The sequence below is a fragment of the Spodoptera frugiperda genome, chromosome 29 (genome assembly GCF_023101765.2).
Source record: "Spodoptera frugiperda isolate SF20-4 chromosome 29, AGI-APGP_CSIRO_Sfru_2.0, whole genome shotgun sequence".
Lineage (NCBI taxonomy): Eukaryota > Metazoa > Arthropoda > Insecta > Lepidoptera > Noctuidae > Spodoptera > Spodoptera frugiperda.
The window spans coordinates 4,785,445-4,903,816 of NC_064240.1; the positions used below are offsets into that span (position 1 = coordinate 4,785,445).

Consider the following 118,372-nt stretch of genomic DNA (forward strand, 5'->3'; position numbering starts at 1 on the left):
CAGTAAACTTACAGTGAAATATTTCATCAATGTTTCAACTTTATGTCACATACGTCATATTGAGGCAGATGTTATTTTTTCCATTCAGACGTAAGTTCGTGTGTAAATGGTTCATATCGATAACCTCTTAATTAGGTAATACTTGTGGGTCAAGTCGAGTTATTTCCCTTTTACTTTATTATTTCGTAGACATTTGTAAATTTGTGTTATCAGTCATATGACTCAGGTCAATAATGCTATTTATATTACGAATAAACCCAACCAGGGACTCTACCAGCAACTGAGGGGCAGCCTACTGCTCCTTTTAACTCAACTGTGATCTCCAAGTCACTTGTCAAGCATACAAATTATGGAAAATCACCTCTAAATTAGGATGCATTTATTCAATCGCAGACGTATTTTAATTCCATATGGTGATTGTGGTAACTAACGCAGTCATAGTTTACTACTATTACGTACGGCTGAATTATTTATATTAAATGGAATACTCCCTATGATAATCCTTCTAATCTAAATAAAATTTATAAAAACACACCGTAACAGTATCTTTAGTGATTTTTCCTCTCTTATGTGACATATACCTATACTCTTATACATTACTGTAACGTCTACTAATATTAATAATATTAACACTACACTCTTTACTAGTTTTAGTCATTGGTTGTACAGATAATATTTTTATTTGTATTAGTAGTTTTAGCCCTTAATATTTATATTGTTTTTTTGCATTTGTTAAATAAGTTTAAGTTACAACGGAACGGATGTGAACTATGTTCAAAAGTTCCTAAAAATAAAAGAAAAAAAAGAAACACTAAACCTAATTGTAAATCTGGTACATAGCAACAAATTAAATGGTGGTAAAAAAATAAATGGGCAATACGTACAACTACTAACGTAGTAGTAGATCTGACCTTGAATCAATTCCACTAGCTAAAGACCGAAGACGAAGTGTATATTGGCGAAGAGAAGTCGTCGAAGGATGTAATTCATTAAATTAACTGACGGTAGTTGTTTTTATTTTGCGATGAACATGGACGGACGATTCGGTCACTCCAATGACAAAACTGAATAAAATTAACAGGTATTTTTACAACGATTCGTGATAGTTTTGTTTTCTTTGAGAAAAAAGATGCCTATATATCTTTAATCTATTCTGTTGATAAAAAAAGAAGAGGCGTAATGATAAAATAATACTAACGCAAAAGATATCGTGCAAAACTGAGTGCAACTTCAATTAAAATTCGTAAACGATCTCAATGTTTTGCACACGAATGAACGTAGTTCATGTGATCAGCAAACCGGTCATCGTCGACATAATAAAGGCAGGGCGATAACCCAACTACTCAGTCTGAGCAGACGCATTGCGCGAGCCCTGTGATACAGTGTCGTGTGATAAATAATTAAAGTTATTGTGAATTAAATTATTTTATTTTAATTAAAAAACATGTCGAAAATTTACAACTTTGGTGCCGGGCCGGCGAAGATGCCAGAGGAGGTAAACACATTTTTATACACTATTCACATTACTACAATTACGTTGCGTTTCTTTTTTAATAATTAATGTTATAATTTAATCAGGTTTACGAAATTATGAGAAATGAACTCACAAACTTCGATGGATCTGGCATAAGTTTACTTGAAACAAGTCACAGGACCAAAGCATACATGCAATTTAATACAGAAGTTCAAAATGTGGTCAGAAGATTATTGTAAGTATTAAGCGTTGTTACTTTATGAATTCTATGAATAAATTTACAACAAGTACACGTAGTATTTCTTAGGACACAATTAGGTGACTTATACATTCTTACTTCGTAGTATTTAATTTTTAAAATTAGTATTTTTCGCCCGCTTTCATTTTATGTATTTCAATAAAATCAATTGTAGTCGTAAAGTAATTAAAAATATACCAGTTTGATAATTATATTAATGTAACAGCAACAGTTTTGTGACTATAGCTCATCAATATTTAAATATCTGTAATTGAGGAATCGGGACTCATCAAAATAATGTAACATAGTTTTGTAAGGCACAAAACAAAATAAACACTCACCAACTACTTTATTACGAAAATTAAAAAGTAAAGATTGATAAACTTGTGCAGACAAATTAATAACGCAAATAATCTAATTATTTTCATTAGATTTGTTTCTAGAGCCCCCAGGAATATAGGATGTTGTTTGTTGTTCTATAGAATAGGAATAATTAGGCTGTTTATTTTACATCGAAGTCTGGAACAGACGATGCGAAAAATATTTTTTCAAAAGAAAAGCAGTTTCCGTTATCCAGTCAGTGAAGGGTTGATGAACGAATGAATGAAAGAAGGGGATGTTTGTGTGTGTACATTTTGACTTTGACTACAACTGTACATTTTGACATTTTGGTGATCTTGTGCTAAATCAAAACAAACGGTCAATTTTATTTTAAATACTAATAAAAATATAATTATTTCAGAGATGTGCCGGCAAATTACAAAATTCTGTTCATGGCTGGTGGTGGTACTGGCGAATTCGCAGCGGTTCCACTTAACTTGATGTCTAGAACTGGAACAGCGGACTATGTCGTGACTGGTAAGGCACTACTTTTATTTTATTCATGGTGTTATTTACGTATTATGTACTCTTTAATAGGAATAAAAATCCGTTATCCGAAATCAATACGTATGTTATCCGATCTATAAAGAAAGCGAATAGTTTTTACAAGCACTAACTATCGTATAGGTATTGTAAACAACTTAAATTTTTTATAGTGTCCTCTTAATTTTACATTTGTCCTTGATAGTAGGCCCCTTATCTTGTTTGTTATTATATGAGTAATGAGGAACATGTTTTGAAAAAAATATTGATTTGCACTAGGTATTGACAATAATGATAAAGGAAGCCAGTCAGTAGCAAATAACAATTATAGAACTGGTTTTTATTGAAGAAAAATATTATATCTTTTCCCTATTCTACTTGCCTACTCTAAGGAGTTTCTTAGTTCTATTATTGTACTTCATAGATAATAAATAAGATGAATAGATAAGTAGGTACTATATTCCTTTTTTTAATTGTTTTTAAAAGTCATAGCTTATTTAATTTCAAATATAGAATGGGAAATAACTCATCCTTTTCAATTTATTTTCTTAAAAGTTGATCTCTAAAGATTTAACAAAGAGGTTGGGTATTGAACAATATTTCCTTTTCAGGTGACTGGTCAGCTAAAGCAGCCAAGGAGGCCAAGAAATATGGCAAAGTGAACATGGTGCTTCCTCCTACAGATCGTTATGTTGGCATTCCTGACCAATCGGAGTGGAATCTTGATCCCAACGCCTCATATGTTCACATTTGCACCAATGAAACTATTCATGGTAACTATCTGATAACATTTGGATCTTATCTTGTTAATATATTCTTATTATGTTTGTTTGTAAGTATGTTGTTATCATTATTGTAAACTATTCTATTTATAGTACAGATTTTTGATATACTTTTGCTTTCTTATGATAAAAATGGTCAAATTATGACAAGGGAAGACATACAATGAGCTGCCCTAATCTGTCTTTTACTCAATAGATTTTTGACTTAATAACAATGCAATAAAGTTGAAAATCAATCATGTCTTTGTCTAACAGAAAACTGTTGAAGGCAGATCCTCCGTTATAATTGGTCACTGCAATGTAGTTCTAACTTTGATGTACTTTTGTTTTAAGTATACACAACTAAATGAAAGTATAGTACTTATTACATCACTGATAAGGCACACAATAGAATGAATTACTTGTCAGTACAATTGAGTACACTCTCCATTAGTTTTAATCACATTAATTAGGCCAATGTATATGTTTCAGTGGCTATGTATGCTAATATTAGTTTTGTTTACATTTCAGGTGTTGAATTCGACTTTATTCCCGACACAAAGGGAGTACCTCTAGTAGCTGACATGTCTTCAAATATTATGTCTAAGAAAGTTGATGTCTCGAAGGTGAGAAATATTTCTATTTTTTTTTATTTCGATGGCTTACTTTACTTCCTAACTGACATGTTTTCGAAAGTAATCGAAATAGTTACTAATGTATGAAAACCCAAGAAATAAAAATGTTTTTTTTTTTCAATTTGTGTAAAATTTGGACTTTTGTCAGTTAGGAGGTATTGGTACTTTGACATCATTCGTTTTGAAGCTTATTTAAAGTGTTTTGTTAGGTGATCTAAACCAGAAGTGTTGGTTAGTGATAGTCAGGAGTCTAGGAAGAACTAAAAAAAGAAACTAAGGCTGTAATTTGTTATAGTTTTTGAAAACTGTAAGGAGTGTTAGTCAATTACAAAGCATTTACCTTATTTTCAATACTGTCATCTAAATGAACTTCTGTAAATAAAACATTAAAACTGTAGACAAGTAAACAGGAAAAATATATTATTGCGTAACCAAGTGCAATACCCTTAGTACGCGTTTACTTTAACGAGATGGAAACGAGAACGCGCTCGGCACTGATTGGTTGGTTCATTCCAGCCGGCCCATCAGAGTGTCGACCGTGCTATCGTTCCATCTTTTTAATTGCAAAAAAATCACATACTAAGCCCTTAAGGAAAACAAAACTAAGTTCATGATAGTTAATGTAAAAATTATAAGTCAGATATGTAACAGCCTCTCAATATAAAATGTTTCTAATGGCTTTGGTAATTCAATGGCTTTTACAATTAATCGTTACATAAACAACTGCGGGCAAATGGGTTTTAAAAATCACCTGATACAGATAAAAAATAAATGCCTACAGTACTTAATTTTATGACTCATACTCATATCAAACGTTCTTAATAATGAACTAGTAACATAGATAGCAAATAACTAATAATAGATATTGATAAAAGTATTTACTATCTTACTGATGATTATGACGAAAGAGGTATGTAAGATTCATAGCAATTGGCGTTCCATTGTCTCTGCCTCCCCCCATGGGATACTTGGGGGTAGGAACGCCTATCTCCACAGGCGTGAGGTTTTGTATGTATCTATGTTCATACATACATTACTAAATATGTAATATTGTATTATGTATATTACCTATTCAGTATTTTAAAATTAAATCATTTCAACTTTACAATACATAAAATAATTTAAAAATTAACTAAGTCCTTCCCTTTCCTAATTTGGTAGCTAATAAATAAGGAGTTAGGTGTGCTAACTATTTAATAAATAAGTAGACGAAAAGTATGCTTATTAATACAAAAGTCATTGTTTTCATGTTTCGAGAAAGAAACTTTATTTGTTTAGTTGGAAACTTGGAAACATCCCAATAGTTGTTGTTTGGCTTGCAAGACGTATAAAAATATGTATTTTTTGTCCAATGACTTTCAAGATGCATGTAATCAACAAATGTATCACTTTTAGCTGTAGGGGCATTGCCCGCGCCGACCTACGACTTATCAGCACAATGATAGCCGAATCCACATGTTAACAACCTCGTGTACTAAGTCTCATAATAATTATTGATTTGTTTTATCTTCCCATTTTTTGGAACTCAATAATTTTTTAATATGTCTACATTCCATTTCGGTCGATAATGTTATTTTGCAAGCCATTATGTTTGAACTAAAACTAGAACAAATTATCTCTATAGTAACTAAACTATTACTTGAATTAAAACCTTCATGTCTCTTTAAGATCTATGTTTGTTGTACGGTTTGACCTAGAAACATGACGCAGGCGTAGTATGTACAGTCGACCTAACTATTTAATATACAGGTAAGAAAATAAATATGATTCAGTACAGAGACGATAATCATTGGTTGGCAACTGAGCCGACCCATGGTTACAAAAAGATATGGGTTAATTAAAAACCATATAGAAATTAATAGAATAATTTTTATTGTACACCATTCTTAATACACACAAAAACATAATTCAAGTGTAACAATAGCTACAGTACTGAGTCAATATTTTATTTTCTTAACTGCATAGCAAATAACTTTGCTAACTGTACCTATTATATAGAACGAGGCATGCGCCAACGTCTATAGAATATTTATGTTTTGATGTAGGTGAAGGATAAACATGCACTGTCTTATAAATCGAATTAAAAAAGAGTAACCTATGGAGTTTTTTGCTCGTTCTTCTCCATAGGAATCTACAGTTTGGAACGAGCAAATATCTTCACTAGAGGACTGGCCGACAGACAGACATTTTTAATATCAAAAGTGCCTTCCTGGTCTATTTGAAATAAATAATTTTGATTTTGACTATGACTTTGTGTAAGAAAAATTTGAGGAATGCCTCATTTTTAGTACGTTGCGAATTGGCCACTTGTGTATCGGTAAACGACATTAATAGGCCGAAAGAACGATAAGATAGCGAATTGATGTCCGATAAAGGACATTCGTGTTGGACGATAAACAAATTGTTACCGTATCATTTAGGGGTCAGCCGATTACTTGCTCTTTTTAAAGCTGTTTGAACTTAATAATGCGTGTAATTAAGACTGTACGAATGAATTTTTAGATACTCCCAATGTATACTGGGTGAATATGTGTGTGGGCTAAGTGCTAATATGCTAGTTGTGATACGCATGAAGCTAAGGAGTCTTTTAGAAATATGTGGCAAAAATCAATACATAGACTTTAAATGTTGCAAATACGGCATAGTAATAGATCGATAGATCGTACTATACAAACGGTTTATCGTTCAATTTTGACAGCCAATATGGCCAGTAAGATTTTAAACATCACCAACACCAAAATTCAAAAAGGTTTTTACAAGAGCTAGGAAAAAAACGTTGCAGCAATATATGTATATAGATTTCTCCTGCTATCTGACTCTACGCATTAAAAATAATATTAATCTTATTTTTATTCTTCTCTTCTAGTTCGGAGTAATATACGCCGGTGCACAGAAGAACATAGGTACCGCTGGCGTGTGCCTGGTCATCGTTAGAGAAGATTTGCTGAACCAAGCGCTGCCGATATGCCCATCGCTCTTCGATTGGACTGCCAATGCTAAGGCAGACTCAATTCTTAACACACCTCCTATGTTCGCGTGAGTATCTTTGAAAAGACGAAACAATCTTAACATTAAGCTATACAAAACCAGTATAAACTGACCGTTGAATGTGCGAAAAGATTATACAAAGCGTTACCATGATATAGTGGAGTTTTTATAGCTAGGTATAGCTGTGTGTACACAAACAGTTTCTTCCGAGTTACCAAAATTCATATCTTTGGTTTGAGATAGATAATTTCAGTTGAATTTTTAGTTAGTACTTTAGTGATAAATAGTTAATTTTTAAGCTATTGTCAGGCGTCTAAAATTGCGAATAAGAACATGGAGAGGTTTTTATTACAACTCGATAATGTGCTAAAGATACGTGATGAGATGAGAACAGTGTGATACAAAATTTTCTCAATTTTCCTGCCCAATTGTTGAGGAAGGTTATAGACATTATCTTACATCGCGCTTTATGGCGTTTAGGAATAGAACACGTGAGTGCAACCTTGAAAAATAGCAATAAACATAATAAAACTTATCATATACCATACTAGAGTCGATTAGATGTATTAGATAACAAATAGATATATATTTGACTAGTAAATACTATCTTACATAAGTAAGGCATTTCCACCCTTAGTAACCGATTTTATCAAACATATTATTAATTTATCGCTTGAACAAATTACGTTAATAGGTATTTACCTAAAAAGATATTTGTAGCTATTATTATTGAGATTACCATGTAGGTAGATAACTACCCTATAATTGATAATGCGATGGAAACAATATTATTTTGTTTTGAGTAATCAGGCGTGTAAATTTCCAAAAGTACTTAGTTGATAATAATAGTATTATGGTATTTTTCCTTGGATAATATGAAATTGTCAACAGTGCTCCATCCACCTTGCACGGTTGGCGCGGTGGTTAGGCAACTGGCTGCCGTGCAATGTGTCGCGGGTTCGATTCCCGCACGGAACAACTCTTTGTGTGATCCACAAATTGTTGTTCCGGATCTGGGTGTCATGTGTCTATGAACTTGTATGTTTCTAAATGCATCCACGACACATAAGAAAATCCTAGTGTGGGGCAATATTAAACAAAAGTACCCGAAGATACTAGTATAGACAGGGCCGCTTTTGTACCCTGCAATCTTTGTACCCTATCATTCCTTAATCTAACTTTACATGTACAGGTTATTATGATTATTGTTGTTTTGACTGAGTACACTGATCTTATTGCGTGGTTGTAGCGTTATTTTTGTTGAATGTTATAATGTTTTGTGTCTGTCATCTTGGAAAATAAAGTACTAACAACACTTGGAAAATAAATTGGAGTAGTTACAGGTTTAATCAAGGTCAAATAACAAGTCATTTAGTTAGATATTGGGATAGGTCATGTACTCAATTAACTGATACATAAACCATATCTACTGCCTTTATTGATAAAATATTTATGCATTGTTGTTTTGAACTAAAAGAGTTACTAGCATTTTGTACGGGAAACTTCCGATTTATTTCACATGCAAAAAGAAATAAATGACATGTACCTACCTATGTACAGTTTATGAAAATATTTGATGATCATTTGATAAGATGATTACTACACTAGCAGATTTTCTTCGTACATAATCTTCGCCTCTGTTTAAGTTTTTTCTTCAACCATGTTTTATTAATATTTCTTTCCTCTCTACATTCCAGTATCTACGTAATGGGAAGAGTTTTACAATGGGTAGAAAGGAATGGTGGTGTCGAGGGCATGGCTAAACTAGCCGCGAAGAAAGCCTCCCTGGTCTACGGCGCAGTGGAAGAGTCCAATGGTTTCTATTCCGTGCCAGTAGCCAAGAATGCCAGAAGCAAGATGAACGTCCCATTCAGAATCGGATCTCCACCCAATGATGATCTTGAAAAGGAGTTCCTGAAGGGTGCTGAGGCTTTAGGACTAATTCAGTTGAAGGGACACAGGTAAATACTATGACCATTATATGTGAATTTGTATTTTGTGTAGATGTAAGGATATCTGGGCGCTTACTCTTGAAACCAATCTCAATGTCAATGCAATAAAATCTCAATAATTATTCAATGTTAAAACTATACAACTCCAATCGTAGCTATTAAAATAGCATTCAGAGTATGGCATATAAAGCCAAATCGATTGATCAAAATTGGACTCAAAAGTAAACCCCCTGATGTGCATCAATTTTAAGCTTGTAGTATTTATTCAGTAAATAAATATATGACGATGTTACTCAACCAGTTTCAAGTTACTTAGGGGCCCATATTGAGCACTATCCAAGATAAAGAATGTAGCAAACATTTCCAAAATACTAACATTATTTTTTAATCAATTATTTTTTATAGAAATAAACAAAACAATGTCTTAAATTGAAATTAATGTCTTATTTATAAATTTTCAGAAGCGTCGGTGGTATCCGAGCGTCAATCTACAACGCAGTATCAGTTGAAGAAGTGGAAACCTTAGTGAAGTACATGAAAGACTTCCAGAATAAACATGCCAAGTAATTTATAAGTTTATTTTTAATATTCTATTATTATTATTTTAAAAGTATTTTACCTACTTTCTTGTTTGGCTAGTAAATTAAGCGTCGTGTAATTGGCTGTGCTAAAATTCTTAATGAAGAATAAATTTACTTTTAATTCGTATGTTGGTATTTTACTGAGAATCGTTGCCCTATTGGTTATCCTTCTTATATTGGTTCATGTTTGCCTTCCTTATCGAGTTTATAAGTAGTTGTTAACTTTCGGTACGAGAACGAAACGTGAGCTCGTTCGGCGCTCTAATTGGTTGATTCATTCAAGCCGGCCTATCAGAGCGCCGAATACGCTCTTGTTTCGATTACTTTAAACGTAAAGAAAACTCGTACTAAGGGTACTGTTGTGTTACAAACTTTCTTATAACATTCATATTCTATCGCTGTCGTAGTTCAGTTTATTTTCAAATTTGAAAGATTTAATACTACACTTAATACTCATTGCTATCATATATCCAATCAAATAATAATAATATAAAATCGTACATCATATTTCTCTTCATGAAATTGCACAATATTTCTAGATGATGACACAGTATGTAGCATGCCTACATTCCATACTATAGTATGAATAAAGCTGATGTATAGTTGTATACAGTATGATGAAAATGACATTACATATACGCAAAGTGTCACCACGTGCTTTAAGCATGACAACTTCGATAAAATGATGATCATCATAGTTTATTTATGTCATTGATTGATCTTATGACATTAATTGAAAGCGTTAACAGGTCAGAACACGTAATCACTGGTTTTATTGACACAATTGGTTGCTGATAATAAATACATATATACTGGTATTCGTTAACTTTTGTTTATATTTCGGCGAGACAGTTCAATAGGTCTGACCTCTCCCTAGTGGGTAGGTAAAATGGACAATTGTTATTTTCTTGTATGATAACACGGAATAGAAAAAACTTATGATAACATTGTTTTTTACTGCCTTGTTGGTTGAGTGGTCGCAAGTGCGACTGCTAGGCAATTGGGCTCGGGTTCGATTCCCGGATCGGGTACAATATTGCTGGGCTTTTCGAAAATTCTTAGTAGTAGCACGGAGTCTGGCATTCTATTACATGGGACCTATAAAACAAATGGTGAAAAGTGGGTGTACATTGTACAGTGGCATTACGTGCCATAATGTGCACCTTTGCCTACTCCATAGGAGATAAAAGACGTGAATTTGTACAGTCAGTGTACAGTCCTTGATACTATAGGTAAGGGTATTAAATAAAATAAAATTCTTAATAAATATACGTATTAAAATTTATTTCATTAAAATTTTTGTAAAAAAATATCTTTATTATGTAATCGCTAACGTGGTAAAAGATTGTGATGGAATAATGACCACCTGATGAAGATTCTTTGAGTATTTCCATTAAAAAAAACAATTTCATTAGGTACGTATATAAAAGAATACATGTTTCATAGAACTAGTCTAATACTCTCTATATATTTGTTACTGTTGTTCCCAGTTTGGTCCCAATATTATGTATTTTACTATAAATTATATCAGCTTAAAAATACTTTAATACAAAACGTATATATAATACATGTCCCATATATTCACGTGATAATTATAAAAAAATAAATCATTCTATACATTTCACTGTCGCATACACACAAACAATCATACACATTATTATATAACAGTCCAGTTTATAATAAAAAAACATAAACCGTCAATTTATATTACCTAGTTTCCTTATGTTAGTAATAATTAGTCTTGCTAATATTTTATTGTTCTATAGATGTAATTATTACTAACATTTAAAGAACAAAAATCTAAAAAAATATACAAAAAAACATATTTAATAACATTATATTTACACGATTATAAATCGGGTTGTTTTGGAATGTATTTTTTTTTTTTATACAAAATTCGTTCATATATTTTGAGTACTCTACTTCATTATATGGCAGTGTTCGCCTTACAGTACTTGAGCATTCTTCGTTGATGAATATTTATTTATATAGAGAACATCAACACATTCACTGTTTCCGAAATAATGTAACGCCTTTACTGACTTTTGTGACGAATTTACTTTGTTAAATAAGACTTATTTGGTGGGGGCTGTAATTTAAACAGTGAGTGTGTTAATACACGTGACATTAAATCTAAGATTCTTAATAAAGCTAATAGAATACGACATTCTATAATAACATACTTGATCCTCGGCTTGTGATCCACAGACTAAATATCTGTTACCTGTAGATACGTTCTTATTTTACGTTGTACGCCGAGAATTGACACTAAGTACGAAGTATTATGTAAGATTGACCAGAATACGACAAAACGCAGTCCCCTGTTACTCCTATTGACCTTCACTGTCGCTGTCACTCTTATCTGTAATGGATAATACAATTATTAGTATTTCATCATTGTTATTTACAGTGTACAGTGCGTCTCCCACACCGATAATGTTGTTTGTGCAAGTGGAATTTTTGTTCGTGCGTAAACTTTTCCGATAATACATGTGTGTGTTTATTTACATCAGGCATTGTTCTTTTGTTGTTTTTTTTGTTTACAACAGACTTTGACGTCATTATGATAAAAATGTCTAAATTAAGAATGAAAAGAATTCTCTTAATCGATTTGAAGTTATCAGTACAATAGTAGGGAGTAGATGTTAATTTATCAAGCCTTACAGACACTTATGTAGTCTGGTCTTGACGTCCTTTATAAGCCCATTAAATTCAGCTGAATATTTTCCTCGATAATAGCTGATTTTTTAGCCCATTTAGAGTTTAAGGACTTTAAAAAATAATCCTACTTGAAAGGCTTTATGATTTAATGGATCGATTTCATGGAAGCTTCACATTCTAACTACCGTACTCAGAGTCATTTAATGGTTACTTAACCCAGTCTTTAGCAATTGTTTTCAATACAAAATCGTTACCAAGGAATAGTTTAAGTAATTGTTAAATGTCTCCGAGTACGACTTAGATTTTGACGGAAAACTTCTTCATGCCTGGTGCATAAGGGGCCTACTCTGTTTCTCGAATCCGAAGTTTCGTAACCTTTGGCCATAGGTTTTATTGATTTACTAGTAGAATTACTTGAAATATCGTTTTATTTTTAATTTCATATCAAAAATTATTTATTTATCATTTCATTCGTTCATTTTTGTTCACGAACGTACGCAATAATTAGAATTGTAGTATACAATCCGCGAAGTTTCGTCCGGAACTTCGTTTTTCGTTGAATTAGAGTAGGCCCTCCAGGTGTGTTCAGTGTGAACTAACTACGTTCTACAACAAAACAGCAAAGCGTAATCTACAAAGCGAAACGTGCAGAAGCTGCATTCTCTTAAAACAAAATGTGCGCACTAATCTAAGTGCTACAAACATACTGACCTTTCTTACCCGGGTACGCGTGCCTCTTTAGTCTGTCATAGAGATCCTCCTTGGTCCCGTATATACTGGCGTTGGATCGGGCTAAGCTGTTCATTTTGCCGTTCATCCCATTATGGAGACTTTCCTTCATGTAAGTCTCGTTGTAGAAGTTTGGCATCTCCCAGCCGTCTTCTTCGTCGTCATAGTAGTGTGCGTACGTGGAGTGATGTGATGGAGCTATGGACTCCGCGTACGGTGTGTGCGCTCCGTAGTAGAAGTTCACTTGGGAGCCATTTTGGTCGATAGCTGGTGTTAATGTCTTCTTTGGTTCCTTCTTCTTTGTTGATCTGTAAGGGATGTTGAGGTTTAGTTTTATTTCTTTGGAAATCAATGGATGAATAGTTACTCAGGAAAATGTAGACTATAGAAGAGTAAATTTCTTAGGGTGGGTTCATATCTGACGGAACATGCGTCACGTATTATCGGTCGCGTAACGCCAGCACAGACAAATGCATAGAAAAACAGTTGACCGTTCACACTCAACCGATGATACGCTTAACGTATTTTACGTCAGACATGAACCTACCCATAAGTCTTCAACTGGAGAAATGAAATAATTGTCTTCTAATAAGGAATTGCAATATTCATAAAGAAAGATTTAGATTATAAAATGTTCATAAAGAAAGGTAGACCTATTTAAGACATGTACGTTACTTATTCTATATTATTAAATATTTTGTTAATACCAACTAGGTACCAACCTAATAGAATAGAATTTCTCATAAGACTTACCTCGCACAAATCATCCATACAAGCAGTACTAAGAATATAATAAAGATGACTCCTCCCGCGACGCCGCTGGCGATATACGCGAACTCGCTCTTCTCTCTGCAGTGGCGGCCGGTGAACGATCCAGTGCAGCGGCACGAAGGTTCACCTCGAGCGTCCTTCACGCACTCTCCACCGTTGTCACAGAAGTCTTGACATACATCTGGAAATAATAGGCTTTTTAGTATCTAATGCCAAGCTGACTGCCAAGCATGGGGATTATGGCTTTTACAGGGGATTTGTTTGTTAATAGAGTTCGTCTCATACTATCATATCTTTTGTTAAGAAATTCAGCGTGTTTTAAAATTAGAACTTTGTTCATTTGAACCATGGAATACAAAAAAGTAATGGAACTGCGGCAGTACGCGTATGTCTTACATTTTACTGAAATACAAGACTATGAAAGAAATACCTTACTATTTGTGTTAGTAATTCTATAAAGCGGATTACAGTTCAATATAAGTATTTGTGTCGAATCTCCTACCAACAGTTTCATAAAATACTTTACCACATAAATCAAAAGGCTGTCAACATTCTCTTAGAATTGATTTCGGAATCAATTCCAATATTCACAGAGACGAGAAGTATAAGAAATTTTGGGCAATTCAGCTGAATACTTTCTACGATGAATACAAATTAGCTGTCGTACAAAAATTTCAGTCTCCATTATACAAGCATCAAAGTTTCGAATGAGGTTTCATCAATAGAAGCTTAATTTTCAAGGCAAATTTCTTTTAAAAACTTTGAAGAATTGAGATTACTAGTTTGGCTTCTTGAATCAAGTCTCGCTTACCTATACAGACTTTTCCAGTGCCGTTGAAGCCAGGTTTGCATTGGCATTTGAATTCGCTCGTCTCGGGTATCAGTAGACAATATGCGTTAACGTCACAGTGCATCTCTGGGCCACTCATCTCACATGGGTTCGTGCATTCTGATTCCGAAGTCTGTAAAATTAAATGGTTTATTTATTATATCACATACAGCAGGAAATAATAAATGATTATGAAGTTAACGAGCATAAAAGAAAAGTTTTGTCAGCCAGTAAATATTTTCCTGAATATTTTTTCTGCAAACGGCCTAAACCGCCAACCTTCCGCAATTTAACCCCTAAGTTGAGCCATTTGACTCGTAGGTACTTTGATCATGAGTTTTCTCTCAGAAGAGCTTTCATTTTTATTGTCATCGTCGTTTTGAAGATGATAAAGAATCCACTTGAGGTATATTTAGGACGTTATTAAGGCTAAGTATGTTTACTTACAGCGCCGGGGCCTCTAGTGCTTGTGTTGATCGGACATGGAATACAGACTGTCTGCTGAGCCTCTGATTGATAGGTTCCCTTTCTGCACTGTACACATGTGTTCAATGTGACGTTGAGGTATGAGCCTAGAAAATAAAAAGATAATATTTCATGAATACATTTATCACTGACAAATATTCGATTAGGTAGGTATAACGAATGCTCAGAATTCTCAACTACAATATTCAACAATAGAAATCGGATTAGCGCGGATTCTTCGAGTTCAGAAGATCAAAATTCCGTTGTCAAAGTATTTAACATTTCGATGGATTGTTTCAAAGTCATCTAGTAATTTTATAAATGCTTCTGTGAGAAAATTTAGAGGCGAGAATTTATTTGTATCGGAGTTTTGTTAGGTGTTATTACCAGGTCGGCAGACGGGGAGAGAGCATTGGTCGGCTGATGATGCTCCAGATTGTGGGGTAGTGGTTCCTGGTGGGCAAGGAGCGCATGCTGCTCCTGATCCATTAGCACGCCATGTTCCTCGTGGGCAAGGTTCGCAGCCACCGTCACTGCTCAGTTGTTCACCTAAAACATTATTATTCACATTTTATTACTGTATAGGTATAATATACATCAGTTGTGGCCAAACAACAACTAGTTTAATCTAATCTGTCTATTCCATTTCAAATATCTTCTTTCATTTACCTGATGGGCAATCGTCTCTGCATTCGGCAGCCGATACGGCTTCTGTGGCTCGAGTAGTTTGTCCTCTAGGGCAAGCCATGCAAGAGAAGGCACCTTCACGTGGTTGGTAGGAACCGTGGCCGCAAGGACGGCAGAGGTCAGCTTCAAAGTCGTAGTATTTACCAGCAGCACACCGTTCTGGAAACCAAAAGTCGAATATTATAACCAGGAACAAAAGTAAAGAAATTGGTCTTTAGTTTCAAAATGGCTGTTTATATACCTTTGCAGTCAGCAGCGCTGCGGGCTCCGGTCGATTGTGTGACACCAGGTTGTCCTGCGATAGCCGGGCAGGCGGTACATTGTACTTGTCCTGCTTCAGATTGGTAAGTGCCCTGTGGGCAAGGCTTGCAAGTATCGCTGGCAGCGTCCAAGAATGTACCAACCGCACAAGCCACTGTAAATAGAAAATAGACATTAGAGAACTGTTCTACGATTTTCAAAAAAGGTTGAGTGAATGAAAATTATAGTTACCACAATCAGGAGCCATGACAACTTGTCCAGTGGGGCAGGCATAGTCGGAAACCAGACTCAAGCTAGCTGGATCGGGCACGGTGTTGGGAAGAATGTTCCTCACGTCGAATTGTTCGTCTTCGAGAATCAGTTTCTCCAATAAGCGTTGTACAGTGGAGCGTTCGTTGTTACCATTGTGGATAACTGGATCGCTGTGAGGTTTAATAATTGCGAATTAGATTACATGACCAGGTGTATAGTATTATTATTTCAACAAACCATTATTTCATTATACCTTTATGTTACAACAAGTGCTAGTGTTACTACAAAGCATGCAAACAACTTACTTGACAGACGGGAAAGAGATTTCAACGTTGTATGTATCGCCAACCTGTCGACCCTCCCTACTGCTTCGTGTCCTAAGTGCCATAAAAATACATGCAATTGTGATAGAAGAAACAACATGCTTCTTGGTAAAAGCCTAATAGTGCATCAGTTTTCAAGAATTTTTAAAATTTTTGCTACGATACCAAAGTGCTGCCTTACTGTACTGTGTTATATAAACACATGCTATGTGCACTACAGATATGAGTTTTTACATTATAAGTTTTGCATATTGTGTATCTACGCCGACACCGTATTGTTCGACTCCTACTTTACGTATGAAGGATTACTCTAAGGCAAGGTGAAGTTGAACTTACTCTTCGACGGGGATGATAGCATCCAGTACATAGGTATCTTCGGCAGCTACGGCGGGAGGGGTGGATACTTGTCTCGTTTGTCTGGAGTTAGCGCGGTGGTCGCACTTCACATTGATGTCCAGTTCTTTGCACTCTCGTGTTCCTGCGTAGTACATCGATCGTTAATTACTTCAAGACCTTAAACTGACTTTACAAAATGCAAGGATTTTTCTCATTATACATACCGTCGACAGCGTATGAACAGAAGTTCCAGTCTCTGTTGAGCTGGTTGATAGCGCTTCGGACCTTCTGCCGGAGTACACCTTGACCAGCATCATTGCAAAGTACAGAGCTTGGGAACAACATTGATATCTTGAACACACGCTGAGCTGGTGAGGCCGCTGTATAAACATAACACGAATTAATAAAACCAGAAAAAAATTAATGAGAGCAAGTACAAAAGAATAAATTAATCAATCATCTTACGTGAGCAAGCAGGATAAACCAATGGTAGAGTAGGATCAGCAGTTGGTCTCCAGAATCCTTCAGCGCCACAAGTGTAGAACGGTGGTACGGGTTGGGAGAACCTTAAGCCGTCGCGGCAAGCAATCTCGCACACCTTGAATTGACCACCGGCACCCCAGTCGCGGCATGATTGGTAACCACCGAGTGGGTCAGGTAGAGGTGGACAGAATTCAGCTAGAATGACAATTAAAATATTAGTATTACTTTAAGGAACGCAGTTTCGTGATTCAAAACATCGGGAACCTTGAATAACTTACCCAACACAGTAACCTTGAAAGTGCAAGTAGCTGCGTTGCCAGCAGCATCATACGCAATGTAAGCAATGTCATACGCTCCCCAGGCCAAGTTCTGTCCAGGTCGGTGACCAGATTTTTCCACCACCTTGGCGACTCCAACATTGTCGCTGAACACAGGAACATCCCAGTTCACAATTGAAGATCCGTTCTTCGCAATCACCCAGAGATCTCCAGGGCAACGCTCAATCCTTGGCGGTTCCTTGTCGACTTGCAATTGTTGGCATTTAGAACCAGTGTAACCGTTGGGACACACTCTTTGACCGCAGTGAGATGGCACTATTCTTTCAACTCCTCCTAGTAAGTCGTCATAACCAGCCCAAGTGAGACCCAGGCCGCTGTACAGGACTGGCTCAGTTCTGCAGTCACGAACCTGTTTCTGGATTTCATTTGTGACGTCAAGAGCACGGTTCCATATTTGCACTTTAGTCAGATGACCTTGGAATCCAGCTTCAGTGTAAGCCTTAGGGTTGTCCGATTGAGGCTTGCCGAGTGTTACCCAAACACTGAAAGTAAAATAAATTGTTAGAACAGTTAATTACAAACTTCGTACAAATACAGCTCTCAAAGTTTTTGATGAAACTTACTATTGTGGTAGTGTTCGTCCGCTGCCGTAACCTTCAATCTTGCTAGCGATTAAACCTTCAGTGATAAGTGTTAGTTCACCGCCATTGCTACCGTCCCAGACTAAAGCAACGTGGTGCCACTGTCCGTCATTTACAGTTGCGAATTCGCCAAAGCTTAGGTAAACATCTTGAAGTTCCGGGAATAGAGAAACTTGGACGCCATTTGAGTGAGCTTGAATTATTTGTTTTCTATTCAGAGCAATGTGGGAGTTGCTGAAAATGGAATGTTATATAATTAATTTAGCGAGAACTTTAAATAGCAGTTGTAATTGTATACCCAATTGTTTAATGTTTATAATACCCACCTAACGCTGTAAGCTGTAAAGAATACTCCGCCTTCATCTTGTTGTGTGTATTGGACCCACATCGCTATTGTCAGACTATCAGTCGATCCTGTATCGAATGGCACCACTTGAGCCGCACTTGAACGCATTGGGTCGCTGAAGTAGAGGTCGTAATCTACACTTATTGCTGGAATAAAAATGAACATAGGACTTAGTTTAATGCACGTAACAAAGCGAATTCTTATTAATTAAAATTATGGTTTAAGAAGAAAAACTTACTTTTTCTGCAATCGTCACCAGTAAGATTGAATGGACATTGGCAGTAGAATCGGCCTGGTAAATCGATGCAGGTAGCTGATGGCGGGCAAGAGTTCTCCTTGCAGTCTACGATGTCTTCATCACAGTTCTTTCCTTGGAAGCCTGGTGCGCAAATGCAGCTGTAACCTTCACCTTCGTCGACGCAAGTAGCACCGTTCTGACAGAGACCAGCTTCACACGCGTCGAACTCATATTGGCAACCAATTCCAGTGTAGTCTAGAGAGCACGTGCAGTTGAGCCCAGAACCGAAGTCTTGGCATTTTCCACCGTGCATGCAAGGGCTACCGATACATCTTTCAGGAGCAGTTTCACATTGTTTGCCATCTGTACCACTTGGGCATCTGAAATATCGAGTGAAAGATTTGTATTATAGTATATTAATTTTTTTTTGTTATTTTTAACGAGGAAGTAAAGTTATTTAGTTTTAAATACTTACACGCAGAAGAAGTCTTGGAAGAGATCAATACATCTTGCATGGTTCTGACAAGGCATGTTCACACAGTTGCCAATGTCTTTCTCGCAACGTTTTCCAGTCCATCCCGGTAGGCAAGCACACTTGAAGTCACCAATATCGTCTTTGCATGATCCACCGTTGAAACATGGGTCCGAAGCACAGTCATCAATGTTCGTTTCACATGTCTCTCCCGTGAATCCTTCACGACAGACACATTGGTATTTGTTATCGAGGTCAATACACTTTTCAGTACCCACGGCATTGCAAGGTTCATTAAGGCATTCATCAATAGCTGTTTCACATTGAAGTCCAATGTATCCTGGACGGCATTTGCAAATAAATCCGTCAATTTGATCGACGCACGATGCACCATTTTGGCATGGGTTGGACGCGCAATCATCGATAGTGTGTTGGCACCTCTTGCCTGTGTAACCAGCTTCGCAAATACAGTTGAAGTCATCAATTCCATCGATACATTGTCCTCCATTCTCACAAGGTGAAATAACACATTCGTTTATGTTGATGTCGCACGAAGGGCCAGTCCAACCTGGGTCGCAAATACATTGATGGACGAAGAGTTTGTCAACACATATTCCATGTTTGCAAGGTTCATTTGAGCACAGATCTATTTTCTCTTGGCAGCGTTTGCCTGTAAAGCCTGGAGGGCAACCGCAACTAAAGTCATTAACCAAGTCTGTACAAGGAGCGCCGAGGAGACATGGCTTTTCAATACAGTCGTCGGTGTTGATTTCGCAAAGTTGGCCCTCCCAACCTGGCAGGCATTCGCACTTGAATCTGCCTTGTTGAAGTGCAATACAACTGGCACCGTTTGTACAAGGGTTTCCGTTAGCCGAACAAGGATCAATCTGCAAAATATTAAATGTAATTAAATAAAATAGGTATGTTACTTTAAAGCATAATATTATTTATTTACGAGTAGGTCAACAAGCAAGTCGAAATAAATGGAAATACGTACCGTGATGTCACAATCAACGCCTGTGTATCCTGATCTACATAAACAAGTGTAGTTATTGAACCCAGGTTCATCTTTGCACATAGCTCTCTCAGGGCAGGTGTCATTTCTGCACTCAGACCTTTCTTCTTGACAGTTGATACCTCCATATCCTGTAGGACATGAGCAGCGGTATCCTTGTGGCAGGTCGGTACATGTACCGCCGTTGTAACAAGGTTGGCTTGCGCACTCGTCGATGTCAATTTCACATCTGCGTCCTGAGAATCCAGCGGGACAGTAACATTGCACTCCATGTCCTTTAGGTACACATAATCCACCATGTTGACATGCGCTATTCGAGCATTCTACCGGTAGACATTCTTCTAAACCTGTTGCGCCAGTTCCTACAGTCTTCATGTTGGTCGGGCATTCCATACACAAGGTTTGTCCAACAAGGTTTTGGTAGAAGTTTCGTGGACACTGAGAGCAAGGAGCTAATCCAGTTGGGGAGTAAGTTCCTGCGGCACACTTAGCTCTGCACTTATCTCTGCCAGGAGCAGCGGGTTGGTAAGTGTAGGTGTTCACTGGACAAGCTTGACAGTCCTTAAATCCTCCGAGTGGAGGTTCCCCAGTGTAGCTGTTTCTAGGACACTCCAAGCAAGGAACCAATCCAGTTGGTGAGTATGTACCATATCCACAAACAGGGATACAGTCATTAATGTCTTTGGAACCTTCTTCCCTTGTGAATGTTCCTTGAGGACACTTAAGACATGATCCTTGACGAGCTTGGTTTTGGAAGAATCCTCGGGGACACATTGTACAGGTCTTTTGTTTCTCTTCTGCGAAAGTTCCAGCCGGGCAATGTACTGAAACATAAGAAAAACAATGAGTTTTTACTCATATAATTGTTTCTATTTACAAAATAATATAATGACAATAATCGAGATGTGGAACAGAAATTGATCACTTACAGCATCTTGGAACGTCATTTGTGTCCATATTCAATACTTCGCCGACGCTACAGGTGAATCCTTTAGTAATGGAACTTCTGATCGCTCTCAATGGCGGACATTGGTTGCCAATAGACGATACATTCAGTACCGGTTCAATAAGAGCGCTGGCGTATGGCACGGATAAATCAAATATAAGGTTCAAAGTCGAACCACAAAGGTCGTAGAGCTGAGTTTGTCGAACAGCGGGAATAATCGCCAATACGAAGTCCATTTTCACAACATTTTCGTCGAGTAGCGTTGGGATCACATTGACGAATGTTACGTTAATATTTACGTTGACGGCTGAACAACGTTGCGTTAGTCTGTCGTTTAGAACATTGTCGTATTGAGCAACCAAGTCCTTGTATTTCGGTAAGCAGGCATTGGAAACAGCCCCGAGAGCGCGGTATTGAACAGTAGAAACGACGTGATAGGCAGCTTGTTGTGTATCTATAACAAATACAATACAGGTTTTAGTTTTAGAATTTTGTTTATATTCTAATTATTCTGTGATCTTGTTTTTTTAAATAATCAATACTCACTTTCAGAAACACAGTCGGGTACCACTGATGTGGGCATCCATTGGCGTTTGTTTTCGCAAACAAACGTCTTAACTGGTTCCCCATCGGTAAATCTGAAGCCAGGGCTACATGTGGCAATACATTGGATTCCTCTGTCTCCCGGTAGACAGTTCATAGCACCATGTGCAGGCGGCATAAGTTCCCAGTCTACACAAGGAGTGGCTTGGACAGATACCTAAAATGACAAAAAAAAAATTAAACAAAATCCTTTCTAGATTTACATGCATGCAATATATTTTTATAGTAACAATAATTCTTACTTGGAAATTGCACTGAGCTCTGTTTCCGTATTTGTCGGAGGCGATAACCGTTACATTTTCATAGCCGCGTATGGGGATGACAGCTCTTTCCGGGATGAATTTAAGGAAAACTTCGCCGGAAGCATCTGTTGCGTTTATTCTTCTCCTGGTTTCATTGAAATTGACAGCGTAACTGTCTTGTCTGTCAACTAATTCTATAACGTAGCTCTGTGGGCAGCTGAGTTTGGGAGGAGTGTAATCAGGGACTGTGATGTTGACCTCACAAATAGCAACGTTTCCGTCAAAGTCGAAGGCTACGTATCGTACCACCATATTGTGGAATACTTGGATAGGAGTTCTGAAGTGCTGAGGTGTTACTTCTAATCTAGCAATAGCACCAGAGTTGTCGGTTGCTGTAGGCTCAGTAAAGTTGACTGGTAACAGACCACCGTTGACGTCAGTTTGTACCACAATAGGTTGTTGCGGGCAGTTCTGGAAAACTGGTGGCTCGTTGTCTGAAATAAACATAATATTTTAGTGTCATGGTTTTTAGACATCAATGTTATTGTAAAAATAAAGTATTGATACTTACCAACACAAGGAGAGTATCCGTAATCGTAACCCAACAGAGGATCTACAGCAGGCTCATCACAACCCATCAACTCGAATTTCAGACAAGCGTTATCCATGAAGCTGACGATACCCAAAATAACGAATCTAGCTTGAACAAACTTGGGCAAGGTAATCATAGCCAGTTCACCGTAGTTTCCAGGATCTCTCATGGTTAAGTTGAAGTTAGGGAAGTAGACGACGTAGTTCTCATTTTCAGCTTGTTTGTAGAAGAATCTGATTTCTGTTGGTCTGCCTACAATGTCAGATGTGACGACACCCTTCACCAGGATAGCCTTCACTCTGTATACTTTGCCTAAGTCAACGCTTACGTATGTGAAAGCTTCTTGTTTGCCACACCAACCGGTCACTGAATTAAGCCTGATGTTTCTAGCTTCGTAGTTAGGCCTTTCTGATGTTGCGTTGATAGCAGAGTCAGGAATTCTTCCAGATGCCAGACCAAGAGGCCTGATGACCTTGCATTCAGGTTCACGGATACAGGTGATAGGTCTCGGGTTAATCAAAATGTAGCCTGGTCTTGAACAACCGAACAGAACTTCAGAGCCCTGTTCGTAGCTTCTTGCAATTTGGTAACCATCGGCAGGTCTGCCTGGGTCTTCGCAAACTGGTCCTTCACATCTCAAATCTCCGAAGTCCCAAATACCATTAGCTTGACATCTGACTACATTGTCGTGTTTGCTTGTTTGTCCAGCAAGTTTGAAGGTGTTCTGGCATCCAAAGAAGAAGGAACTCTGATACTTGGTGTCAAGGTACTGGCCATATTCAGCTCCTGGTGTAGGCATTGGAATACCGCAGTCTTGTCTTGGGCATTGTGGTTGAGCTCCAGAGAACCAGTAATCGGGTAGGCCCTGGAAAATTAATAATTGATTTAGTATTTTGAACTAATAGATATGAACAGACATGATCATTAAGTAAACGTATAAAACTTACAGGTTTAGGGTCATACACGCACTGTCTGAATGAAGATGTGACAGTGTTCCTTAGTTGTCTGCCAGGTGATGTGCATGTAATTGTAACGTTATCCCTGTATGGAACCAGTACGCTGTCAGGATCATCTCTAATCACCTTAAGTCCATCATTTTTGTCATCCGACAATGTCACACAACGGGCATCTGCGGAAAATAATTTAGATTGAATAAAGATGTTTCATCAATTAAAGTAAATAGTAATTTTGTTAAGTTCTTTAAATGTTTTACTTACATTGACATTCAGGTGCAGTTCCGTTCCAGGTTCCACTAGAGGTACAAAGAAGTGAAGAGAATCCAGACATTACAAATCCAAAATCACATTGGAATTGGACAATATCGCCAAAGTGGTAAGCATCCTTTGTGGACAGCAACTTTCCGTTTTCTGGTGAGCTAAGAGGTGGACACATGACTGGTACGCAAGATTTGTTCCTTTGGTAGGTGTCACCGTCTCTCTCACCAGTTTCTGATTTTTCAATGGTGTAACCAGCTGTACCGTTGGCGGAGTAGAGTTCGTAACCGATGTTGCAGGCGCATGAGAAGTTTCCAGGTCTGAACAGGAAAAGAGGAATGTTAGTCACATATTTAAATATAAATTAAACTACAGTTTGAAGTGAATGAAGCAATACTTACGTGTTGATACATTTCTGGTCACATCCTCCATTGTTTTCGCTACACTCGTTGATGTCAGTACAGTCTAATCTAGCGCATCCCATGATCTCAATCTTCAAACATGGTGCACCAACGTAGTCTTGGATTTTGAACTTGATATACTGGGCCTCAATAGGTACCGGCAGGTTAAGGACAGATAAAGTAGGCTCAAGAATACGGAACTCTACAGCAGTGCCATCAGGGTTGGTGTAGTCTTTGAAGACATCGGTCAAATCGTTGGTGTACTGAATCCTGATTGCAGAAGTGAATGCAATGTTGCCGTCGGCGCGCATAACGCTCATGGTCCTGAATCCACGGATGATTGTTGGTGCTCTCAAGTCAATAAGGATCCAGTTGGCTCCAGCTTCTAGGTTGTTACCACACCATCCACCACCGTTGCCTAGTAAACGTACCATCTGGAAAGTGAAATAATTAAGATTAATATTAGGTAAACAAATAAATGTGAGACGGAAAAATTTAATAGGTTTCTTATTTAAATACTAACTCCTTTAGCATATCCAGGTTCTGGGGTGGAAGTGGTGATAGACTCATCAGGAATTGCTCCATTAATCAGTCCTAAATCGCCAACAGGTCTGCAGTCCAAGTTTGGTGTGAAACCAGGTTTGCAGGGGCAGAAGAAACCACCCTGGCTGTTTTTACATTCAGTTGACGCTGAGTCACATTGGCTGCTGATACATTCGTTGATGTCTTCACAAGTTGGAGGGTTATCAAATTCTTGGTTCGGTCCACATCTGAGTACGCTAGGACCATTCAGTTTGTATCCTGAAAGACAAAAATATTTAATTTTAACAAGACTTCAAAACAAAGATAAGTATCAGTATTTTCTGCCTGTTAATATGCGGTGGAATTGGATATTTTATTAATCAAAATTTCTTTAGTTACGTACCTTTGAAGCATTGAACACGCGCTTCATCACCAAACATGTAAATCCTGGTTTGGTCGACAATGAATCCGTTCTTAATTTCAGGGAACTTGGGGCACAGTGCCTTGGAACAAGTGGGCACATCTCCTGACCATGTTCCGTTACTCATACACAATAGCACTGGCTGTCCAGACCTTACGTAGCCGGGTTCACACTCGTAGCGAACAATCGTACCGTAGCTGCGACCTCCGCCATTCAAGATCGTTACGTTGGCGTGAGGAACATCCGGCAAGGCTACACATTGTGATGCTGTGGAAAAATAAAGAAAAATTATATGGTGTTTCGTATAAGTGTTGAAGAATTTTTAATATAGCATGGTTTTACATGTTGATAAGAAAATCATTAGTAGATAGTTAAATTAAAATACTTTTTTGTTGACTCACCCAAACAAGTTGGTGTTCTCTCCCATCGTCCATCAGATAAGCACGAGATTCTTTCAATAGGTTGTCCAGTTGGGAAAGCAAATCCAGCGTAACATTGGTAAGTTGCAACACCTCGATAAGTCACGTTTGTAGAGCCAATTGAAAATCCATTATCGATTTGTGGGACTGGACCACAGTACACCTCTGTAAAGTAACAATAAAATCACATAAGCATCTTTATATAACTTAAAGCGATATTGCATTACACAACGCCACAAGTCCTCGTTTGTTACTTGCCTTGACAGCTAGGAATGTAAGTAGTTGACCATTTTCCTCCGTCTAAACATTTTGTTGTGATACGAGATTTCCCTGTGGCGAATTCTTGTCCAATCGGACATGAGAATGTTATAACTGTACCAAAGGCGGTATCTCTGTTTGACGCTAAAGCACCAAGACCGGATTTAAGAGTGGGGCAATCTGAAAAATAAAATGAAATAAAATAAGTACACGTCTATTTGTTCAACGTTTGTTTCCATCGCAGCGTGAATAGCTTACCTGCCGAGAACGTCGCCTTCCAACCTATTCCATTATGCAAAGCATCAGACATAAATCGTATCAACATTTCGCCACTGGAAGCAGTCAGTGTTATTCTTGGTTTTACGACGAATCCATTGTCGGAATGTAATCTTAAACCACTTGTGCTAGCTCCGTCAAAAACTTGCACTATGTCAGATGGATGAATGCTAAATTCGTCGAATTTCAACGACAGTGGGCCACCGTTAGGGTTCTTTATTCTATATAAACATTCTTGGTTATTCGGGTAACGTGAAAGACCGTAAGCGGGCGATGTAACAGTACCATTTGCTGCTATGATAGTTGCTCTGCAGCCTTGAGAGTATCTCATGTTGAATCCTTTTTTAGAATCACCAAGACTCGTTCGGAAGTACATGTACAGATGGTTTGTTGTCGATATAACGACCTTTTGATTTTCTTCGCCTGGTCCAGTCAACCTTGCTAAGACGGGGCTAGATGGAGTGTTGCCGTCCTTGATAACGATGTAATCGCGGTTCATACCCAGTTCTAAATCTTCAACCTCTAATGAGACTATTCTACCTGGTTGAGCTTCGATGACGTATACACATTCTAAGCCACCAGGGTAACCGTTTGGATAACCAGGCGATGTTAGTACTTGACCCTGAGGTGTCGCTCTAAGCATGCCACCGCAATTAGAAGATTCAGTTTTCCAAGCAGCACGGAAACCTTTCCTTTCTACTGACCCATCTGTACTGAATTTAATTATCATAAAGTTCGATGCGGATACGAAAATTTTGTTAGATAAATCTTGTTTGCCGGAAAGTGTCGCTAAGTTAACAGATTTATCTTCGGTTCTGCCGCCTACCAGAATTTGAACAGTGTCGAAAGACTTTTCAGTTTCAAAATCTTGGAACTGTAGAACGATATTTTGACCCTGTGGCCCTTCGAGAGTCCATTTGCATTCACTGAAGGGAGGATATTTGTGTGGATAGTTGGGACTCTCGACTACATCTCCGCTGCTGGCCATGTAGAAGTGACAGTCGGAAGCACAGTCCATTTCGTCGGAAGCATCACCACAATCGTCTTGCTTGTCGCATTTGAAGGCTGCGTTTATGCATTTTCCATTAGAACAATGGAAGGTTCCTAAAACAAAATTAAATTGCGTGAGTATTGTTTTTTGTAACCTTAACATTGTATGACTACTCTTTGTAATTGAGCATGCAAAGTTGATTGACAAACAATTGAGAGTTGATGGTTACTTACCGGTAGGGCAGGCAGTAGCGCGGCACATGAATGGAAGCAGAGTTTCGCAGGTCGTCAATTCCCACGACTGGCTGTCGGATGTGACGTGGACGTCGACACATTCTCCTTCCTTGGGGTTTGGCTGTCGTAGGTCCCAGAAACCTGCGTACTGCGATACCAGAGCACCAGCAGCTGATTCGAGTGTGTTCGTTCTTAAATCGTCGACCGTCGCGAGTCCGAGCCAGTAGTGGTTGTTACTGGGACTGGCTGGCACCATGCTGGCAGTCATGTTGTTTTCTGAATAGCTATCTACAACCATGAGCTCGCTGCCGTACCTGAAAATACACTCCTCTTTAGAACGCAACTCAAAGTTTATTGATAAATAGAAAACCTGTTAATCTTGTATTTGATTAATTACCTTCGACATAGTTCTGCCGCTTTCTCCCATGAATGCCTGATGTTGAAGAATTTGTAACAATGTAAGCCTTTCAACTCCCATCCTGGAAACAAAAAGAAAGATCGTGTTAATAACGGACACAATTCGAATCACGTAAGTATTTGCTAAGAAATATGTTGACTCTACAAATTACTTAGCGAACATTTATGTACAGACCACAATACATAAAAGATTAGAAATTATGTGTAAACGTGGCCCGGTAGAAGGCGCAGGCTTTCTCCTTTCAAAGGGCTTTTGGTGAAAGCCATTCATTTCGTTATAAGATATACAAAATTGTGTGTACATTGCGAGCCTTTATGTACCTAAACTATTTGAAAGCCGGGAACAATTTCACGTAAAATTTGCGTTAACTAATAAAGTAACCGCACAGTTATTTGGTCGGGTCGAGGATCGTGAACGGCGAAGTCGAGAGCTCGGCGACGGATCGCAATAATTGTTTCCTCAAGCAAAAGTTTAATGCGTCCTGATTGTGAAGTTGAATTAGCCGAAAGCGATTACTGGTTCGGAATTAGCAATTCAACAGGTGTGCTTAACTAGGCTATGAAACTCGTAAATTATAGAATTAATAATTTACGGAACGATTCTTAGCGAAGCATTTGTTATACATTTTTGAGATATTTTATTAGAAAAGGAGTACAGAGAGCCGGCTATTTTTATTTAGCCGAGTTCTGTTTCTGCTTTATACAATTAACTACCTAAGTAGAATTCAGGTAGGGGTATCTCTTTGAAGTATTTAATTGAACAAGATTCTTATGTTATTGAATCTCACTTTGTTGATGAGTACTAAAGATCTTCTATAAATTGCCTAATGTCCACTATATTGAATAATGGCTTAGTTTAAGTTTTGAAAGCCTATTATTTTGTATAAGGATATGCAATGTTTTCTTACATATTGTTGTATAAATATTACATTATTATTTGAAACTATATCATAGTTCCTTCATCCTTTTAATCATCTAAGTTCCTGTCTCCGAACTAGAACAATGTCTTGTTATCATGTTCTTCAACTAACGGCAACAATATAGCATTTCGTAAAGTTAAACTATATCCCCTTAAAAAATCTTTGGAAAATAAAACTTGGGAGAAAGATCCTTATGATATTTATTCGATAACGCGCATCAAAGTATGAGATAAAAAAGTAAATAGGCATAAATAGAGCGTGCGAGTTTGACGAGTGATCGCGAAGACCGCGGCGTATGCACGCTTCACCGCCCACCGTCCGCAACACGATGCAATGTGTTTGACCCACTTAGCTAGTTATGTTACTGCAGCGAAATGCAATGACTCCGTACGAATATATTGTACGCTTTAAACTAAAACTGTAAACATAAACTGAGCGTTTTATGGACCACCTTTTTTACGAATCGCAACTAGAAACACGACCGTGCAATTTTGCAATTTAACATACAGGAAGTAGTTTTCTGGCTAAGTGGCTAGCCATAGAACATATTGATTGATTAAATTGAACATATAACAAATTTAAATATAGTAATATAGTAGATAATATAGAGATTGTAACAATGAAAGGCATACGATCCAGTTGGACATTAGTCTGGTTGCGACACAAATACTGTTCATATCGCATGAAACTATTCGCGAGAGCACGCCCGCCTACCTACGTACAGATTATGGTTACATGCGTTGGGCGTAATTATCCCGCATAGTAGCAAGTCACTGGGTTTTACTGAATAGCCTAACGCGCGAAGGAACGATCAAAGCGAATGGGTTCCATTGATTTTGCAGCTTATTGCGGCCGCGGGAAATCTTCACAATCACGTATTCTCTGTAGCTAGTCAGCATCTACCCAATATTAAGAGTAACGTTATTAAATGTTACATAAGAAGGTACTTTGAACTTTGAATTTGTTGAAAACAGGAGTCAAGTGTCAATTTTGTCCTTAGCTAAGGGAAAAACTTGTAACTATATTAAATTGGTACTTAATTAAGTTGAAACTGAGCTCGTATACAAAATAGTTAAGTTACAACTTTTCTTCAAGTACCAAAATAGATCGAAAACTTGCGACAATATAACATTTACTAGGAAAACGATTTGCTCATTGTATGCTTGTTCTTGTGTAGTACAAGTATTACAGTTACTATTCCTTATACCTATGCATTTTCCCACAAGTTAGGTAGATGGATATCTTAGGTAATGGGTTCCATCGGGGATCGCATTCATTTCCCATGTCTGCTGCCTCGGATGACTGGGCTTTGTAACTGTTGAATATCGAGATATGAGCCTTTCAATCAACCCGGTCCATGCCTACTTAGACCTTTCTCATTGGAGAAAGCTGGTTTTTAATCGATTACGCACATTATTATCTTTCTTTTAGACTTTAGACACACTTGTATGTTCGTGTGTGTAATGTGAGTAGAGTTACGAAACCATTGACATTTTAACATTGCAAAAAATGTTCGAATAATTAAGAGAAAATGGCTTGATGGCGGATCTTCGTGTTCGCAAACATTAATTCTTGCATCATTGTTTGTAATTTTGTTTTGTATTCAAGAATTTCATTAAGAAATTGTGACGATGAAACATTGAAGGTGTCGATAGATTTAACATTTAAGATAGAATTAATGAAACTTAATTAGTTGTTTGGAATGTGTTACACATAACTTTGATATGGCAACTCAATATCATTTATGTACTTTTTGACGTTTTTAGCAACTTTATAAGACAAAGCTAAAGTCAATATTATAACTTTCGCGGGACATACTAAATTAAATTATTATTATGTTATTTCACGAGGAACTCGACTAGTTTTAAGCAATACTAGAGGCCCATTTTCATGAGCAGCATTCTGCGACACACGACGCCGCGACTGTCGCGTTGCTACTTACTCTAGTATTTCTAGTAGCCCGAAAAACATAATAATTAAAGCTAAAGTTATTCTAAGATGAAGATGTAAACAAACTAAACAGATATGCGTCAATAGGGCTTGTAGTAGTCGGGAGGCAATGTCGACCGGTCACCGACACGGCCGCTGCCGATCAATTGTGTCGAGTGGCTCTTAGCAAGGCGAACCTGAAACCTTTGAAGGATACACGGATATGCCTCTGCACCGGAGATTGACTTACTAGTCTATTTACATCCTAAGTACATAGACGAGAAACGCCTACTCAGTCTTGCTTTATTACCATAACTTCGTTTATCGCCATTCAAGACAAGAAGATTAGCAATAGGTATTGTTTGTTGTCTTGAAATACATTTAGAAACGTTGCAATATTTTTCGCAACGGTAGCGTTGATTTTTATATTGTTATCGAGAATCTAATTGGAGTGGCTCGTGGGAAGAATGCAATCGTACGCAATGAAGTTTATAAAGTATAGTTTTATTTATTTACTTAATGAGATTATTATTGGATATTGCTTCTGTTTTGTATTTTTATTTTACCGACTTCAAAAAAGGATGAGGTATTATGTTCGGATGTTTGTGTTTGTTATTTTTTATTTGTTTATCGATTACTCCGCCGATTGTGTACCGATTTTCAAAATGTTTTTTTTTCGATTTTCAGATTAAACTACTGAAGCGTATGGGACCTTTCGGATATTTTTCGATGGTGACCAAAATATATCCTCAGTTAATGTTTATTTTTATGATACATAGGTATAGGTAGATACTAGCTATGGTTTGTATGAAAGTTAAGACCTTTGTAATACCTTAACATGCAAATAATATTTTGAGTTTAAGTTTGAAAAGCATTTATGTATTTAATAGCGAGACGAGTCAACAACCTAATTTAGCTTCACAAAGCACTAGAACTCTGCTAGAATCCCAACTAAGCAAGGCGTTTTTAATGATGGTTATTTCAAGAGTAATTTCTTTAGTTAATATTCCTGTTGACCAGACCACTTACAACAAGACAAACAGGTTATATTAAGTTGAAGGTGCATATCGATATTAGTACCTAGATAAAACTTAAGTGAGTCATATCTTGACTATGTACATGGTCACACATTGAGCTACTAACAACCAGTTTACCAAGATCCCGCTTTGTATGATCTGTTCATACATTCGACGGTCAGTTTACACTGGTTCTGTGTAACTGTGTGTAGTCGTGTGTTGGTATGAAGTTCTCCTTTCACTCATTATAAATGTGAACCTCCAAGGCTAGACTCCGGTTTGACTGTGCCACGACAAAGCCTATATTGTCTCGTTAGAAAAAAAAATCAATCAATGATATTTTGTGTTCTGTTAACTTACGACATATGTAGCTGTGTATATGTGTGTGTATGTATGTTGGTACGTGTTAATGAGTGTCGTGTGTGTGAATTTGAAAATTAGTCTTTTGTTTTTTAGTTTAACTTTTTGTTTCTGTAAAATGTGTAATCTGGGGGTTTACTCTAATTCAACGAAGGAACGAAAAAACTTCGCAGATTGCGTACTACAATTCTATTTATTGCGAACGTTCATTGACCAATGACTCTGAGTAAATAAATAGGTCTTTGATATTTTAAAACGTTTAACTAGAATTTTGTTTCTGCGAAGTAGAATTGAGTAATCTGGTTCTGGATATCCGCGGAAAGAATACGAGGGTTCTGTGGTACACAATACAACTCAAATATATTCTAGTTTCCCATCACAACGAAGAACTTGCAACCCTAATAACTAAATACGCAACTGCAACTAATTACAATTCTCCTTTGCCATTCAAATTAAATCCATATTAGTTCACAGTTAAGTAATCTCGTAGGTTGTAATTGAACAATCATAGTAGTAAGTGCATGCTGGTTTACAAACTAAGTGACCTAGATATTGCCGCTCCAAATGTCGTGAAGATGCGTGCCAAGTTTAGAATACTCTTTATAGCTGTTGGACCATGCTTGAAGTTGACTGACACTTTGTATTTATTTAAGACATTGTCAACTTTATTCGCAAGTGTGTAAGGTTGAGATTCTATTTGACAGATTGGGATAAGTTGATATGATCGTGTCTGTATGACATTTTGATTGTTAGAAAAATGTGTGGAACAGTTCCTTTTTCGAATTTGGAAAATTGGTTTTGTTGTAAGTAATTGATTGTTTTTCGGCCAGTGTTATGACTATGAGGCGGCCAGTCTGTTCTATTAGATACAAAAAACTATAATAAAGATCTGATAAAAATTAAAATAAGAACGTTTTATGTTAATTGTCAATTAAGACTCTGAATTTAAAAAAACAAGGAACTGGTAGATATGCCAAATGATATTCTTTAAGTTAGTTTAGTCCTGAAGTGAAGTATATTATAGCTTCAGAGAAAATATATAGATACTTATAAGAATTCGTTCCATTTAAAATGTTCCATTATCTTTCATCTATTATCTTCTTAAAGAAAACATATGAAATCTAGAAAACGTTTAAACTTAATCTATCCTGCATAATATTATATAAACTTCTACCTACTTAAAAAAACTTCTATTAAGTTGCGAAGTTATAAAGTCTTCCAATATCCAGGTAGAATGAGAATATCGTATAAGGCTTCGATTTCTCTTATCTTCAACAAGAACTTTGATTTAAGGTTTCAAGGCTCAATGTTTTTAGTTCTAAACTTTCTGATTTACTAAGCGAACTTTATCTGTGAAAACATAGAATAGCGTTTTCTATGAATCTTTAATATTGAGAGGAAATTAACTTTTCTTTTCCGTTTATTCTTTATTAAAAACGTTGCCCCATACTAGGATTTTTTGTGTCGTGGGTGCGAACAAATATACAAGTTCACAAACACATGACGCCCAGACCCGAAACAACAATTTGTGGATCACATAAAGTTGCTCCGTGTGGGAATCGAACGACACGTTGTGTGGCTGCCAGTTGCCCAGTCACCGCCCCAACTGTGCAGTTAACTGGTCTAAGTTAAATCTACTTATGTAATTCTTTCCGTGGGTGTTGTTAGAACCGACAACCTATTATTTAACAGAGACGTGGCAGTAGTGTTTTTTGATAGCGCTGAACCTCACTCACTCGCCTGTCAAGCATGGATTATATGGCAAAGCCTCTTTCCTAGAGGTGGCCCATAGTCCAGAAGTGGACTGTCATAGCCTGATCATGTCAATGAAGAGTATAGGAACAAATTAGTATTCAAAGTTAACGTTTTTTACAAAGTAACTTACAATAAATAATTTTATAAAATTGTTCACGGAACGAAGTAAGGTCATGTCGCTTAAGTCATCGTATTTACGACATCAGAAAATGTTTTCCTAAACATACTATAGAAGGTTTAATACATTTCCAACTTTAACTTTTTGTAATAAAGTCGAAAATGCGTTGAAAAACCTCAATGATTTGGGGTAACTTGACGTGCTGTTGCTTGAATATTTTGTCTAATAAACAATAGAATTGACAATGATTAAGTTTTGTGTTTGGAACATAATGTTTTATTTAACGTATTGCTGTAAATGTACTTGGTATTTATGTGCCTTAAGTTGAAGGTCGTAGAGACCATTTTGTTTGTCTTACAAACCGCAATTTTCATCACGACTGCGGACACATAGTTGTGACTTGTAATATTTGTTCATAAACGTAGTAATATTTACCTTAGTTTATGTTACTATTTAGATAAAAAAGTATTCTATGTTCATTGTATCAGGGTTTATTTCAATGAATTTAAATTCTGCGGAGTGCTTAACGGGTTACCGGGACTCCGGCTCGAAAAGCAAGAGAAGGAACGGGGTGGTTTTTAGTCAGTAAGAGTTTGACACTCCCTCTCGATTCATCAAAGGAGAAATAAGTCATATTGGATGATTTTCCACCCTCAAAAAAGCTACATTTTCTTCACAATTCTATTGGTTTCGTGCGTTATCAATAGTTCCATCACCATCATAAGGGATCATCTGTATCGTCAGTCAGTTCACTGGACATAAGTCTTTCCAATAGCCAGTTACTCAATTGGAACACAAAATAACGAAATATAATAACTAAGTACCTATTACAAGTAATTTACAACAGCTTAAAAGAGAATTTCTAGCTTTAAATATTCATATTTATTACACAACAATATGCTAGTTAGAATTTAGTTCAGTAAACATTTCGACTTTGATCTTTGAACATTTAAATACTGAGAATTTACAACCAAAGGTCCTAAAAACAGTTTCAGCTAACGTATCTTGTCAGAGATGAAAACATCGCTTTAGGGAGAGTCTACAAGTGAATGCTGTCTAGTCTCTCTAGGTACTTTCTGCCTATCAAATAAGGTCGTCTATTAACATACATACGTAGGCAACTGCGGTTATGTTTACCCCAGTTCTAGGCTAGATTCTAACGGTAAACCTAAATACTAGGCTATAGAAAACTGAGGGCTGTAATTACTAAAGATCGATATCTAACATAGCATTCGTTCGCGATATGAAATCTGTTTTATGCTAGACGACTTCTCGATACAAGTAAGTAAGTAATTTTATAGGGCTCTTCATGAATTGGTACTTAATTTAATTATGTAGAGGACTGAGAAGCTCTTGTCTTTACTTTGATTGATGAAACACTTGAAAAGGTATGAGAAAAATACCTAATTTTCGTTTCAGGTTTCTTGTTGTAACTAAGCCATTTTGTTTTGTGTGTTAAATTAAATTGTGAATACTGTTTAATGCTGTTGCTACTGGGCGTCAACAAAAGAGGATTTTGAAATAAAAATTAGGATCCTTTGCTGGTTGGATAGAAGTATAAAAGCCATAACATAGAAAAAAGTGCCACCATTCTCTATATGAAAATCGTAAAGCTGTCGTGTCGTATAAAATGGAAAGAGTGCGGTGTGCACAGCGCTGTCGGTTGCATTTATCTTAGTGCTTCATAACTCGGGTGAAGCGATAAAAGCGCTGGAATTCAGCCCCGTCTCTTATTGGACAATGGCCGCGTCTGTTTTCATCAACATTTTGAGTTAATTCACTTCGTTTATGAACTCAAAAATATTTGTCTTTATCCTCTTTTCATGGAAAGAGAATCGCATGAAAAATTAAGGTACCTAACAAACCGATTAAAAAGTACTTTTAAACGCTTTGTTTCTTTGTAATAAGTTGAAGAATAACCTTGTATTATTAAAGCTTACGTCTGCATTAATCTTAGCATTCAAATGCGGCTGTAATTTACTAGTCAGTATGCAAGATGTAGTACGTCGGCGTAGCTTGGGCGTGAATGTTGCTCAATCATAAACCGACATAAACTACCACGCTGACACGTATTGCACATGTATCATTATAACATGCTATTGTTTATAACATTTGTGCCTAAATGACAAATGACACTCTTTACACAAAATGATATGTGACAATTAGAATGGGGTTAAATCTCTCTTTTAAAAGTAATACCGGTATACCAGATTTCTACAATCATTAGTCAAGTATTTATTAAAAACTAAGGGGATTAGGGACTTTGATATCAATGGACCTGGATTATTCCTTCTTTTTTTCTTAAGGATTTTAAGCACAGCTCAACGGCTAATATTTTTAAATCTAAATTATTAATACCAACTTCTTTAGAGTCTGTCTAGCTTAAAAATGTGAGTGGCTAGAAACATTAGCATAGCTTTTGGCAAGCTCGTAAGTTGAGGTCGGCTCCCACTCTAAGTTAATGAGACTGAATCGTATTAGTGATGTCCATGGAGCCACTGCCATCTGGCGTCCACAACCAAATTACTGGCTAATAAGGCAATTTGCAGGTTAGACTATCGTGTACCGGAGCTGCGGACTACGTAGCGGGTTTACCGGGGCTCCGGCTCGAAAAGCAGGAGAAGGAACGGGGTGGTTTTTAGTCAGTAAGAGTCTGACACTCCCACTCGCCTCGCCCAAGGCGGGAGAAGTAATTGGATGATTTTCTCAAAAAAAAAAGACTATCGTGTACCGGTAGCTGCTCCATTCATGCTTCAGTTTTTCCTTTTACTATAAAGATTTTTCTTTTCATATTTGATAGTTTGATTAGATCGTGCATCTTGATCAATATTTAAAATGCAATAGGTATGCGTCTTATGTTAGTAAATTAATGTTGACTTAAGTAATGCTTTCAGCTGCGAAGGTCAAGAGTTTCATTGAGTAATGAAATCTCTATATTTTTTTGTCACTATCAATCTCTATATTTATTGAACAAGGAATCAACAGAATGTTTTTATTGACAAGTTTTTCCCGTATCGATTCCAGAAAAGGCCGTTAACGCACCTCCTTTAGTGTTTCAAGTGTCCATGGGCGGCGGCGATTGCTTACCATCAGGTGATCCGTTTGCTCGTTTGCCGGCTTATTCCATAAAAAAAATAGATCTTCTAGATACTCGTAAAACTCGACGTTAAGTAGTACATGAGCTGCCGCACATACTAAAGTTGGTATTAGCATGTGTAATACTGAACATGAGCACCTTTCTACAGTTCTCTGTGTCTCAGTGGAAACTGGAATATACTGCTAAATTGTCACCACCGACGCTCAGACAGTGAGCAACGGCTGTCAACCTTTCGAACCGGATTTTATTTATTTTATTCGTGCCAAATTCGGAGACAGTCAAGAGAAATTTACCACAAAATGTAGATAAATACTTAAATATTTTTTTGCGAATTCATGTCTTTTAATATTTTAAATTGTATGTAAATAGTTTCTCGGAGATCTTATTTGTTTTAGATTTATTTATTAATGTATTTAATGTGATGCGTTTTTGGCGTTTAGCAATTATCATTATTATAGTTTTTTTTAAGGGTGGAAAATCATCCAATGTCTTCTCCCGCCTTGGACGAGGCTAGAGGGAGTGTCAGACTCTTACTGACTAAAACCACCATTATTATAGTTAGATAAATATTTTATTCCAGTAAGTATGTAAATTAGTGAAGTTTGAGAACCTCTATTTGAGTTCATAAGCCAGAGATATAGTTCACATTGACAGAAGCTATCTAAACACGACTATTGACTAATTGGGATTGTATAATCATAGTCCATAGCTTTCAGAATAAACATTTATACATCGGTTAATAGCCATTTTTATACGCTAAAATAAATAAATATATATTTTTCTATGGAATAGGGGGCAAACGAGCACACTTGTCACCCGATGGTAAGCGATCAGCGCCGCCCATGGACAACCGCAACACCAGAGGAGGCACAGTTGTGTTGCCGGCCTCTAAAAAAGGAGTACGCTCTTTTCTTGAAGGTTTGAAGTTCGTATAGGTTCGGAAATACCGCCAACGACAGCTCATATTTACGTCAAAAGGATAATAAATACAGTTGAACGCATTATACATATTTATTTTTGTATAAATAAACGTTATTTCGCAAAAAGGTAAGTAACGTTTTATTCAAAAAGAAAATTATCAATTCGTGCATATTTTCAGCAATTGCTGTAGGTAAGATAATTACAATGACTTTCTGAATTTTAAGAAGGTTGAAAATGATGGTTGCCATTTACAAGACATTTTCTTATTAACGATTGCAACTGTTGAATATTTGATTGTAATTTTAAGTAATAAGTAATTACTTATGCCAATGGCACAGTAATGATTGTTAATCACTTAATGCGTTCATATTTTATTCATTGTAAAGAAAAATGAGAACAAAGGAATGGTTTTTTTAAAAGAATCAGACATAGAAACTTTTCTGTTCTATGTATTCATCGTATCGTCATGCCTTTTTATCCTCGAAGGTGAAGGCAGAAGTGCATATTACGGCACATAATGTCAGTGTTCAAACTGCACCCACTTTTCACCATTTGCATTATAAGTCCCATGTAATAGAGGTTGAGCCTATTGCCATATATTGGACACAATTCCAGACTCTTTACTGAGAAAAACGCCCAGCTGGACTTTGCCTGACCAGCGAATCGAACCCGAGACCTCTAGCCCGGCAGTCGTACTTGCGACCACTCGACCAACGAGGTATTATAACTTAGATTAAAATGATTATTAGTAAATATTCACTAGTATACACACACATCCACACACATATGTATTAGCTAGACCAAATTACTAAAGTCTTTAGATAAAAGCACTAAGTTCAACAAAATTATTCCACGATTTCACACGAGATCATCTTACCACATTCATAATTTACACCTATGTATGTATTTCCAATACAAAGTTAGTCGCCGGAATTATTTCATGTCCCCAATTGACTTTTGACATTAATTGCCCTCGGAAGGCAAACAAAAGGGAGAGCTGTCGGTAATTTATGCAGATAATGCTGTTGACCTCTATAATTGCGTGTGGGAGTACAGGATTTTTCAATTGCCTTCGCAACGTAACATTTGCGAATCGAGTTTGCTGGTTACTGTTTATAAATATTGAGCGACTGCTGTTGGTTCAACGGGATTGTTTAAACAAGCCTCGTAATAATTAAAATAGGTACTGAATTCACAAAATTATGAATAGAATTTGCTTACATGATTCAAGATTGAAATACATGATGAATGTTTTGGAGTATAAAAGGCCTAAGTATTTAGTCTAGACTAGGTATAAGGGTATAAGGTGCTCTGAATATACTTAGGTACCTATCTATCTATGTATAAAGACATGATAACATTTATGTCTATTGATAAATGTGTCTAGATGATATAATAAGCTTTGAATCTATAAATTCGTAATCATTATTTTAGTACCAATCTATTTAGTAACTATTGAACGTTTTAAAGTAAATGATAAAACGTTATACAAATTAGAAAATTGAGAGATATATCATACATTTTCATGAATATTATAGTGGAATTCTATCTCAAAGAGTGTAAATAAGTGAGATTATCATATATCTAAGGGATCTCACGTTTATTGGCTTAAGAACTCAAGACGGTAACTTTGAAATTATCTTTCGTAATTTATTTGAGTTGTATATTACTTTTTTATGTAAAATAGAGTACTTAATTGAAGTATTTCTCGAGTTCTTTGTGATTTTATTACTGGTTATACAGGGAGATGTTAGATTTACGTTTGGTGGTATAGGGTAATGACATGGTCACATGTCGTATGATTTTTTGATTCCTCGAAAGTGTCGTTTTTTAAACATTGCTTAATCATGTTGTTACAAATATAATTTTATTTTTGGCTTCCGAAAACTTTATTTTTGTATTACAAAATTCCGAAATCAACTTAAAAGTTATCTAGCAATTTGACTAGATAGGTATCTATATTTAACCCAAAATAGACACTACTATCTAATTGGTAGCGCAAAACTATGATAACTAACTATTATACAACTTAGGTTCTAATTAGCTTTTGTTTTCAAGTTATACAAATAAATAGAAGTTACTCTGTTTGTATAATTAGTACTTTCGCAGCTACGATGTATAAAGTGACGTCAGACTTTTGTTTTTTAAACATAAACGTTTTAGGGACACGTATTTTATGTTTTAAACCTATTTTTATAAGGGATTTTGGTTTATACAATTAAAATGAAGTTAAAATGTTTAATTTGTTTTGAATTGTGTTTCAATTAATGCTTACGTATTTTTGTATGAAGATTTCAGCTCTGTGACATTTGTTTGCTCTTCGTTTTTGTAGAAATTATATTTACGTATGGTTTTTTTACTCGGGGAAAGTAATCAAATGACTTCTATCGTCTTGGGCGAGATGAGAATCAGACTCTTACTGAATAAAAACCACCCCGTTTCTACTCCTGAATTCGAGCTGGAGCTCCGGTAACCCGGTAGGCAGTCCACAGCATTTACGTATGGTAGACTTATATATTTATTTATATATTTGAGCACACATATGTACAGTAGCTATAATTATAGTGGACACATATACAGAAGAGAGGTATATAGGATCATAGAACCTTGTCAATTTAAAGATGTAGGTATGTTGTTTAAAATTGAGTAATAAGTCATTATTTAATTCCTACACAATGGCGATTTCCTTTTGTTTCGTTTTCAATAATCACTGAGGTATTATTATATTAATTTTAGCCAAACTCACCTTGACGTTTCCTATATAATTTCGTGTATTATTCCTTTAATAATCAAATAAAACAGTTTCGCATTGAGCATTTGAATGAAGACTTGTTTTTATTCAAAATCTGTTGCCTTAAGCAATTAGGAGGGCGTAAATTTGTGTCAAAACAGACCTTTAAAGTATTTTCGTTGGAACTTTGTCTCGTAATGGTGTTTGAGTTTCGTTAACTGTACATATCTCTATATAGAAGTCTAAACAACAGTTGCTTAGAGAGATTAACTCAGTCGAATTACGTGTAATCACAATTTAGTCACGTTAATTCTAGCTGGGAGCGATTTTCGATTAAATGTGCCTTAAGATTGAACTTCTTGTGTCTATATGTTCTAGGTAATTCGATTTAGTGGTGTTTAAGTAACGAATTGGTGGTTCGTAGGTTTTGTGTTACAATTGTAGTTAGGTCAGCCATTTTGGTTGATTATTTGATTCAGTATTTTGTTTGTAAGCTCTTTGCTAAAGTAATTGTACAAACAGTTGGAAAATATTAAATGAGACTAAATAATTACGTAGTAGAGGTTGGATTGAGCTCAGTGGCGTGCCATTTGAGAGGCCTATGTCCAGCAGTGGACGAGAACAGGCTGATGATGATGATGAAATTGATACGTTACTGTCAAAAAGAGAATTATGTCTAACGTATTTTAAATGTTATGCAATGTTTAATATATTCTTTATCTCGTAGATTAAACTTGAGGAAAACACAATAGGTTTGTAAAATAGTGTCAATCGCCTTTTAATGATACTGTGTTTTTAATTTAAAAAAACTAATTACTAGAGCAATTATTTATTGATGGATTAGGTTTAATATGTGGCAATATTGCCTAGTTTAATTTAATTATTAAATAAATTACTGACATACATAAATACGAGTATAAGTAGGTATTAATTGCTTTATTACGTAATTTATGATTTAGAGTCGACTTCATTATTTAGTTTTATTGTTACTCAAACGAATTACTTATTTGTAATTTATTTATTGCGTAAATCGAGTTGAAATTTAATAGAGGAGGTAAAAAGTCCACCTAAATAGATGGAATTCGAAGCAATTTGCTCAAGTCAAGAATCTAACTCGTGTTTAGTATTCAAAGCTAATGAACACCTAAAAGTATCCCACACATGTAATAAATCATGCTATATAGACGTTATCAAATAATCTACAGTCTATATTAATTACCCATATCAAAAGCGTACCTTTCATCCCCCAATCAAATCTTTTTGACAGCCAAATCAACGGTGGTATTTTAACACCCACGCGTATTTAACACTCCACGTTTGATTACACAGGCTACACAGATTACACAGCTACGTAGATTACACAGCTACATAGATTACACATCTACACGTATGTTCGAAGCAATTTCCTAGGCTAATTATGTGGGGAATGAAAACCGTCGTCGTAGTGACAAACTCAATTCATTTCCCTTTGCGTTTCGGCTCGTGATTGCCAATAGAATGCTTTAGTAGGTCAACCGGCTTGAAAAGTTGAAAGGGTTGACATGAAATGATAGCGAGAAAAGGACTTAATTTCCCTCGTAATTAATTTCGAAATTCAATGAAGTTTTCCGTGATGGTCTGATTGTTGACGGGCTATTTGTGTGGAGATTTTTTCCGTTGTTATTTTTAAGCTGCGTGGTCTTATTCGAATGATAGTAATGAATAAATAACACAATGTTGTAAATTATTGTAAATTAAATTATATTGTAAATTATATTATATATTGTAGCAATATTTACACATTGTGTAAATTTCGTAGCAATACTGAACAGAAGATACAGAAACGTTTAAATTGATTTTTTATGGTATAGGCCGGTATACGAGCAGACGGATCACCTGATAAGCAATCGTTGCAATTGCAGTTACAACAACTTTTTTTAAGATCATCTTAAAGATAAGAGTAAACTTTGTATAATTCAATTAATGATGTTTACACAGAAACTATTGGAAGAAGAAGTAGTTTATACTTTCTCAAGTAAAACGACTATAATTTATTTATTTTACCTGATGCATACAGTGTATTGATACGTAATGCAAATGTAAGTACCATATGCTAGAAATTGAATAAGAAAATTGTGTTTGATATGCAATAGGTGTGTATAGAAAACTCATTGCGAATGAGAAAAGCACTTTCTTTTAGTTTGCATATGCGGGAAATACTCGTAGTTACATTTATTTTATTTAAACTCAACACGTAGTGAGAGAAGATGCAATATATTATTAAAAATACTGCATCTTTAATTTATTGCTAGAATAGGTACTTAGAATAGTATAATTTATTCTCTATATAGTCATAGAGGATGATGATATCATGTTCTCAGATTTCTTTTTTTTTAAGAATTGCTACTAAATAAAAGCTGAATATAAGTTTCTTAATAATATTCTTAGAGACGTTTTCATTTTTTGTTTGGGGAAAGTCATTCAGTGACTTTGAGTTAATGCCCCAGCATCCCGTTTTGTCTTCTAAGTTCTGTACCTTCCGCAGCTCCGAATTAAAATTATTTATTTATATTTTATTTAAATCTATTTAAAAGAATAAGAGTATTCATTCAAAGTATTCACAGAAGCCTCATATTGAGCTTCTGTGAATAAGAATAAAATAGGGGGGCACTCTATGTTATTTCTATGCAGACTAAAACATAATATTGCGACTATATTATATTTTATGATCTTAAAACAAGTATAAACAAACACACTAGTTAGGTAAGTTTTACAAGTCGTTAGTCAAAGTGACGCTAAATTCCATAAGATGTAGTCACCGCTTGTTTAGCTTAGATGATTATAGAGCCGGATGCGCATACGCAAGGTCGTTAGAAACCGCTACAAAATCGAAGTGCATGAACATCGTATCTTGTAAGACAATCTCTATATTAGTATTGGTTTAGTTGAACTGAGATGAAATGGTATGTTGTTTCTGTGTAATGTATGTCTGTTTGTCTGGTTTTTGTTTGTATGGAAAGTGATGGATTACCTATAGTTCAAATTATTATGCTTTACCATTCAACGTGGTAAGGCAGCCAATCTTTTGGTCAGCGTATACTTACGACTGCGATGAGGATAATTTTTTCGACGTTTTTAAGTCTTTGTAAATATTTTAGTTGCTCCGGGAATCGAACCCGCTACCCGTTACACAGCAACCAGTTGCCAAGCTACCGCAACAACCGTGCAGTCATAAACTCAATGCATAGGTACTAAATACTTTTAAAGATGAAAGAAGGCACTACCAAAACTTAAATAAGAAGAAAAAGAACATCTATAATACTAAGTGCTAATTTGAAATCAATCGAAAAACAATACCCGTTCAATTCGAAGGCAGGTAATAATTAATTTGCGCGCTTAATATGAAATTACTTTAAGAGCTTATGAGTCGGTTACGTCATTTCAGTAATACGTTACACATTGTTCTAAGTATGTTAGGTAGCTTTAATTATTACGCACGGTGTAGGTTGAGATGCTTGACTTGCTGATTAGGGTGGTTATTGGGAGACGAGATTAGCGGTAGCGGGGTTGTGAGATCTCTTTTGAGCGGTATGTCCGTGACATACCGCATATGTAAATGAATAACATAATATCAATGTATCATAAAACTATGTAGTAATTTCCGTATGAAGAGTTTTATTTTTTAAACAGCCAAGTTGTAGTAATTTGGTTCTTAATTTGATTGTCTAAGGGCCGATTTTTCATTCAACAGATAGCCTTTATCTGTAGAATAAAATTGAAATTATGAAAGTTTTTAGTATGCAAGAATTGTCAAATAGTACATATTCAAAATTATTCCTCCGATTTAACTACTAGAAAAAAAAAACGCCCTTAGATTACTACACTTAAGGTCTACTATCTAGAATATTAATTTTAGTAACACATGTCTAAGAGTTTTAGGCTCGTTAATCGTCCGGTGGCAAAAAATAAAATAGCCATCAGGTACAATACCACACTATAAATATCTTATAAGATTTATTTTATTATACCCGCTTCATCTCCTCACCATATACGCTACCTACTGACTGCTAGTGCCTAAATACAGTAGCGTTATGCATTAATAGACGTGATTAATTGTCACAGTGTTTACCTACTCCAGCCGTTTGCCACTTACGTACTTCATTACTCCTTAAACCCTGAATATTCATTCGTTAAATAAATGTTACTGCGATTTAGGATTATAGCTGTTATTACTCAGTTTTATTTCAGTTCTAGCTTTTGCTGCTTTGCTTGCGCTCTTTTAAAGGGTTGCCAGGTTTATAAACAAAAATGGCCTCCTTTTTTAGAGTAACGGGGGATTAGATAAAGACAAAAAGTAGCCTAGTGACTCTCCATCCCTTGAACTACACGGAGCTGCGGACTGCCTAACGGGTTACAGGAGCTCTGGCTCGAAAAGCAGGAGTAGGAACGCGGTGGTTTTTAGTCAGTAAGAGTCTGACACTCCTTCTCGTCTCGCTCAAGGCGGGAGAAGTCATTGGATGATTTGCCGATCCCAAATAAAATCTCTTGAACTAATTCCATTAAAAAAACACGTCAATCCCTTTTGCCGTGATATACAAACAAATAAACACACACACATTTTCACATTTATAACCTTAGTAAGTAAAGTATGATACTGTAGCTGGGTTTATTTTAGTTTTATGAGACTGTACTGAGAAATATCTAGAAATTTATTTTGTGTTGTAATGTAATAGTATGTGTTAATGTCTAAATAACATGATACAAAATTTATTTAATCGTCTTTGAAACATAGTAGTAGGATTTTTCTTCCTAACTTCTGCTCCGAATTGGTTTTCTTTAAGTAATCTAATTGAATCTAATCTTTCAGTTAAGGATGAATTCATTATTTTTCAGTCTACATTTGTAAGTGTAGGTCTTTAAAACACTGTATTTATTTCTTTTAAATACAGTGGGAATTGAAGGTGAGCTATTGCTGTTGCATTAATAATAAATCAATTCTGCAACATAATATTTACAACTAAAACTACAAAACTTAAAAACTAAAAATTATTTACTATTAACAAAGCATCAAAAAGTGCCCAGAAGGTAAGTCAAGATTAATTAATGTATTTATTATAATCACAACTCACTATTATGCAAAGTTATACCATAATGAAGTTTTCAGTAAACATTCTGTTGGTCTAAACATTTTTTCCCGGATTAAGTTTCGTATAATCAACACAACATTTTTAATTAAGCGCAAAGTCGCGGTTTTTTATTCATAAATTATGATCGCGGTTTTTTGTTAAGTGTTTGTTAATTTATTATGATTATAATGCGGAAAAATAAATTTTGTTTAATTGCTATAGGAAGCATTGAAATTTGAATAAACCAATGTTTTTTTTTGTACTTGAAAGTATTTATTTAAAAAAAGTTATTTATTTATTAAACTTTATAAAACGGGAACATAACTTTACCAATAAAATGCAAATAAGTTACTAAAATAATAATTGTCGGCACATACATACATGTATGTCTATTTCGCTAAAATAGTCTAATTAACAGAAAGATACATTATTAATATATGAGTTAAATTAAGTGTTACCCTAATAGCCAACACAACAAATCGTATATCCAAAACAACTGAAATAAAACAATGAAAGTTCATGTTCATCCTGTTCATTAAACCGCTAAAACAACAATGTTAGCAAGTTTTATATTTCCCAAAGGTAAACCGAGGCACTGGGCCCGATTTTAATTAAATAGAAAGTCCAATCCCGAAGTTAGAAGTATTGGCAAAAGTAATAACAACTAAATAGATATTAAAACAATAAACAGATTCCCACTTACCATTTGGACACGTGAAGAGGTTTCCCTGCGAACAAAAACAAAATTATTAAACTACATTTTCAATAAAAAAAAGTTTATGATATGTTCCTGACAGGCATTTAAGTGTACTTTGATCTCGAATTTCTTCAAGTATTTGCCAACCGCTATCTCCAGCGATTGTGGTGGATAAATTCATAATAACTAATTTAGAAGGATCAAAGCTTTACTGCTCATCCATTTGGTCCTTTCCTTTTGAAACCAACAAGAAGTGAATGACGTATTTTTAGTCAAAGGGGAAACTTCGCCGCTGCTGTGGGCACTAATTTGTCTTACTAAGAATCTTATAACCACTCTTTAAATTGTTTAAAAGGAGCTTGTCTAAATTGGTGTTGCGGTAATAGACACGCAATGTTAAAATCCTTTGGAGAAATAAATTTGAGAAGTAAGTATTTGAGGGGTGGTTCAAATAGCAACGATCGGGATTAGAAAAATTTGGCAGTTATTGAAAATGTTTGCATTTTTTTCCGGAAAGTGTGCGGGCATGCAAAGCGGGCCCCCAGCACCCTTCAGTAATTTCCACCCACGCGACGCTTTGTCAAATAAGTTTTTTGTCGTCACATGGTTTGATTCGGGCCACAACCTACCTCGCTTTGTGACATCTGGCTTTTTTGGAGGAAATTCTAATATTTTATTAATATCCAGGCAAGTGACACATTCACTTTATAAAGAGATTGATTACCAACAGTCAGAAGTTTTCGACGCTTTATCATTCCAATGTGTTAGTCTCATTCATCATTACAAAGAATTTTTCTTCGACCCCAGGAAACTGTCGACTTTGATTCCCGACATTTTACAAATCTTTAAGAACAGAGAGAGTATCTTATAAAAAGTTCGCTTTGACATATTTTGTAGCGGCCGGCTGTTGACTAATTAAATTCTTGATCTCATTCAGCACAAAGTTATTTATTGTATGAGATTAGAGATTAACGTAATCTACTTAGCAAGCACCGTTCTTGACTTAAGTCGGCTATGTAACGTGCTTTCCAATGCACGGCGACGTAACCTGTTATAGTACAGTACAGCTTTGTATATAGGAACCGCTTCGTGAATCTAGGCAGCCTAGGTACTTAGGTCTTAATAAATAGGCTAGTAAGTCCGTGAAGGCTTTAGTGTCCCCCTCTATGCCGAAGTAAACTTTGTATAGGCCGCCCGTCATATTACCGAGCCCATATTTGGGAATCTCGTTACACCGCTAGTCAATTTGGCTTGTATGTGACAACATTATGGCAATGAATCTTTGTTATGGCCGTACTGTGTACCCATACTGTTTGAGGTCGGACGCTAAATTAATTTTAATAGGAAAGTACCGAAATATATGATGTCAGACGAAACGGTGTCATGTTATTTTCTCTAGTTATTCTCCTGCCCGAATATATTTTTCATTTTCATTTTATATTCTGTGTTTTCCATTATAGTGATGTATTAGAATAAATATTTTAAACCATTTTATTAGTATTCAGATAACGACCATTTCATGAAATATAATAAAAAATATTCTACGTTAGGCTGGCAAATATCTACAAATTTGGGTCGCCGACGGGTGTATAACGAAAATTACCTAAAAACTAATGGATTGATATTCCCTGACCACATCGAAACAAATCCGAAATGTGGTCAGTTCACAGTTTTCCATTCGGAAATTGATATAACGGGCGGTCGTGACAGAATGAAACATTTCGAGTGGCTTGCCAAACCGGGGAAAGTGGGTTTGCGAGGACACTCGCCACCCGTGACCGAGCAAAACAGTTATAAAGGCGACCAACAAGATCTATAGGAAACAAAACTAAGAATAATCTGTTCTAATTGTTATGTAACAAGAATTAATGGTGAGAGTAACGCAAATGAATGCCGAATCGTAGAAAGTCAATGAACAACCGCCAGACAAAGAAGTGCGAATTTAATCAACAGTGTTCCGAAACACTTAAAACTGTCATACTAGTAGTTTTACTTACATAGGATGTTTGCCAAGAACTTGGGTGCGATAAGGAAAGAGAATGTCAGAATTTATGACTCAAGTTTTATTTCAAAGAATTTTGCAGTGGCAATACGATTCTGCGGTTTTGTTTGCAATGTTGCCGCTCTAATTTATAATGTTGTTGAATTCTAGTTACCTAAAAGGCTGAATTCAAAATTAATTTAGCAAATATCACATGACTGCGGTACGCTAAAATACATATACGCGGGAATTATACATACGTACGTACGTCACTGCTTTTACCAAATCAAATACGTGTGTCGAAAGCGCAAACCCACAGTCGCAATGTTTGTCTAACTACTTACAAAATCACAGAGCCGCCTATCTGTAGAGATACTGACATGACATTCGGTGACATGAAAGTTAATGTATTCGATTCATAGTTTCTCGGTGTAATCGATCTCGCAAACTGCACAAAACCGGCCGACAGCATTATATAACTTGTAATTATTTGTTATGAGACCCACTCGATACTGGAGGAATTTAAAAACTTTATGGGTAATTTCGTTGTGTTACCTTATAAAACAAATGTGATTCGCCACACTATCGCTCGTTGGATCGAATTCAATTTGTTTTTGGACATACTAAGACTTCAATCGTTATGACACCTAAATGAAACAATTGAATTTTTCGGTGTTGCATATTTGTAGTTGATTTTGTTTTATTTGATGGTAAGATGGCTAAGAATCTTTACCTAAGTTTTACGACTAGCAATTACTATAGGTTATACAAGACCCCGCTAGTGTTACAAACGATTAGTCTGTAACATAAGAGGTTCAGGATACTTTTCCACCAGAGATGTACTATGTAGTTATGCTACGAAGATGTAATAGCTAAGCTGTGAAACTATGTAACCGATTCCACTGATACTAACTGTAGCTGTGTGACGAAGATGCACAGCTCGAGTATGCGATGTATCAATAGTAGAGAAGCCATCTATAGCACGCGTCTTTTCATTTAAAAACATAGCTTAGTTAAGTCCGATTCCACCAGTGCTAACACTGTGTACTAATGAATATAAGTGGTGGAAGCCAAATGCATCCACAGCAACGTAGCACATCTCCAGTGAAAAAACACGCTTATATGTACGTTACTTTACGTTGTCCTTAATTAATTTTTACTCTTTTTGTACATGTATAAGTTTTATTTATACTTAATGTCAGACACTAGACTGTAACGACCTTAGACAATTCTTTATAAAAATTATATCGATAAAATCCATTACAATCGAGTCCCTACTGAATCGATAGTAAATTAATATGATTGGCTCTATGATTAGTAATGTTGCAAAACGAGGCTCTATTGCATTAATATACTGATAGTATTACACTCAACTGAGTGTTATCATTATATCGACTAATGAGTGTGGTTGAAACCGAATTGATATAGCTAATCACATACTTAATCGTGGTAACTAAGTGTAATGTTCAAATGGTGGTGTCAAAATATTATGTAATTAATGGATTGATTAAACATTAATCTTCTCTAATCTGAGGGCTTAGTATGAGTTTGTTTTACGTTTAACGAGATCGAAACGAGAGCGTGTTCGGCGCTCTCATTGGTTGATTCATTCGCGCCAGCCAATCAGAGCGCCGAACGCGTTCTCGTTTCGTTTTTGTTCAACGTAAAGTAAACTCGTACTAAGGGTACTGGTCATCTCATGGCCTTTGTGGCTTAGTTGTATGAGAACTAAACTTTGTATACAATCGAGGTTTCATTATAAGTATTGCTTTCCTATACATTTTGTATATGCTTTTGTCCCATTGGGCTTTATTAAGGTTGGTTATATTATAATACATACTATGAATAGTTAGGGAGCTATGTCTGTATATCAATGGTACTATTGATCTAAAGGCATTATCAGATCAACTTTCAACGGTTTCAATACAAAACAATGGCATTGCATCGCAAAGCAAACAATAAGTATTTTCTTTGCTTAACTTAATTTGGTAAAAGTAATCAACTTTGCAATAGTGTTGCAATTGCATTGTCTAAATAAACTGTTCGTTTAACATACAATGAGATGTTCCGCTAATATGATCGAGGAGGCTGGACCAACATCCGTCTGTGTCAAACTATTCTGTGTTGGTCTTGATCAGTTTGTAATTAAGCCTTTTTGCATTTTTAATCGAGTATTCCAGTTTAGTAAAATAATTTATGGGGTGTATTCGACTTTTTAACCATTCTCAGGTATAGTATACAATCAATAATTGTGCTTTGTTTGTGACAATTACGTCGAAAACATTGTCCCATGGGAGTATGGGGTATAGTACCCCTAGTACGAGTTTGCTTAACATTTAAAGTAATCGAAACGAGAGCGTGATCGGCGCTCTGATTGCCTGGTTCATATGCGCCGGCTTATCAAATGTAAAGAAAACTTGTACTAAGGGTACATACGGGACTTGTAACATAACTGTCAAAAAGTTGATGTTAATATAGGTAAGTATACGTACTACAGTCTATGACTTCAGGCAATTAAAAAGTGTGACGTCATGTTGTATTCAATTTTTTATTTAACTGTTCAATCAATTCTTTGTAGGCCATTGATTGCTAAAGTCGGTGTTACAGATTTTTTTATTAGCTTTAATAGCTAAGTTATTAGTTGTTACAATTAATTTATATTTAATTGCATTCCGAGATATCATTAAGCTAATATATATTGTGCAATTAATCCCCAATTTTAGTTCTAATGTCGTAATAAAAAACTTTGAACGGAATAATTTAAATTGCTTGTCTTAAAATTGTAAGATGGTTGGTTGGATTATGAATATTTTCACTTAACCGAGTACCATTTTTAAGATTAAAGTCTGGAGCGTAAAATGCTTTATCAGAAAATACGAGGGGTTTTATAACCGACTATAATATCTTACATTGTAGTCTTCTGGGAGACCAAGACTCGCGTTAGAGTGACAATTAAAGATGGAGTGTGTAGTTATTTTAGAAACTCGTAGTTTTTTTTTTATAATAACTATCGTGAGACATACTAAATTAACTAAAAATCACGGTTTACTCACGTACATTAATAGAGAACACTCTACTAGTTTCCACTAACGAGAGGGACTCTTCAGTAGGCTGCGTGACGTGACGCCGACGTCTGCGCACGCTGCTCATGATGAAGAGTCCTCGATGACTCGAAACAGTAGAGCTTTTCTCTATTAATTTACGTAAGTAAACCGTGTTTTTTAGTTCAGTCGTAGTTTTAACTATTTTGTTTTCTATTATAACGCATGCGTAGATTGTTTTTCTATTTACCTACTCGTTCGAATACAATTTGTCTTGGTGGCTATCAATAATCTATTAACGAGGACTATATTAGCAATTACTTACTAGCTAGCTACGAACACTGCGATCACATTCAACAAACACATCTGTGACTTAGCAAACGTAAAAGGGAACAGATGAAATTGAGCAAAGTGAAATAAAGTAAGTAATAAAAGCTTACCTCTGTACTGGCTTGTGCACCAAGCAACAGGAACACGACGACACATAGTGCCGCCGGACACCTTATCAACATCGTAAATCTGTGGACAAAACAATAACGGTTTAGATTTTCTTTACACTTTAGTATATTTGGTACAGTGGACAAAATGCTGTGGTGATATATATATATATGTATGTAATTTGAAATGTAATGGAAGTTATAACCTACATGTGGTGAGGCTGTGAGTTAATGTATCTAACCTCGATTTGATTTTGAGAATGGTACTGTGAGTTTTGGTTTTGGTGTTTGAAGTTTGTTTAAATGTATTTAATAAAAAAATATTTAAATATGGATTGAACGATAAACATGATTATTATCACTATAACCACAACTACAGTTTTAAAAGTCACAATAACTTTCTCAAAAACCGAGAATAGGTACAATTCGTACATATTATTACTATAAGGTTCTTTTCTATGCAGAAACTAATAAAAATTTACTGTAGATTTAAAACCCTTAATATTTGAAATGCTAGTTGTTTGTATTAACATTCGACATAAGAACCGCAATTTCCATTACTTTTTGAAATAGAATTTGTTTTTCTTTTCAAATTCAATTCCTTTGCAGTGGGTACTTTAGCGAATACAAACTTATAATCGTAAATGGAGTTGCAAGAGAAAACTAGTGAGTGTTTTATTACCAACAGTTGCGATGTGAATGCCCTGAAAATACTCAGTTTGTAAGGTGGAGAGCCAATGTAATTGTGAAAGGTTGCACTCAGCAAACAAACAAACAAACATACTTTGTTACTGTAGCTCCAATATGCTTTGTAGTTCTTAACTTAATGTTTAATTGCTTTTTAGTCTACAAATTGATGTAGGTACAAGTAAACACCTTTTAGGTAGATAAGAGTCATAATCCAATGAATGAAATGGTGATAATGAAATGAGTATTATATATATTTTTAATAACGTTGCCTCACACTAGGATTATCTTCTGTGTCGTGGGTACAAATATTATGTTCACATACACATGACACAAAGACCCGAAACAACAATTCGTGGATCACACAAAGAGTTGCTCCGTGCGGGAATCGAACCCGCAGCTGGTTGCCCAGCCTCCGCACCAACCGTGCAGTATAAATAAACCCGGATAGAATATAATAATAGAAAAAGTCGTGACAATATTTGAAATATGCAATCCGTGTGCGCGATAAATTCATAAACTACAATAGTGGCTTAGTTTGTGAACATGAAATGGTTTAAAAATATTATCATGTATGCAATGCTATTAATATTATTTAAATCAACTGCTTATCAGAGTTCGACTGCTAGATTATGGGTTTCGTTTATATAAGAGGCGTTCCGCATAATTTCCATGCAGACTGGTTGGAGATCACAGTTTTAAAGGTTCAGGTTTATGAGAGAACCCTTTATAATGCGAGATAATCATCCAATGACTTTTCTCACCTTGAGTGAGGTGAGAGGGAGTGTCAGACTCTTACTGACTAAAAACCACACCGTTCCTTTTCCTGCTTTAAACCGGAGCCCCGGTTTATCAGAGAGCCCTGCTGTCTGGTTTCTGTTAAATATGTAGTCCCTTAGTCAGATCATACGACACCTGCCTGTGGTGAGTTGGTCAACTCTGCCTTCACCACGGTAATTCTCACATTCACATAATTAATTATCCCAACTACAATAGCAGATAAACTCGTAAAGTAAACACGTCGCTGATTATTGAAACATGTTGTACAAAATTAATGTCATTTGCTCTTCAACCGTGGCCTTTAAATAATCAAAAAGCCAACAGGATGTTCCCTGATTAACATTTATGAAATGAATTAACAAAAATACATTCTCAACACGTTTATGAATTAATTGAAATTAACGTCAGCCTGTATTTGTGTAGTGATTCTGAAATGGATATGTGATTTACGAAATTAAAAATTTGGGTTTCGAGTTTATTTGTTATTTGGACTTAGTCTATTAGCTACTTCGGGCCATCGAGAGGTCGATAACAGCAGACTTTTTTTATGGAATAGGTGGCAAACGAGCAGACGGGTCACCTGATGGTAAGCGATCAGCGCTACCCATGGACACCCGTAACACCAGAGGAGTCATGGGTGCGTTGCCGGTCTTTTGATTTTTGGTGACCTAACTATGACCCCAAGTTGCTTGTGAATCGTGGGGATTATATCAAACTCTTTTTAAAGATAGAGGCTTTTGTTAGTGTTTACAATGATCACGTTTATTTGCCAACTAAATACATGTCTAGTTATGTCAGTTCCATTCGAAATTATTCCGATAGAGTATTGGTATTGAATAATTTGCTTTGTTTAAAAGCTCTTGTGTATGGAAATTAGTGATTATTGGAGTTGATTATTCCTATACCTACGTATGTACACATATAAATTTGCTACCAGAATTACAATAACCGAAATTGCTAACAATAGTGTAGAAATTGAATGTATTTTTGTAACTATCTGCTTATATATATTAAACTAAGTATGCAAATCTAGAGTATGATTTTCTCATTAGAGAAAATGAAACACAAAGTTGTAACATGTTTTAAAGCATATCTAAACTAACTTTTCACTAAGCGAATGCGAGATGGAAAACTTTGATACCTACAACGTTAATAGAAATAGTTATTTACTTGAAGTACTATTTCATGTTATTTACCAAATAAGTAAAGCACAGTATGAATGCTTGCTCCCATATATAAATAGTAACAACTTCGTAGTTGGTATTAAGTTGTACTATTTATACAATACTGGGATAGTTTTGTACTTGCAAATGCAATTGCATTCTATTTTGCAAACTGCAAAACAAGGCAGATATGTATCTGTGGGGGAAAATATTCAAATCTGCACAGTTTCGTACACTGGCTACATGTCATTTAGATTCTGTCAGCGCGTTCCCAAAATCGATCATAATCCAATCTTTTTTTGAAATGGTGTTGACAGTAGTTTGTAACTCGAAACAATGATTGACAGTGTGGATGGAAGGCACAGAGATGTGTATAACACGATTATTCGCAAAAATAAATCCTGTACGAGTATCTACCAACACTATTGGGCTGGAAATATTCATCCTAAAAGAATCCTGCAGGGGACGACCATGGCTGAAATCTGAATCTATAGAACCATAGTTCAACAAAGTACAACATAGCGGGCATCTAGCTTCACTGACTGACGGACAATTCAACTTTGATTTTCAAAAGTGCCTAATTTAGGAATCATTGAAATAAATGCTTTATTGACTTTGAATAGGTTGGAACATAGGCTTAAAACTTAAGCAAAATATCACACAAAACAACAGTAAAAAGGGTTATTCTTTAATTAGTAATTTAAAAAATTACTCAGATGTTTATTCTAAAACTATTTCTAAATGAACAAACGCTATTTCGTTTCCACGATTCAACTGCGGGTCTGAGACTGTGAGATTGAAGCAACATTTTTTCGTAAGTAAAAATTATGAGAATAGCACTCGTACCTACACTACAATTAAAAGATAAGATAAAGAAGCTTTGTCAAAGCACAATGAGGTGATTGTGTTTGTGTTTCGTAATCACATAACTGCAGCTGTTTATGTGTGCGTGTTTAGTGAGTTGGACAGTTGATTAGTCTTAAAGTAGAGCAAGGGCAAGATTTATAATAGTCTCGCATTTGATTTGGTCGGAAATCAAATTGGCTTAACATTTTAACATTGAGCATGTGATTTTTTGGTAGGAAGTTGTGTCATTTTGTTGTCGACTACTCCAAGGATAGATGAATTCAAGTAATCAAGTATTTATTGCATCCATAAAGTCACAATTATGGTACCTTTGGGCACAGCAAATTATAGAATTCTGAATACCTTGTGAATATTTTCAAAGGATTATTATAAAAAGCAATTTTCAAAATGAAACTAGGTATAGATTAGTCATCACGAATACAATAAAACCTCGACTTTTTAATCCTTAATATGGAAGGCGTTCGACCCACCAATTTTGCCTGGTGGTAATTTGACAAAGTTGCACCGGTTTACGATTGAATATCATTATGAAAGTAATAAAAAGTGTAATGGAACTCTGTTCCTTGTAACGGTGCAGAGCAATGATTGGTACTTGCATATGTAGCGTAATGTCCACGATTATTACATAATAACATACTCAGTCTGGTTTCTCGGCTAATGGACCACCGGGACGTTAGAAAAAGGATTTTGTGGTTTTGTATTACGTTTTATTTTTAAATGGAGAAATATATTATAACAAGAATTTCTATTTACGTGTGGTCTGTTGTTTGTGACTTTTGAGGAAAAATAATTAAGTCTTAGGAAGGTTGAATCGCATTCAAAGGTCAGGAATATTTTGTTTTTCTTTTCACAGCTTTGTAAGACGTATCATTTTTTTATAGTATATATGTCAAAAAAGATAAGGAAGGAATAAATTAATACTTGAAGTTAACGATAAATTAATACTTTAAATTAACGAGCAGAAATGAGCAGACGGATCACCTGATGGTAAGCAATCGCCGCTGCTCATGGATACCCGAAATATCAGAGGCGTTACCAGTGCGTTGCTGGCCTTTTGGGAGTTAGAAATATAAGGGTGGTTTAACTATAAGATTTACTTGAGAAACGAAGTATATAGTACCTAATATTTTTACATATTTTCATAATGCATTTCTAATATGCAAATCTTTTAAGCTTTAAGAGATTTACTAGTAGACTAATAGCAACTGCCATTTATTTTATGACAAATACTTTTTAATACACAAATCGATGGAACTGCGACATAAAAGTTTATAGATTAGACTATTGAAAATTGATGTCTGTGTGTGTATAAAGTTGGGACTTCGTGGCGACTAGGATGTGTATTCCTAACACAGTTATTATGGGACAAGTTATGTGAGCTATTTGCAAACAGTAACTTGGCAGTGGGGAATAGCATTATGTCTAGGGATGTGCCGATGTTGCACATTGGAGGTTCCATAACTTTGTAGTTTTTACTGTCATACTCAGAGAGATTTGATTCCTTAGCAATTGTTTTCGATACAAAATCGTTACTAAGAAATAGTTTTAGTAATCATTAAATGTCTCTGAGTGCGCCAGTTTAACTCTAAAGTACTTATGACATAATATGGTATACGAAGTTCTTTAAAAGAGGATCTGTGATCTGGTAAATAGTTGGCAAATCAGTGAGCATCTATCAGGAAATCAGTCATTTTTTTGTTGTATATAGCTAGCATCCTGCAGCATCCTGCTTTGAACTTTATATGGTAATGACAAGCTAAACAGTGAAGTTTAAAGATAGCTAATTCACAAGACAAACTAAAGTTTTTATTTAAAACTTTACCTACCTGGTATTATGACACAATTTTCCTTAGAAGCAACTTTTAATGAGAATATTCTAGTATGAAGTACCTATGTATATTTTTTGCTCAAGTTCTAAAAGAGACGTTGACATTACCTTTGTGATATGAAATGGTACTAATGAAACTAATTAAGTGCCATTGTATTAACGTTGTTTGCTTTTAACGTCAACTAACAGACACTAAAACAAATAATTTTGAAAGTAAAATGTACCTTTTATCATTTTTAAGCCGGTAAATGAGCATACGGATCACTTGATGGTAGGCAATCGCCGCGGCCCACGGACACCCAAAACGCCAGAAGCGTTACAAGTGCGTTGCTGGCCTTTTGGGGGTTAGGAATTTAAGAGTTGTTAGGGAATCGGGGATTGTAAAGATTGGGAAGTGGGGTAATTGGGCCTCCGGTAACCTCACTCACACAACGCAAGCGTTGTTTCACGTCGGGTTTCTGTGAAGCTGTGGTGTTACTCTCAATCATAAAATTGTGTGTAGTGTCTAAAATTATGATGATGACATCAATGGTATAATTTTTACAAACTTAATTCTCGACACCAATCAATCAACAAGGCCGTGCTTATATTGTTACCTATTATTTAATTAACAATACCTACCTTTAAATAACTCTAACCTCTAACCGTCACTCGATGATATCATACATCGTGTCCGGCTTCGGCCATACTTTTTATGTTAACAATTGATCAATCATACCAAATATTAGTAGTATGTATATTTACTTTTTTTATAACCTCACACCTTTAATACCCGAAGGGTTAGGCAGAGGTGCACATTATGGCACATAATACCAATGTACACCGACATTTCACAATTTTGTAAGTCCCATGTAATAGGTGGTGAGCCTAATGCCATATACGAGTACCAGGCACATTTCCAGACTTCGTGCTACACTGAGAAGTTTTCGAAAAAAAACTTGCAAAAAGCCCAGCAATACTTTGACGTTTAAAGAAATAATTAAATTAAGTACATTTACGTATTTGTGGAACACAGATTGAATTGTAAATGTAAGAACAAGTTTGTTTACACAAATTGAATTGCCTTTTATATTGGTAACTAAGGTGGCAAAGACAATATGTCTGATTTCAATCAGATATTGTGTTTTATAGGTCGAGGGAGAAGTGGGTTGAATCTGCGGGCGGGCAAAGAGTTATTAGGCTTTTGATTTCGCAATCAAATCTGCCAGGCTTTGGCAATGGGTCGTGTTGTGGACGACTCAAATAACACGTTATTTTGTGAATAGTTCAAGAATCGAGATCGTGACGGTTGTATTACATTTAAAAACCAGTTGTTTTATAGATATAATTAACCGTCGTATTCAAAGTTATTTAATGAATACTTCACCCAGTCCTTAGTAATTGTTTTCGGAACAAAGTCGTTGCTAAAGAACAGTATAAGTAATCAATAAATGTCTTGATTCTAAAGATAGTTTTAATTTTGAATCGAATAATATACATAAAAAGGTATATGTATAATTAATGATATCACTAATAAAAATAATGTTTCATTATTTTTGTTCTGTTTTGTTCAATGTTATAAAAAACGGACACACCAGACAGCCTCAGACTAACGAGAATTTAAAATAGCTTACAATGTGTAGAGCATCAATAAAGATTAGACCTTACAAAATTGGAAATAAAATCCTAATTGATTTAAAAACATCACAGCTATTAAGTAGGTGAATGTACAACAAAACTATCGGTATTATAATAGCTTATATACTAGAAAATCTGGTTTTAACCAGGGTTAGGGAGGTCAGACAATCGCATGCTTCAAAACCTGAATACCGCTGTGTCACGGATGAATAACCCAGTGGTGGCTTACCTACTAACGATGGATGGAATATTGAACCCTATTGTAAGGCAATGAGGAGAGAATCAGACACAATATGGGATGAAGAAGCTTTGTAAGTTTATTGTAAATAGGTGAGATTGCGTGTTGTGAGTAAGTTAGGTACTGTATGGTGGTTTGAAAGGCTTAGAGGTAAGGTTACAGGCTTAAAGAAAATATATAGGGCTTTTTTAGTGTAGATAAATTAATTTCCTACTTCAACATTTCATATTGACATGCAAACACTAGAGAAATAAACTCTATCTTATGAATTGCCTTTGATGAATTATCTCATGGATGAAATTCATTAGAATTTAAAATGTTATACAAAAGGGAATATCGATGATGATTCTATAGACAAAACTAGCGATACATTGATGTAGGTAGGTAGTAGGTATCCATAACTATGTAACCCTTTGACTAACACAAACCGGTCACATTGTCCCACAACTTTCACTAATAACATTTCTTAGTTCAACATACGAATACTTATGAACGTTAAATGGATATTGTAGTGTTGCAAGAAAGGAAATCGATATTACAGGAGGTAAAATTACTGTAGGGATATTGCAACAGCCATACCAGTCCGTAAACTGGTTATAATTCGACCAATTAATATTACGATGTAGGAAAACTGTGAAAAAATTGTGAGCAGGTAGTGTTTATTTTGAAACTAAATGAGCTAGTCAATCAGAATTAATTTTATACAAAATTGTAAGACACTTCTGAGAATGTTCAAGACTTCCTCGTTGGTCCTGTGAGTTCAATTTTTGGATGGAACAAATTAATATTTGGCTTCTCTATTTTACAAATTGTCCATAATAGTGCGAAGTTCGAAATACCAATTATGTTTTGTCTACGAGATTCGCTGTCCCTTTAAAGTATAAAAGGGATATAGACGAACTTATTTAAAACTTGAATGACACCGTTTGAGTAGTGTCATAAATATTTAAACAGTTATTTTGCGATTTACAAGGTGACAGGTTCACAGGTGTCAATTGAACGTGGGAAAGATTTGTCCTTCGCGTGGATGCCTTCGGTAGTAAAAATGTCAATTAGCAACAGCAACAGGCATTTAATAAATATTTTTTGGATATTAGGGATACTCCAAAGTTTTATAGCCATTATAGTACCTATTGGATTCTGGTTTTTTATTTAACTGGTGAAAAGTTCTCGATATCTTCATCTTTCTCTTTGTCCAATGAAAGGTCAACTATTACAATAGTTAGTTTTGTCTGAGTATCAAAATTAGTTCTTTCCAATAACCGTGACTTACAATTTTAGACCATAACAGAAAGGTAGATAGAAACGGAATTTCATTTTTCTAGACATTACGAGTATTAAAGTAGGAATTAACGGTGCGAAGTAAATGGGGCCTTTGACCTGTCTCGCTTTGAGTTTTTTTCAACTTTTGCTTCTAATCAAATAGTCGTATGGAAGTAGCGTACACTGGTTTTTACGACTAGCACTTTCAGTTTTTCTATCTTGCTCTTTTATCCCTGGTTTAATAACAAGCTAATACATTCTTTACTTAGCTTTGAACACAAGACTTTATAATCACCCTGATGCATTTTATCACGAATTTAAATAAAAAGCATGTTAATAAGAAACAGATTTAGACACACCAAACAGCAAACCTGTCTTAATTTAGCAATGACAGAAACCTTGACGAATTGCAATCAGAACAAAACATTTCCGTAAACTGAAGTCAAGTGAGAAAACACTGCGTTATCTTGCACTGCAGGTGCATTAAATGACATGTTACCAGATCATTGCGTTCAAGCATCAAGTAACCTCTCTCAGGCTAAACTAGTAGGGTGGAAAGATTAGCCAAGCATACATCCTATTTTCTTTCTCTCCCTGTCACGGAAAAACTACGTCCCATGAATATTTTCCGATGGTACGTACTCGTAATCGTATTTGCTGTGCCTATCGATTCCAAACTGTGGATTGGATACCAATAGCTCGTTTTTGGAAAAACTATTCGCTACCCTGTATTTACTGATCGTGTCAATGTTTTAGTTCACGGATGTTTTTAAAATAAACGTGTGTTTGACGAGAGTTGATTTTCTAAAGTTTTTTTATGGAATAAGCCGGTAAACGAGGCGATTGCTTGCCATCAGGTGATCCTGATGGCAAGCAATCGCAGAGGCGTGGACACTTGAAACACCAGAGGCGTTACAAGTGTGTTGGTGAATAGGGGATTGGAAAGGGGTAATTGGGCCTCCGGTAACCTCACTCACACAACGAAACATAACACAACCGTCGTTTCAAGTCAGTTTTGTGTGAGGTCGTAGTATCACTCCGGTCGAGCCGGCCCGTTCGTGCCGAAGCACGGCTCTCCCACACTTAATCTAAAGATATATATTTTGTTTGATAACCAATTTCCTTCACAAGTTATTTTAAAAGTTTTGTTCAACATTCTCTTTACATTTGCGTGTATTTACATTTGTCCTGAATCCCGTTTATTTAGGAACAAGTCGTGCTCCATTACGGGTCTCGTGCTGATTACAGAGTACTTACAAGTATGCGGCCTGAGAATCACTTGCGTTTACTATCATTCTAATGCTTAATTAAGACACACCTGCGAATAACTTGGTTGCTAATTGTACGTAAGAAACGAGTTTGTTAAATCTGTTGACTGTTGAATTTGACAATATCCTGTGTGAGAAAATATAGATGGTTTACGTAACAGATAAAGTTAATATTGTCTAACATCTTAGCGTTATCAATGGTTATTGCGCATCTTCCGTTCTCAGTAATGATGATGACTGTAAAAACTTGGTGAGAGGAAACGAGACCAATAGGAACAACTTCCTCATAATTCGTGTTGTATCGTATGCCCCCGTGGCCTGTTCTCACGCGCCGACCTCCCCCCCTTCCTCCATTGTCTCAGAAGTTGCGTCTGCGTCTGAACAAGCCGTGAGATTACTTTGACGCTTTGATGCCACTATCTATGAACAGATAAGACAATTTTGTTCCGTTCTAATTAATTTTATTATTTAAGCGAAAGTGGGTTGCATGGTTGTATCATTAGGGAATTTTGTGTTACACGTTGTTTTACCGTTAACATAATCACAGTTTCTTGTACCTGCCGTCCGATATTAATTATAGTTCTTGTTACGTCCAATTTTTTTCTACCAACACGTCATATGTATTTAAACTTTTGTTTGAATAGTGGTTGTCGAACACTTCTAAAGAAATAATAATGTATCTATGAGTCAGATTTTATGGATAGGACTTTCTATTAAATGAATTGTGTATTTAACCTTTAATGGAAATCAGATTTTGTGTTATCTATTTCCCATGTATTTCATATTCCTATAATGTAAATATGTATTACAAATTGTGATTTCAGCGTCAGTGATAATTTATTGCTACAAGTTATTGATAACTTATGTACATGATATTTATGTTTCCTATTTGAATACTTGTCCGTAGGCTGACAACTGAATTACAATTTGTAGGTCTCATAATATTTGTTTAGGTAGTACCATCGTAAACTAGGGAACTTTGAAAGCAAGTTTGGAAATCAGATACATCGATCATACTATAAATGTTCTAGGTACAATACAATAACACTAGGATTATAAATTGGCACATTTTAAAAAGATATTGTCTGTTTTGGGTGACGTAATCCGTTTGACAGTTGAAGTTAGCTGTCAATTTGACAGTAAACACTGTTTGTTTTTTGGTTTTTTTTTGAGTGAGGTCATCGATGCAGTGACTTTTCTCGCCTTTGGCGACGCGAGTGTCAGGCTGGTACTGTCTAAAAGCCTCTCCGTTCCTATTCCTGCTTCGAGCTGGAGCCCCGGTAATAGTTGGTAATAGGTTGTATAGCAAAATATCAACATTAAAGAAAACGTAAGTGCATCTTGCAGACAACTTTTAATGACAATATTTATGATGACCATCAATGATAGATACCGTTGACTCATCTAAGATCTTATCGTTATAACTAAGCTTCTACACACGACTTGTAAGTATTAAATGTGAATCTAAAAATACCACAAGGTTTCTTATACGTTATTGAACTATGAATAACATTATTTATTTACAATAGTAAGAGATAAGGGTGAATTAGACTGACATACAGTGATACAACACACATAATATTCATTGTTTTCGACTGAACACCTACGCAATAATTTAGCCGATAAAACAGCATGTTAAACAATGCGGGTCGCCATTGTTTTGTCAAATGATTGCCGATTTTATTATGATTTCGATGTATTGCTTGCTATCATAGCCGAATGAAAGGGTATGAATAAGAGCGTGAGGTTACAATACATTGTGTACTCGATTAGGTCATATTTGTGAATGAACTAAGTTTGTGAGATTTGTTGTTGTAATTTTTTTCTTTTCTGTGTTCGAAGTTTGAATGAAAAAAAGAAAATGAAAGGCTGGTTAATTTTTTGTTAACTGCCAGTATTTTGTTATTAAATAAATATTAGTTTTCTTAATCGATTGTTACTTGTATTCGATTTGACTCGATTTAAGCTTCATTTTAAACACAACATCTAATCTAGCCCAGCACACACTTAATGTATGTCATCATAATAAAAAGAAATATAGTGTGAGTTAGTCTAAGCTTGTTAGTGTGAAAAAGATTACGATCTTTTTATTATAAAAATGGAATTTGGAGTTTTCCCACGTAGTGTCAGGCCGATGCCCTACTTAATTGACCATTGTATTTAATGGGAATCTTGCGTTGAACTGACCCGCTTATTGGCTTGGTAATCGCAGGTGTTTGTCGAAATAACGTCTCACGCTTCTGTGTTGTGCTCTACTCAGTAGTCACTGTTATGCAAACAATGATCAATAAAATATGGAATAGTTTTAGGTGTAACTAGCTGTGCCCGCGACTTCGTTCGAGTAGCGTAACTTTTTGAACATAAATAAGAAGTACCGACGAATTAGTAACCTTTTTTGAAGTCTGTTAAAAATATTTGTAAATAGACAGACTCCTTGGCAACTAGTCTAGTATAAAACCAGTAACTGTATGCTTAGTAATATGTATATTAAAAACAGATACAAAATAAAAAAATATAAAAAAAACTTCTATTTTTTATACCTACATTCTATTCGTAGACTACCGTAAATAATATGTTATCATATTATTTATTTATTCATTTGTTATTCAAATTAAATTGAATCGTCAAATCAGAATTCTTGTTCGAAATTCGAATCTTTAAACAGTTTGGATAGTCACGGAATCTTGACCTTGGTAAATTAAAAAGAAAACTACTTTTAAATCTTAGCGAGAGATTTCGAAAAAGTATTTGAATGAAAAAGGTCACATATTTTAGTAAGGCCGTATTCAAGCTCTAAGTAGCGCTAACTCCATTAGCCGCAAACGTGGCATTTGACAAAGCACTGTTAAAGAATTCTAGCTCTTAACACGCATACAAATTAAGGTCAATATAGCAATTACCACCCGTTATGTTGAAAAGGACTAGAATAAAAGGAAAGTCGACAAATATGTACTGAATATTAATTATATTTCGTTTAAAATTAAACAGTTATGCTGATTTTATTTGTCATTGTGTAAATTTCATGGAATGGTAAAGTTTTATTATGTAAATAAAGTAGTTACGTAAATTCCACTTGAAAATAGATTAATTTAGATATTAAAGTTAAGATGAGACAAAGCAACGAATACCTATGTATGTCAAGGTTAATTTAACAGTCTTTCAGGACAAGATTTCTCAGAAAAAGGAGTTGTCTGTCTTTGTAAACAAAGAAAAGAAGTTAAATTAATCGGAATAATTATAATAATTCTATTATGATTACTTCAACAATCTTAATGTAATAAACTAGTATATTTTTATTGTTTGCAGAGGATACGGTGGCAGTGTGCTCTGCATGAGCTGAGTACCACTGTGTCCTCAGGGATGTAGTCTCTCGCGTCTGGCATTGGTGTAGGCCACTTCTGCGAAGCAGTAATGCTAGTTAAGGAGGAGACAGAGCGCGTGAGGGAACGAACCTCCTCCTTCTCGCTTTGCGTTCAGCACGCGCTTCAAAGAGCTATCAGACCACCCACAGATAAGGGCCCAGCAGTGCTGATGCCAACCTGGAGCTGCAGACTGCCTAGCGTGTTACCGGGGCTTCGGATCGAAAAGCAGGAGTAGTTACGAAGTAGTATTTAGTCATGAAGAGTATGACAGTCTCTCTCGTCTCGAGAAGTTATGTTCCAATGGAAAGTTTCCAAAAATTATAAAATATTTAAACTTAAAATAACAGATCGGAACTCAATCACGATAACACATAATTGTTTGTAGCGTTAATACAATTTCAATTACCATTTACATGCAATCCGTATTAACAGATGAAGTTTATTTGTTTTGTGAAATTCGTTTGTTTTGCGACAAAACAGACTCTGCTGTTGATGTTTTCATACGACTATTGAAATGTATTGACATTTATGTTCATTATTACATATTCATCTGCCTACATTTTATTTTGGTTATTTTGGCATTATCTCTCTTAGTTCGAAAAGCAGGAGTAGGAACGGGGTGGTTTTCAGTCAATAAGAGTCTGACACTCCCTCTCGCCTGGCCTAAGACGGGAGAAGTCATTGGATGATTTTCACCCCTTAAAAAAAGAGGTGCACATTACGGCATCAACGGCATGTAATGCCGCTACACAAGGTACCTACACCAATTTTTCACCATTTATAGGGGGTGAGCCTAATGCCATATAACTGGGCACAATTCCAGACTCCGTGCTACCACTGAGAAATTAAATTAAAAAAGCTCGGAAATACTTTGCCTGACCCGGGAATCGATCTCGACTCGACATTTCTTGTCCATTCGCACTTTCGACCGTTCGACCAACGAAGCTACGAGGCAATAAGGCCAAATTAGGTATTATTAGTATCTATAAAAGCAATTTATTTTCACGTTCAAATTATCAATATTTACACCCAATCATTATTTGTAAATAGAAATCTATCGAAATAATTATTCGCAAACAAAATCACACATCATGATATTAATTTGTTTCATTAAAACGAAATTTATTTAATCAAACATTTACGCGATGAAACATTTTCGTTTAATATATTAAAAGTTAATAAGTCTATGATAAATTATCGTTTATTTCGAGCGAGAAGACTAGGTATTAAATCTAACATTTCATAAATGGCTCATTTGAAGCTTTGTATTCAGAAATCTTAGTCAATTAATCAGATAACATGGTTGTTAATGAATATACTTACATTAAAAGCATTTTAGTTGTATGTGACATGAATATTACTTACGTTATCATAATACTTTTGCATGTTTTTGTTTTGTAGGGGAAGAGATAAATAATTATTACGAGTAATATTCACCAGTATCTACTGTTATGACATGAATTAGCTAAGGACTAATAAAACTGCTTGAGATCGGAATCCAACACAAGAACTTAGGTTTGTGACTACTCAATTGAAAAATTTAAAACAATTTTGCTACACCATCTACGCACGCTGCTCATGATGAAGAGTCCTTCTGTGACTCGAAACTAGTAGAGCTTTTCTCCATTAATATACGTGTGTAAATCGTGATTTTTGAGAACCTACACCATAATTTATACTATATTCAAAACAAAATACTTTTAAAAAACGAAGCTTCATTTGAATGAATAAAACTTTATTCAGCCAGTGTTAATAGGCCGCACCACAGATTATATCGGAGTACAAAAACGACAACAACCAGATAAAATAACCTCGTTAAAAACGAAAAAACTTTAAACGAAAAAACGCAGTTGAAACAACGTGATTTGCACGAAAGCGACATTATTTCCACTATAGAATTACTCTGGTTGCTGCTTTAAATGAAATACGTCGCGACTAAATTTGTATTTTAACCAAAATTCACGAATGCAGGAAGAAAACCGTAGTTTTAAAATTACGAATGACGATACGGCTTTAAAAAGTATACTTTTTTAAAAGTGGTCTACAAAGGTGTGTGTTTAATTACCAACAATAAAACATTAATTGCAGTATCGAGTCCAGTGTTAGTACAAAAGGCCAATAGTCCAGCAGTGGACTATTAGCTATGTGGATTTGCTGTCTATTCCACATCCCACCATGGGGAAATCACAAGTGTAATGTGAAACTACGCACTTCTTGTTAATTACTAAAACCATTTAAAACTACTGCTTGATTCTAAGAATACTGAATTTTTTCTCTTGAACTAACTCTAAGTAGGTAACTAAATAGAAATCAGAAAAAAGTATTAAAAATGATTATAAAATTTAAAAGAAACGCAGTCTAATATTTGACATTGCCTCTCATTTACTCTTCAAACAAACGCCGAATAAACAGGTGTAACTAGAAAATCGTTAAACATATCGATTTTACATAATCATATTGCCTAAATTCCAATGTTAATGGGAAAGTCTGCCAGACAATCAATGGTAATAACTGGCCGGCAATAAATGATAAGTGAGAATCGAGAATCGAGTGTCTACGATTCACTTTCTCGGTACACGTGGGCCAGTATTTGGGATATGTTCCGAAGAAAGTGAGAGGCGTAACTTTTTCTTTACTCAAACTATTTGCACACTGGCCGGTTGTAATCGTAAGTAAATTCTAGATGGCCAGCAAATATTGTCTATGAATGAATGGAATATTATTTGAATTGAATTTGAGGATTCTTTATTCAAAGTGTGCCGAAGAAGATTTTTAGTGATCACGTTTTTAGCTGTTCAATATTATTCTAAAGATTATTTCTTCATCAATAATTCCAAAGGAAATAAATGATTGAAGATTAGCTTTTATTTTAGAGCCATGGGGAAATGAAAGAAAAATACGCGTAACCTACTTAGCAGAATCGTTTGTCATATTTAGTTCATTGCATTTGCAAAACGGATTAGAATTATTCCCTACTTTTATAATACATTTTCTTTAAAATACCTGTACTTCACACTCCGTGGTTGTATTAAGTAGAAACAGCAGTTTACCTGTAAAGAAAACAAAACGATTAAATGATGATATTAGACTGTCAAGCTATAGGGTTACATAGAAAGACACTTATACTACATAGAGTTAGAATTTCACATGAAAAACATAGGCAACAAAGCGGGTCACAATCTCTTTTGTTATTATTATATCTGCTATCATATAATTATAAAAAAGCTGACATATTATCACGCATGTCATCATGAAAAGATCAGTTGCATATTTAAGGTACGCGTCCACAGGCCCGCATCGTACGCATCGCACGCAACGGATTTTAGTTTGTCTTGTATAGAAACTCATACAACTGCGTCCACTGATCCGCATCATTAGCAATGCCTATATGCGATGCGTACTGATGACGTCATACGGAAGGCGTACGATGCGGGCCTGTGGACGTTTACCTTAAATTTTATTGTACCTTAATAATCACGTCTAGATTTGATGAGTAATGAATCCTATAATGTGTCTTTCAACAGGGTGATTGCACCTGGGACCGCGTTAACAATCTTAGTCTAACGACATAGTTAATTACAAAATATGTTTTAGTAACTATTTGTTGATAGATTAAGTAAATACGGTGACACTAATATTAAGACAATGAATTCAATACCATAATTTGATTAATATAAGACTGCTTTTCGCAAATTTGTAGTCGTTGAAAATATTTCTTTAGATAAACAAAAGTTGTGTTTCCGAAACATACTGTTTGTGTGTTTTGCAGTTGAAGATATGAGGGTTTGGTACAGATAAACGGCTCTCTTTGACTGAAACCTTTGGAACAAACATGCAGGCAAATAAAACTGAACAAATATGAAACGTCATAAAAAAGTTGCTGAGTGTGCTGTGGCTTGGGACACGGCGTAAGCATAAAATGGAAGGGTAACTTAATTTCTTTTTTTTTGTAAACACAGTTCACTGTACAATGTATGAGTTCACGTGAATGTGTGAATTCTCTTGGAACAAATTGTGGTATCTGTTCATGATTTTTCTCGGATAACAAGTAATGACTTATGAATTTATGAAGCCATCATAAGGGTGCTTTTCTATAGCTATGTGTACCAATGAATATGATTGGTGGAAACCAAACACATCCACAGCACCAGATACCACAGATCAAGTATGATTGTTGTCAAACATTACATTATTCATTGACGCTGTAATCGATGTAACTGTTTGTGTTCACTATTTTTCATTAACTTTCGTAGAGAACTGAAACAGCAATGTAGTTCATTTTTTACTGTACCACGTAACATTTTGGTAACGCTGCCGTTGCATCCATTCGCTGTTGATTCCGCGTACTACGACGATAAAGCACCACAACATTTTATTGTGCGAAGATGTTATCGTTTCACGGTACGAAACAGTCTGTGACCTAGTTCGCCTAACAGTACCTAACTGCAATGTTTTAGAAATAGCTTACGATGTAATATAAAGGCATTGATTAGCTGATGCTGTTAGATTTCATGTGATAAGCGCGAGGAATGCGCCGACTATTATAAAATATTATGATGTGTTTGTTAGGCATAATGTATCGCTATGCGATGCTATCGATTAACACAGTTTTGATGTGTAAAACGGTGTTTGTATTTATTTATTTAACGTTTCTAGATTCAGTAAGAATGATATGTATGTATATTGAAAAACATTTATAAAATGGAAAATGCATTATACCTTATCCTTTTTTAATATGAAGCAAAAAACGATTGGTTTAGAATTTGATACAAGTTGATTAGAAACTCAACGAAAAAGGAAATTCGGTGAAGATAAATCCACAAAACGAAGATTGAATTACAAGGCTATATTAAAAAATGTTTTGCACGAAACATCGTTTACCGGATCGACTTGGTACCGTCGTATCGACAAGCAATCAACGCGAAGTCGAAAAATCGTTGTACTTCGATCCGACGCAAAAATTGACTGTTTATGAAAAGCTTCAATAGCTGACCAGAGGCGCGATGTTCGATTGGGTTAAGTCACGCAATGTTTTTTGTTTCATTTCTTCATTTAGGTTGGTAATATGAGTAAAAAAGACGGATGCGTATTGCCACGATCGTGGCATAGTCATTAAAGATGAATATTGCAAAAAATTCTGTTGATTCTGATTATAAGACAGATTTATAGACAACATTAAGTATAGTTGATAATTAATTAAGGGGCCAACAATAATATATTGACAGATATATGCCAACCGATTTTCACACTTATTTTTACAGCAATAATTTTTTTGCATCGTCACGCATTTTATCCTCGAAAGGGTAGCCAGAGGTGCACACTACGGCAATTAATGCCGCTATATAATGTACACCCACTACACATTTGCGTTATATTATAAGTCCCCTGTAATAGGGGGTGAGCCTATTACCATATACTGGGCACAATTCCAGACTCCGTGCTGCTACTGAGAAATTAATTACCTTTTGTTCGTAAGCGGTTTAATTGTAAACAGTTCATAGTAGTCACTACTTGTCGCTTCGCTAATCAGGCTGGCGACCTAAGTAGGGGTTAGCGTATAACGGCATACAATTGCCATGGAGCGGACCACAAGATGGCGGAAGTTAGTTACGATATCACCACATTACATCTACATTTCAACATGGAGACAAGACATTAAAAGTAATCACCGATCATAATATTATTCAATCAAAACTAGACTGGAATGCCACTAGGAGATATGCTCGGACCATTATTGCTAAAGACCAATATTAGTAATGGTGAATACATTATTGCTCTCAGTAAATCAATATAAGCTGTTATAATATTAAATCTGGATAGTAATATTATATGCTTAGCTATAAGTGGCTTGTTAGGACGTCTCCAGTGCGTGATGCTAGCAGTGTGCTATAAACACGATATCTTAATTTTGTATTTCGTGCACAATGAACAATTTCTAACAGAACAAGAAATCTCCGTTAAAGAGCTTGGTGACTAATGAGTTTCATCATGTAACAGTGCATTCACCCGTACCTTTATGACATCAGTCACAGCGCCACCACTTGCTTATCTAATTCTAAAAAGGGCATTGTTTTCCCCAAACATTTTGTTACTGTTTTTTCTAGAAAGAGTTTTCTACTACGAAACCTAGCCTTTACAATTTTGTGAAACAACCAGCAAAATACAATACAACAAAATAACAAAGGAATGCCTATTGAATCTTTAAAACGGAATAAAACTTTTTCTCGAACTCTTTTGTGTGTGACGGGGTGGAAAGTCGTACGTAAGCTGGCCAGTTCGGTCGCAACCGATTCACGTACGTAGATACGTGTCGCATACGTGATGCTTGCCTAAAGCGGAACGCGGCTCCTCATTGCCAGTGTCAGTCGTCCATTGACTGTTTAACAGTTACAACCTTTTATACCTCCCCTCCCTAAATGGTGATGTACGCGACTTCAATATTCATGGGGCGAAGTGAAAGAGCTACCGAGAACGGGCACTGAAAGTTGACACTGGGTTTTTCAATCTTATTATCACGTTCATATCAATAATACATCGATAGTAATGCATTTTTATTGCCGTTTGACGCCAGCACTTGAGAAAAATACACTGCGTTGGCTCAGATCCAAGCTATGATTCATTTAGACGATTATCCTCATGACACCGCATACTTGTCGGTATATTATCAAGTAAGAGGCAAGGTGTTTTGCGTCCGGACCGGGCTATTAGCTCCGAGAAAGCAAACGAGACACTCAGTAGGAATTTCTGCATAGATGACTAGGGTTTGAAGGACTTAGTCGGTTAGTGTGCCGTGTTAACATGTTCCGACTTCCTGAGACTGGTTGAATGGCTTTACGTCAATTATCTTGTCTTTCATATTGGGTACATGAAATGTGGCCTCAAGTGCTGCGACAGAGCGTAATTAGTGAACCGCGGGAAAGTTATTGACACTAAAGAATTGCGATTGTTCTTGTATTCTATTCTAATTGTTTCTGGTGAAATCTCTTTTCATTGACACATTCGATTTTAGACGTGTATGTTGGAGATTAGTTCAGATTTTCTTTTGTAATATAAACTAAACAATGTATCACTAAAATTAGACCACCTTTCTATCTTATAACGTGCTAAAGTGTAACATCTTTCACAATCTTCTGCAACAGTAATTACGAGCGCGTTGGAGAATGCCGTTATCTATCGCCCAGAGTATTAAACTTCGTCTGCAAAAACTTGTACATACATCAGAGTACTGGATAAAAATGAACACTGGTCAGGAACTTAAGTTGTTCGAGCGTAATGTTAGTGGCTTTTTCCACTGGTTGCAGTGTGCACTGGTGCGGAAGAAGCCCAACTCTTGAACGACTCGCGCGCTTCTATCGAGAGAAAAAATCTCGTTAGAAAATGGGAAGCCAACAGTTGAAACTAGTTGTACAAGTATCAGTAAAAGTATTTTTAGTTTTCTTTACCCATTTATTTGGATATGATGATGCTAGTCAGCTTTATTGTCAAATGAGTCATGTATGCAAAAGTAAAAGTCGTGTTTAAATAGTTGTAAATTGTGAAATAAACGAAAGTACAACATAATGAGTTGAAGGAGATTGTGTCGTGCGGGTCGTGCCTTCTGAACTAGCAAGTGGTCGGAACAAAAACCCAGTTTCGAGCGTAAAGCGAAATTCGCGGTCAGGTGGGAAACATAATGTACTCGTACATTGACTATCCTACCCGGTTTTACTTTTATCGCTTTACTTTTGAGAGCCATTGTGTGAGTTACATAAGGAATCACCGAAGCGTTGTATTATTACGGAAATATATAAATAGAGCATTCTACATTATTAATTTAGTTAACCGTAATCAGCATTCATAATTTAAAATTCCTTTTGAAATTAGGACATTCCAAGTTCGATACACTCAAAATGGCAGCGGTGTTAGTGGGCTTACCAAATATGTGGCAAATGCAATAACGACCTTAGATTAATCGGAATGGCAACGCCATATTGGCAGCGACATTCCCCCGCCCCCCTACACTTCCTCATTCGCAAGGATAGGCTGAATATGGCGAGCACATCGCTCGAACTTCCCTTACAGAGCAGGTGGTGATTATTATTAGTAGTACCACTTTCCGTTCATTGAACCGACACCGTTACTCCGTTTACGCATTTAGTTCTCGCGGCTGCTATACGACATGACACAAATAACAATTGGCCAATTGGTTACTGCTTCTCTTAGGAGCCAGTAACGGTTGTGTGATGTGTGTCCGAACTGTTCTTCATATCACTGACACGTGTAGCATAAACGTTTTGGGTTAGGTATATTGTATTATTCAGCTAATGTAATAAACTAGTAATAATGAAGAATTTTTCAGAATCAGTGAGTTTGAAATAAAACCAAGATAACGCTACAACGTTGTTATTCAAACGAGACAGTTATGAACGCATCCGCGCTTGTGGTTTCGCGCTTTTTTGCGCCGCCATTTTGTATTCCTGCGGGGAGGCGTCAGCGTCGCAGCGCGGAATTGTCTTGTTTTATGGCAAAAGTGAAACCGAGATTACGTGGTGACTCGAGATGGTTGAATGACACTTAAAGTTAACTGCAAGGTATCGCGGCTTCCTTTGCCCTGCCCATCGTGATTGATGCGGTTAACTAGCAATGCGCTTCAACAAAAGGAACTTTCACCTTACAAAATTATCATCGACAAATAATAAAGTAAAATTGCCTATTATATTATTGTCGTAGAAGTGGTGTCCACCTGTCTACAAAGACTTGAATCAGCTTATATTACGAAAACGTTTCTAATTGCTCACAACCGGTGTCTAATGTTAATAATCTTGCTGGTCGTTAAACATCTCGCTAAAACTAGTAACGAAGAATTTCTTCACGCATTTCAACAAGAACGGGTTTGACTGAACTACGGACGAATGTCGTTTGGTTTTCGTAATCACATTTAGAGATATTTTTTATCGTCACATATGACGGTTTCACATCCGACTTTTATCTTTGATCTTGGAACCTTCCAGTTTTAAAACGCGGGTCATCTCTCGGATCATGGTTTCCAAGTTTCCACCCCCTATCTTCCGCGTCGGTTGTTATACAAACGGATGGTTGATTCACTCAACCTGTGGACAAATTGAGTCCGAGTTCAACGAACAAGTTCCCATAAAATGAGCAAACCACCTGAAAAAAAACGGTAGAGCAAATATTTTATCATCTAATTTCGGGAGGGTTACGTGTCAATAGGTTTTTTGTTCGGGAAAAGGGACTTACATAAAATGCGACGTAACTTTTGCAGTGACATTTCAAAAGAGGTTTTTTCAACCCGAATGTAAGGGGGAGGAATATTTAAGCAATATTTTGGGTTTTGCCAAAGTTATTTTTGTGGAAACTGACCAACACAAGTTGGCAGAACCAGGTGGTCTGTGTTTTAGAAAATAGACTGACAACTAGCGGCTGTGCAAAGCTGTTTTTACACGAATAACTGTGAGACTGGTTTGCGTAATAATTTTATATTATCATCGTGATTATGTACATGCAAGCCAATATTATTTTACTGCGCATATCTTATTTTAATAATTATTTATTAATGTTGGTAGGTAGAAAAATGCCAATTATTCAGTCCATATTTTATTTACTGCTATTTTATAATTTAAGTAAATAAATAAAATATGTTAAGGTTATATAAAATATGCAAGGTAAATTTATTTTCAAACGAAAAACAGTTCTATAGATACCTACAGAAAGTAAATTTTCCAGTGACTCAGACAATAAACCGACTTTTATCACAAGTGTATGGTATGTCACGATGAATATGAAACAAGTTTAAAACGTACCTACGTCTGAACAGGTAATTTATTGTATGGCTAAAATACGGCTTTCAAATTTCACCAGAAACTAATAATGGTAAAGTATTTTGCTATAACAATAATTGCTCTAGGTGTAGTGAAGATGGACCGCTGGTTGTAAAAAATTCTACCTGAGTAGTTGAGTCACCGAGAAAGCCTTTGTCGTAATCCTTATATTCGGACGGCGTACCCGACTATTTGAGACGTGGGATTTCTGATGTTTTGACCTCTAACGCAGGTAACTCGTGATACATTTTTATGAAAGCGATTCCTGCCTGGGTAATTTATTGTTGTTTCTTTGTATTTGTTCTGAACCTGTTGGTACGTGTAAAGGCGATACGTGTTCAATGAGTATTTACGTACGTGGGTGACGGCAAGCGGCTTTAGTGAAAAAGTTATCTTGTTTTTGGTAGTCTCTCGTACTTTTTTTTCTCATGTATCCGGTTTTTTTTGTAAAATTCTAACACAAAGACACGGTCATTTAACAGATATCTCTGGCCCATAAATTCAATGATGAAAGAAGTTTTTTTAAAAGTATCACGGTGTTTCGTACAATAATACGAATTTGTGTGGTATCGAAGCCAACCAGGTTAATCCGAAACATCTTCGCATGCAATTTAGAGAGAAATCGTTGAACTGTAAATCCTGTTCAGCTAGCAACTGTTCCGCAAAATTTTAAGACCGCAGTTTGAGCTTGGATCTCAAGTAAATGTAAACCAAAAACAACTAAAGCTCTGCTTGGAATGGTAGATTACTGATAATACGACTGTGTTGTGCACGCACAAGGCCAACCGGTCCCATTAAGCATACTTGAGGTATCCCTCCAAAAAAGATTTTAAATATCCTCGCTTCTATAACTTTAGATTAACGACCACATTTTAAAATACCTACTTAAAACCACCAAAAATTTGTCATTTTTATGGTTGGGATTTCCCTTTGGTAGATTTTCGTTTCTAGGTATATCACGTTGTTGTTGTTTTATTCAGAATTAATTATATACAACACTGGTATTTTAAACTTCACCATAAATAGAGGGCTTAGTACGAGTTTGCTTTACATTCAGAGCCAGCCAATCAGAGTGCCAAATAGTCACATTTCGATCTCGTTAAACGTAAAGCAAATTTGTACTAAAGCCTCTAATATTTGATTTAAAATTTTCCTTTAGGACTTTCATCAATGACAAATATTGTTCACAACGAACTGAAAGAGATAAACAAGAGTTTGTTTACGATGAAACACAAAATCCTAAGGGGACATCCGAAAATGAAATGGTAAGAGTGACATGAGCAACAAAACATACGTAGCTTGTAGAGTACGTAGAACTATGAAGTGTTTGAATGGAACTAACGAGACAGTCGCCGAATGATGGCCCCTGTTTTGTGAGGCGCAACAGAAAAGATCTTTTACATTTAGCACACCTTTTGTGTTTTTCATAGTACTTCCCTTATTTCTCCCGTATTTTTAACCACATTAGCGGTGAAATGTGTGGAACCGAGTAATGTGTAGACGTGAGTGATGCTAATGCAGCATTCCTTTTAGTTGTAGTTAAAAATGAACTTTAGTTTTACGGAACAGAATAATTTATTGAGCTCAAGACGCCACCCACCCTCAAAAGATTTTAGACCTTAGCAAAAAACGATGAGGTAGGCTTAGTTAAATCGACCAAAACAAATTTAATAGAAATAACGAAGTTACGTAATTTGAAGATGACTAAGAACTTATCGATTTGCTTATTAATATTTATGATTAACTTTATAATAAAACATGAATCGAGATACAGTATGAGTCACAACGACAGAATCCTTGTAGTGATTTGAAATATTTTCGTGCCGACCTCATGTCTCGATTTTATTGTATTACCTCATGAGTGGAAACTAAAAGCCTTTGTTTTTACGACTGCAATTTAAACAAGTTTTGAACGAGTAAGTCCATTAGTAACTGAAGTATAAAATGTAAAAACTTTGTTGAATAGAGCTAATGAAACAAAAGATTTAGATGACTGTGATAATTAAGACGCATTAACTCAACCTTGCTTAATTTTGTACAATGTTTTTGTAGTTGACAAATCATCCACAAGTAATCAGTATGCACACAGTACGTTCTATAAAATAATCACCGTGCAAAGACAAATAAATAAAAACCCAGATAACATCATAATATCTGACACTGCTATATAAATAAAATATCTGATCCGTACATTTTCCGCATCATTATAAAACCATGTCTGTGAAACTGCAAGCTTGTATGTGAGGTACAAAATTCCACGATCGTGCAACAAGTAGGTATGTATAAGAATATCCAGTGAATTATTCACCGCTTGGTTTCGAAATGAGTTACCCGTAGCTCTCTTGAGGCGAAAAGTTCAAGGTGTGATGCACACCGATACATTTTGCAATACCCACTTACATCATAAATTAACGAACCATTGAATAAACATTAGACAACAGTTGTAACTTGATTCTCATCGATACAGTGCAGAAATGACCTTAGTGAGTGTTCATTAGAGGATCTTCCTACTGATGTTACTTTCCTTCTAAGTGCTTCCATTTTCTCTTTCATGTTTACCTATAAATTGAACATTTTACTACAGTCTTACATCTTAATTAAGTGACAGCTTTAATAATATAACTCGATTAATAACCGTATTTTCTCTCCAGTACAACTCATAATCATTTTAATGAAAGGTACCCGAACCCCGGTTCCTATAGGTACTTATAATGTGAAAATTACTAATTAATAACAACAAAGCAAACTTCATTATGAGAGAGAATCTAGAATAATGAGGGAAAGAGCTTAAAGTAGCCGGTCTGATTCTGATTCAAGTAAAACTGAGTTAAATTAATAATGACGACGCTCCGTCCGTGAACCTCCACATTAAATTAAACGTGCAATTAAATAAAATGTCTGGGAGCAGGGAGCATTTTTACTCGACATTTGCGAAAAAGAACTTCTAGCGAATCTTACTTTCGTAGATAAATTGTGATTGAGAGATGGTAAAAGTAATTGTCACACACATAATCCGGTAAGGGAGAGTTTATTAGACAGTTTCCAAACAACTTCTAAGATTCATCCACAACTTTTCGTGTCAACTTCACACAAACAAACAGAACTTTCTTATTCACGAGATTAAATGATTAAAGTATCACTCTGTCTTAGTTCTCTGCTAAAGCTGAGTTGTGTGGAAACTTGCTGACTCGTACGGTCGGGCTCCACGCGCGACCTTGCTGCGCATGCATCCCTTCCGCTAACGTTCGCTGTTTTCGATGAAACAAATACGTACAATACGGTTTTGTTCTCGCACAAAGAACATTTGACACGTTTTGCTTGCTCGCTCGTTAATGTTACTGTGGAGATATGAAAATTAGATCATTTCACCTTTTTGATTGTTACTCTGATCATGTCTGAATTTCAAAAAAAGTGTCGACTTGTATAATGAAACGAGTTTTGTTCAGTCAGGACTCTCTTTTAAGCTGATTATAGCTGCAAATTTCATGATAATCTAAATATTGACCTTCAACTTGACTGTGTAAGCAGGCCAAATTTTTGTGTGCTTTGTCCACAGAAGAAAAACACGAGTTGGGAAACTGAATACACTTTTACAACATGTTTGCTATGCTCCTATATGTCGGAGTGCGTGGGTGTGAGAATGTGAATGTGACGCGTATGTTGAGTATAAAGTTAATGTCCTTTAGAATACCAAATACCACTGTAATTACTTTTAGTCTGCTAGTAAAAAGTGGCTGAACCTTAATTTCAAGCTCGTCACGTAACAAGACTGATTACCCTTTAACTTCATCAGTTACAAGAAAAAACTTGGGGCTTTTGTAAAAAATACAGCTGGGACCAGAAATAGGAAAAGTTTGCGAGAGTGTCGTATTGTCGAAGCACAATGCCTTTGATGGGAGTAGAAGAGTTTAAAGATGTCACCGAAGAGGCATTCACGTCGCATGGCGCAGAGGTGCGGCCGGCCTTTACCCACCGTTGCCAAGTATTCTAGGGCTGGTCCCGAATTTTACACAAACTATAGTCCTAAATATCAACTGCTTTTAGGAAAAGAGACGGAAAATGCTCCGACAAATCTTCGGAGCATTTCATGAAATGATGTAAGTTCATCTAAATGTCTACTAAACTTCAATCCGAAATTAGATGCCCCAACTCTGTAAATGTGACATAATAACGAATTCTTAATTTGATAATAGCCAAAGGTAATCTATTGTTCAACGAGTGTTTAAATACCGTTTCATAATTTAGCTGCACTGTATAAAGGTGTATTGTTATTGCATGTAGCTAATGTGATAATAACCGATGAAAAAAAAACATTGACAATATTATTTTACAAGCGGTGAGAAATTGTGCGGCGTGACAACCTTGCTTGGTCCGCCCGACTTGATAAACTTCTGCAATCCGACTGCGGTTGCGAAGACAAATTGGATTGAAACAGTTCCACTAGTTTTTCTAATCTTTGAAGTTCACAGTGTAATTATGATTGGCTAAGTTTTTTTCTACATATGGCCATTATTTCTATTACAATGTTAGGGGTGAAACATGCAACTGTTTATACAAGTGAACACGCAAATGCAAACTTAAGTCTACTCAAGTGTTTACATTTAACGAAAATCATATTAATGTCCATTAAGTTTTGCTCTATTACTCACTATATTGATAGCGTGTCAAACTATAAAATGGGTAATTGACAGCAAAAAAACACGAGTAAAAAGTAAAATATGTGCTAATGATATTACATTAGCACGTAACACAATAGCTGGTCTGGCGAATTTAGCTGCAAAACAGTTAAATATAAATATATATGACGAAATATCGAATATCAATAACTATAACGTTATATCGTTTTGTAAATCTAAATGGGCGTCATATCGAGGTCACTGTAGCAATTTTGGTAGTATTATCTAGCTTTTAAGGTTTACCTTTAACTGTTACCTGTGTTGGGTTCTTGTTTTATATTCTGATGGTATTCGAAAGTGCTACGGTGATATCGTCAGTTTCTTTAGCGAATAGCATTGTAGTGTTAACATTTGTTATTCTGGAAGTGGCCGCAAGACGGCTGTAGAATAATAAACATCTTTATGACTTCAATCTCAGATTTGAGCAGGCTTAGGATATTTTGAACTGAACGATTTTAAAGAATAGATTCGTGGTTGTCTAAAGTGCATTTTGATTGCTAAATAAGTGTTTTAAGAGCTATTTTCGAGTACCGGCTATTGAAGTTGAATTACTATTATATAACTTGTGAAAAATGTATGAACTAGAATATCTCTGCACACGGCTCGTCTACTCTTCTACTTGACTTGACTCAACATGTGAAAAGAAATTGGATACACACAATATAGCCAAGATGCTTGGCATTTGTAACTTTATATGTATTTAGACTGAGTAACATTTCTCTCACATGACGCATTTTCAGCATGATAGAAGCTCAATAAGAAATTGTCAATTACCACGACTTTATAGAAAAGTACATGTTTGTTTGAAAATAAGATATTTCTTTGGAAAACACGTATCTAAGCTGACGGTCACGTAATCCACACGAATGGTTATTGACTGGGATACGTGAGAATATTTGTTTAATATGCTACCTCGCTTACTTATTTGCAAGTGATTCAAACACTGGGCGTCGGTGCGTGTACACAGTCACTTAATATTTCCTAAATACGGAATCAGCAGCATGGAACATTACGTGTCTTAACGTAATAGATTTATTTCTATATTGGTCACACGCCGTTATAAAGTACTATGCACGTATTAATGCTGACCCAAATTCTTGGTAGCTCAACTATGCATTTTGATAAGTAGCGACTGTGATTGAGTTCCGATTAAATAATTGCAAAGTATCTCACAGTTACGTGAGCACTCGGAATGAATGCAGGGATTTTTCTCGTTTACAGCTTCCATTTTTATTTTTCTTACGTCCCGGGGACATTGCAACTGCAGTGCTTGTGGTCATGGCTAGACTGTTCGAAGGTTTTATTTGAATGAGACCGACTCAGTAATTAGTCACTGCAATAGACTCAAGTTTTAGTACTCTGCTCAAATGAGTTTCTGTTTTGCATTCTTCTTTTGTGTGTCTTTGTAGACAGAAGTAGAAACTGATAACGGACTACTGGTTTACTTAAAGCGGTTGTTTATCGACTCGCCAAGTACTTAAGTAGGCGGGCAAATTTGATTTCACGATACACATTCAGTAACAAGCATTGAAACCTGTTCACGGTGTACAGTTCTTGTATATTTATTTTTAGGGAAATATTCACGGCCGACGGATTCTCGGTAAGCGGGACTTTACGGTCAGACTTTTTCTCTTATTTCTTTATGTAAAAAACAAAAACCCGTCAAACATTGCAAAGTGAATTTGAAGAGAAACGAAATGTAATATCTCGCGAAGAGGATAAAAGAATTCCTTAGGAAAAAATATTCGTTTCTATAATCCCGTGAAGGGGCGGTCTGTGGAAGATACATCTATACATACGTATATTAAGAGAAATGGGGTAACTTATCATTGATATCTTCACCACGATGCTATTAAATCGACAACTAATACCATAAAACAGTAATATAGTTGTACGAGAGTTGCCAAAAGCATCCAATGACAATACATTATAGTTAATATCAGCTCAGACGCTGTAAATCCTAGTTGATTGAAGTATGGACATGCTTCAGAATAACTTTGGGCAATATTACCTTGAATACGTGCTTTGATATCTACCGTGTTGCGAGACACAATGACAAGACAACCCGTTTGCTCGTATAATAAGTGGTTCAACAGATTGTGTAAAGGCTTTGTACTCTCATTGAAGGCGTCGAAAGCGCTTACGAACGTAATTTTATTCATGAGCTGAATTGTCTTCTAGATAAAAATCCTCTTCAAAATGCATGTTCTTTTATACTAAGTCTGAGTTAGTTGCTAAACAATGTCTGTTATTACGGTTATCAATATTAATTGCTTAGTTGCTGTCGGTATTTGTTTAGAAAACTTGAGACATAAAAATTCCTGAGCTAGTCGAACCGCGTTCAATTATCTATTTAAGTTTTATCACGTATTGAACGGATGCCAACACACGCTTTGTCACATGCTTTGTACCTTCTAAAACGTATTTTAGCCGTAGTTGCTGTAGTTCGGTCTATTATATCGACATCAGACAACCTACAGCGAGCGGTGATTGCGGCAATTGCAGTTTCGTTCACAAGTTATTAGGAGCTTTATTTCGATTCCTGTAAGACCGGTTTTCTTAAGCAACGGCAAAACAAATGGAGGTCGAATGCCTTAGCAAAACGTTTATTAAATCGATATTTTTATGAAAAGATTTAATTTTTACATCCGTCACAGTTAGTTCGAAAAGTCTGATTCATTAATTCGCATTTCTATTAGTCACATGGATTGGTCGAAATTCTTTTAAAACTTGATCAATAAAACCAGTGTGTGTAGCCAGTATTTATATAATGAATCCACTTTATATTCTAAAGTTCAAGATTGTATGACACAACACAATAAGAATATTGTAGGATTGAAAGGTCACGTTTGCCTGCGATTTTATTTTGACAAGCTCTGAGAATATTTTACGTTAAGCAATAGTGGTTTATGGTTTATTTTATCGGTCCTTTCTGGAACGATGCTTTTAATATTACGGCTTTCTCTTTCTCCTTCAGGATGCTAAGTACTGACATACTTTACATGAGTACCCTTAGAATCTGCTTTTAGACAGATTTCGCTGATGGCGCTTTAGTCGTATAACACCTATTTACATTCGAACCATTTTAGCTTACACCAACTCTTCTAGATCTATCAATAAAACGTTCTTAGATTTCTTAATCAACCTCTCACAAATCCTATTAGGGCTAATGTAAGTATTCTATGCAGGAATTTATCTTTAGGTTCGTCAACATAGTGGCATTATGTTCGCATTCCTACGAAGCGAACGACAGTAGGCCTTGCGTCCACACAAGGTCATTTGTGAAGGGAGACTTGAAATAGGGTCGACGCTCTATTTAGAATTACGACTCGATATAACTTCCTATTTTTTATTACTGTTTTTTCTATATCCTTTTAGGTAAATAGAGCTGATTAATTTACGGTGTTCGAAAGTATTGTAGTTGTCAGTTTCGACATGTTACTGACTGTTTGTGCCATCTATGTGTCTGCTATTATGGAGAGAATTTGTTGTATGTAAGGCATTATTTTTGATACCGCAGGCTAACTTAACAATGTTAAATAAATTATGCAGATATTTGTACCAACCCTGAGCGAAGCCTACGTGTCTTTGAGCGTATTCTAGAACCAATATTAACGCCTTCTCAGCTATTTGAACCTACTTCCTTGTATTTATCTGCAGCTGCCTCAGAACAGGTTTTCGACAACAAGAATAAAAGATGCTGCTAACAAGAAATAAAAGAGAGGAAACCCAATTATACTTTTTTGCTCGACCTGGGTATCGATCGTCCCTGGAGGTTACAATGAGTCAAGGAGACCGCTACAATGTAATATCGAAATAAATTAGACATACAAATGTATCAGTAATGCTATCTACAAACCATGTCGGAACGGCGGTCAGGTTATCGCTGACGCCCACATGCAACAACGTATACAAATAATACTTTTTGCGATACTAGTTCATTAAACGAGCCTTGTCTAGGTAATTGAATACGACGGTGCATAATGCAAATCTTGATTGTTATTTATCTTTTATACATATAATAAAACTGTTATTGATCGCTGTCTGTACACGGTAAATAGATTTAAAAAATATAATGGAAGCCTTTTATATCTCAAAACAATGCTTTTCCATTTTATCTGTATGTCTGTTTGTCTGTTTGTTTGACTACGCTAATCTTAGAAACTAAAGATTTCCCGAAAATCCTAGGCAGAAGCTAGTACAAAATAAACGCAATAGGACTATTACTATCTACTAATAAACTCTAGGATCTAGATGTATAAATAAACAATTCAGAAAACAAAGTCATCTATGAGCCCGATTCGCAGAATATTCTTAATAATGTCTAATCTCCGAACACATCCAATACTCACGATCGTTCTATATTTGCAGTACAATAAGCTCCACCAATCCCATACAAGTAAGTGTAAACTGCTCCTATGTCAGTCTGAATTGCCTATAAATAAAGATGACATTGGATATCGTTGGATTCGGAACGATTGTTCTACATAAACGATATTGACTGAACTCAATCTGTTATTCATGCTGGGAGAAACTTCTGATCAAGGTAACTTACTTACGTAACAATATTGTCCTTCTATTAAAAGTGGCACTAACTTTAATTAAATTTCTTTGATTGTTTTAAAAATACTCTCCAAGTCAAAAGCCGATGCAGAGCTGAGGATTGTCTAGTGGGTTACCGGGGTTTCGGCTTGAAAAGCAGGAGTAGGAACCGAGTGGGTTTTAGTGAGTAAGCGTCTAACACTCTCTCTCGCTTCGCCCAAGATGGGAGAAGTCAAGAAAAGAAAAGAAAATAACTTTTAAAAAATAGTACGAAAGTAAATCCATCTAACGCGATGGACGGATTTAAAATACGTAGTCTCCTTCACGCTATAGTAAATGAGCAAGGCAGAGCTCAAAGCGATCAAATAGAATCAGTAGCTACCCAAGTATCGCACGGCCACTCGCCGCTGCGACAGGTCGACCGACCGTTACACAGAGATTCCACGGCGTTTCCTAAATAATGCCACTTGAATGCGAGATGGCACGAATGCAAATTAACAAGTTTTGTATGTGGACCGGCAACCGTGGAAATTCCAGCTATCAAAGCAAACACTAGATTTTATGTCTTTAAGGATTAAAATACATTAAAAAATGTTTGTATATGGCGAATCTTTAATATTACATTTTTATATTCTATGCCACGCTACTATAGTTCTTGTTGTAGTTTGAGTTTGATTGACAGATGTTTTATTAATATTATTTGGATTAAAAAAAATGTCTTCAGAATCTCAAAGTTAGAATGAAAGATTCGTTTAAGTATTTTCTCTCAACTCTTTCTGAGTGTTAATGAAGAAATTGTTTGTGTAAACATCCCACTGATCAGTTAGCAAAATATTAGCATTTACTAGAGTCGTCTCTTGAAATGCTTTTGACAAATTATGTTCGTTAAAACGGGCCACTGCACTCAGTTGCTTTAGTAGATTAATTTCGGTTACAGCATTCGAAAAGGAAGGTCTTTCTGCATTTAGTTTATTTCAAGATCGCGCCTTTAATTTAAATTTTGTTATGGCTGGATTATATAACCTTTGGCTTCATTTATTACTTTTTTGTAAGTCTCATTGTTATCAAAAATAATATCTATTCTAACCTTTGTTTAGCCTTTGTCATTTAAAATTGTTTCTGCCTTCATTATAGCATAATTATGCATTGTTTCATTAATATTGTTGATTTTAATTGTGGTGTTGATAATCGTTAAGATCTTTTTAAGTCTGCTGCACAAAATAAATGCATCGATGTAATTTTCGCTGACATCTGCCGACGTCTGCATCTGATGACTACGAGTAGTATTACTTTTTGCTGCTCTTGCATTTTTTTTTTAATTTTGTCAGTAATTGCCAAGAATACAATTTTAATTAAGAAGTTACCATTAAGTTTTTATTTGGTATTATTTTTCTCGTGTAAAATGTGTCATATCTACTAGGTGAAGACTTGAATTAAAACAGTTTAAGCTATCTCTGGCTTTACTCTATCTAAATTGTAACGAGTTCAACATTGGAATTTGAACTTTAGAACCTTTGAAATAGTGTATGTTTCACTATCGTCAACTGATAGGAAACTGTACTTTCTGTTCAGTAGTTGTATTGAATCGTCGGAAGCGTATGCGGAAGCGAATTCTCTCTAGATAATCGAATTCATTAACAGCCTTTGAGCTGTCGTAAATAGAGCGGAAGCTCTAACTTAGTCGCCGTGAAAATATTTTTATTTAATTAAAAACATGATGTAATGAGAAAAAAATATATAAAAAATAAAATAAAATGCATAGAAAATACTAGAGATCAAAACAGCAAAAAGTTTCGATCCTGCCAGGATTCGAACCTGGAATCTTCTGATCCGTAGTCAGACGCGTTATCCGTTGCGCCACAGGACCACTTGTTTGTGTTGCCAAAAAAGTTGATCAAATTAGACTTATGGTGACGTGTACACTGTCAATGTTGTTCAAAGAGACAAGATTTGGAAATTGATTTACCAAGGTTGATTTTCATTATTACACGTTCGGTCATGCACGACACGACACGACATTAGCACCGACCATGTTTTGTTTGTCCAACAATTTTTAGACAAAGTGACTGGGTTTGATTAACTCGTTTATGTTTTACAGTTGAGTGTAATAACCTTAGTTTTAAAATAACCTTTACTTGTGTTTCAAGTTAATATTTTGACCTTTTCATTTCTAAGAATATGTTTGAAAAGTAATTTTTTTCTGAGAAAGAAGATTTTAAAGAAATATAGTAAGTTTTGTTTTCTTGAATTGAGATTGTTTTTATTGAAGAGAAATATTTTTCACGTTCTTCTACCTCAAAACATATACATAAAATAATTAAGTACATTAGGTCACATTGGCCAAGCCTCTATATTCTTTACATAATATCGGAAGCCCTTTAAATTAATCATTTATATATTTCCGTAATAATCAAATCATTATTACCATCCATTTCCATTTTGCATAATAAGTATATGTATATACCTACCTAAATTAATAACTTTCACTCACACTGAAAACTTTCGAAAAATATATCCCTCGAACATGTATACTTGATGTTTAATTACTTAATTGTCGTAATATGGTGAGTCGTAACGTGTATTTATGCAAACATTAGGCCGGTGAAGTTTCTCTCCGAATTCTTAATTTGCAAAATTTACCATTCATAAAACCGAGTAAAAGTTACATACATTGAAATCGATTTCATTTGAACAGTTTTATTGTTTTATAGTACCGCACGTTTCCTATTATAAGAAAATATTCGTATTCCAGGTCGCATAGCAAGTAATGTCGGGTGTGTTGAAAGCTGCGCACGCGACTCGAGCGCGCATGACCCCCTTAGCACTAACGGGCTGGTAACCGTTGGCTCGACTCACATCTTCAAACGTATCGCTTTGCGGTATTAGCCGCTTGTGTTATATAACAAACCGCATTGAGTAATTTGAGGGTCTAATGTGGGAGAGACCTTAGAAAATTTCGAGAGTTGTTATTGATATTTGTTCATTAGCGAGAATTTCTTTTGCGATGCTTGTGCAAATATTGAGAAAGTATTGGTAGTGAATGAAGTATTTGAAGTGGTAGCAGTGACTAGCGTATTGACTAGAAGCTAACATAACAACTAGGTACTTGAAATAAGTATTCAATTTGTCTTAAATATCCAGTCGCCATTCGATTCTGTCTAAGATACCATAGATACTTCATTTCAAAATCGTTTGCAGCCAACTCTAAAATTAGATATGACGTCGAGAACCAACCGGCGACCGGTTGTCATAAATATTAACGAATTCCACCACAAAGTTCGGACACAAACCGAAGAAACATTGAGAAAGAAATTTTTACATTGAATTCAAACAAGTAAGAACATTTATTTAGTTTAATTCTTTCGACGAGATTTTTTGCAACAATTAGATACAGTTTTACTTTGTGCAGTTTTTGCAATCATAGTTTTAATGCAAAATGCAGGTACTCTACTTTCCATGCGGGTCGATTCATAGCGTGGATAGTTAGAATTAAAGTGTCTTTAGGCGTATGTAACACTTTCTCTTTGAACACGATTTTAGTAGTATAATTACGGGTTTGATGTTTAGTCAAATTAGCATCATGATCTTTGAATGGAGTAATTGGTTCAATTTCTATGGAATTAAAAGTATTGCTTTAATGGGCGTCCAAATGTGTTGATGGGCTGTTATCCGGCAAATGGTTTTGAACACAATTATTACCAGCTTCTTGTGTTATGGTGAGAGTGTGGAAAAATGTTACGTGCACAATTCTCTGATGGCATAAAGTTACGTATTTTAATCTGTTACAATTTTACGATCTTTGATTGACAGTCACTTTCAAGTAATAGATTCAAACTTACTACGAAGCATAAAAATAATCTGAGTTACTTTAAAAAGCAAAAATAAAATGAAATATGATCTTGTTCTAAAATTGCTGTCAAGTCACAAAGAGATGCTTAATTCAATACAAAGAACGACGTGCCAATAGCTATAATATCTTCAAACTGGATGGCTCCGAACTTATTTATTTAGATTCTTACACAATGATCAAATAAAACATTATTTTGTCCTCAATGACCTGTCTGCTATTTTTTGCCAAACGTTGTTTATAATGCTCTCTTTGTTCGTAATTATAGAACAGCATGAAATATGCGCAGGTTTTTACTAACGTGGGATTTTAGTTCATCTTGTAATGCGTTATTATGAAGCGTTTCTGGTTTCGTCTAGTTCCTGATCATTGTCATTGTTCTTTTTGCATCGAGGAAGGTTTGACATGGTTTTTACTTGTTCAGATTTATTTCTCAATTGGTTCCAAGTTAGTTGGCAATAGATATTGTTTTGACACGTTTTTCTTTAATGATTTCTATAGAGTTGACTTGTTTTGTCATCTGTGATAATTACATCATCTGCAATGTGTTTGAATGCAATATTTACTCGATTCTCAGTATTCATCTGCAATTTTCTATTCATATCGTACACATAGAATTTTATTTACACGGGAAGATTTTCACGAATAACCTTCGAATCGAGTCGTAGGTATGAATTTCTTCCCAAAAAATGATTTATTCAACAGAGTGCGGCAACACCCTATCGGTACCACAAACCCAATTCAGTAGTAGGTACGATCGATATGGAATTGAATATTTTTTTTATCGTAATTAATTCTTTTTGTATATTTAATGGAGTTTGACGAATGTCATTGAACTCTTGGTGTTAATTTAGAAAAAATGTTTTATTAATGACATTTGACTTGGACACCTGAGCTATCATGTGAAAGGTGGTAATTTAAAAGCAGATATTTTGAATATGAATCGAATATACACTCATCGAGATTCTTAGAATGAAATTGCTATAAGCTAAATTATATTATACATATGTATAAAAATTAATAATAATTGTATGTTATACTAACTGAAAACTCGAGTCCTTTAATTTAATCTTTTAACTTTTTCTAGCAATGGTTCTGTTATTATTTACCTTTAGTAGTCAACAGTCTTTGGATGATCAGGTTGCTGATCAGATGTCAGAATCCTATTCTCCTGTGCCAAATATGAACCACGTTGGCACTGTTTGGTGCTTTGGCACTAAGTGTAGAGATCACGAGCTTAGTTTATTTATCTCTATACCTATATCTGTCTTCCTAGATTAAATTATTGTCAGTAGGAATTAAGGCTTGGCCCCATCTTACAAGTCAAATTACAGTTGCACATATTAATTGGTCTATAGTTTTGAATCTGTTCATAACGTCAAGAGATGTTCGTTTGCAAATTGCATGCATTAAGATAATTTTTATAATTTATGAAAATAGATGCGAGGGATGCACTCAGGCGCATCGCAAGTTACTGAGGTGACGAGGGAAGTGAGGGGGGCGGCTGCGGGGGAGGAGGGAGACCGGTCCAACCTCGTCACTAGGTATACTCGCAGTGTCCCCGTTTACCTCCAGTTCATGTTTATAGTGTAATCATTTAGATTTTAAACTATACTGAACGTGCACTTCATTAAAGTTTTAACTTAATTAGTTGTTATGATTACTAGGTTGTTAGAAATCTTATTCCGTTATTGGATTGAAGAAATTATTGATATAAAAATGGTATTAAAAAGTCTCGTGTGAATTTAAAATTTGCTAAATTATAACAGCAATTAGACGCACGGAAGAACATGTTTCCTCCCAGAATTAGTGGCTGTTGCCGCGTACAGATCTCTCAGATTAGACGAAAACACGTAAATGTAATGATGATGATAAAGCTGAATCCCACTATTATCCTATCCCAGATAAAAGTTAAGATAACGACGTGCTATAACAATGTAAAGTGTTTCAGATGTAAGACACTCAACGGAGCGCGTTGATGTCTTCCGTTTGTTCGCGTAATCTCGAGCTTTTATTATCACGAGCATTTCGGCAGTTACCTCAATGTTTTGTTAACATTTGTATTCATTGACAACGACGTAACAATCCCATAGAACGCTAGAGTCAAACACCTCAGCCGGAAGAAAGTTGTCGAGCCGAAAGCGGTCTCTCGAGATTGGAATTTTGGTCGGACACGTATTACTGACATACAGCCGGCGCGCCCACCTGCTAGTAACCACACCTGAACCAAAAGTGTGTCAACATCGCTGACTCCTCGAACTCGACGATCGATCGTCACAACTTTCACATTACCTTAAATTAACACTCGACTGAGCTAGCAATGATACATCTAGATAATACGGAAGATTTAGGCTGCACCCACCTTTTGCACGCCGCGGGGCGTTCCAACTAAAAATCCGGTTAAGCACTATCAGGGGTTGGGGTTAACGCACGGCCACTGTGCTTGTACACAATTCACAACACTTGAGTCACAAGGTTTGCCACATGTCGGCAGGCCGGTGCGGTCGCGACGGCCGCCAAGTCAGCACTAAGGCTTTCTTCGAGACGACAGGCGCGCGTGCGCAGGTAAGAATGAGACTACGGTTACCTACACACCGGTACGAGCGCTGCGCTAGTGTGCGTGAACGTCGCCCATCGATGAGTTTCAGTCATCGAACGTTACATTGAGACATTATTTATTTTTCATATTATAGTAATTTGAGGTATCGATATTTTCTTTGTAAAATGAAAACGTGTATGTAACGGTTGTTCTGAGGCAATGGCAATGGAAAATATGACGTTATTTTTAGTACTGCTGTGTTAAATCTTACGCAGGTCAGGTAATTTTTCTTAATTTAATTCAACATTTTTTTACGTTTGATATGTCGACGTTTGGCCGCTATCTCGCTTGATGGTGAGTAAAAATATGGTTTTCGGTAAGCAAATATTTTCACTGCATTTTATTCGAGAGAAAAATATTTATTGAACAATTTAAATAACAAGGAACTATTTAAATAATAAACATTGCATTTGTTAACACACACGCTTGTTAAGACACGACACCCCAAACAAACCGTACCTAACTCGAAGTATATTTTTCAAACTCTAGTCTACTTTTTAAATCTTCAACAACTTGAACAGCGACGATTCCCCGTTCCACTATAACATGGCGCGACTCGGCAATCTCTACACACAACTACTAACTAAGCTGTTGTAGAGTTGTGGGTTACATATTTAATATTCAAGTTGACGCCAAAGACAACGGCATTCTCATACATGGTGACTTAGGAAGGCTAGAATTTAAAAAATCATCACATATGTAATAATATTATCAAAGTTATGTCTTTAAAAATGTATTTTGTAAAAAATGGGACATACATATTTTATCGTCACGTCTTTTATCCCCGAAAGAGTAGGCAAAAAACATTACTGTCACAATCAGCAAATAGTTCCAGATTTGTATTTGAAGCCTCCGTTTAGGCAAACAATGCCTGTGTTATAAGTCCTCTTCCAAAACAATATACGAGTAGGTAAGGTTCTAAATTGAGAGTAAAAAATGGGACACTAGTATAGAAAATTAGTATACTTTCCCTGAATTTGTATGTGAATAGTCTTTCAACAAGCATTGTAATAATACTTGAATATTATCCATTCAAAGGATGGCTGATGACTGCTAACTATTGTAAATTATGATGACTCATCTTACTGTAAAAATACCACAAAAAATTACCATTCAAAACTTGAAAGGTCAATGTCGAAGTTATTTATTTTTATATGTATTTCTCGCAGCATCTCTGTTTTGTGATTAAACAAGAATAAATTGGTAATATAGCAATATTAACAGTTAATATAGCAATATTACCATTTTCTACTTTAAGATTTAAAAATACATTAAAAAATAAATGGCATTAAACATAATATAGTTCTATATTGTTCCAATTAATGATGATTATTATTACTATAGTAAAAAATAGGATGCTTTAATGGCTTTTTAATTAAATAATTACGTCATCATATGAGAATCGTAACATAATTAATGAAAATTAGATAAATTGAGTAGGCGTAATGAAGATAACCTGCGATGATTATTTGGAAAAATAATACAAGAAGTACGTGTTATTTATACCGCTCGCTGCGGAATGGAATAGAAACGACTTTTTGCAACGACTCTATACATAGCATAGTTAACTTTATATTAATCCTTAATTCCTAAATTCTCCAATCCCTAACTCCCAAAAGGCAAAGTCCGGCAACGTACATATAACACCTCTGATGTTTCGTATGTTCATCGCATACCATCAGGTAATCTGTCTGTTCGTTTGCTGGCCTATCCCATAATGTTGTATTATCCGATTTCTTCAATATAGCCATTAGATCACCACAGATGGGGCCCAATAGGGCTGATGTCTGTTCCGGAGCTGCGGATTAACCGGGTAACTAGCGGGTTTACCGAGACTCCGGCTCGAAAAACTGGAGTAGGAACGGGGTGGTTTTTAGTCAGTAAGAGTCTGACACTCCCTTGCCTCGCCCATGGCGAAAAAAAAATTACTTATTTATATACGAGGAATAATAGCATCATGGTCACTTAAATCAAAACAACTCAAGTAAAAAGAGTCCATTGTACCGAAGTCCTCATTTTCACTTCCAAAACAACTTAGTTTACGAGAATAAGCGCTTATTCAAGCATTTTAAGTGGACCACGTGTGACAATAGGCTAAGAATGTGGTACTTTCTCCAAGAGTGACGTCACTATTCAGGCCGACGACTCATACTATAAGGATACCATAAACCACAGGACCGTTATGTAGAGGATGTACATAGCAATGGCGAATGACAAATCATATTTGTGTTTGTAAACAGGGCTATGTAACAGTTTATTAGAATATTTGTTGCCGCTACATGTGTTATTTCTTTGTCGATTGATGCTAAATATTATTTACATCAGTTGAAAAACGAACGTAATTCGGTTAGTATCCACGCTTTTCAGGCGCTTTGGTATTGCAGTTTTATAACGGAAAAATTTTGAAGTAACTGATTTTTTTTATGGTATAAGTCGGTAATCGAGCAGAAGCATCACCCGATGGTAAACCATCGCCGACGCCCATGAACACCTAAAACACCAAAGGCGTTACAAGTGCGTTGCCGGCCTTTTCGGAGTTAAAATTTTAAGGAGTGTTGAGGAATCGGTAACCTCACGCGCACCACAAAACACAACGCAAGTGTTGTTTCACGTTAGTTTTCTGTGATGTAGTAGTATCACTCCGGTCGAACCGGCCCATTCGTGGCGAGCATGGCTCTCTCACACTTAACGGCTTAACGGCTGTCTTGCTGAAGAGCCCTTTGAGGTTGGAAATTCGATAGTATTATTAGATTCACGTTCGAAATAGTAAATTTTCGACATTCGAACTATTCCAAAATGAAGTCTGAGAAATTCTAGGCTGACTAATATAGATCTTACCTTCCACTCACGCTTACATTTACAGACATGTACCTACAACTATCTTTGTTTATTATTATTGTTCTGATAACCGCCAGAGAGAATAACAATAAAGGAGAGAGGGCATGGGGACAGTATAACTAATTAATACTCACAACATCTGTGACCGCCAACAGGTGTTGTGTTTATGATAATATTGCAATAGACAATTGATTCCCACTATTTAGTTATCATTTGTTACATAATCAACCGGTTGTATACGTAAACTATACAAATACATGTGTAGTGTGTAGTGGCAATATACTATGAATCATAAATAGGTATGAGATCGGAGAATGAGGTAGAAATTTTAAATTACTGCTTTTTATTTTAACAAGTAATTTATTGGTGTGTGAGACCCTGAGTTGCTACAGGCTTAAAAGTCAGTCACATCAAAAAATTCATACGAGCAAATGATAACGTATCTATCCTCTTAATTAAAATGACACCAACATTGTTGTGAACTTCATTACAAACATAATATCCTTTTACGACATAAAAAACTACCTCTTTACCCTCCGTCACGGCTCGTTTACTGCAAAAATATACTAAAAGAAAACCTTATCTCACCAGAACGCAAGGGCTTTGCCGCAAATCTCTGAGTTGTGATCATGAATCAAAGGGGAAACTTTATATCTTCATAATACGTGATGTGTGACGTCACAATTTTTCCAACCCGCTCATTTCCTTGAACATGGGATGTGGCAGTACGATGACCTACATTCTGGACCCTGATCCCGATTAGGGACCCGGATGGGCCCAAATAACGAACCAAACGTACTTCGATGCTTTTTTTATGGCTCAACCATGAATGCTCATCCAACTTTTGTGGAACCGATACGGATCTAATACAGGAGTAGTTTAAAAGGTGACGTCATTTATACGAAATAGCGAAGAAAGGGAAAAATTGCAATATAAAGATAAAGATTTTGTGAGGTCCATAAAGTACGCACTTAATGATGGCAGCGAGGTATAAAGTGTGTGATATATGAACTGCAATGTGTTTGCTTTGTTACAAGTGCCTCACGATATTTTCGAAATAATAGGGAGTGGAGAGCATGGGGAATAAAATAGAACTCTGAATTTTATGAACAACAATAGACAAGGTAATAAAAATAAAAAATATGGACGCATACATTGAATAAAACATATCTAACCTAAAAACTTTGTTCGCCGGGCATATTGCAGCCGTAAGTCAATAGCTAATCCAGACAAAAACATTTCCCACGCAAACCTGCAAACGTTGGATAGTGGCTAAAAAGCCTATTGAATCCCGGGATCACGTCAACCGGTAACCGATCACCATAATTCACCGACTGTCACATCCTTATATAAATTGGACCCGTCCACTTAGCTGGATAATACTGGCGCAGGAAAAATACCCATGCGGGTTTGCTTACCACTTTAGCTTTGTATTTTGTTCATTATAAGGGTTTAAGGATATATCATCTACTTGAAAGTTTGACTTTTTGTAATTCTTTACGTTTTAAACATGAAATAAATCTTCGTCGCTATGTCAGCATAAATCCTTACGCAAAAATAAAGTCTTAGACAATGGTATTTGAAGTTTCACTGTAAAGATTTGATAAGAATTTTCAATTACTGTCCACAACATGAAATGATAAGCTCTATGTATTGTATTCTGACATAAAGGCCAAGGATTAGTGAAATAAGCCTCAGAAATTTCCCGGAGTTTCCACCATTAAAGGCCAGCGTACAATTTTAGATCTTGTGCCTTCAGGGATTTCCTGCACTCAAAACGTCGAGGCCGGCCCAACGTACGGAAACAAATGTCGCTAACACAAGTGAGAAAGGGAAGTTAGCTAACCCAGCAATTTGTTAATTACGAAGTTTGGTTATATTGTCCAAAAACTACTTTTACCTTTTGATTAGCTAATTATGTCACGGTAGCTCTGCCCGAAACTATCAAATTAGTTAATTTTGTGTTGCAATTACGTAAGGTTAATGCACCAACTTCAGCAATTAGGCGGCGCTGGAATATTTTCTAGTTTTACGTTTATTGTTGTGTAATCGACTGTTAAGAGGTTAATTTTATTGGATTGGTTATATCCTATTACCGTTATGAACACATGTACACATAAACACGTACATTATTACTAAGTTATACAAGTTGATAAGTGTGGGAGAGCCATGCTTCGGCACGAATGGGCCGGCTCGACCGGAATAATACCACGACCTCACAGAAAACTAACGTGAAACAACGCTTGCGTTGTGTTTCGTTGTTTGAGTGAGCTTACCGGAAGCCCAATTACCCCCATCCCAATCCTCGACTCCCCCAACAACCCTTAAATTTGTAACCCTCGAAAAGCAACAGGCAAAAAAGTGACGCAATTGTAACGCCACTTGTGTTTAGTGTCCATGAGCGGTGGCGATTGCTTACCATCATGTCATTCGTTTGCTTATTTACCGGCTTATACAAAAAACCCGCAAGACGTAAGGTGAGTAAATACTTAGTATGTATTTGTTTTGTCATCATAGAACATGTTTTTAATTTTGTGTACACTTAATGTACTAAACGGGCATGACAATCTAATAATATTTTGCGATGTTTAATCAATTAAAACCTCTTAGTAGTATAATAGGCTTTGTTAACACTTTACACTAAGCGTGGCCTGCTATGAATATGTAAACAGTTGGCCATTCTGATATTCTAGAGTTATCCAACTTTGCGGTAGTTTGGCACCCATTGGTAGTAACTTGTTCTTCTATCCAGCGAAAACTTAAGTTATTCTGCACTCTAAGTTACTCTCTCGGGGCAAATGGAAGTATATTTCAGTCTTTATGTGTCTTCCACATAATATTTTCCACCTACGATTACACCTTCGCATTTCCTTTATGCGTTAAATGGAGTAATTTCCACGTCGACTCCATTTCAGGAGATATATTCATTTTCACATAATTTGCACCACCGACTGTCAGCGCCATCCCTCATACTTAAGTTAACAAATTCAGCTTCCATTTTTAGCTTCTTATTACGATAATTCTAAAAACTATGTGATTTATATTTTTTATGGTGAACAAAGTGAAAGAATCGGATAATATAATTGTGTTAAAAGACCGGCAAGAATTTATTACTGTTCTTTATCCTTACAAATCCGAGCCATTGTTCAAGGTATTTCGTAAGCCTGTCTTTATTTGGTACAATTTGTCTTCTGAGAATGGCAATCCACTATCTCACCAAATATATACCTTTAACTTAATCATAATAGGTTATACCCACCTATAATTTGCGTCGGAATTACTATCAAAACTTTAGGACGCTGAAGGGGCTCGTCTACGTAAAAAAGGTCTTCTTGATCTAGTGAAGGAGCAAAGACCAACATCAGTAAATAGGGATGATGACGGGGTATGAAAATTAAAATTTTATTGAGTCCGAGTTAGGTAATGAAAAAATATTAGACACGTAATTTTTATTTTGTCATATAACATAACAATACTTAGATAAAACGAATCAAAGTTTAGGAGTGGAAGCAAAAACGTCATTTCTACGTATAAAACGTACCTAGAAATGACGTCAAGCGATATTTCAAATCAATATATCTTCGAAAATATTTGTTTCCGTAAGAAAATAAAAAATACGTGTCTAATATTTTAAAATAATCTACAAGACGGATATTAAAATAAAAATTACTCATCTACCCTATTAGAAACAATGGCAAATGTCAGAGAAATCTGTTTAATGCAATCACATTGCAGACTATTGCTTAATAAAATGTAAATTCAGTGTGGATGCACCATAAAACTAACCTTCTGTAACTTCTAACCCGTCAAAGTAACTTTCCACCAATCTCATTACAACATAAAACCCATTTATCTATACTTTCCTTTGATGAAGTGTCAATAAAATGTACAAATCTTTTTATTATTCGAAATTAGCGTTGATTTACTACTACAGATTCGTCAAACATGAATATGAATTTGTTTAAATCTTGACAGTATGTAAAGTTGTTTTAGAAAGTGTATAATTTTAACTTAATTTGAATAGGTAGTTATGAATCTGCGATATTACAGTGTGTGCATAATTCCGTGTTTTTTTTTTTTGAGTTATTAAACCTGGCAGCGTTTGTAAAACCCATAACAATTGTCTGTTAATTTCGTGGGATCGTGTGAGTTTGTGCTTTGGGGTGTGGTGCGATTGATAGCAGTTATAGGTAAAAAATACATCAGTTATTTACTGTCAACTTGTAAAGATCTCAAAAGGTATAATAGAATACGCTTCTACATATAAAATCAGAAAATTTTTAATTAGCTATAATACAAGTTTGTCAGAATCATCCTTGTCTTATCTCGAATACAACCTTTTTTCATCATCATAATTATATTTACTCAGCAACTCGGCATATATTTACAATCATATATTTTTATATATTTTTTTTAATCAAACATGTTTACTTAAATTCGACATTACATTACGCTCATGTGGTTTATACACAACCTGTTTCTCCTGTTAGCTATATACATATATGTATATAAAGTTTAATCACGACAGAGGTTCTCATAGAAACGGTTCGGTCATAAACGCTACCAAAGGGACCCCACGTTCTAGTGTAGTATAGGAAACGTTACGTGGACGAGTCTGCCATTGTTTCACTACGTTTTATGTTTCCTTATTCGATTGTTTTGATCACACATTTTTCTGCAGCCCCATAGTGTATGATCGACCTAGATTTAAGATGTGAATTTTTGGTCTGCAACAACAATATGAATGATTCATTTGCTTTGACGTTCAAATGTGCCTTTTCGGTTTATTCAAAATACATAGTTTTGACTTTGATTACATGTTATACGTTATATTTATGATTTCAGAGTCGGAAATTGTGCTAGTAGTTGGTGATCTGGCTTTTCTTATATGATTTTTCGCTGGGTTATAATGTAATGTCTCATATCAGTACAGGAATGGTGTAGCAGGCATAAAAACTGGCCATTATCACTGAAAGTGATATCTTCCAGGCAACCTTTCGGTGGACAGAATATTAATGAGAAACAAAAGGTAGGAAAAGGGGTGTGTACCAATGGGGAGGTTACCGGAGACCCAATTACCCCTTTTCCCATTCTTCCCAATCCCTGATTCCACAACAGCCCTTAAATTCCTAACCCCAAAAGGCAGGCAACACAATTGTAACGATTCTGGTGTACATGGGCGGCAGCGATTGCTGACCATCAGCTAATTTATCTGCTCGTTATTATTAGTAGGATGAAAGGCGTATAGCTTATATATACAAAGATAGTCTGTCTTTGTACATTCGTATGTATGTACGATTAACAATCTGTGTGTAAGTGTGTACAGTGGACCAACTTTTCCCCAGTTGCATTATCTCATGTAATGGGTGGCAACTTGGCACAAATCCAGCCTCCAGCTTACTACAGAGAATTTTGTAATCAAAAGATTCGCATACTTCACACGAGTCGGTAGCCAGATTCAGTATCTAGTTCATCTAGCTGAGAATTTGTCTTTTAAAACTATCTTCTCTATTGAGATAATTCCTTATTTGTGGTCATGTTTTATTTGATTCCTTTTACACTATATGATGCAACGTCAACGTCACGCTTTTTATCCCCGAAGGGATAGGCAGAGGTGCACATTATGGCACGTAATGCCACTGTACAATGTTCACCCACTTTTCACAATTTATGTAGTAAGTCCCATGTTAATAGGTCGTGAGCCTATTGCTATATATCGGGCACAATTCCAGACTCCGTGCTACTACTGAGAAATTTTCGAAAAACGGAAATTAGCGTAGCAATGCTTCGCTATAACTTTACACTATATAAGTTTTAATATTATATTAGTATTGACTGAGGCTGCATAATTGTTCCAGTAATCTCTACCTTATTATTTTTTTTAAACGAAAATCTTTTTTCTCATACATTTTCCTATACGTATGCACCTACTTACCTACTACAGTCGTAATAGAATAGTTCTGCTTCCTCATATTCATAACGCCTAGTCACATACATATACCATGGCATAGTTATTATGTAATATTAAAACACGCAACACATTCTCGTACCGGTTTATTCATGAAGGCTTAGCCGCCAGGGAAAGATCTTAATTACGCGTTTTAGGGTCATAGGCTGGACGAGTCGCTGAAGTTTTTCCCCCTCAGACTAATGTATCATACTTTATGCGGTCGCAAATCAACAGCTACACCGCAAAATAGCCCCTGTTGCTAATGGAATAAAGTCTTTTTCAAGGTCATGGAACCGCGGTTGGTTGCAGATACAGACTTAATTTAAGTTTCCAGACTTTGAAAGTTGTGATGAAGTACTGGTCTGAGGAGGCTACCTCAATTCCTTTGGATGCAAATTCTGCCTAGAAATGTGCTTGCTTTGATTACGTGGTCCAGCTAATTGGGATTGGTTTTCGGTTATTTGAAGATGATGATGTTCAAGTTCTTTGATGGTGAGTTTCAAACAGTATCGAATTGAATTTCATGTAAAATATTAGAGCTACAAATGGTGAAAAGTGGGTGTGCATTGTACAGTGGCATTACGTGCCGTAATGTGCACCTCTGCCTACTCCTTTGGGGATAAAAGGCGTTATGATACTTATTAGAGCTTAAGATGGATACCACATGTTTTCGATTAAAACAATTATATTACAATTTACAATGCGCTTTAAAGATCAAAATTAGTTGAACATTTCGCAAATATTTTGCAATTTGTAAAACTATAATAGCAAACAAATACGCAGCTTTACTTCAAACACGCTAGTGACGTATCAAAGAATTCTCGTATCTAATAACATATTATGTTCGCATGTCGTATCTTTATTCTGTTTAGCATCTGGTACAGAATTACAACAAGGATATCTTAGTCCGTTGACTTTTCCGCTTGACGTGATCTGTATGTCGGGCCAATCCGAATGTACGTGCATATACTCCCAACTATGCGAGTATACCCGCTACTAGCACCATGGAGAATGTTTATGTAAAAAGTGTTGTTATCATTTTCCTATACGTACGTAAGTAACTCTATTTTTCTATTTGTGATAGCTGGAATTGTGTATGGAGAATGTTAACTTGCTCTAGTGAAAAAATTTCATAGTTTAGTGAAGTGCCTGAAATATATTAATAAAGCCTTTATTTCCGAACATTTCGACATAAGTCATTTACAAATTAAAATAGTTCAAGTTGGTCAACACGAGTCAGGATATCAGTTACTCTCGTTTCATGCCTGATGTCTTTGTCCTTTAGTTTTAGACTAAGTATTCCATGCTTCCATGCAAGTAAATGTCTGAAATAGATGCTGGTTAAGAAAAGTACATAATACATTATTATTTTAATATGAGTTTTTCATGTCTAGATTTATAAGACTGTATACATGATTATAAATAGAGCAGTGCTAACTTAGGTTTTAAAATCCACTTATCTTTAGCTTGACAAAAAAATTCACCAGAGAGTCCAGGGACAATGTGTATAAACAAATATCGTCAACGCTTATTGCACCTTAGTATTAAAGCAACCAAATTTAAAAAAAGTTTGCTCCTATTGTTCAAAATCCAATATGTCCGAACGTATGGCATAAAACCAATGACCTAACATCCATGTGTGTTCCGGATTAAAAAGTTTTACGCTTCTGCGAACGATACAGGACTTTATTGCTTTACACTCTGTTCCTGGGTAAATACCTTTTAGTAATACTATTTGAATGAGTTTTATTACTATGTTTTAATCCCCCACAGAGGTAGAGTGAACAGTGTTGTTTTACACGATGACTTGATACATATACAACTTTATTTTCTGTGTTGAATTGGAAAAGCAACATTTTTGATGGCTGGTCTAATAATATAATGAATGTTCTGACATTCCTTATTAAATAGTGTGAGTCCCAGTAAGAGTCTGCTCTTACTGACTAAAAACCACCCCGTTCTTCTCCTCCTTCGAGCCGGAGCCACGGCAATCCATTAGGTCGTCTGCACGGATCCGTGCAGACTCAATACTCAATTCGAGCTTAAATTTTGGTTATTGTTTTAACTATGAAAATGATAAAGATAAAGCATTCTCACTGTATAAAAGGATTTTCTTTATGGTATGAACCGGTAAACGAGCAGACGGATCACCTGATGGTAAGCAATCGTCGCCGCCTATGGACCCAGAAACACCAGATGCGTTACAAGTACGTTGCCGGCGTTTTGTGGGTTAGGAATTTAAGGGTTGTTGGGGGTTTGGGGATTGGGACAACAAAAGACAACGCAAGCGTTGTTTCACGTCAGTTTTGTGTGAAGCCGTGGTATTACTCCGGTCGAGCCGAGCGATTCGTGCCGAAGCTTGCCTCTCCCATACTTAATAAGTATATTTATTTATTTTATTTATATACATGTTATTATGTACATATATTATTATTTATGCTATGCATTATACTTACAAAGGTACTTCAAAGAGATTAGTTAAAACGTAAATGTCAGACACTCTTGCTGAACCCTTGTTATAGTAGATGTGTTCATTAGAGAAAGCCTTAGGGCAATGAAGTATGTAGGTCAGATACTAGCCTGAAAACTTAACAGCCGTCCAAGTCACTTGAAGCACGTTTGTACTTATTCATCATCATCATACGTATGTGAATCTTATTTGAAACATAATTAATTTTATAAATATCTTAATACATATAATAAATCTATAGAAGTGTTTATTCTGTACATTGAAAAGTTTAAAAAATAAATAGTGGGGTGTTGTACCATCCCGTAGCTGCGGACTGCCTATCTAGTGGGTTACCGGTGCTCCGGCTCAAAAAACGGGAGTAGGAACGGGGTGGTTTTTAGTCAATAAGAGTCTGTAAGTCCCTCCTCCCTTCGGAGAAGTCATTGGATGATTTTCCCCCACAAGTTCGTAAATGTGGATTTAGTCAGTAATTTTAACCCTTACCACAACAATCTTAATTATCGTAATACTAGAAAATATGTTATGTGAACCGACTAGTAAAATAACACTTACATAATATGTTATAACATAGTATATGTACAATGGTGGTCACATGCGCCAGACCACCACTAAGCTAATGTTTGCTGGTAAGATTCGCTCTCTAACCCCGCTCCATGACCTTGAATTGACGAATGAAGCAGGCGGTACTGGCCTATTAACTGGGACATTTATTTATGGCTTAATGTTTTTGCTAAGTTCAAGCAATAAAATTTAAAAATGATCAGGCAGATCTGTCCTCGACTGTACATAGATACTCATATTATAACTATCATGAGAAACTTAGTCAGACTTCTCAGCCTATTCATCAAAATGTGTGACGTGACAATGTAAATAGTGCCTTAACTACTCAAGAATAGTTTAGCTTTCTCGGCAGACGAAGTGTCGGTCCCTTAGTTCTTAATGCCCGTGATTAAGTCGCGCCCTTGGGCCGAGAACAAGGTCTTAAACAACTGAGATTTTGCTTTTATAATGTTCTAAGCGAGAAATTTAATACTAGAGTAGCGTTTTAATAGTATTGCGAGTAATTAAACGGTTTTAATAATAGTAATTAAACGGTTTTATTTTACGGTTAACGATGAGTAAAATAGAGATTCTATTTTACCCATCGTTAACCGTAAAAGAAATCCATGGACTATTCAATCTTATATTATAGAACAATGTATGCAATGTCACGCCTTTTATTCCCGAAGGGGTAGGCAGAGGTGCACATTACGGCTAATGCCGCTACCCAATATAATATGTAATAGGGGTAAGCCTATTGCTATATATTAGACAATATTCCAGACTCCGTGCTACTACTGAGAAAAACCGAACAAAGTCCAGTAATACTTTGTTTGACCCAGGAATCGAACCTGAGACCCGTTGTCTGGTAGTCGCACTAGCGACCACTCAACACCCGAGTTCGTATGTCACCCAGTTCATATATTATAGAACAAATTGGAGAAAATACAAAAGAAAATAAACGTTGTAACTGAAGTACCTACATGTTAAGGTTGAATTGGTATGGACATTTATTGGTGCGACTGAATTTTATTGAGCACTTTCGCAACCTTAAAATACCTACCCATTTTAAGTCTGCATTGTAAAATTGTCTGCATTTTAAAGCAACGTCGCGCCTTTTATTCCCGAAGGGGTAGGCAGAGGTGCACATTACGGCACGTAATGCCGCTATACAATGTACACCCACTTTTCACCATTTGTGTTATAGGTCCCATGTAATAGGGGGTGAGCCTATTGCCAAATAATGGGCACAATTCCAGACTCCGTGCTACTACTGAGAAATTTTCGCAAATCCGAAAAAAGCCCAGTAATACTTTGCCCGACCCGGTAATCGAACCCGAGACCCCTTGACCGGCAGTCGCACTTGCGATCACTCGATCAACGAGGCAGTCAGTGTCTGTATTTTGTGCACTTTATACATATGTGTCTACCTAGGTACGTATGCTAACATCTGTTGTAAACATTCAAACATGTTTTAAAAATCTAAATATGCATCTAGAATAAAAATAACATTAAGTAAATCAACCAATAACAAAGACTGTCGCGGTTTATAAACAACGTTTGTTTAAAAGATCCTAATTTTACCTTACTAAAAGGACTTGCAAAGTGAAATGAAAAAATAAATGGCGAGGTATATGAAATTATCCCTTTTCATTGGGCTGAAGTCGTGACGTGTTTAGAAGCAATAACAGCGCCCTCCAGCGGCATGCAAATAAATCATTAAGACCATTTACTTCTTATGAGTTTTCATACAAACTTTGGTGTGCTAAATCTTGGACAGTAATTAAATCTTTTGTTAAGAAAATTAAACGTCAAACTTCTTTCAAAACTTAAGTGGATTCTCCTAAGATAGCTGTACACAGGCCCGGATCGCACGCATCGTACGCATTCCGTATAACGTCATCAGTACGCATCGCATGTAGGCTTTGCTGATGATGCGGTCCGTACGATGTAGATCAGTGGTCGTAGTTGTATGAGTTTCTATACAAGACAAAATAAATTCCGTTGCGTGCGATGGGTACGACGAGGGCCTGTAGCAACCATTACTTGCTGAAAATTAAAGATTGGTTTCAGAGTCTGGATTACACACACGTACACGCGTGCACACACACACAAATATAAAATCACACTTATCCTACTAATATTACAAATGCGAAAGTTTGTATTTGTCTGTTACTCTGTTACGTCAAAACGGCTGAAGGGATCGAGATGATTTTTTTTTTCATTTAATTTGGAACAATGGTAGATAATGGTCTGGAATAACATATACCTAGGCCAGACTTTTTATCCTTCGGAAACGCGGGCAAAGTTGCTGATAGAAGTAAGTACATTATAAACATCAGTAAATGGCAAGTTTGTATGAAGACTCGTAGTATGAACTGGTGTGGTTCATCGCATTACATTTATGGGCCTATTTTGTTGCGCAAGCACTTGGAAAGCGCATTTTTAATGATACGTATGATAAACATTCTCTGGTTACTGGGGAGGGAGTATTTATATTCGAGACGAGCCATTTTAACGAGGTATTACTTTACTGGTAATATAAACTTATCTTTTATTCTGACTTCACGGTTGGCGTGGTGCCTAGGTAGCTTCCGCGCAACGTGTAGCGGGTTTGATTCCCGCATGGAATAATTTTTTTGTAATCCTCAAATTGTTCTTTCGGGTCTGGTATATGTGTATGTGCACGATACATATATTTATAATATACATGGACTTATAACATTATTAAAACAAACAAAGTATCAATCTAACGAACTTACGATCTTGATTGAATCTTAGGGTTTTGCTATGTGGCTATGTTAGCGATGCTGCGAGGATAGCTTATAGCTAAGCTGTATAGCGTGTACGTTTCCACTGATACTAAGCTATGTAGCTGTGCGAGGAAGATGCGCAGCTCGAGTATGCGATGTATCGATAGTATATAAAACATAGCTTAGTTGAGTCCGTTTCCACCAGTGCTAAGTTATGTGTACCAATGAATACGATCGGTGGAAGCCAAACGCATCAAAAGCTACGTAGCATAACATATCTCTGGTGGAAAGCGTTCAAACTCTTATGCAGCAAATATTCCAGTTTACCTAAATATAACATCTTAGCATAGGAAATCTGAACAAAGTAAGATATGGAGTTATTGGAAAGCAGTCAAAGCAGTGACTGCCTCGTTGGCCGAGTGATTGCAAGTGCGATTGCCGGGCAAGGGGTTGGATTTTCGGATCGGGCGCAGTATTACTGGGCTTTTTTTGGTTTTTCGAAAATTTCTCAGTAGTAACACGGTGTCTGGAAATGTGCTCAGTATATGGCAATAGGCTCACCACATGGGACTTACAATATAAATTGTGAAAAGTGGGTGTACACAGTGGCATTAAAGGCGTCACGATATGTATGTATGGAAAGCAGTACTTTAGTTACAGTATATTGCAGTTTACAGTGTGAGCAGTAAGCACCCACAGCCGGCTGACATATTAGTATTCATGCTCACGCTGCCTCTTCTATCTCTTGTACAAAGAGCCTAAATGCATGAGGACTCCGCCACACCTATATGAAAATAAACGTCATTGTGATACTAATTTTATTGAAATGTTTCGTATCGAGGGATATGTGTATTTTGTTTTGAGCATATTTTATAAAATGTGTTGAAGGCTTATCGTAGAACTACTACTATCTATCTAGTGTATAAATAGATTATCCAACACGAAAATAATTATTAAAATCAGACCAGTAGTTCTGGAGAAACAAACAAACAGACAAACGCTTTATATAATAGAAGGTATATAATAAAAAAGTGTAAATGTATAGGTAAATTACATATTTGGAAAAATGAACTCTTTGATCATAATCATAAAACCGAAATTAAAATAACAAAAAAGCTTGAATAAGTTCATCCCTAATAACTTGGGAGGATCCGTTGTATATATATGCACTCCACTTAAATACAACTTACGAAAGTAAGTTTTGGTACACCAAGAAGTAATGGAAGCAAAGCTACGAGCAGAAAGCAGCAATTAATAAAGAACATGGGAAATACGTAGGTACCCATGTTAAGAGATGGTATTCTGGGTATTAAGTATTCTAAACTATGGGATAGTATTTCGGTCCTGTATATGAAAGGTATTAAGCATTAATCACGGAGACAGAGGGACGCCTGAAGCTCAGCATTCCGGTGACAGTTAGATTAGATATCTCCACAACAACGGACAATTCCTCGAATATAAATCCGTATTATACAACGTTGACGTTACACCGTAGCTTAGCGTACTTAGGAATTGCAAGAAATTGAAATTAATTTAAATAAGCAGCTTGCAGTGTTGAATTTTTATTTCGTTCTGGAAACCATGATTTATTTATTTGTTTGAATAGGACGGTACTAAAACTAATTATACTACTCAATACAGTGGTATACTATATCTGACCAGCTAAGTTTTATTTATTTATTTTATACTTTATTGAACATTAACATAAAATACATTACATTGTAATAGTAATTAGTACTAGTAAAATTAGTATTAGTAATAAAATATTTATAAAAAATACATACTACAAGACAAACTTTAACCAAATTACAATTCGTTACTAGTGACAAAAATGGTGTAAATATAATATAGAACGTTAAACAGACTTAGAACATATAAGTTACAGTGTCGCTTCCTCACTGTATGAGGGGACGATGTAAAACCATCTTGACAGCTTAACCTCTTATTGGGTTGGCTTAGAACAGTTTAGATAAACGAAGACGCTTTAGTTCTCTAGTCAATTGTTCGTTTTAGAGAATACAAGACGTGGTTTTTATACGTAGTTTTAAAAATGGTCCAGTGGAGTGTTTCTGTTTGTAATGAGCTGTGTGGAGGACGTTGTTCGCTGTGGCGGATTAGATGGGGACGGCCATGGGTTATATGACTTGAAGCTTGTTTGCTCTTATATTAGAGTCAAGACTTTTAACTTTAGATATTTCTGTGTCCATTTTACTTGTGGTTTTTAGTACGACAATGAGACACACTATTTCAAAGTCTTTGTGAGCTAAGTTTTCCAAATAGTTTTCATTAGAGAAAAACCTTTTCTAGCTAGATTTTAAGTGCTTCTGCACGAGCGGGCCGGCTCGACCGGAGTGATACCACGGCCTCACCGAAAACCGACGTGAAATAACGCTTGCGTTGTGTTTCAATGCCAACCCCTTCCCAATACCCGATTCCCCAACCACCCTTGAATTCCTTAACCCAAAAGGTCAGCAACACACTTATAACGCCTCTGGTGTTTCAAGTGTCCATGGGCAGCGGCGATTGCTTACCATCAGGTGATACGTCTAACATATTTCATAAAAAAAAAGATTAAGGCAGTGATGAAGATTTTTCGTAAAAATGAAAAGTTTGTGACCAGCCGCGGTAGACATCCGGTACAAATTACGCGCCGAGCTAATTACGCCCCGGGACTTAATTGCTACAACGACCGGCGACATCTTTAATTTTATTTGCATTTTATGTTGACCTTACAAATATTGTACACTTTTATTACACCTAATTACCTTGATGTTTGATTAATGGTTATGAGGGTTACTTTACAGTTTTCTTGACAAAAAGTATCGTGAAAAGTTTCTTTGTATTTTTTCAATGAGAAATTATATACCAACTTCTGTTAGCGGCTTCGTCCTACGTTTTTTGCATTTTGGACAGTTTAAAGACGTTTGTTTTTTAGTGTACATACTTTATCGGGATAAAAAGTACCCAATGTTGTGCCCAATATATTAAAGTATAATTATACCAAGTTTCATCGTAATCGGGCCGGTAGTTTTTGCGTGATGCATGAACATACAGACAGACAGACACATTTTTGACTTCAGTATCTAGTAACACCTCTACTATTTATTTTTTAATATTCAATGTACAGAATTAACACAATTGTATAGATTTAGATTTTTAAATAGATATAGCACTGAAACAATTTAAGTCCTAATACCCTAATATTTAAATCAACCGAATTATGAATGGCTAACAATAACTGTCAGAGTTTGCGTTAACTTTACGGTGCCATAAAAGAAAAACTGCCAGCTTTTGGGGCTTCATATCTCTACTATTTTCATAGTCTGCTTGTGTGTGATAAACTTAACTATACTGGGATTTATTTGGGCTCGTACTTATGTAAGTGTATATTCGTATTAACAACGCCTGTGGCGCCACCCCCTGATAAAGCCCGAACTAAATTACATCGGCTAAATTAGTTGCTATGAAAAGATCGTCTGTCTGAATCATAGTAATATGGTTAATGCGTATTTATGTAAAGGTATTGTACGAATTAAGGGTTTTCGAGGGTAGAAAAACCGATCTTTTGACTTGTAAAAGTGCTCTTTTGTAGCCTATTTACAAAAATAAATTCATATCATTTCATTTTGATGGTGTTGTCAAAATATAAATCTAAGATGGCCGCTGCTCGAATTTAATTTTAGTGTGATTACTTTTTGTCATAAATAGTTTTATTTAGGTAGGTATTTTTTTTCTCTTTTATTGATCTTTTTGTCATTTAAATTTGGCATAGGTAACATAGGTATTAATTCAACTTTCGTTAAAGAAGAGATTGTGGAGTACAAAACAGGTTTTTATTCTAGAATTCCCGCGGGATCGAGAATTACATGGGAAAACATTACTAAGCGTACGAAGTCGCGGGCACAAATATAAAATATATTTAGGGTTTCACTGTAAAGAATGCGCAAAGAGAAGTTATGCGTTGCATAAAAACGAAACTGATATATTTCTCAGCTTCTTTATTGTAAAACTAGCGACCCGCCCCAGCTTCGTACGGGTGCAATGGTGATATATTATGCATGTATTATACATATTATAAAACATTTCTCTTGAATCACTCTATCTATTAAAAAAAAACGCATCAAAATCCGTTGCATAGTTTTAAAGATTTAAGCATACAAAGGGAAATAGGGACAGAAAAAGCGACTTTGTTTATACTATGTAGTGATAACTAAAATACAGGTTTTATTTTTAAATATTTATCTTTAAAAATATGCTTTTGGTGAGTCGGGAGGCTTGCAACAAATGGGTGGCTGAAAATATTTTAGCTGAGCTCTTCCCACTTGAAAGTTGGCTTCCATTTTCGCACCACTCCAATAGAATTACTTTATTGCAACACGTGTCATCTTAAATAAGATTTTTCTAGAATATTTTCCGCAGTAACTTGCTTGATAACTATGTATTATGTAGGTACATAAAGTAGTGTCGTGGAAACTAATGGTGTTTTAATAAGAGCGTTCAGAGATCTCTAATAATTGTCAATGTATTATATTATAATTTATCCAAAATGATAATATTTAAAACACAGTTAGGGCCTCGTCGATCGTGAGGTAATTTTTTCCCCTTGATGAGAGGGGTTGAGAATTTATATTAATCTCCCAACACAAAATAAAAGTGGGTTTAATTTTATAAGTAGTAAAACAAGTATTTATAAAATACTAGTGGTCGCCTAGTGGTTGAAATTCAACCATATACGATTTAATTTACAATACCACTTAACATACGTTCAAGGATAATTTTTATTTAACTCAAACTCAAACAAACTCTTTTATAAAACTATTCATATGAGACGTCAATATCATCGCAATGTCTATCGATTTTGACGTTTTGTCAAATACGATCAGATACTATGCATGTGTGTGTAATGTTTTATTTATTGATTTACGGCGCATTCCAATAAACTACGGATCGTTAAATTTGCTTACGAGCCGTAGAATTTTGACACATTTTGTATGGAGCTTATGTCAAAATTCTACGGCTCGTAAGCAAATTTAACGATCCGTAGTTTATTGGAATGCGCCGTTAATGTACTTTATAAGCATTATTTTTGAAAAATATTAGCGTTCTCCACTTCTCCTACATATAAACTATAAGTGTACCAAATTTTATGCTCCTACGTCCGCGCAATTTTCGTAAAAAGCGGTCCAAAGTTTTTGCATCACGTATTAATATATAGATTATTTTCTTTCTTTTCTTTAAGCTACGCTTGCTAATCATTCGCAGACTCGCACTTATGGTGACCAGAGTCACATGATCACCGACGCCCGGAGTATCTCTCGCGACGGCTGGGCTGTGAGGAGGTTCGTTCCCTCACGCGCCCCACCATCCTATCCTAGGGCTAGGGGTAGTAGTCTGTTGCTTGCCAGGCACATATTTAGTTAAACATGGAAAACATTGTAAGCAAGAAGGTAAGCTCCAGGCTACCACGATGTTTACTAATATCACGTTAATGAACTAGTACAACCTAAGTTGTAGTACAAGATCTGTGTAAACAAGGTGGTAATGAAAACATTTATTAATTACTAGTAAAACCCGGCGAACTCCGTTTCGCCACCTGACGGGCTTTTCTATTGATTTTAATTAGTTTTTTTTTTTTGCTATAAACCTCACGGTTCCCAAGTCCTTTCCAACGAATGCAAAACCGTGGAAATCGGTTCGTGCGTTCTAGAGTTATAGCGTCAGGAAGGAAAACCCGACTTATTTTTATATAATAGATTATACAGGGTGTCCCTGAAGTCGACGTCCAACAGGCACCAGATGATCGGCAAGGTTCCAAATGTTATCAGAAAAATATAAAAAAAATTCTAAGTCCTACAGTTTTTAAATTACAGTGACTTATGTGTTATCCACGAAAAAGTACACCCTGTGCCAGTCTTTTGACTCTTGTTGCTACAAATCTTAATTTTTTCGTCTGCAGTCTTCCTTACATTATCCTGAATAGTGCTCCAGTAATATGGAATCATAAATTCTTAGCCAACTGCTTTAGATTGGAAAACATTGTTAGTTTTAGAGGAACCAAATACTCTGAATAAAATTTTCACCATACTTTAAGTGACTGTACTGAATAAATTATGTATGGCGCTAGTAGTGGCAAATTTCACCAAAGTTGGCGCATTTAATGAGGATTCTAAAATGGTATAGCACTTTGCACATTATTTCTTAAATTCGACGCAAAAAAAGATTTTTCAACGAAACTCCGTTTCGATGAATTTATTTGAACTTACTAAAAATTCTTCTAGTGTACTCAAATCATACGTTATAACCTCGTATGCACTAGACAACACTTTGCACGCGATTTGTTATCATCATGTTGAAAATCAGCGAGGATCTCTTGTCAAACAACATTGTCTGTTTACCCGTGATTTCGCTTGCAGCTTTCGTAGACAATATTATCGCTAGACGAACTGGTGTTGTGCATCTCGAGCCATCGTACACGGGCTTCGGCATTTTAGCTGAGCACTGGCTTTTTTGCGCCGTGTTGATTATTAATTTTTTAAATTATTTTTTGCTTTACCTGCAATTCCTTGTACCGGTGCAAATAACTCTGTCTCGAAAAACTAAAGAATATTTGATGCTTCGTCCCGCATTTGATCACAAGGCATGAACACGTAACTTAATCGGAGGATTCATCAATTTCTTTTTGATTTTTTTTTGATGGTGATATGACGAGTAACTGTGCGTAAGGGCTCATGTACACCATACCACTACCGCGTCGATATGCTGTGTACATGAATCTGCCGCGTCCGTTCCTTTTGATTTTACTACACATTTGATAATGTGTTTGATGCACTATGAACATCATATTGCAATCATTCAATATTATTTAGTGAAACATGATACACAACATCAGATCCTCTAGTAAGTCTAGTAATATTGCCGACGAATGCTTCAAGCGAAATCATGAGTAGACAGACAATGTTGTTTGACAAGAGATCCTCGCTGATTTTCAACATGATGATAACAAATCGTGTGAAAAGTGTTGTCTAGTGCATACGAGGTTATAACGAATTATTTGAGTACACTAGAAGAATTTTTAGTAAGCTCAAATAAATTCATCGAAACGGAGTTTCGTTGAAAAATCTTTTTTTGCGTCGAATTTAAGAAATAATGTGCAAAGTGCTATACCATTTTAGAATCCTCATTAAATGCGCCAACTTTGGTGAAATTTGCCACTACTAGCGCCATACATAATTTATTCAGTACAGTCACTTAAAGTAAGGTGAAAATTTTATTCAGAGTATTTGGTTCCTCTAAAACTAACAATGTTTTCCAATCTAAAGCAGTTGGCTAAGAATTTATGATTCCATATTACTGGAGCACTATTCAGGATAATGTAAGGAAGACTGCAGACGAAAAAATTAAGATTTGTAGCAACAAGAGTCAAAAGACTGGCACAGGGTGTACTTTTTCGTGGATAACACATAAGTCACTGTAATTTGAAAACTGTAGGACTTAGATTTTTTTTTATATTTTTCTGATAACAGTTGGAATCTTGCTGATCATCTAGTGCCCGTTGGACGTCGATTTCAGGGACACCCTGTATATACAACATCACACTTTTTATCCCTGAAGGGGTAGGCAGAGGTGCACATTATGGCACGTAATGCCACTGTACAATGCACACCCACTATTCATAATGTATGTATGTAAGTCCATGTACCAAATAGGTGGTGAGCCTATTGCCATATACCGGGTACATTTCTAGACTCCGTGCTACCACTGAGAAATTTTCGACAAACCGAAAAAAGCCCAGTAATATTTCGCTCGACCCGCGAATCGAACCCGAAACCCCTTGCTCGCACTTGCAACCACTCGGCCGACGAGGCAGTCATAGTCGTAGTCATAGTCACATTTTATTAATTAATATTTACAAACAAAAGTAAGTATAAACTGTAGAGATGTAAACAGAGAAACTGAAGCACATTTCAACAGATTTCTCTCCCGTGTATTGTGTGTATTAACTTTGTTTATATGTGTAGGTAACTTTAAGTAACTAAATATGTATGTAGGAAAGTCACTTAGCTAAATTAAAAAGCTGTTTTTGTGGTGTTCTTGTATGTCATATAACTATTATTTTTTTATTTAAACTTTTCTGTATTTACTTCACCTGCAGTTAGTTTATTGCATAACCATGTATGCTGAAGTTTGCATTAATATAACAAAGCTGAAAAGTTTGTTTGTTTAATAGTCCAGTCAGTTTAGGAATTCACCTCGGAATTCGAGATACCCAGCTGTAATTTTGTATATACTTGTATATTGACCCCCTAAAACTTGTCTCAAAACCTACATATGGTAGGGTGTAAGCAACCCTTAAAATTCAGGGTCAAAGGGCACACAAATCGTTTTTTTGCGGTTTTTTCGAAATATCTCATTTCCTATGGGTTTTTGGCAGTAGTATTCAATAGCAATATTGTAGCATACAAAATTCTCTACAACTTTTGCATAAACTTTTTTTTATATGGTGAACCGTTTTCGAGATAGAGGGCGGAGAGCGCGCGGTCACTGCATCTCTTCAAAAAATTTTATTCGTCTAACCTATCCGTGATGGTTGTCTATGGATAGGACATAAAAAAATACGTCATGGTTCCTAAAACCGTTTTTCGTCAAAATCAATCGTTTGAAAGATAGACGCTTCCAAAGTGGAAAAATGAGGTCTATCGAATGTGTCCTGCCCCTAACTTTTAAAATAAGTTAGTAAGAAAACTAAAAAAATATATGCTGTAGATTTGAATGAAAACTTTCAACGAAAATTGGTTTGAACGAGATATCATAATTAGTTTTTAAGAATTGATACATTTTTAATAAAAACACACTTAATTTTCCACTTTCTCAATTCTTTTAATCAATTCTTAAAAACGAATTATGATATCTCGTTCAAACCAATTTTCATTGAAAGTTTCCATTAAAATCTACAGCATATATTTTTTTTAGTTTTCTTACTCACTTATTTTAAAAGTTAGAGGGCAGGACACATTCTATAGACCTCATTTTTCCACTTTAAAAGCGTCTATCTTTCAAACGATTGATTTTGACGAAAAATGGTTTTAGGAACCATGACGTATTTTTTAATGTCCTATCCATAGACAACCATCACGGATAGGTGAGACGAAAAAAATTTTTTGAAGAGATGCAATGACCGCACGCTCTCCGCCCTCTATCTCGAAAACGGTTCACCGTATAAAAAAAAGTTTATACAAAAGTTGTAGAGTATTTTGTATGCTACAATATTGCTATTGAATACAACTGCCAAAAACCCATAGGAAATGAGTTATTTCGAAAAAACCGCAAAAAAACGATTTTTGGGCCCTTTGACCCTGAATTTTAAGGGTTGCTTACACCCTACCATATGTAGGTTTTGAGACAAGTTTTAGGGGGTCAATATACAAGTATATACAAAATTACAGCTGGGTATCTCGCATTCCGAGATTCTTACCTAATTTAACCTTATTTGACTGGACTATAAAGAAATAATGTGTTCTAAATATATTGCAAATATGTTTAGGTACTTCAATGTTCATATGATTTGCCGTGGAAGAGCGAAATCAGGTTCATACGTAAATTCAAATATCAATAGGTGTTTTCAAAACTTAGTTTTACTGCAAACTGCAAAATGCAGTGGCATTGCAGTAAAGGCGTGAAAGAAAAACACAAAGAAATAAAAAAAAAATATTTACTCATGCAGGGTGACTTGTAACTCGCCGTAATCTAGACGTTGGTAATCCTCTTGGGAGGTTATAATACAACTAATTTCCTACAAAATAAGCCTTGAGATCAATAAACGAAATCAATCAATCATTGTTTTTATACTAGTTTGGGATTTTTTGACGAAAACCAAAAATGTTGAATATCTCGGAAACTAGCCACTTTAGGACTAAAGACCTGAGGGCTAATTTTGTAGGAAATTAGTTGTATTATCTTCCGCGAGAAATACGTGGAATTACAAGTGACCCCGTGTAAAAGGTAGTTTCTATTTAGTAGAGTCCAGAAGTCAGTTTCAATTAAAATGTAATGTAATTATTATTTGTGCAAATAACACATGTAGGTAGATCAAGGCAGGCAAACACACATGATATTTAATTATACTCTAACCGTCTGAGACATTCGTAAATCGTAAATGTTTTCATCACTAATTTCGTTTGAATTCACATCAATCACTAGCAAATGTTTCCAACGACATCTGTACTAATATTATATAGAGGAAAACAGTTTGATTGTGTGTTTGTTTGCTTTTACTAAGTTCGGAAACTAGTAGACTAATATAAAAATCTTTCTTTATTATCTATTATATAAAAATAAGTCGGGTTTTCCTTTCTGGCGCTATAACCCCAGAACGCACGAACCGATTTCCACGGTTTTGCATTCGTTGGAAAGGTCTCGGGCTCCGTGAGGTTATAGCAAAGAAAAGAGACGAGCAAGAAAACAGGGAAAATTATTGGTGGCGAAGCGGAGTTCGCCGGGGTTTGCTAGTAAAGGTTACTTCACAGGAAATAACATAAGTTTACTTTAGTTTCATTTTTCGGCCATGATCGTGGCAATGCAGGGCAAAGGCTTCCCTGCCCTCCTTCCATTCCTCTCTATGTAAAGCTTTTCACAGCCAATCCTTGTCATAGATCGAGTTCGACCCGCCATCTCCTTTTCGGCCTAACAACATAAGCTATTTTTTAAATTCTAGAATTCCTAGAGGATAGTCAATTTGAGAGAATTTCTTTAAACTTAACGCAGGTGAAACCGTGTGCGAATGGCTTGTATTATAATATATATTTGATTTATTCATAAATCCATTTTTGGATTTACTGATTTACGTGGCTCGGCTGGGTCGTTTTCACACGGTTGAGTGTGAGCTCTCATTGATTGATTAGAATTCTGTTACATATCAATATGTTCGAGTTGGTAGGAATTTAATATTTCAATATTTATATCGGAATCCGATTGCGTATTTTATATGTTCCAACTTTATTTGCCTGACAATTTTATATCAACATCAACTGCCTATAAGTGACGACTGCTGACCAAAGGCCTCTTCTCACACAGAGAAGGTTTGAGCATTATCACCATGCTTGCTCTATGCGGATTGGCGATTTCAAACTTATAATTAGAAACTATAAGCCCAGGTTTCACCGTTTGTCAGTGGTATCTGTATTAATATTTGAAAGTATACGTAACTTGGAAAAAGAGACATTGGTACTTGCCGTTGGTAAGTTAGTGATTTTACAGCCGAAAAAGTGCATAGAATTTTCTAAGTAGGTACCTTAGTAATATACCTTAGCTTATATACCCAGCACCAAAATATTCACAAGCAACCAAAGGTTATTCCATGCACGATAGCAATGCACTTACATTACAAAACAATTTAACATGAGCACCAAGCACATAGAACATCAAATATATTGTGCTCACCACAATCCCATCCCATTTGATATTCCAACTCAAAACGTGAGGTGAACAGTCCAGAATTCAAGACCATGAATATTTATACCAAGACCAGCTAAAGTATGTACGTACGAGTGTATCTACGATGCAGATTACATTGTTCATAAAGTTTTGATAGTCCAATTTCTCTGGAAAACACTACATCTGAGTTTTAAGACCTAGGTTGAAGTGTAGGTTTATAAGAATATTGCCGTTTCTGATATTTTTCTATTTGGTTTCTAAAAATTTTACGGCGCTTTCTTTAGAATTTTAGACATAACTTAGATAGTTGCACAAAACATGTTTTTGAGTAAAAAAGGGTTCATCAACTAAGAGCAGAGTCACCCAAATTATGCAGTAGGTATACTTGACTACAGAAATTACGGTATTTCAATGAGATAATACTAATTTTGGAAGCTCCCATTTATCTTGCGGTGGCAAGTCCAACGCGATGAAACCGTCGATCATCTAAGCCATCGTATTCTATAGACCAATTACCTGATAATGGATAAAAAAATACGCAAAATTTCTAAAGGCTAAAAGATGTTAAACAAAATGTACTTATTGAACCTATAAAGTTCTAAAGTAAAGAGTACAGGCCCAATGGGGAACTATGGGACCTGTACTCTCTTAAACATCCTATATAGATTTAGATAGTATACAGTTTAGAATTTTCCACCAGCAGAAAACACGCGCGATGATATGAACTCAAAGGTAACTGTCGCATGTCACAACAACTGGAACACCGCGATAATGTCGAACACGTAAAGTGACAACTTGAATTGCGTGGAACCACTTGATACCTTCAGATGACACGATTAAGTCTCATCAAGTGTATGCATACGAAACCATCCCACTTTATTACACCAACTTCAGTACATCACCTCCACGTTTAGCCAAATTTATAGTTGTCTAAATAAATTCCTTTTGTGCCCCATAACAGGTGATTTGTCGGGGTTATGCTGTATTAACGTGTGAAAATTACGAGACAGCGTAATGAGGGCGCCACGAACGCGTTTCAACTTTGCTCCCTAATACTTTAATTTTATGTGTGAAGAAGATTCCATTCTACATTTTATGTAAAAGGGTTTTAGTGTCTAAACGAAAGTTGAAATGTGTCCGTACTTAAAAATTACTTATAGCAAGGATGTCCTCTAGTTTATTGCTCAAAGTTATTTCGCAGGCATTTTAATATTAAATGTATTTTACAGACCAGGTACTTCCAGGCGTAATTTCCCTTTTGAGTACGTACCTGCCCGTTAAACCATATTTTAATACGATTTTCATGTAGACTGCAATTACCGCGTTGTTTTACTTTTTTCGCGACAATGGCTCTTTAGCTAGTTTTTAACTTAAATTGAATGTGTCTACGCTACGCTTTAATTTATTACTCGAAATAATATTTGAGCTAAGTATAGGTATTGTAAGTTGTAGACGTTGGGAGTTAAGAAAAATTACACATAATATGCTTTATAGGATTTTAGGTTTTTTTTTTCAGCAAACGAGCATCCCGCCGTTTCCTTATGGTAAGAAATCAGCGCCGCCCATGGACACCCACAACACCGGAGGAGTCACAGGTGCGATATTGTTCACACATTTTTCCAAAATCGGGTGGTATTAAGTACCTACTTACTTATAAAATGAAAGTTTTCCACGACGAAAAGCCGTACCAATATATCATCTACACCTATCCTATTTACTTTTTCCACATAATAAAATTACAGGACCAATATATTACTCAATAACATGGTATGAATTTGACACATTTAGAGTTCAAAATTGCATCAAAAAACATGTTGACAGAGTTGAAAAGTTCAGTAAAAATTCGATTCTTGATAACTGCGATTCGCGCGTCGCGATCGTGTGAGCGTTTCCCATACCTAGCTTGTAATTAG

The 118,372-nt window shown here is 35.8% G+C and overlaps 2 protein-coding genes and 1 non-coding gene across 5 annotated transcripts; 1 reads left to right on the top strand and 2 right to left on the bottom strand.

Moving 5' to 3' along the window:
* Window positions 1-1,177: 1,177 nt before the first annotated feature.
* LOC118268504 (probable phosphoserine aminotransferase) lies at window positions 1,178-9,620 on the top strand. The gene is made up of 8 exons (XM_035583028.2): window positions 1,178-1,495; window positions 1,579-1,709; window positions 2,455-2,570; window positions 3,188-3,349; window positions 3,869-3,963; window positions 6,839-7,008; window positions 8,658-8,921; window positions 9,374-9,620. The coding sequence occupies exons 1-8, from the start codon at window positions 1,445-1,447 to the stop codon at window positions 9,477-9,479; spliced, it is 1,095 nt and encodes a 364-aa protein (XP_035438921.2). The 5' UTR covers window positions 1,178-1,444; the 3' UTR covers window positions 9,480-9,620.
* Window positions 9,621-10,749: 1,129 nt separating this feature from the next.
* Window positions 10,750-90,427, bottom strand: LOC118268502 (sushi, von Willebrand factor type A, EGF and pentraxin domain-containing protein 1). Of its 3 annotated transcripts, none has more exons than XM_035583026.2 (36): window positions 90,242-90,427; window positions 51,927-52,005; window positions 46,471-46,495; window positions 27,796-27,877; window positions 27,399-27,712; window positions 26,157-27,278; window positions 25,899-26,078; window positions 25,623-25,805; window positions 25,204-25,488; window positions 24,802-25,079; window positions 24,279-24,712; window positions 23,881-24,197; window positions 23,611-23,792; window positions 22,643-23,528; window positions 22,072-22,565; window positions 21,773-21,986; window positions 21,210-21,680; window positions 20,263-21,104; window positions 19,269-20,152; window positions 18,794-19,173; window positions 18,536-18,701; window positions 18,192-18,443; window positions 17,569-18,110; window positions 17,273-17,485; window positions 17,032-17,187; window positions 16,808-16,949; window positions 16,454-16,525; window positions 16,128-16,318; window positions 15,877-16,050; window positions 15,618-15,794; window positions 15,336-15,497; window positions 14,931-15,055; window positions 14,466-14,616; window positions 13,637-13,835; window positions 12,875-13,191; window positions 10,750-11,855 (listed from the first exon to the last, which is right to left on the bottom strand). In XM_035583026.2, exons 2-36 carry the CDS (start codon window positions 51,996-51,998, stop codon window positions 11,824-11,826), a joined length of 10,716 nt encoding a protein of 3,571 aa, XP_035438919.1. In that variant the 5' UTR covers window positions 51,999-52,005; window positions 90,242-90,427; the 3' UTR covers window positions 10,750-11,823. The 3 variants fall into 3 exon arrangements, with proteins under 3 accessions (XP_035438919.1, XP_035438918.1, XP_035438920.1); XM_035583025.2 differs by having other exon boundaries at window positions 12,866-13,191; window positions 90,242-90,426; XM_035583027.2 differs by lacking the exon at window positions 16,454-16,525 and having other exon boundaries at window positions 12,866-13,191.
* On the bottom strand, window positions 85,827-85,899 carry Trnar-acg (transfer RNA arginine (anticodon ACG)). The gene has a single exon. It is a non-coding gene; the product is annotated as a tRNA-Arg (tRNA).
* Window positions 90,428-118,372: the final 27,945 nt, after the last annotated feature.

Coding starts and splice junctions, on each gene's coding strand:
- LOC118268502 (XM_035583025.2), bottom strand. CDS start 51,998: ATGTTGATAAGGTGTCCGGCGGCACTATGTGTCGTCGTGTTCCTGTTG. Junction 16,950..17,031: donor CTGTTCATACGCTGTCGACG/GTATGTATAATG, acceptor TGTACTACGCAG/GAACACGAGAGTGCAAAGAA. Junction 15,056..15,335: donor TCTCCCCGTCTGCCGACCTG/GTAATAACACCT, acceptor TTTATTTTCTAG/GCTCATACCTCAACGTCACA.
- LOC118268504 (XM_035583028.2), top strand. CDS start 1,445: ATGTCGAAAATTTACAACTTTGGTGCCGGGCCGGCGAAGATGCCAGAG. Junction 1,710..2,454: donor AATGTGGTCAGAAGATTATT/GTAAGTATTAAG, acceptor TAATTATTTCAG/AGATGTGCCGGCAAATTACA. Junction 8,922..9,373: donor ATTCAGTTGAAGGGACACAG/GTAAATACTATG, acceptor ATAAATTTTCAG/AAGCGTCGGTGGTATCCGAG.